The sequence below is a fragment of the Crinia signifera genome, chromosome 2 (assembly GCF_055691185.1).
Source record: "Crinia signifera chromosome 2, ASM5569118v1, whole genome shotgun sequence".
Classification (NCBI taxonomy): domain Eukaryota; kingdom Metazoa; phylum Chordata; class Amphibia; order Anura; family Myobatrachidae; genus Crinia; species Crinia signifera.
Window position 1 is genome coordinate 214,248,855 of NC_139218.1, and position 144,179 is coordinate 214,393,033.

General features: G+C 44.1%; 1 long non-coding RNA gene across 1 annotated transcript; it reads left to right on the top strand.

Moving 5' to 3' along the window:
• The first annotated feature begins 2,326 nt into the window (after positions 1 to 2,326).
• On the top strand, positions 2,327 to 105,254 carry LOC146060466 (uncharacterized). The gene is made up of 3 exons (XR_014470436.1): positions 2,327 to 8,635; positions 102,743 to 102,808; positions 103,131 to 105,254. It is a non-coding gene; the product is annotated as an uncharacterized LOC146060466 (long non-coding RNA).
• Positions 105,255 to 144,179: the final 38,925 nt, after the last annotated feature.

Sequence of the window (144,179 nt, forward strand, 5' to 3'; positions counted from 1 at the left end):
GGTATTTTTTGGTCACATGTGAGGCATTGCCGTACTCGGGAGAAATTGGGGCACAGATTTTGGGATGCTTTGTCTCCTTCATTCCTTGTGAAAATGAAAAATTTTGAGCCAGAACTGCATGTTTGTGTAAAAAAATGTAATTTTCCATTTTCACATCCCAGTTATACCAAAATTGGTGAAACCCCTGGGGGTTTGAAATGTACACTATACCCCTAGATGAATTCCCTGAGGGGTGTAGTTTGCAAAATGGGGTCACTTGTGGGGGGGTTCCACTGTATTGGTGCTTGGGGGGTCTTGCTAATGCGACATAGCACCCACCAAAATTCCACCAGAATCTGAGCTGCAAAATCCAAAAATCACTCCTTCCCTTCTAAGTCCTGCCATGCACCCAACTGGTATTTTTTGGTCACATGTGAGGCATTGCCGTACTCGGGAGAAATTGGGGCACAGATTTTGGGGTGCTTTGTCTCCTTCATTCCTTGTGAAAATGAAAAATTTTGAGCCAGAACTGCATGTTTGTGTAAAAAAATGTAATTTTCCATTTTCACATCCCAGTTGTACCAAAATTGGTGAAACCCCTGGGGGTTTGAAATGTACACTATACCCCTAGATGAATTCCCTGAGGGGTGTAGATTGCAAAATGGGGTGACTTGTGGGGGAGGTTCCTAACTTTTAGCACTTATGGTGCCTAGAAACCTACATGGTGCCTAAAAAAAAATCTCATAAAAAGGAGGCTCCAAAATCAAGTAGGTGCTCCTTCTATTATGAAGCCTGTGGTTTGGTCAACGTGCACACTAGGGCCACATATAGGATATTTTTGAAAACAAAAGAATTGGGGGAATCAATTTTTAGTCACATTTCTCTAGTAAAATCTACTGTATTTGTTAGAAAAATGTATTAAAATTGAAACTCTGCAAAAAAAAAGAAATTTTGAAATTTCACCTACACTTTGTTTTAATTCCTGTGAAACACCTAAAGGGTTAACAAACTTCTAAAATGCTGTTTTGAATACTGTGAGGGGTGCAGTTTTTGAAATGGCATCATTTATGGGGGTGTCTCACATACAAGTCCCTCAAAGTCACATCAGAACTGAACTGGTCCCTAAAAAAATCAGTGTTTGAAATTTTCATGAAAATTTGAGAATTTGCTATTCATATTGTAAGCCTCCTAGTGTCCAAAAAAATTAAAAGGAAGTTGAAATAATGATGGAAACATAAAGTAGACATATGGTCTATGTTAGTTATTAACTATTTTGAGTGGTATGATTATTTGTCTCACAAGCAGAAAATTTAACATTTTGCAAATTGCTAAATTTTCCATTTTTTCACGATATTTTGGTATTTTTCACAAAAAAACACAGACTGTATCGATGAAAATTTACCACTAACTTGAAGTACAATCTGTCACGAGAAAACAATCTCAAAATCACTGGGATAAGTAAAAGCAAAAAAAAGTTATCCCCACTTAAGTGAGACATGTCAGATTTGAAAAAAAGGGCTCTGTCATGAAGGCACAAACTGGCTCTGTCATGAAGGGGTTAAGAACAGGGCATGTGTATGGACGACATACAAACCGTGCCTGTGCGGTGGAAACGTACAGATTCTGCACGGTCTTCCCGCACAAGCACGGTCTTACCGCGTCAGAACGTACGGGAAGCTGTCCATACGCCCGATGCGGAGTATTTTCGCTCAATCCCACACTTTTTTACTGAGTACACACAGCGATCACATGACCCACTTAGGCAATTAGGCAACCTCCTGAAAAAGGGATTGTTATCAATTTCAATCAATTAAATGCTCATCTATACTGACCCACATTCCTACTACATTCATGACACACATTAACCCTTACAGCATGTGACCCTAACATACATCTATATACACTATTTACATTTTGCTTATTTAAAAGATTTTAAACAAGTTACACATATACTTTTGCATGTTAGAAAAAAACACTGACAACTTAGAACTTTAAATAACTATTTATTATTATAAAAATGAAAAAAAAAAGGGGCATAAATTAATTTTCCGCGTCAATGAGGCGGTCCATTTCGGACAACATCTGCCGCATCAGGCCTCGAATTCTTAGGAGGGCCCCACGGCGACCCTCCTCTGCTTGGGCAGGCTCATCTGTGGAGGAAATACAAATAGAAAAATTAATAATGATATTCATGCATACATTTAACATAGTCAAACCTACATTTTAAACATGCACCGTGACAGGTGTGTGTGTATATGTGTGTATATATATATATATATATATATATATATATATATATATATATATATATATACACACATATATAACTATATATATGACACATACACCTATACATACATGCATACATACTACATGGAAAGCCTGATTTTGGCCCTCTACCCTTTACTCTGTAGAACACCTCACAGTCATACTGCTCCTTCTCAATCCAAAGCCACCCATGACTAAGCTGTGAGAAGCATGTCACGCGCTGCACCAATCACAATTCTGCAAACAAAGTTCAGTGTCTGTTATATGATGGAGCCTGGCAGGGGAGTTACACAACTCTCAGGAATGCACAGTACATTGGTGCAATCAAGCATGGCTTGCCTGCTGATGGTCTGCTCCAGAAATCATTGTCATAATGCCAGTTAGGTGAAGCTGCAGCACTAACCCACTCCCATGCACAAAATCATTACTAAGATCAAATCATCTAACAATTATGGTGGCAAACATACATGCAGACCGCAGGGGGTGGTTAGCTACAGGAGGGCCCAGGGGCACTGACCACTTGTTACTCCAGTCTAAGCCACGCCTGTCCATACTCCATTTATGCCATACTGAATCTAGTTTGGTCAAATTTAGCACCTGTAAACTATACTCACCTATATGAGGCTACAGATTGTACGCTTGCAGCAGGGACATGTAACCCTTACATGAGCACGTCATCCCTTTCTTCCAGGATACAGATTAACTACACTGGTTCATTGACACTTAAAATCGACCTGAAAGCCATCCCCACAACCTGTGTCATTAATATGTGTCCTGGATGAAAGGGATGGTTTGCCCACCCTATCTAACCCCTACGTGTGTCTGTTGCTACCCAGTTTGTTTAATCACTTTATAGTATTGAAAAACACAATTGAATCACCAGTGCTACATAGCAAATAGTAGATGACAAAAGGAAAAATTAATCCTTATGTATACATACCAATTCCTGGTGCCTGGACGACCTCACAGGCCTCAAAATCGTCCTCTTCCTCTTCATGAGGGGCCTCCACTGCTGGCACCTCCTCCTCTGGTGGCACCTCCTCCTCTGTTGCCAGCTCCTCCACCGCCCACCCATCCTCCTCCTCCTCCACTTCGTGTGCCACCTCCTCCGCCATCCCTTCCTCCTGAGGCACCTCCTGGGCCTTTGGTTGGCCAACCTCCTCCTGGCCCACCTCTGGCTCCTCCCGGGCCTGTCTTGCTCGATCCCGTGCTGTGTTTGGGAAAAAAACAAAAAAGTGCTGATTAGGGGTCATTTGTATTAAGCCTTATCAAGCTATAAATGCAAAGGTTATAAGTACAGATAATTGTACAGGCAAACAGCTCCTTTGTGGCCTTTACAAAACACAGCCTGTAACATGGCAGGTATGCTGTGACATTTGGGCCATTGTAAGCATCACAAACATTAATCCTACTCAATGACATATTTTATCACCATTACAGGGTGTCAACCAGGAAGTAGCACACATATAGTGTATGCCATGTTTCACTCATGATCAGGCTGGTGGCCTTATTGCCTTAAATAAGGTCATGTAAGCAATCATGTACAAATGGCCATTTCATGTATAAACACTCACATCTCGCTATGCTGGCCCTGATTTGCTGGAGCAAATCCGGCTGGCGTCATCTCAAGTCGGACCACCGCCGCTCCAGCTGTGCGATGGTCCGCCGCACCTGCGTACGGGCGTATATGCGCCGGCGGGCCACCGCATAGGCATTACGTTTCTGCCTGTTAGTAATGAATGGCCCTGCACGGCGACCAGTGTCCTTAGCTCTGCAGGGGAAAAAGGGGCTGCTTTGCCATAGGCCGCCATCTTAGCAATGGCACAAATCAAACCATCATGTCCTGTCATTGGTTGATCAGAGTGATATTTGGTATTAACTTTATTGTTCATTTTTACACTAACAGCGTGTATGCGCCCGAACAGACGGCTAACCCATTGCATCGCACACCCATCCTAAACAGACAGTGTAAAATAAGATGGAAACACATTATATATAATCTCTAACATTCACCAAACATGGGTATAAGCAACAGGTGAAATAGTCTGCATCACTAGACACTTACACATAACTCAACAAGGTACTAAACAGCTATTTTATAATGAAAGCTATGCAGCAGAAACATAGCAAATAGTGGCAGACCTTTTGCCAAAATTAGGCCATGCTGCCATGTGTACACTTACCTTCTACTGGCCCATACTACAGAGGTGGAATGAAAAGTAGCTAGCATCCAGCCTGAATTTGGAGTGCTTTCACATGTGATTTGGATGCTAGCACTGATTACTTGTGGCTAAGTGGTGGACTGGATTTACATATGGAATGGGTAGTGTCAGTTGTACTACATACCAAACAAGTGCACAGTACAGATGTACATTCAAATATACATTTCATGTGTGACCTCAGTTTTATTTGGTCTTTGGTGTTCAAATCTGCATTTAGCTACTAAATCAGACTTACTCAGTTTGCCAGGTTTTTGTGAAATATTTATCCACACCAAGGGGCGTGCCGTATGCGCCGCACGGTTGACGCTGCCGTACGGAACGCGTCCGTACGGAACGCAGGTTGCAGCTGATTAACGCCAATTACAGAAATAGTATTTAAAGTGGTCCTAGAAAGGCAAACAGTTGTTGCAAACATGGCTGGCTCAGAGTCAGAGGAAGAACAGGTGGTGCAGAACCTCTTGTCCCGCATGGAGTCAAACACCACCTATGTCCCCCTCAACCCAGAGCAGCCAGATGGGCCATCAACATCAGGCCAATCAGCAGCTGGCCCATCCTCAGCATCAGCAGAATCATTGGGAACACAGCAGGTGGCTTCCCAACAGAGTAGCCAGGCCAGCACTTCAAGTACAGCAACCGGTGGCCGTGGCAGTGCCAGTGGCAGTGGCGGTGCCAGTGGTCGTGCCCGTGGCCCCAGTCGGGCAACAGAGGAACCAACCACAAGAAACATGGCATATGAACCGCAGGAGCTTGACATCCTGGTGACCCGGGCACGTGATTTGATAGAGTGCCCACCGGTAAAGTTGACACACACAAGGAGATGGAAGATCTGGGAGGAGATAACGGCGGAGATTAATGCGGTGGCTCCACAAGTTCGTGAGGCGGAGCACGTTAAGAAGAGGCAAGTACATGTGTGTTACATTTGAGCAGTACAAGTCCAGTAATGTTTACATTCAATATTAGATGGAGTTGGTCAATGGGTGGTCACGTTGCTTGGAGGCACAGACATGTTTGCCATGATATTGATTTGATAGTTATTGTAGGGTGACTGTGGTTGTATCTTCTAAGGGTTGTTTTTCAAAATTAATATAATCTAAGTTTGGTGTCAGGAGGCACATGTTGTATTATGTTTCAGATTGCAATGGGTGCTACAGCAAACATGAGGAGTGACGTGTATTAATATGTACACTTTGATTGCAGGTGGCACGACTTCAAAGGGAACCTCAAGAAGAAATTGACCCAGCGGTGGGAACACAGCCACACCTCTGGGGCTGGCCCCATGCCTGGCAAGCTGAAGCTCACCCCCCTGGAAGAGATGGCACAGTGCTGCATAGCAGTGGAGGAGGTCCGGGGGGTGAGCACCATAGACAGCGAGTCCCCAGCGGAATTGATGGCTTCTACGCTTGAAGGTAATTATTTGCCAGGCCATAAGTAGATGTTTTGAATTTTGCATGGAATGTGTGGTAATTGGTATTTTCTCGTTCAACAGCATCCCCACCGCTTGGTCAAGAATCTCTTGAGGAGGTTGTGGAGTCTGTGCCACCTGGCCCCAGTAGCAGGCCCGTGCAGCAGCAGCCGGCAATGTCCGCGGCTGAATTGTCCACGTGGGGGCATGTGCTTGAAAGTATTGTGCAGCAGGGAGACTCGGCATCAGAGCGGGTGCGTAGGGCCGAGGAGGTGCTGCAGGGTTTGACCAACAGCCAGCAGAGTATTGCTGCGAGCATGCAGGCTATTGCTGCTAGCCTGCAGGTGCTGGCTGATCAAGCCCTGCGGCAAAATGAACTCCTCCTCTGCCATAATGAACTTATGGTGGAGCTAGTTACCACCAATAGGGTCCTAATGTCACCCGTTTCTGGTGCATTACCACCATCATCACTCCCTGCTGCCAGAGGGGGAAGAAGATCCACCCCCTCCCCAGCATGTGCTCCACGTGACACACCATCTGACTGTGGCCGTGGGCGAGGCCGAAGAGCTGCTGCACGTGGCAAGGAGCCTGCCAGGGGCAAACGTGCCCGCAAATGAACTTGTGTCCCCATTAATCTCCACCGTTATGTCTTCCCAAATCTTCCATTGAGCTGTGTGTGTCAGCATCCTGTGTCAAAATCCGTGCCGAGGGTCACCACATTTGCCCGCGGTTCAAATGTCATGTTTGGTTCCCCTGTTGCCCTGTTTGGCCTAGCATTACTGTGTGCTGTACTTGAAGTGTTGGTGCTCTACTTTTGTTGTGAAGCCACCTGATGTGTTCCTAATGATTCTGCTGTGGCTATTTATTATATATTATTTACTTTTAGTCCTGTTATGGTACCATTTATTTTGTGATGGTTTTGAAAATATTTTCTATGTTCATTTAATAAATGTTATTTTTGCCCCCAAAATGTCTGGATTAATTGATACATGCAGAAGTGACATGTGTATTAGTATTAGTCATATGAAGCTGTGTTCATTATTTGCAGTGTAAAAGTGTGTGCAAACTGCAGCATATATGTGTGTGTTTAGTAATGGTCCATTTAAGGTGCATTGGTTTCAATTGAAGCAGTGAGAAGCGTGTAATTTACAAGTAATGAGTAAATTAGGTGATTGTATTGTGTTCAGCTGACATTGGTTGAGGTGCGTCCGTCCTGATTAGGCGTTCCGCTTGCCTAGCGCATGACTGAGTGGTGTCCGCTAAGCAATACTAGCCTTTTGGACACCGCACATTTCTTCCCTTTTTGTTCGCGTGCATTCGGTGTGCTGTCCGAATGCACGCCTACCAAAATAAGTGTACTCCCCCGTGTCCGCCCATGTTTTCGCCCAGTTTAGCCCACTTTGAAACTACGCCCCTGTGTCATTCCGCATGACGCCCATAACACACCCATATTGGCCGAGTGATTGCGGTGCACATTTCTGTACGGTATTAGTGAGAACAAGTACGGAGACCATGCGTGGCACATGCGCATGGCGTTCCCCACGCATGCGCAGACGGCTACAAAACGCGATCCGAAAGAATTCGGGAAAGTACGCACCGATCAGAATAAGGGCCTCTATGGCCTTCGTGTCTATCTATTGCCTAACATGCTATCTCGGTATTCACTTTTGTCCTTAAAATGTGCAGACTCGCTGTCTGCCCCTTTCAATCTGTAGTTTCAAATCACATTCTTAATCCTATTAAACAAAAAAAAAAAAAATTATATCAAATATTCAGCTATTGCTTTATTACAGTCAGGAAGCATATTTCAATCCATGTGCCATTTCAAGATAATTTTTACTTAGTCATGGTGAAACAAAATGGATGCTGCCTCATACAAACACAACCACCGATTGGGGTAAAGGGTAGATCTTATACGCTGTGCCTAGGGACTTGTGCAACAAGCAATGCCGTCTGCAGTATTAAGAACAGTATTAAGAAAACTGAGTGCAATATGGAGGCAAGGTAGGATCCACAATTTTTAAAGATCCAGCTCTGTTCATGGCCGGTTCATGGCCGGACAGACTGGGTTCTTTGGAACCACCAACCCCTCCTAGGTTGTTGTGACCCTTTTCAAATTCTTCAGAGATTGAACACTATTTTTGTATATTTTTTATAAAAATCATTTTTAATCATCAAATTGAAAGATGCCTTTATGAGAGGAGCAGCACACGATCCACAGTGAGTACGGGTATGCCATCACTACTCCTGATAAAGATACCATTATATATCTTGAAAAGCCTAGCTTGATGTACTGTAAGTTAGGTACGACTTAACACGAATATATAAAAAGAAACCCAGATGTGCTTTCACTCACTTGCTATCATAGCAAGTGAGGTATGCAAAAAAAACCTGTGACATTGAGATGCTGAATCACCTGAAAGACACGTCCTAAATCTAATGCTAATAATTCATCTTTATTCCTTTCATGCACCCACCCACCTGGGAGATTGGAAGATTTCAAGAAAGAATTTCCCAACAAGTTGACACACAAAAGGAATACAGACCCTCAGAGGATAAGTATTCCTATATTTTACTCATCCTTTCACAACAGTTGTAAAAGGTCCTAGCACCACCATACTATACCACTTCTTCTTTTGTAAGCATAGATTTATTGATGCGTTGATTTCTGTTTTATCAGCCTGAAGCATGGCGAGGCAGCGTTACGCTTATAGGTGTACATGTCGACCTAATGAAAATCAGCATTGATGCGGAGTGTGTGCAGGTAATGATCAAGCTCCTAAACATTGTTCCCTTGCACTATACAGAAAAGAGATTACACAACTTTGATTCAGTGCTTTTGAAGATTCTTGCCTGAGTGTACGTACACTTTGGTATAGGCACCTTTGGGTGGTGTGGCACCTTTTTGTTGTTCCTCACCAGTGCATTCTGCATGAAAAAAACATAATTGTTATTTGTACAATTATAGCTCATATGATTTACTTTTTCCATGGTTTATTTTAACATCTGAACCAACAAGGACCATTTTGAAGTGAGTGCGCAAAGGGTTTATCCATGTTATGTTGATGATTTTTTGTAAATTTGCCCCATAATCTATTGAAAAGATAGGAAAATGACATGGCCACACCCCCTTTATCTATGACCACACCCCGTTTGCTTGTGGTCATGCCCCCTCCCAATTTGTACCGATTTTTATCGATGAGGTGTTGGAAGGTATGGTACACACCATGCAATCATATGGATCGTGAACAGGTGCTCAGTTGCAGGCACACTGCTCATGGTAAAATAACCTGCCATTATTAGGATTCATGGGTAGGATGAGCCTACACTCAGCTTTAGGGTTGTATTACAGGCTTATGGCTGCCTTATGCTAATACGCTACTAGGGCCCGGCCACCCATTCTTATTTTGATGTACTACTATATTCTGGTCTGCATTGACTGAACACACACACGTTAGATTTGATAGCAGAAGCAGCAGCCATTCTGCATTGGCAGTAGCTTTGTTGCACCCCTTATACTGCATGTTGTGGCCATACAGTAGCTCTACTCAATCCATATTATATACTACTGCTAATGTCGTCATGATTTGAGCAGCTGACCCTGTTGTAGGGTTTCGGGAAAACTGAAACCCCCAATTCTAGACTTTGTAATTGCCTATGCTACTGGAGAAACTGCTATTGCACACATATTAGGTGGGATGCACCAATGATAAAATTGTGGGCAAACAACTGAAATTGTTGTTTTCGGAGGTTTGGCAGCTTCCATTGCACCAAGTCCTAGAATGCGATAGATTCTGGAGCTTGGAAGCTGTGGACCCTATAGAAGCCTGTGGACTTTTATTGCATTTGACCCTTGAGCACACGTGCGTGTTAGGACTCAGAATTCATATCATTGCAAAGGACAGGTTTTACTACAAGAGCTTTCCTTACAAAAACATGGTCCCCATACAGGACTGGTTATACTGGGTTGAAATAAACAAGATATACTGTACATTCGACATTTTAAGGTTGCATTGTGGAAAATCCTCCTCTGGTTCTTGTGAAAGATTTGCATAGGCGTACCACCGCTGATCAATTTGAAATCATTTCCTTAACATTTAAGATAGTTCAAGATCAACAAATTGTATATTTCTATGTTCTCATGTAAAGTGATAGGGTGTAGTTAGAAAAGAGAAAAGAGGGTCAGCAGCATGTTGAGGTATGAGATGAAAATGGGCATAACTGGGCCGATGAACAATGAGATAAGTAGACAGCAGACTGAGAAAAATAATCAGGAAATACTATGTATTGAAATGCTATCTCACTGGATAAGTAATGCTTATTTTTTAAAACCTTTCTGAAACTACTATATTTATGTAGTTATGTGGAAAAATAACATACAATTTGAAATATATGGTGATAATTTAAGCCATGTGGTAGAACTTTAACCATCCAGTATTATATTGTATTTTTTCTAGTCATTTTCTACTGTTGCATTTAGCTTTAATATTACAGGTATGATATTCTACTTATGACTACTTAGAAGCCTAAACTCTTTTGTCACCATGGCAATGTCTCATAATGGCACATAGACATGCTTTTTATTTATAGAAGGCATTTTAAGAAATATTCAGTGTACAATGTATTTAAAGGACAGAAATAAGAAGCCTACATTGAGAATGTTGTAAACATCATACACAGGGGGCTTCAACTATCCTGCTCGCCCATCCTCAGTTAGCTCACCTGCTCCCGGCCGCCCGCGTTTGTAGGGGAGTCCCTCTGGCATGTTTCCGGTCAGATCAGGGTGAAGATTGAGGCCGGCGCCATCTTGCTGCTGCTCCGTGCGGGGACAGCGCACTCCATCTGTTCTCCTCACCACCCAGCCGCCGAGCTACTCCCCTCGGCGGCTGGCTGACCCACCGCTCTGCACGCTCCGGCCCCCTGCTGTCCCTGACTGCCTCCAGCTGCCCGGACCCAACACAGTACAGTCCCGCATAACTGCGGTGGGGGAAAGGCCACGGCCATCTTGTAAGGCCGGAGGGTTAAGGCTCCACATTGTTGGGGCCAGATGAGCTGCTGTCTGTATCCTTTCCAGATTTGGAGGTGTGCTAGCCACCTCTGTCCATACCTGGAGATCCTTCACGGCAGCCAATCTATACTCCTGCATATTTGGAATACCAGCTGTGTGTACTCTGCATATAAATATGGCAACCTCTCTTCATCTAATCCTACAGGCTGTACGTGCCTCTGCTGACAGGCTTCTTAGCAGGCTTGTTGGTGTAGAGGGGGATGATCTTTCTGCCTCCTGCCTCCATGTTGAATGTGTTCTAGAGGATAATGAAGTTATGCCTCAGGACCAAGATACTACCCCACAGCTCCTGTGTCCGATTATGCCCTGGATGATTGCTGTCTGATGATCCTGTCCCAATCTGAGGATCCTGCTGTCATATGCACGATCAAGGCTCCCAAAGAGACCCCTTCTATACGATTCTCTGATGTCTTGAGATTCCGACTTTTACTATATATGGCTACTGGTTGTCCTTTTACACATCCTAGACTGCCATAGGTAGAGACCGGCATCCTGTTTCTATCCTTTCAAGACATGGATTTCTGGCCAGACTAATGTTAAATAGCACCTACCTATGAATGAAGCCTTTTTCCTTGGTGCATGGCTTTGGTTATCTTCATTTCTTATTATCATATTCTGTGTCCTTTTTTATGTTTGTAAGATACAATTGTGCATTATATCCTATAAGTAATCATACTAATATATCTGCAATAGCTGATATATCCATTTAGCTTTTACTATGTTCCTTTATTAATATGGCAGTTGGTGTCCATTATGTGTCCGTAAATGTACTCGTGCATTATATCCTGTAATAACATATTTGCAATAGTTGCTGTATCCTTTTTTGTTTTTTTGTTTCTTTTTTCGGGAGAGCTGAATCTAACCTTGATATGGGCCATTAATATATTGTCCTTAATTGTTATGTGTCCCATTATCCTTCATGTTGCCCCAATCAGTCCATACTGCTGTTATCCTTCAATTGGGTGGGTGGCAAAACGGGTGAGGTAGGTTAGCTTTTTGTTTTGGCATAGATTAGCTACCATAGCTAAAGGCCACTAACTTGCCTTCCCTTATAATCCATAGTAGTTAGAGGGGTAGGGGTAGTTATTTTTCAGGGATCCAGGTACGCCTAAGTTGGGGGTGGGTTGTACAGGGTGGGGGGTTTTGAGGTAGGGTTGCTTTGGGGCTTATGGGGAGGATATTTTATTTTTTGTTTCACACGTCGATATTTTTAGCCTATTTTGTTATTTCATTCTACTCCTTATACAGCTATTATGTTTGGAATTTATGCTAAGTAACTCTAAATATTCTATTATGATAAGACATCATGTGTATTCCTGTCTCAATATGTTGGACATCTACCCGAATGGCGCCTTCGGGTATATTCGCTATATAACTCTTGCAGGAAATGTGGTCCTTGATATGTACTTATTCTTTGTTACTCATGCTGTACTATATCTTCTATTTGATGCAAGATGTTTATGTATCAACGTGTTTGCCTGTTTGGGCACTCTGTTCTTTGAAAATTAATAAAAATTACTGAATTAAAAAAAAAAAATCATACACAGGGAATGTCATCATGTGGGTGCTTAGGGTTACCACCCGACCGGGATTACTCCGGACAGTCCGGTAATTAGACCTGGTGTCCAGAGTCCAGACGGGTGGCGTTCCTGGACTATACAATATCTGGGAATTGGAGACTGGAGGCGGGAGATCATGCGATGCCAGGGAAAGCCAGCTAGAGACCGGCAGCACTGTGACTGTGAGGAGGTCGAGCAGGAGCAGGTCCGCCTGTGGCTATTTCAAATATCGTGCCTGTCCTGCTCATGGTCAGCCAGCCAATTGGGTGTGGTGGCTCCTGATTGACAGCCGGATCGCGAGCAGGGAAGGCGCAATATTTGAAATAGCGCCACAGACCTGCTCTGGTGCCTGATACAGCGGCACCACCAGGCAGCAGAGCACTGCGATCTCCTCTGCTCCAGCTGCCTGATTCATTTGCATTGCCCTTGGCAATGAGCATTTGTACTCCCCCTTGGTAACAGGCATTTGCCCTCACCATGGCAACGAGCATTTGCACTTCACTTTGGCAACAGGTATTTGCCCTCCCCCTTGGCAATGAGCACCTGCCCTGCACCTTGGCAAGATGCATTTGCAGTCCCCCTTGGCAACAAGAATTTTCCCTTCAACTTGGCAGCAGGCATTTGCCCTCCCCCTTGGCAATGAGCATTTGCCCTTCCCTTTGGCATTGAGCATGAAGGCCCTGGCATCGAGCAAGAAACCCCAAGCAATTAACATGGAGGTAGGCAGCACTTATATGGCATAATATGTAATAGCCATTACGGTGTGTGGTATATGTAATGGGCATTATGTTGTGTTTGGGATAATGTATAATGGGTATTAGAGTGTGTGGCATAACGTGTAAGGGGCATGTAGTATACTTATGTAATTGTTGTGTGACGTATAATAAGCATTCTGGTATAAGCTTTTGGCGCGCGCCTTTGGCACGCACTGTCCCTTGTCCTTCTTTTAAGAAAAATTATTGCATTGCGGTCTAAATTTTTGGTGTCCATTTTCTCGCTATTTTTTTTCAATTGTCCAGTCATGGTATAATGTGTAATGGGCATCACGGTGTGTGGTATAATGTATAATGGGCATCAATGTGTGGCATATCATGTAATGGACATTACAGCGTGTGACGTGACGTAACGTGTATGTGGCATTACCGTGTGCAAAATCAAGAATAGATTTGAAGCAAATGTAACACCCCCCATAAGGTAGGTCATGGGACGGGACTGGGGGCTGGTCAATGGGTGGGCTGTGGGTGTGTTAAGGGGCGGGTCACTGTCCAGGAATCTCTCAACACAAAGGTGGTAACTCTATGGGCGCTGCACCCCAGCCAGAAAAATACGCATAATACAGTAGTTGTGCTGTTCCCAGAGCTGTGTTTTGGTTTAGGAGAGAGAACCCTCAAACCCTTCCACAACTCTAGTGCGTATTGGCATTAGAAGCTTACAGTAGCTTGCTATACATAACCAGTATATCCACAGATGACCTGTACTATTTCATAAACACTTTACAGTTTGATAATACTGTAGCTTATTTTTAGATAGTATAGAAATTCTTATACATGAAAATGACTTACCCTACAATATTGACAGGTACAATGGATGGCTTTTAATGTGGTAATCTTTATTGTTAACAATTAATGAATGTTGATTGGCAAAAGTACTACCAGACTAAGCTCATGATTCAGACCTGATGGCTGATCGGAAAAGTTGACCGCCAGTAGTTAACCACCACCCAGATAGAAAGAAAACCGGTTCTGGGCAAATTTGCGAGTGAATAGAATTTTTTTATGGTTAATTATTTATGGGCAAAACCAGTGCTGGTGGCTGCCAATCATAAAATGTGTACAAACAGAAGCAAATCCTGCCCTTTAGCACATAACTGACCCTAAGAATCGCATATAAAGCCAATCTAATTAATTATTTTTGGGCCTAGGGCTGCCGCGAAAAAATAACGATACACTAGGGTGCCGTGATTCAAAAAAGTTTTGGAACCCCTGGCTTAGAGCTATAAACACTTTTAGTGTTTGAATAAACAGCCGCCTTTATACTCCACCTAAAGTTAAGAGGCATACACACATTACAATTTAAGCCCTATTTCCAAGCGATCTGACTAGATTGCTTAGAAATGAAATACGGATCGCTCCGTGTGTACACCCTATATCGATGGCAATGTGCGGAACTGCACACCGCCATCGCCTGCAGAGAAGTTGACAGTACATGCACTATCTATCTTGCTTAGATTGAAGTGTATTGATTATATGCCAGGGCCAGGTAAGCAAACATAGGTAAGCAAACATAAATTTTAGCACCCCTCATTGTGGTGAGCGATAATGGGGAAAAAAATTGCTGGGCTGAAGAATGCTCAGTGCATACACACAGTGAGCAATTTTCGCACATTTTAGCAAATTTACGGGGGTGGACGACTTATCATAGCAGGATGCTATGAAAAGCTGTCCACCCCAACGCTCATCTGTGCATTAGCACTCACTGTTCATTGTTGCCCGGACACACTGGGCTGCTTTTCAGCTTCACATTTGTGGTGGGATCTGTTCCATAATGTAATGATATATGGTCAAGGTATTGGTGGAAGATGCTGTTGTCTCAAATCTGGCCCGTCCGAGGTTGTGGAACTACGTATTTCAGCAAGCTGTGGCAGTCATGTTTTGAGCTGTCATGCTTACAGTGTGTCAGGGCATGCTGGGACATGTAGTTCCACAACAACAGGTGAGCCATAGTTGATTGCACAAAAATCACATACATGTTGTGAATATACTTACAAGGTTTTTTACAGCAAGGGATAGGTCTGCACCACCAACTGTACCCTTGGACTGTGTCTATTGGGCTAAATGTGGGGGCAAAAAGATGTTAGTGATAAATGTAATGTAGGTGAGTTCACTTCCAGCAAAGGTACATGTAGGAATAGAGGGCACATGTGCTTACCAGAAAAGTAGTGCCTGATGATGGCTGTACGCACCAGATTCCCCCTCTGCGTACCCCTCACTACCCGAGGTGTGGTAGGTTGGGCTTCCTGCACGACTGCTGCATGATCCTCCTCCACATAGGCTGGTTGGTATAGGGCTATGTTGTGTAACATGCAGCAAGCCTGGACAATCATCACTACTCTTGCAGGGTGGTAAAGCAGCAAACCAGATGACCGGTCCAAACACTGGAATCTACTTTTCAACACTCCAAACGTACGCTCCACCACATTGCGGGTTGCAATATGGGCTTCATTATACTGGTGCTGTGCAGGGCCATCGGAGGTGCGCAAAGGTGTCATGAGCCAGGAAAGACACCCATATCCTGAGTCACCTAAACCAAAGAAAGAAAGTTATTGCCTTATATGGTAAGGTATGTGCAGTGGGCAAATAGTATTTACTTGGTCAAGAGTAGTAGGCTGGTGAAAAGTGAAACACACACTCACACACATTTCAGCAGGTACAAAGACAAATAGAGAGGGTAATATGTAAAAATGTACTTACCAAGTAGCCAGCCCTCTGGCATTTGTTGGTGGGTAAATCGGTTCCAGAGTCCGGAGTGTCTCAGATTATAGGCGTCATGGCAGTTCCCATGGAAGCCTGCAACCACACTTAAGATTTTGAGATGAGCATCACATACAACCTGCACAATCAGGGAGTGCCGCCCACGCCTATTGACCCAAAAGGGTCCAAATCATCTCTCACCTGCTCATATAAGTTCAACAAGTTATTGCGGTTTAGCCTAAACATCCCCACAACCTGTTGATCCGAGAGGGAGTCCAGGTACTGCCTAGCACGATACATACGTGGGGTACGCACTATTTGGGCTGGTAACTGGTTCTGGTGCGCAGCTTCCTCCCTCCTGCCCAGCTCCTCCAAATGGGCCAAATCCAAAATGAGCAACTCAAATCCACTCTGCACAATCTCCATGTCTCAAACCCTCACAGGCGTCCTTAATGATGTGGGGGTATATGTAGGAGTGTTTGTGAGTAAAATTAAGGACACCTGTGATGACATTAACCATGTGTGCACTTGACCAAATTGAGTTCTGGGCCAAATCGCCCAACAGAACCTGGTCTGAAAAAATGGCGATTATTAGATTTTTTTATTATTAGATTATTATTAAATATGCGATTTAGGGACCTTTTTGCATCACATTAAATATGCGAATTCACGGAAAAATGCGATTTAGCCGTTTTTTGGAGTAAAAATCGCCAAAAAACACAACTCTCACTCCATAGAATGTCACCCCTTATCTTTACTTTTAACCCATTATGAAGAAGCAGATTACAAAAGCTTCCACTTTGCAATTACGTCCCTGCAATGCAGATAATATTTTCTGCCTCTTTCTGCTGCCATTTAAGTGGTGACAAAAGAATACATGTTCGGGTAGTGAGAAGTAAGGGCAGTCTGCCTCTTCCAAATTCCGGCTGTAATAGCTGCATCTGCAAACATTTAAATTAGTTTTGTAAGCTGCTGTATTAATATTCTAAGTATCTAATGGACTTCAAGCTTTGGAGAGTGTTTATTTGGAGGCATTCCTGTATTAGTGCGTGTCTGCAGTTTCTTTTAAGTTATACAGATTTGATGTTTTATGAGGCTCTGACATGTAGTATTTTAAGAGAAGCAATGAAGGACTAAAAAGAACTAAGGAAGTGGTCGAAATGTGAAAGAGTTAATGTTTTTGCTTTTCCGGACATATTCATTTTTATTACACTCTCACTGAAAACCAACATTAAAATGCAGAATGGGGCAATCTGTAATATATTCACTTGGAGAAAAAATATGTACATTTATGCATCCAGCACATAAACAACACCTTCTGGATTTCACAAATGTGGTTTGTTGGAACCTGCCTAGTGTACCTGAGATTGTATAGAAATATGTCGCCACCACTAACAGTCAGTTACACAGTACATGGGATAAGCAGGTACTGTATATTCAATAAACTAACCACCTAATGTAATGGCATGATATGACATTATGCCATGATATTATGGCTATCAAAAATGACACGGAATTCAAACTTTTAGCAGATTAATTATTAAAAAGGTGCATACTGTAAGTGCTTGTAACTCGGCATCTGGGCAGGCTCATTGCAATGTAAAGGGTGCAAATAGGGCCTGCCATTAGGCATCTTAAGGCACCTGCCTAGGGTGCCAGGATCTGGTGTGGTGGTCATGGCCGCCGACAGGGGGGTTCCGTGGGTACAGCTGTCCTGGGCCCCAGCCTCTGGAGGGGCCCGGGCAGCTGCCCACATTGGCACGGTTCATCTCCCCCCCGCACCCTTCCTCCGGGCCTCCCCCACCCGGCAGACCCCAGCCAGGTATGCACAATAGAAAAAAGGTAAAGAAACCAACCAGGGTTGGTATGGAGCGCTTACCAGGAGTTGCTTATTCAAAGACAGCAGCTGCTTAAGGGAGTAGTCAGCTCCCAGATAGGAAAAGATAAATAAAATAAAAAGTGAAGCAGCGCTGATATTACAATGTAACAAAATTTATTTTACACAATAAAAACAATAAATTCAATAAAAGACATTAAAATGAACCAATTGGTGTGAAAAGAATTTTGAATGGACCCAATATTATAATCACCAGTTGTGTGCGGTAATGGAACCTGCTCTGATCCAGAGGGGTATGAGGGAGTCTTTTTAGGCCACTTGATGGTATCCTGAAGTTGTGTTTGTGGACTACAACCGATGGCAAGATGGGAATTAGCCTGATCGGGAGTCCCACTACTGTGAGTGGTCAGGTGTCCAACAAGGATTCTTGGCTTGAGACTTCCAAAGTGATGGGCATCAGATCAGATATTTCAGCAGGTAGGACAGTCCTTGGTGTAAAGGTGGAAGTCCTTGAAGTAATAAGGGTCCAAGCAATGATATCACCAACGCGTTTCGCAGTGCTCAGACTGCTTTGTCAAGGCCTTGCAGTGTACTCTCCAGACTGTGAAGGAGGGAGACGGCGATGCCGCTGCTGCTGGTAAGTAATGGGGGCGGGGTGCGCGTGGGTGCGGGCGGGGGTGGCGCTGTGCTGCTGGGGGCCCGGACTGAAGGTCAGTCCCGGGCCCCAACATTTCTAGCGGCGGGCCTGGTGGTGGTGGTGGTGGTTGGGGGGGGGGAGGTTGGAGGAGAGGGTGCCATGACTCTGGCTATCACAAAATGTAGGATTCTATGAGGAATACATCCTTGTTGTACTTAATACAGGAGGTGCCTGTGGAACTTTTACGATTCAACATCTACACTTTTATTTGAGGGGGTGAAAAGTGGGTGTTGGTGGCAGTGTGGGGACAGTAGGTTTTGCCTAAGGTACAAAGAAGACTTACAATGACCTTAGTCGCAAACAGGGTAATGTCATACTTGCCCACTCATTTAGAATGTCTGAGAGACTCCTGAAAATCAGTTGGCATTCCCAGGCGCTGGGAAGGACTCTCCCAGAGCAACCCGCTACCCGATTTGACCTGATTTGTGCTGAATAGCATCATTTTAGCCACACCTCTGCTGTGCAGTGCCGGTGATCTCGGCATTGTGTCGTGGAGCATTACCATAATGATGCTATTGTGGAAACCATGCCCCCATACAGCATCATATGACTTGCCCACGCCTTCTATGATTCATCATGGTACCTCATTCTCTCTTCCCCCAATAGTCCCCACTGTGATGACCTGGCGGTCCAAATGGGGCAACCAGAAAGTTAGCAACAATTATAATTACTGCCTGCTTTTGCATGTAGCCCATAAATGATTTAAAGCTTTATTTGTACAATTTAGATCTGAGTTTGGACATGCCTTTACATCTATAGTGGGGTACACATTAGCCAAGAGTGCAAAAAATACGATATGGCTAACAATTTCCCTTGGACTGCCTGGAACTCCTGGACAAATGATAAAGGGCCTAATTCAGACTTGTGAATTTGCAGGCTGGGTGATTATCATTAGACTGCACATGCGTACGGCCTGTAGTACGCGCATGGGAGGCTGTGCTGAGATGAAATCCCAGCTAATCACAGACCTGTGATATTTTGCAAGCTTAGCTAAACAATTCACAGGCTTGCACATTGCAGGATTTTACTCTGGCTGGGTGGCGTATTCCTGATCACTGGGCTTGGAAAATTACCAGCCCAACAATCAGGTCTGAATTAGGCCCATCGTGCACATACATGAAATTGTTCAGTGGCTACATCCAGAAGCATCCTGTTTTTGACGCTAAAGTCAGGTTACTATATGAACTGACACTAACATAATGTCGGCATTGTAAAAATGTTGACATTCAGACCATGTGAACATTATGGTGTCAACATAATTAATATTAAAATTTTTTGGGAGATGTAACTACAGTAATCCCAGGAGAGGGATACAGTGGGCAAGAGTATCAGCCAATTTAGCCCCTAACTGCCATGTTACAGGCTGTATTTTCTCTCTGTCCACTTTTTCTCACTCCAAAGTACTCCTGCCCCTCTGTGTCTGAGGAATTTTATAGTAATGTGTTTACTGTATTTGAACTTGTATTTCATGTGGAAGAAAAAAACGAATATGGTTAAATTCAAATGCTTTTCTGCTTTTTTTTTTTAACTGTAATCAATAGTTCATTGCATATCTCCCAACATTGGTGGCAGTTGAGGAGGGACGTGAGCACGTGCCGTAGGCACATATCTGTAATTAGTGGGAATGGCCTCCCAGTCATGGGGTGTGGTCTATGTCCGCAGTGCTCCCGCAAGACCATGCCCCCAAGTTCACTGCTGTTGGGGGCATAGCCAGCGCTGTGAGAGCATCCTCCCCCCCAATGTCTAGTTTAAAGACTCCTCTAACCATCCTGTCCCCCAGCATGGCCACCTCCTACTCATTCAGGTGCAATCCGTCTTTGCTTAAAAGATTGCCCCTGGCTGAGAAGTCCAACCAGTGCTTTACCCTTAGATACGCGTTTATCTTCCTAAGATCCCTGTGCCTCTCTGGTCTAGCCCGCAGCACAGGTAATATTTTTGAGAAAATTACACAGGATGTCCTTACCTTTAGTCAACGGCCTAGATTCCTGAAATAGTTTTTATGGACTGTTGAAAGAAAAAAGATAACTCTTTTTGTTGGGTGACTGCTTTTTCTCAAAACTAAATGGTTAAAATATACTGTTTATTGATATACATTAAGATACAATGCACTAACTAAACAAAGAAACTTTAAAAAAAGGGACGAAACAAAAAAAAAACCGGGAAGGAATTACATGGTGAAAAGAAAAAAAAGGGGAGAAGCGGGGAGAGGGGGGGGGGGGGGAAGGGGGGGGGTGTAGAAAGAGGGATAAAATACACAAGGGTACCTATACAAACGTGAAGGTGAGTAGGAGTATATATACAGTATATATCTATTGATGTTATTAATATTGTTATTATTAATATATGTATCAGCCTTTGTAATCAATGATCTCCACCATGGATTTTATTAAATCCTATAAATCATTAGTCGAACAGGCTGAAATTAATAAAATAGTGACATATACACAACATTAAGACAAAAAAGGGTATTTAAATCAGGTATTTCAGTGGCAAACACAGGATTTTCAGAAGGGGGTTTCCAGAGGGGCGGAGCAAAGCACAGAGATGGACATTTAGGTGACCCAGTATATGCCGGGTCAGTTAAAGTATTATAGATAGACCAAATGTATATAAATAATAATAATTATATATATATATATATATATATATATACACACACACATATATATATATATATATACATATATATACACATACAGGGACATCAACAGCAGTGTAGACCCCTGGGCATAGCAGTGTATTGGGGCCCCTACCGATCCTCCAGCGGTAGGGGTGGGGGAAGCTTTGATGTCCCCCGGGTGGTAGGTGGTATTATATCAACCGCTCAGCATGTAGGGCCTGGATCAGTAATTTCCACTAATTACCCCTTTACTGCACAGATGGTGGGAGAAGGTGGCATTGGTCTGAATGAAGGGGCCCTGATACATAACTTCCAGGGTGGTGGAGGATGTTTAATATGCAGAGGAGGGGTGAATAGTGGAGTGGGCTTATTATCCATAATTTTCTGGTGGGAGGACAGCTTGCTTGACTGCAGATATCTCCAGTTCCCAGAAATAGATTTCTAAGATTTTAATGGAATCCCACCTACCAAATGGTATTGGGGACTAGGGGATCAGTGTTCAGGAGGCAGAGCAATCTGCCAACGAGAATATAAAACTACATACCAGGTGTGTGGAGCTGGAGTAGTAACCAGCTGCTAGAAGGCTGATATCTCTGGTTCTGGGCACAGTAGAGACAAGCTCCTAGTGTTTATCAAAGGGGGAGAGTCCCAGCTTTTGGAATATACCCTCAGAAAAACTCAAAGTCAGAAAGAACCCGAAATATCTGACTGGGAAGTGCAATTAACAGGTTTGGATGGGGACCACTGCTTTGAAGTCATATATCTCCGGTTCCCAAGGGCCGATTTTTAAAATACTTATACCCATGGAAAGAGGGGACCCTCAGCTTTCAGCCTAGGGCCCTCAGACTCCTGGGGGGGTTTGTGGGTACTCAGAAACCCCCCCTGCGTGCGCTCCTGTATTTACAAAGCTGTGAATGGCGAAAATGTCTGTGTACATAAGGTGTTTGCCACAGGTGGGATACCACAATGTTTTTGGTGTGGAATCCTTAAATGGACAATTGACTGTACATACTTCCATGCGGAGTTGGTAATATGATTCTAATACTAGGACAGATTGAAGATAAAGGAGTGCTCACACAAGCTCCTAACTGTCTCTTACACCTGACTGTGTGTCTCATGGACAGTCAGGGCCGGCGCCACCACTAGGCAAATCTAGGCATTTGCCTAGGGCGCGGGCCACTGGAGGGCGGCATTCCCCCCCCCCCCCCCCCCCGTGCCGTGGGGGTACCTGTCCTGCGGCTGTGTATATAAAGCTTGCGGCGGCAGCGGGGGGTCCCTGCAGTCAAGAAATAACGAGCGCTATCCGCCGGGCTATGCGGAAGCGCTTCTGTTGTGGAAACACTGGCCGCACGCTGATTGGCTGAGATTCAGCCAATCAGCGTGCGCTGTGCGGCCAGTGTTTTCACAACAGAAGCGCTTCCGCGTAGCCAGGCGGATAGCGCTCGTTATTTCTTGACTGCAGGGACCCCCCGCTGCCGCAAGCTTTATATACACAGCCGCAGGACAGGTACACCCCCCCCTGCACCGGGGCGCCCCCACCCCGACTCGCCTGGGGCGCTCCGGTGCCTTGCACCGGCCCTGTGGACAGTGAACAGAATAGGTGGGAATACAGAATTCTGGGTTCTGTGAGCAGCTTAAGAATGATATGGGGATCTGCTTTTGTAATTCAGCTCTGGGGTTAGTCCCTGATAGTTTTTCAGAGCAGATGGTCACTCCAAGGTTCGTCACAAGAGTCCCTTAAATCATGATATAGCAGTGATTTCAAGAGAATTTTTCGTGCATATATATATATTACTCGCAATCATAAGTACTGATATACATGGCTCTTAATCACACATATATATAATGCAACAAGTTTAAAAACTTAAACGTACACCTTATATCATATTTATATTTCAATTCTCTATTATAATTGTAAGAGAAATTAGAAGAAATGAGAATTAGCTCATTCTGCAAGGTGTACTAATCCTTCAGTAATCTGCTATGCCACGTTTTGCGTATGTGTCAGGTTCACACTGTGGCAGTCATAACCTCATTGGACACGTGTTTTACCATTAGAAAAAGGCTTGTTCACCCCAACAAAAAGAGTTATCATTTTTCTTTCAACAATTCTGTTATCACTTATAACTCTTTAATTAACACATTGTCAATTAAACTACCTACAGGTTGGTTCTATATACAGTATATGGAATTTATGATTCTTAGTCTGTGCAAGTCTTCTTTTTTCTTCTGTTTTTAAGGACACCTAACCTGCCTCTGATTCTGTCATTTGTGCCAATGTGTACCGTGACCACTTGGTCTTTCCCAGCCCCACCCAGAAATCTGTGTACCCGGTCCGCAATCTGCTGTACCCGAGATAACAGGCGATCATGGTCCAGATTGCCCTGTCTGCTTTTCAAATTATGAGTCCACTACCATCACAATCTGCCTTAGTGTCTGAGGGTCACTGACCCCCACCAGGCCTGATGTGCCTATCCCCTGGTTTCTAGAGGATTCGTCACATCTTGCCCCTCCAGTACTGAGATACCATCCACTCGGTTCAAACACCACTCGGTGTGTATGGGCAGGCGGTGAGCAGTGCACTCCCGCACCATTGCTGGCAGCCACCAATCAACTGCTGGTATTACCAGCAGACTGAATGGCTTTACATAGTGTACTGCTATGGAAAGCCGTTCACAGAAAATCACTGTTTTAGTGATCATCGCTGTACATACACGCTGAGCAAAATGGCGAGTGTGTATGCACCTTTACAACAGATGGAGACAATTTTTAGTCCCAGTTCAGCCCTGGTAACTAACAGGGCCAAGTGTTTAAGCCTTAACAAGTCAGAAAGTGGAGAGTGTTAAAGAGTGATAAAGTACTAGCCAATCAGCTCCTACCTGCCATGTAACCGGCTGTAATTGACAAATGACAGTGAAGAGCTGATTGGCTGATCCTTTATCACTCTTTATCACTCTCCACTTTATCATTCGTTATGGATTTATACTTGTGGGTCCTTATTCTGGTCCACTCATTCTCAAAATTCCTTCTCAAATGGACAAAACCATGTGCAGAGAGAATTAGATTTGGGTGGGGTTTTACTTCAAAGTGAGATCTATATTATTGCATTGTAAAAATAAAGCAGTCAGTATTTTCCCTGCAGAACAACAAAGTAACTCACCCACATCTAATTATCTTGCACATGTTACATCTGCCCCACCTGCAGTGCCCATGGTTTTGTCCATTTGAGAAGGAATTTGCTTTTGTGAGTGAACCAGAATAAGGGCCTTGGTCCAGTATATACTACCCGTAAAGAAAAGTATGTACAGTATTATCATTTTTTGCACGTTGATAAATTAATAAAGTGTATTTTCTCTTTATTATAAAAACACCCAGTATTCAACAGTACTATTATCTAAAGCTATTTAATACTCTGCCCTCAGCAATATGGCAAGAATTGGATAGATGTATGCTCCAAATGGTTTCAGAACTGTATTGTGAAAGGTTTAATTCCAAGCCATCTGTCCCAGAGAGACAGTAAATGACCAAATCATTTGCAGACTTTCTGAATTCAAAGAAAACATGGAATACGACAGCTTGTAAACTAGATTTTTTTTACCACAGAAAGAATGTATCATCACGACTGCTACTTCAAAAAATGGGCAAAAAAATCCTTCTGCCAATCTATTTGTTTGCCAGTTAGCATGGAATCTTGTATGTATTTGAGTACGGAGATGTACAAACATTAATGTGCCCAATAGCAGAGAAAAAAAAAGTGGAAAATAAAGATAGATAAAAGGGTATTCAGCCAGAATGTCCCAAACGTCTTTTTTCCAGGCAATAGAAAGAATTAGGGGTAATTTACTAAAGCTTCTAAAAATTAAGAGAGTATGTAGCCCCTAGAAACCAATCAGACACTGTCTATCATTTTATAGGATGCAATAGACCAGGGTTCCTCAAACTATTTTGCTCTGGGACCCCATCAGACAATAACAATTATTACAGGACCCCAACAAGTTACTGCAGAAGGTCATTACATGACATATGTAGTCAGCAGACATCACAGGCATGAGGCATGGCAGCCAGGGCCGGTGCTAGGGTGTCCGGCACCCTCCTGCAAACCATAAATTTTGCACCCTTTCACATTGCCATTGCAACAAGCTACAGCCCGATTGTAGGAGCGTATGGAACATGTAATCCTATGGAGGATCTCGGGTGCATGTACATGTATGCATACACCATCTCACTGCTGTGTCCGCAAAATGTTGCAGGCACTAAAGGTGCCCATACACACTGCGAGAATCACATACGTTATGGGCTAGATCGCACGGCATTCATGCAATGTGTGTGTGATGCGATCCGAAAGCAGTACAAAAAGTTTGTGCAGCACATACTTTTTGTACTGTGCGATGCGATGACCGTGGGAGTGCACATCGCATCGCATGCTGCTATTGCAGCGTGTATGGCCACCTTTAGGCACATAACCCAGCCCATTATTTAAAAAGTGTCTAAATTAATATAAAAAAAATCTACAATTATTAAAACATTTGTTATAAACATGTATAATAAAGGACTCACTGTTCTTTTGCTGTTTAACTCTTGTGCAGTCCCTCCTCTTCTATCTGCGTAGGCAGGACGCTGAGGACGCCAATACATCCCTCTCGTGACTGAGGGGGAAAGGAGGGGAGAGAAGGAGGAGATGGAAGAGGCGAGGAGATAGAGGGGGCGGAGTGTTGAGGACTGGCAGTGGCACTGGCACAGTACACTGAGAAGAGGGAAGGGAGGCGGCGCTGCTGCCTGTTCATCATATGATTGACAGCTGACAGGTACAGGGAGCAATGGGTAGGGGGCAGATCCGGACATGACATGTCATCCAGGCATTCACAGACAGTGCTACATGCCTCAGCACAAGTGTCCATGAGGAAGAGGGGGCAGGTCACAGGAGAAGGGGAGGACAGTGTGTGCGCGGTGCAGGGAGCTGCTCAGCCTCTCCATACTGCCGCCCGCTGTCAGACAGGCACTGTGGGTGGCGTGCAGGAGGCAGTAACAGTGAGGGCTGAGGCAGCTTTAGCAGAGCAGGGAGGGTGACAGCGCCTTTCCAGCATGGCGCCTCCCTGCTTTGCAGGAGCTGCTGAGTGGGTAGCGTCGGCCCTGATGGCAGCATTGTGGAGGCACAAAAAGATGTGAGGAATCTACAGTTACAGACAATTCAACAGATGTTTCAGACTCCTTGAATCACTGACTGAGTTTAGAAAAGTCATCAGCCTGAGCAGAACGGGCCCAACTGCTTCTAAAGTCAGGCCCATTCTGCAGAGATCCCTGTTCAATGCTGTTGGGGAAGTCAGCATTGAATAGGGCCCCACCGCTATTTCCCCTGTTGGGAATAGCGATGGGATATTGAATACCCCCCTTAGTCTTGAAAAGTGATAAAGTGCCAGCCTATCAGCTCCTAACTACTATGGCAGTGGCGTAAGTGTATCCCAGTTGCCCGGAGGCAAGATATATGTTGGTGCCCCCCTCACATGCCTGATTTAAAGTTGACGTACTATTATGAATATATATACACACACATATACAAACATACATATATACACAGTGGTTGAAGTGGAAATTTTGAAGTGGGGTATGGAAAAGTTAAGCCTGTTTTTCTATGTGCCCCGAATGCGCGCACGCTCCAGAAAAAGGGGTTTGACCACTCAAAAGGGGACATGTCCTTACGTGTAATGTACCACATCATATACCCCTTATACACCACAATAGTAGGATCACTCATACTATGTAGTATTAGTGCCTCTTACACATTATGCCACACGAAATGAGCCAAAATTCACATTATGCCACACGGAATGACACACAATTCACCTTATGCCACATGAAATTATGCAGAATTCCTACGGGATGAGACAAAATTCACATTATGCCACACAGTTTGAGACAAAATTCAGGGATAGAGAGTGACAGCAGGGTCACAGGGACAGAGAGAGGGACAGCCGGAACATGGGGTAGAGAGAGAGAGAGAGGGACAGCAGGGTCACAGAGATAGAGAGAGGGACAGCAAGAACATAAAGATAGACAGAGGGACAGAGACAGCATAGGGACTGCAGGGACAGAGAGAGGAAAAACAGGGACAGAGAAAGTGAGTTGCAGCAGGGACAGAGACAGACGTGGAGAGTGACAGAGAGTGAGGGAAGCAAGGAAAGGGAGAGTGCAAGATGTCAGGGACAGTGTGAGTGAGGGACGTCAGCGACAGGGAGAGAGTGCCAGCAGGGATAGAGAGGGTGAGTTCCAGCAGGGACAGAGACAGAGAGTGACAGCAGGAATGGAGAGATCAGGAGAGTGACAGAGAAGGAGTGATGGCAATGATAGAGGGAGGGAGATCCTCAGGCGCAGCCTTGGGGAGGAGTGACACGCTGACATCCGCACATGGCGTACTGGCTGCTACCTCCTCTGACCAGAATACATGCAAAGTCCAGGCCAGGGAAAACAGTGAGGCTGCAGCCAGCTGCCAGGGTTCCTACAGAGCAGCTGTAACATGTCACACACCAGCCAGGAGTCACGCTTTACAGTGCGTGCAATGGCCACATCACATACCATGGCAGTCAGGAGTCACGCTGTACAGTGCGTGCAATGGCCACATCACATACACCCACTGCCATGGTAGCACTGCCCATTACACTACATTACCCACTGTCACTGCTGCTATTAAACACGAGAACATGTCACAATTCTGACAACTTGTCAGGGAGGGGAGGGTGCCACGTGTGTGCCATCATCATTGAGCATGTGCATGGGAAGGGGGGGAATTGCTGCCTCTACAAGACAGAGGGCATGCTACCCCTTACTTATTAAATGAAATAGAGCTGGTGTGTATTCTAGATTTGAAATAGTAAAAAGCAAACAAATAGTGGCAGCTAGAGAAAAGGGGAGAGCGGAAGGTGTTTATGCCGGGAAGGCGGGGTGGGGACCAGCAGAATTTACATAGCAGATAGTCACTCACAGGCTGCCTGCTGCGTTACCGTCTCCCACCCAGCTTCTCACTCTGCTGCCAGATCAGGTTGCCGCTCATGCATATTTAATGAGCAGGCACCCGGCGCTGAGCATATTGTATGAGCCGCGCAGATCCCCCTCATTACATATGCATAGACAGGGACCCGCTTATTTAATATGCACTGCGCCAGATTCCCGCTCATTAGATATGCCAGGGGGCATATTGAATAAGTGGACTGCGCGGCTCATACAATGTGCACTGCGCTGGGTCCCCGCCTGTGCATTTCTAATGAGTGGGGACCCAGCAAGCATACAACATCCGGAGGCAATGGAGCCAGTGCCCCCTTAAAGGCTTGCACCCGGCGGCAGATGACTCCATTGCCTCCGGGAGCCCCGCCGCTGTACCATGTTACAGACTGTGTTTAAAAGATGACAGGAGCTGGATGGTTGGTAGTTTTAATCTCTTCACTTTATCACTTTTCAAGGCTTAGTACACATCACAAAAGTTTAAATGGAATTTAAAAAAGTTAACACAGAAAGTTTGCAACTATGAATTAATATCTTATAGCACCAAAATAAAAAAACAACCCACTTAGATGACTATCAGACTAATGTATTAGTTTATTATTCTAGCCAACGGATAGCCATGATGAATTGATCACTCTGATATATTTTAAATCTTCATTTGTAAGGCAAAATAATCTGTGTTTTTGTTATTGGTCCCTGTTCATGTACCAGTCTTTTTGTTTATAGGGAAATGAGACCAATGCTTATCTCTTCAAGAACCTATCATGCAGTTCTAGGAGGCTGTTACTGAGAGGATTTACATACTTGTTTACATGTTCTTCTGCTTCCTAAAGGCAAAACTGCACTCCATCCGAATTAAAAATGTATTGTTTCCCTTAATTCTGTCTAAATTTTCATAAAGCAGGGGAATTTGTTAATTAAGTCAGCAGCACAATTATTAGTGATGGAATACTACAGATCTGTGCTGCTTGTCCTCAGCAAATACCTTTTTTCTCCTGAGTCTCTCGCTCTGTCAGTAAGTGAATATGTGCTTTATATTTATATTATGTATTTAAGGAATGTTTGGAAACGTTCAGTGAGATATTCTGTTGAAATCAATATGATCACTTCTGTGCTACACTAGAATGGTTGCTGGGCACATCAGATAATTCTAATACTAATTAGCAACAATCTGTTTTCACTAACTCCATTAAAATAATAATTTCATTTATTTCATTGTAATAAATCTGATATAGAACCAAGGGGCGAGATTCTATATAGCAGAGATGCGGTAAAAACCCCGTTTTCGGGGTTTCTACCGCATCTCTATATGCTATATTGTGCCTCCGCAGTGTCAGCGCTGCGGAGGGAATCGCCAGCAAAAGCTGGCGAATCCCTGCAGAAGCCTATGGGCTTCTTACCGCAGCGCTGTTTGAGGGATCCGTCACGGATCCCTCCCAGCGTGCCCTGCGGCCGGGGTCTGCGCATGCGCAGATGGACTCCCGGGTCACAGACCCGGAAGTCCAGCACCGGCACCGCATCGCAAGGGACAGCTCTTACCGCAAGAGCTGTCCCTTGCGTTAATAACGGCATATGTTACAGCATATGCCGTTATTAAAAATGCGATGTCCGGCGAAGGGGGGCCGCGGATGTTATAACATCCCGCCCCATGTGTCTATTTAGTAAAAATGCATTAAAAGTTTGAACAAGACTGAATATTATTGCTGCATATTTAGGGTGATCAACTCATCCCTTTAATCCGGGACACATATCAATTACACGGGTTCTGTGGCTGGCTTTCACCTGGTTTTAAACTGCCACACCTCAAGACTCCATTTCACCTGGTTTTAAACTGCCACACCTCAAGACTCCATTTCACATGGTTTTAAACTGCCACAGAACCTGTGTAATTAATATGTGTCCCGGATTAAAGGGATGAGTTGGTAACCCAATGTATATTACAAAACTATTACTACGCTAAATTTGATTCTAGAACAGAACTACTGCTAAAAATTTCCTAGAGAAGTGATCAAAGATGTCTAAAGCAAGAAGCATTTCCAGCGCATGTGCAGTTAAGCCTTCTACAGCTTCCCTACCTACCATTAGTATTCAGCACCCTCTGAGTCACCTGTTATACATTGGACTGTACATCCCTTCCTACCATGTTATAGAATGTACTTAAACCTTTGAGTGCCAACGTTGCTGTGAGCTATCCTCAAAATATCAGCATCACTCCCAGTGACTGTTCTTTTAGTATAAATAAATACAAATACAGCCAAGTCAATTCATTGTAGTTTAGTTAAATATTGCACCCAAAAAAGAACAGTCGATGTGAGCGATGCTGGCATTTTTTTAGCTGATATGTTGACGATCTCTCTCAGCAACATCGGCACGCAAAGGGTTAATAAAAAGGTTTGCTTGGCAATCGTCACAACTATTTTGCAAAAATCCCCATGGCACTCAAAGGGTTAATAAATGCTTGGTTGGAATGGGCTGCTTCTTCACTAGTCCACCGCTCAGGGAGAGGAAAGCAATAGTATTACTGTAAAAGATTATCTACTACTGCATTGGTTTTTAACCCTGGTCCTCAAGTACCCCCAACAGTGCACTTTTTCTATGTATCCCCACAGAATCACTGTTGAAATCATTAGCTCCACCTGTGATCTTTTAACATTTGTCAGTGAATAATGAGTGCACCGGTGCAACTGCCAGTTGACCTGGAGAATGTGCACTGTTGGGGGTACTTGATGACCGAGGTGGAGAACCACTGTACTACACCACCTTAGCTCCTACTAGAGCCATCTCCTAACTCTACAGAGATGCAAGTGTCTTCTGACACTTTAATGTGGTGGGATATATATCACTGTGAGTAGGATTGTCATTTATTGATTATTGTGTTATTCACAATTATCCTGGGCTGCTTTTTTGCTGTGACTCATCTTGTCAATTTTGAAAAGCCTCAGCAGATAAGGGAAAGGATTAACAGCTATAATAATATATGTGTTCTCTGTATGGTTAATGTCTTGGCACATTTTCACAGTGAATTGTTTAAACCTTGGATTGCACTCTGGAAGTCAACAATGACAATGACAACATTTATTATGCTGGCATCAGAAGGTTAAAATAAGACAGAATGGTGACATATGGAATTGTGACATTGCCAAAATGTTGACATTTGCAGTAAGATTAGGGTTAGGTTTACCATTAGGGCTAGGGTGCTGTTAGAGATTAGGAAAATATAAGTAAAAAGAGCTTGAGAAAGTGGTCAGGGAACCATGAAACATGTTGCTATTTTCTGCCGAGGATACTAGGGATATGTTGTAGAATAGAACTCTCATTCCGTATTATTTTTACCTTACGATATTTGTTTTCTGAAATTTTTTGTCTAGGTTGTGGGTATTCAATACCGCATAAACCATGTTTACTGGAAAAATGTAAAGTCTTTAATTTTCACAATAAAGCTTAATTTAAATATATTTAACTGGACCTTTACTTATATATCTATATATATAACTGGGACAAATTACTTCTGTAAATGGTGTAGAATGAAAAAAAAAAGGCACTTGTGTGCTGGCTGCAGTGAGTTCCATCATCTAGACTGAAGTCTGCCATGCAGTAATACAGTTAATGCATATGTTATACAGCTGAATATATTATATCATCTCTCCCAATTAAGAAGAAGAGTAAAAAAAGCTGTTAATTTCCACTAATTTGGTTTATGTATTGTGAGTGTATACATTTATGCACATAAGGTAAACACTATGGCAACCCGTCTCTCTGGGACAGACAGTTCAGCAATACTTCATAATAGGTGGGAGATCAAAGTAGGAAGTGGAGACTGGATTGAAAAGAGAAACGATAAGTCCCTTAGCAGTGGTCACTAAATCTAATATACAGTATGTAGCAAGTAATTGCTTGGAAAATGGATATATTAAAAGGTAAGTAACATATTATGAACATCTTCAGAATAATATCTTATCCATGTATCCCTATATATAAAAGGCTAAATAAGCCTCACCTTCTTGAGGTGAAGTACCGCCAGTGACCACTAGAGACCACTTAAAGGACCTAATTACTCCTTAACAGAAAGTGAAACCAAAATGATCGGTTTCTATTTCTAACTTCCTGGATATGGACAGAGAGGGAGGGAGCTGTGAAGACAGAGATTGGAGGTAGGAGCACATAGGGACTAAGCCGTCATTTTGACGCCCTTTTACTAGTATGTCCATATGTTACTAACCTTTTTATTCATACATTTTCCATGTAGTTACTTGCTACATATATTAGATTTAGTGTGTGCTCTAAAGGATGTATCGTTTTTATTTTTGATCACGTGATGTATATGTGTTAGGTGACCCACTATTCTATTGTGGCCACAGCATGGTTTATTAACACTTTTTTTATGGAGATGGCATGTTTGTTCCTCACACATGAAGTATGATGATTGGCTATGATGGCTATAGAGAACTGCAATATCTCACTCACTATTAACATACATTGCCGCCCCTCGCCACCCCCCCACCACGATGCTAGCACATATGTACTAAAATATGGGGCTAGCATCGCAGTGCGGTGATGGAGGCCCCCCGTGATACCTGTGATGTAGGGTGCGAGGGGTCTCCGTCACTTCCTGGGCTCTGCGTCAGTCCCCGGCATCTCCTCCTTCCTCCTGCAGCCGGAAAGACATCCCCGGCTGTGACATATGCTAGGGGAGGAGGAGTTTCACGGAGGACGGGGAGGGAGGGTAGGAGTCTGCGGCAGCCGGCGGGAGATGATAGAAGCCCATAGGCTTCTAAACGGCACCCAAAAGTGGCGATACCCTGCCCTGCAATGACGCGGCGGCTGGATATTAGTACATCTAAAAATACCTTATTTCCCTCTTAGTACATCCCGCCCTCATTCCGCTCATTCATTCTATACATCTCCTGATTATTAGCCCCATAAGTTTGCCAAAAGTTAGTGCTAACCCGGAGAATATACCCAGATGCAAACACCTCCCACCCCAAAAAATAAAAAATAAAAAAAAGGTTCCATTGCATTCTTAGCAGTGGATATCAGAATAACATGTGCAAATCTCATTATGTGTAGCATTTTTTTTAGGCCAGATCATATCCTTTGCAGAAATATTCTGTTTTATCTGTGGAAGCTTATACAGTAGTTGGCTATCTAAGGAAGATCTGTCCCTGGACAGGTATCTGGAAAGTGCTGTTAAATATTTTCTTTATTAAAGTTAATGGAACAGAGCTAAGTTATACAACATTTCCAATATGCAGTACTATTAATGGCTCCTGTTGCTATATGCAGAATTACAACAGCAGTCTAAGCTTTGTATATGGAAAGAGGTGTGTGTGTGTATATGTATATATATATATATATATATATATATATATATATATACATATATATATATATATATACACATATATATATATATACACAGACAGACGACCGGCACATCCACGGCTCCAAGGCTCTGAGCAATGCACTGGGTGCCTTCACCAATAATAGTATAGCACAGCAGGGAAGTGCGGCACTCGCAGTTAAATAGCGTACACCAAACCAGTAGTAAGTTAGCAACGTTTCAACGTCCTTTTATTAGGACATTTTCATCAGCCTGATGAAAATGTCCTAATAAAAGGACGTTGAAACGTTGCTAACTTACTACTGGTTTGGTGTACGTTATTTAGCTGCGAGTGCCGCACTTCCCTGCTGTGCTACATATATATATATATATATATATATATATACATACACACACACACACACACACACAGTACAGATAGATAGATAGATAGATAGATAGATAGCAGGTGGAGACTTGTAGATAGAGTCCATGGCACAGAACTCCAGGGTTTAGAAAATGCAGAATTTCTTACAACGTTTCGGGGGTACTTGCCCCCCGTCGTCAGGTAACAGGACAAACAAAACATAAAGTCACCTCACCTTATCCCGTGCTGTCGGCATCCCCAGCGCAGCCTCCATGTATGCTGGACTTCCAGACGGAAGTCATCACATGATGCGCTTCTGGAAACCGGCGTTGCCTAGCAACTGCATCCCGGCATCAATCGGGGCCCTGAATGAAAAAGAATGTGACAGTTACACAGAAAAGATGGGTGCACTGGTACTTTGAAAAGCAATAGCGCAAACATAGCATGATTAAAGCATAATCGTCACAAGCATATATACATTTTGTGCAACCATTGCTTAGCAACAGTACACATGGAAGGTTGAGGGCCAATTCCAACTAATCAAAAAAAGATGAACACAAAAAGCATGCAAGAATGAAGTAGAGCTGTCAGAGCAGTGCATTCAGGTGATGCACTCCTTCAGTCCCTTCGAGGATACAGTGTCTAGTCTGGAAAATCAGTTAGCTTTAATTTCAATAAGATTTTTTTGTCGATCACCACCACGTGATAATGGAGGAACATGGTTCACAATCATGTACCTTAGGGAGGAAAGAGCGTGTCCACATTTTTAAAAATGTGACACTACTGGTTGGTCCATGGCTTTATCCGCCAGAGCAGCCTTAATGGCCAATCTGTGGAGTGCTATCCTCTCCATAAATTGTCGGGTAGACATCCCGACATACAGTAATACAAACCGCATGGGCAAAATATAATATAGATGATAAATTTAGTGCTACATGTTAACACATGTTGGATCTGGTAGACTGTGTTACTATGTGGGTGTTTAAAGTAATTGCATGTTACACAGTTTGCACATTTATAAAAGCCAGGAGGTCTCATTCTTGTGTTTGCATGTAAACTACTGTAAAAACCCGTAATATCTGTGTGGACCAGTTCGTCACGAAGATTCCTTCCTCTTCGATAGCATGTCATAGGTCTGGTAGAAGTGAAGCATTGTAGTTCCTTGTCAGTGACTATAATAGGCCACAGTGCTTTATTTGCCACAGTAAATACAGAACTGTTGGAATCGAATGTAGTAGTCCATGGGAATACTGATTTTGTAGAACTACGGATTCATGTACCCAATAGTTTATTGCGATCAAGACTCAGGACTTTTTGTATTTTTTGACACTATGAGGGATTTTAGTGGCAATCCTCGTTCCTGGAATTTGTCACTGATTAAGGCCAACTGTGCAGGTAACTCCTTGACATTAATACAGATACGTGCTGCCCTGAGCATCTGTGAGTATGCCAGGCCTTTTTTAAGAGACAGTGGGTGGTGACTACTGAGAGTAAGGAATTCCTGTCAGTACTTTTATAAAAGATGTTAGTGGAAATTGTGCCCTCCTTCAGGTAGACCAACACGTCCAAGAAGTCTATATGTTCTCGACTCCATGAGTAGGTTTGATGTGTCCGGACAAGTCGTTGATAGTGTCTATGAGCAGAACAAATTGTTCTGGCATGCTGTCCCACAACATAAACAAGTTGTCTATGTAACGACATAGCATCACACTATTGTTGCTAAATCGGTAAAGAAGATCTTTTCTTGTTCCACCATGAACACATTAGCATAATACTGTGCCGCGGCAGAGCCCATGGCGTAGCCCTCCTGCTGCAAATATGTCTGACCATAAAATAAAAAATCGTTACGGGTGAGAACCAACTTGAGTAATTGTAGAATGAGAAGTCCTTGATGGTGAGGAATGTACATATACTGAGACTTCACGTCCATAGTACACAGAATTGTACTGGGAGTGATGTCAGTTATTTGACTTAAGCAATTTAGGAAGTTGGTAGTGTCCTTCAAATTTGAATCCTGGGTGACAAAGAATGGTTGAATAAGAGTGTCAAGTAAGTGTTTGTCTGTGGATGTGCCGGACCATCTTGTTCTATATATATTTATATATACTGTATAGGCGGCACTCAAAAGGCTGTTGGTGGTATCCAAAATTTTATGTAGTTTAAAGCAGTGATACAAGCAGTGTCATGTCGACGTTTCAAAGCCGATACGGCTTTTTCATCAGGACGTGTGCTTCTTAAAGTGCATAAGGTGCTGTGCACGGTATTTGTCAGTCAGGTCCATACCCAGTTTTGAATGCACTTGGCAGTTGGACAGTTGTCCCAATAGTTGGAATCTATAATCACTGAGATTTTGGCTCATGATCGCCCCACCATAATCCATGGGACGTATGACAATACTCTTGTCATCACTAAGGGTTTTAAGGGTTATATATATATAAATATATATACACAGTCCAATCCAGCCGGCACTCTAGGAGTAAATAACAACGGGCCCCGGTGCCCAAGGCAATAATCCATACACCAGTTCCAAAAGTAATGGCACTCAGGAGGCAAAGATAAATGCAAAAAACGGATGTGTATTAAAAGCTAAGCTTTCGGGGTTTCACCCCCTTCATCAGAGTACAATCCTACATCGGTTTTTGCATTTATTTTTGCCTCCTGAGTGCCATTACTTTTGGAACTGGTATATATATATATATATATATATATATATATATATATATACATACACAAAAGAAGGAGAAGCGCACCATGAGCGAAATAAAAGTACAATTCCTTTACTGATATTATACTGTATGCTCACTTACATAGGGGTTAAGAATAAACAGCTTGCCAAGCCAAGGTGGACACAAGAAAAAGGTTTGGTACCGTGTTAGCCAGTTGATAAGAAAAGTTTTATTGTTCCTCAGTGAGAAAAACAAAATAGCAATCTAGCAAATATGATACCTTTTAATGGCTAACAAAAATAAATGTTGTTAAAATGCAAGCTTTCGAGACTACTTAGGTCTCTTCCTCAGGCATGGTAACAGGAAGAGACCTAAGTAGTCTCGAAAGCTTGCATTTTAACAACATTTATTTTTGTTAGCCATTAAAAGGTATCATATTTGCTAGATTGCTATTTTGTTTTTCTCACTGAGGAACAATAAAACTTTTCTAAGGTGGACACAGGAACACGTGGATAACAGGATAAACTGCAATGATTTCTCCGTCTCAGCCTCTCACGCTGCACTGTCACCCATCTCAGTCTTCCCTCACCAATAATCCACAGCTCACTCCACCAGACAGACATCACCACGTTGACCGTATAGGCCACGCCCAACGCTTTTCGTACAAGGACTTCGTCAGGGGGTGTACCCACACAGGTATCCACAGGTGACAGGAGACCTGTACAGAGCGGGGGAGCGGGGGGGTTCTCCTGTCACTCGCCCCCCTGATGGCTAACGCCCGGCGGCAAAAGTCTCCATTGCCTCCGGGAGTTACGCCACTGATTGCACCTCCAATGCGATGCATCCCGCCACTCACTCACTACATAGATATCAGCATTTGTGAACTCCATGTACATGAACATTTAAACAAATGACAACTCTCCTAAAGGCATTTTTAGGCAAAAACACAACATTGCTTAAAATTTGCAGCATAACTGATGGTTTGTAAAACCAGAAATTGATAAACTGTCAATGCAAAAATAAAGGGCAAGAACTGGTATCCTCGTCTATTGTAATGGTTGCTTGAAATAAGAACCCTTGAAAATGAATACATTGGCTGTTATTCAGATCTGATTGCAGTACAAATTAGTGCACTGCAGGTGGGGCAGATGTAACATGTGCAGAGAGAGTTAAATTTGGGTGGGGTGTGTTGAAACTGATATCTAAATTGCAGTGTAAAAATAAAGCAGCCAGTATTTACCCTGCATAGAAACAAAATAACTCACACAAACCTAACTCTCACACGTTAAATCTGCCCCACCTGCTGTGCACATGGTTTTGCCCATTTTCCAAACAAATTTGTACTGCGATCAGATCTGAATAAAGGCCACTGTTAGGAAGTCTGCATCAGTATTAGAGAAGAGGACCATGATTGAATTTAGGATCTTATTCTGGTCCACCAGGATCGCTGCAAATTTTGCAGCATTGCGTGTGGACCAAATATCGCCCGTAGTGCCAGCCGCTCCCCTCGCACCCATGAGCCCCCGGACAGCTGCAAATGGATGATTTCAGCGACCATCAAATGATTTCTCTAGCACACGCAGATCAGAGACACCTCTATGGTGTCTCTGATCTGCGAATTCCTGTGCTGGAAGGAGGCGGGCAGCTGTCTTACACTGAAGTCAGCGAATGCCTAGCATTTTCACTGCTAGTTGCAAGCGGGACGAGGAACATGTAGTTCGTCATGCCCGCTCGCACCCTGCATCTGCACATGCGCAGAAATTCGTCTGTACAGACGCAAACCATTGGTCCCCCGTGTGGACGCGTTATATCTGCCCCACCCGCAGTGCACTTGGTTTTGTCCATCTAAGAAGGATTTTGTCAGAAAGAGTGAACCAAAATAACCCCCTATGTAACTTTTGGAAACCACATCAGGTATATTTTTCTCTGTCTAATGAAATCAACTATTTTTTCTGCATAATTGTACATATACACATCAGGACAGCATTGTAATAAGATTATTCCTAAATTATCTGGTGTGTGCCTACTTTCAAGAAAGTCGACCTACAGTAATCAATTGACGCAGCAGATGGTTCAGTCTGTTGGCTATCGTTTAATATCTATTTTAATAAAGCTATTGGCCTATGGTTCTGACACATTATTGGTACTATTCCCGGTTTTTAACACTATAGAAACAATTTGTGTTTCTATCATCTCAGGTGGGAAAGATGAGTTGTTTTCTTGGGTATTTAATAGATATAATAGGAGAGCTTATATCTGCTATCTTTTTATTCTAGCAAAAAACTAGCTTTTGGAATACTTAAAATGGTCATTAGGACATAGAACCTGTTGTTAATTTATTTGAATCCCACCACTGTCCGAAACATGTATTGCTGGGCACCTGTTCTCAGAAAGTGTGGGAACAACAGCTTTATCTCAATTCCCTCTTCCTTCCATTAATTCAGCACTGCCCTACATTGATTGGCATCTCTCAAATGTTTCAAAAAGGAGGGTGAGATACCCCCTTGATGGGCGTCCCCTTTTCCGACACCTGTGATGTGCCCCTGAAATTGCATTAGTAAAAATTAATCATCTGGGTGCCAGGGCTGAAGTTTCACCACTATCTTTAAATCTGATTTAATAAGTGCACTTTGTAGAAAAACACAAAATGGACAGAAAGAGAGATCATTTTTGTTGTGCATGATGTTAAATTTTTACATGCAATAAATTGCAGGGAGCTGGCAGCGGGGTCCGGGCATTGGCGGGGTCCAGTTGGCAGGGGTCTGAGAGCATGCTCCTGCGACCAGTGACCACTGCAGGGCTGGTATGGGAGTACGCTCCCTCAGCACCATATCCCTGTTGATATGGATTGAAATCACCCCGTGTGTACAAGGCTTTATACAGATGGAGTGCCTCTCAGCCAGCGCTGGGGCTCGTCAGATTGACCCTGCTGGCGAGATGGCGCTCCATCTGACTGGGACGCGCGTCCCACACGCACACGCATCCCAGTTACCATGCGGCGGGGAATGCAGGTGGGGGACCACAGCAGGGACCGGCGGCAAGGCAGCTGGACCTGGGGAGAGCTCCGTTAGAAGGGGATGCGCTCACATCCCCTTCCAGTGGCTGGTGGGGAAAAAAGGCTTCCCAAAAAATCAGAGGGATTGCAGAGCACTTCTGAAACATACATGTTTAAGGATAATTATAGTGATATTTATTTGACATGAACAGAAAAAGTAGTGCCAGGTTACTCCTTTCTATTTGTTTTGAATAATTGAATACAATATAGTCTGAGGTAATAAACAAATTCCAGTAATTTTGTTAGACTGTCATTTTTACTATTTACCTTTTAGACAATGGATGAATAAAATGAAATGCATTCACCTCTCAGGCGTTGAGGTTAACATTCAACACAGGGCTTGTTTATAAATGAAACACAAATACCTTAGAATAATCTGTATGGACAGCTGCTGCTAAGACAACATTATTTTATATGTGGAAGAAAACTCAAAAAGAGTCTGCGCTTGGTTAATTAAAGGCATACATTGTTTTAAAACAACAGGGGTTATTCTGGTTGAATCCGCAGCCTTGCGAGGCCACCAGATGCCGCCCGCCGAATGCTGGTAAGTCCGCCCCCCCGTCACATGCTGCGTATGTTCGCAGGGGCTGCGAATGGATGTTTTACATAAACATCTATTCGCCGACCATCGCAGGATGTGAAAGGTCCATGAACATCTAAGGTTACTCTCAGGTAACCTTAGATATGCCTGGCCTTTCGGCAGGAAGTGGGCAGGCAGCTGACATCCGGTGATGTCAGCTAACATCCCCCCGGTGCCCACGTTACCGGGCGATTTACATGGGAACGCCCAGCATTTTCATGGAAATGCCCATAAAAATGCTGGACGCTCCCATGGGCGTGACTTTCTGCCGCCACCCGCCCATTGTCTTGGGTGCGTGCACCCAGCGAACAGTCTGTTCACCGTGGCCACACACACACGGCGTAAGCACATGCGCATACGCACAAAAGCGGTCCCTGTGTGAACGAATGGCCCATGTGAATGGACCAGAATAAGGGCCCATATTTCAGGGAAAAACATATAAAATGTCTAGATTCGACATGCTGGAAGGTGGACATGGGTTATGTTGACAGGGTCATTAGGTCGACAGGGTATAAACCAGGGAGGTTTGATGAAATTTGTGTATGAAACCAGAATATGGTACTTGGCGTTAGTCCAGTGGCTTAACCAGAATGGAGGAAGCAGTTGGTAAAAGCACAGTCTTTTATTAATCACACAATGAAATAGTAACAGCAGTGAAAAAGACATATCGGGGGAAATTTACTAATATGGATTCGTAGAAAAAAGGTGTATTCGTAGGGAGAAATACACCTTTTTTTTACGAATTTGTATTTTCGGGATTTACAATCCCGAAAATACAACAATTCGTAGTCCTAAAGATGGAACATTCGTATTTGTATTTACAAATTACAAATACGAATGTCTACACCATCGATAGGATACGACAGGAATCACCATTCAAAAGAATGGTGGTTCCTGATTTACTAAGCAGCCGTATAGAAAATACGGCTGCTTTTGTCCACGAAAATACGGCAGAAAAATAGAACATCATTTTCCTGTCGTATTCTAGGCTGCGGTGTAAAAATAAATAAAAATAAAAAAATAAATAAAAAAACGGCGTGGGGTCCCCCCCACAGCCGAAACCAGCACCAGGCTGACGGAGCCTGGAGCCGGTAATTAAAAATCAGGGAACCCGACAAATAGGGGTTCCCTGATTTTTAACAACCAGCCCCAGACTCCTGCTCTGGGGCTGGTTCCCAAAATACGGGGGACAAAATGACTGGGGGTCCCCCGTATTTTAAGAACCAGCCCCAGGCAAAACCAGCCAGCAGGGTAATGCCACAGCCGGGGGGAGACTTTTTATGCAAGTCCCCCCGGCCAAAGCATTCATCCCTACCGACCAGTCAGCCTGGCCAGGGGCCCTGGGGGAGTAGGGACCCCCCCAATGAAGGGGTCCCCCCCTCCAGGACTTACCTGACCAGGCTGAAGCCTGGTACTGTCCCCGATGCCCCTGGGCGGTGGGCATCGGGCTGATTATGGTGTAAAAAAAAAAGATAAAACTATTGTTTTTTACTGTGGCACTACAAGTGCCAGCAAGCCTCCCCAGCAAGCTGGGACTTGGAGAACCACAAGTCCCAGCCTGCTGGGCATTAAAGGGCCCGCTGGCACTTGTAGTTCCACAGTTAAAAAAATAGTACACAAAACAGGGTATGGGTAAAACCCGGACCAGGACAAAACCCCCGGACTGCCGGACCAGACATCAAACTCTGCAGTTTGGAGCTTGTAGCGTCCGGTCCGGGGGGTGTCCTGTCCAGGGGTGTCCTGTCCGGGGGGGCTGCCTGTCACACCTGTCACCAGGTAGAGGAGGAGGTTGTAGAATAAAGTCTCCCTGTATGGTCTGGGCATGTAGCAAAAACCGGACGGTCCGGACCACACGGGGAGGCTGTAATCTCCCCTCCCCCATGTCCCTGGTGATAGCTATCACAGGGACCCCCGGACAAGACACCCCCCGAACAGGACACCCCCGGGACCAGACACTACAAGCTCCGGACTGCAGATTTTGATGTCCTGTCCGGTGGTCCGGAGTCTTGTCCGGGTCCGGTTTTTATATAGTCCCCACAAAACACACTGACACACATTTTAAATAAAAGTTTAATACCCACATAACAAACACACTGATACTTACCTATCTTGATCTCGTCGGTAGGTCGCTGGCTCCGGTGTCGGCGGCTCCAGTGTCGGCGGCTCCGGGTCGGCGGCTCCAGGGTCGGCGTCCTGTCTGAAGAAAATCCATGTTGGACCTGTGGAAGTAAATCCTACTCACCAGGTCCTCCATGGATGGTCTTCTGTCTTCTCTCTTCTTTTCCAGGACTTATTTCTTTATCTTCTGTCTTCTGTCTTCTTCTTTCTTTACGCTGCCGGCAGCTCACGGGACTTTCAGAGCTGGAGAGATGTTGCCTCCTCGACGTCTGGACTAAGAATGAATTCTAGCCAATCAGGAGCCGCCTAGTGGCCAATCAGGAGCCAGTAAAGTCGGCTCCTGATTGGCTAGAATTCATTCTTAGTCCAGACGTCGGTTTCGGCTGTGGGGGGGACCCCACGCCGTTTTTTTTTCCATTTATTTATTTTGAAAAAATTTTTTTACACCTTGCAGCCTGCACGGATCTGACTGATCCGTGCAGACTGCTACAAATAATTCGTATTAGCAGCCGTATATACGGCCGCTAATACGAATGGTTACACCATCGGAGGGTTACAAAGCAGTCGTATATGACTGCTTTGTAATTTCCCCTCCGGAACACGACTTTGCATACGACTGAAACAGTCGTATGCAGCCGTAGGGGAAATACCAATACGAAAAACTAGGTTTTTCATATTGGTAAATGTCCCCCATCTTGGCAATTTGAATACACAGTAACATTCAGGTATTGATGAGGCAATAGCTGCCTAGACTGATATGGTAACAGGCGCAGTGATAATACTGATGCAGTTCTTTAATGCGGCAGCGGCCACTAAGCACACTATGCAGAGGGTTACATTACTGTGGGTGCCAGATATGAGTCAAGAATGATGGTATAACATCGATCACTAGCGTGCGAAGGTAGAACATCAATTTTCAGCAATGATGGTAGAACATCGGTAGCTCAGGAATGATGGGGGAACATTGAAAGCTAGGCAGGACAGCACTGAGGTGAGTATCCTTCTCTGAGCAGAGGATCACAGGAGCTGGAATACCTGGAAGCAAACACACTGCAGTAGAGAGACACAACTATACCAGCAGGAGACAACTGAAGTCTGGATTTCCCAGCATACTTATACCCACTGGGAAGCGGGAATTGGCTGAGAAAGTATGACAGGGAAACAGGCCTCACAGGATTGGCTCAGTCGAACAGGTGACTGGAACAAACATGGCAGCCCCGTTTGTAATCACCATGCTTGTGGCCAGTAGCAATGGCGGCGAACTGAAAGGCCACAGGGGACTGAGAACTGCCGGCCTGCGTAAGAGGCCTGTACAGCCACAGACTCAGTGGTGCTGGATGAACACAGTTAAGATATCGGGAGAGCTGTGCTGCACACAGAACGCATATCATTTAACATGTCCCATTTCATTAGGTACAAAATGCTCTGCTCCTAGACTTCCCTCTTAATGTATGATTGCCATCACCTGTGGTGAGCTAGTTAATTGATGAGAAAGGTGTTTCAACATGGATGATGACAATTATACATTAAGATGAAGTCCAGGAGCAGATTATTTTGTACCTAATGGATTGGGTCATGTTGGAGGGTATGAGAATGCTGACAGCACCCTGGCTTCAGATGCAGAGACAGTCTGTACAGGCACTTAGGGGGTTATTCTAGTTCACTCGCAAAGGCACAATCACTCTCTAATGGACAGAACCATATGCACTGCAGGTAGGGCTAATGTAACATGTGCAGAGAGAGAGTTAGGTTTGGGTGTGTTATTGTTTCTGTGCAGGGCAAATACTGCTGCTTTTTTTTCTTTATACTGCAATATAGATATCAGTTTGAAGTACAAACTCCACCCAAATCTAATTCTCTCTGCAAATGTTACATCAGCCCCACCTGCAGTGCATATGATTTTGTCCATTAGAGAATGATTGTGCCTTTGCGAGTGAACCAGAATAACCCCCTTAGTTGGTAAGAATGTCTGTCTAAGTATCTGGATTGTGACTCCCATGTTCCAAACACTGAGAACACACAGACAGCTACAATTCTCATTACAACTCTCAGATAAAGACAGCAATTTTTTTAACTAAACATGGCCTACATATATACAGAAGAATATTAATGCATCTTTAATCATACCAAAAATATATTATTATGCACTGGACATCAAATAGATATGGTAATACAATTTTTTTTATACAACTGAAGATCAAAAACCAACTGCAAAATCAAGTGTAAGTTTTGTTAATCGTTTATCCACGTGCAACGTCTGTAACCATACAGATATGTGGCTACAGTGTAACTATAACCTAACTTTTAATTTTATTTCAATAACAATTATATGTTGCCTTTGAAAAGCCTACCCACTGATCTCATCCCTACTGTTGCTATTACATATGTTGCTATTATATATGTGCTCTTAAAAGTGTACACTTCGGCCCTTATTCAGATCTGAACGCAGTTCTAAAAATGGGCAAAACCATGTGCACTGCAGGTGGGGCAGATGTAACATGTGCATAGAGAGTTAAATTTGTGTGGGTTGTGTTTGAAACTGAAATCTAAATTGCAGTGTAAATATAATGCAGCCAGTATTTACCCTGCACAGAAACAAAATAACTCAACACAATAACACAAATCTAACTCTCTCTATACATGTTACATCTGCACCACCTGCAGTGCACAAGGTTTTTCCCATTTTGAGAACAAATTTGTACTGTGATCAGATCTGAATAAGGGCCTTAGTTTCTGATATGTCCAAAGTCTGTAAAACAATTAAAAATACATTTATTCTAGTTATAAAATACATTGTTTCCCAATTGTAAAAATATTATATAAAGAAATTAAAAATATTCTTCACATACTTATCTCTATTTTATGCAGGGCTGGCGCGACCCACTCAGCAGCTCCTGCAACGCAGGGAGGCGCCATGCTGAAAAGGCGCTGCCTCAGCCCTCACTGTCACTGCCTCCTGCACGCCGCCAGCAGCGCCTGTCTGACAGCGGGCGGCAGTATAAAGAGCTGCTCCCTGCACCGCGCACACACTATTCTCCTCCTGCGACCTGCCCCCTCTTCCTCACGGACACTTGAGCTGAGGCATGAAGCGCTGTCTGTGAATGCCTGGATTACATGTCATGTCCGGATCCGCCCCCTACCCATTGCTCCCTGCGTCTGTCAGCTGTCAAACAAATGACGAACAGGCAGCAGCGCCACCCTTCCTTCCCTCTTCTCAGTGTGCTGTGCCAGTGCCACTGCCAGTCCTCAACACTCCGCCCCCTCTATCTTCTATCCGCTTTTTCCATCTCCTCCTTCTCTCCCCTCCTTTCCCCCTCAGTCACGAGAGGCGTGTAATGGCGTCCTCAGTGTCCTTCCTACGAAGATAGAAGAGGAGGGACTGCACAAGAGTTAAACAGCAAAAGAACAGTGAGTCTTTTATTATACATGTTTATAACAATTTTTTAAATAATTGTAGATTTTTTTAATATTAATTTAGACACTTTTTAAATAATGGGCTGGGTTATGTGCCTAAAGGTGGCCATACACGCTGCAATAGCAGCGTGTGATGCAGTGTGCGCTCCTGCGGGCATCGCACAGTACAAAAAGTATGTGCTGCACATACTTTTTGTACTGCTTTCAGATCGCATCACACACACATTGCATGCATGCCATGCGATGCGATCTAGCACATAAAGTATGCGATTCTCGCAGTGTTTAAGGGCACCTTTAGTGCCTGCAACATATTGCGGACACAGCACTGAGATGGTATGCATACATGTACATGAACCCGTGATCCTCCATAGGATCGCATGTTGCATATGTTACCACAATCAGGCTGCAGCTTGTTGCAATGGCAATGTATCGATAATGGGGGAAGGGTAGGGGATGTATCTGCACTGGCTGGTGCTATAGCACTCGTATAGGCCCCAAACGAGACAATCCAAATCCGTTATTCTCAGTGGGGGTGAAGCCACACCGCAGTGGGGATTTGGTATGAAAATACAGTCAAAATACAGACAGCTATTGGCGGACGGTCAAACTCCCGACATGGTCAAAATACCAACATTTAAAATCCCCACATGGTCAAAAGCCTGACACGGTCAAAATACCGACATTTAAAATCCGGACAAGGTCAAAATACCGACATATAGAATGTAGACGGGTGAAAAAGTCAACATGACTTTCGGTCGATAGGTCGCGAGGTTGACATGGGTTTTTCACAGTTTTTTACCTGAATGTCGACACAGTCGACATGGACACAGTTGGAAGTCAACTGCAGCCGCTCGCAATGCTTCGGGCACGGTGCCTCTCTGCGCTCGGCACACTATTTTATTCTCTCACCACGCCCTAGTGGATGGTAGGGCATGAAATACCGCCTGTCGGCAAATGTCGGGTCAAAAAACAGTAAAAAAAACCCCCAAAAAACAAAAATGACCGAAAGTCATGTTGACTTTTTCACCCGTCTACATTCTATATGTTGGTATTTTGACCTTGTCGGGATTTTAAATGTCGGTATTTTGACCTTGTTGGGATTTTGACCATGTCGGGATTTTAAATGCCGGTATTTTGACCTTGTCGGGATTTTGACCGTCGGTCAATGGTTGTCGGTATTTTGACCGTTGGGATTTTGACCATCGGGATTTTGATTGCATCCCCACAGTGGGGGTATACACAACACACCAATATTTCACATATTTGACAGTTTTTAATTATACCTACAGTAATAAAACATTATAATTTTATGATACATCACATCACATTCTTATTTTTTCTCTATGCGCCAACAAAGAAAGACATTCTTCTCTGCATTGGCATTGTGAAAGGGCGCAAAAATGTATGGTTTGCAGGAGGACGCCGTACACCCTATCACCAGCCCTGATTTGATGTCTTATTTAAGACCATTGTTTATCCTCTAAAATTACATTATTTATAATTATTATCATTGTAGGTGATACTAAAGATTTTGTAGCATCTAAAATAATAATACAGAAATGATTACCATGCAAACAGTATAAAATAATAATAAAAAGCAGAGTAATAAATACATGGATATAATAGAACAAATCACATAGCCTACAGACACACAGTGCCATAATAATAGTAGGTGTGTGCCGGTGGTGCCTTGCCCACAGCACATCTGCACTGTAGGCGCACTGCTGGCACTGAAGTGGCAAGGGGAAAAATGAAGTACAAATTCTGTAGATTATAAAATATAGATTTTTTTCATAATAAAAGACTATTATAGGTATTTGGCAGTTGAGCTTTAATCCGGGAAACAAGCACATTTTCAGTCTAGCTATAATGAGGATAATTTACTAATGGAAATTTGTAAAAAATAGGTGTATTTGTATCCTGAAATACACTTATTATTTACTATCCCGAAAATACGTCAATTCGTAGTCTTATTGATGTGCTATCAATATGAATACGAATTGCTGTATTTTCGGGATAGTAAATGTCAAAAATAAGTGTATTTCTGGATACAAATACACCTATTTTTTACAAATTTCCTTTAGTAAATTTCCCCCAATGTGTCAGCAGGGAATCGGTACATCTGTCAGAATGAACTTAGGTCTACAGTTATTAGGTCGACCCCACTAGGTCGACTGGCAGGAAGGTCGACCTGACTTAAGGTCGACATGGGCCAAGGTCGACATGACTTAAGGTCGAATTTGCATAAAGGTCGACATGAGGAAGGTCGACTAGTCATAAGGTCGACATGGGTTTTTCACTGTTTTTTATCCGAATGTCGACACAGTCGACATGGACACAGTTGGCAATGAGAATCGGACCCTCGCATCGCTCGCTTCGCTCGCAATGCTTCGGGCACGGCGCCTCGCTACGCTCGGCACACTACTTTATTCTCCCACCACGCCCTAGTGGATGGTAGGGCATGAAATACTGCCTGTCGGCACATGTCGGCTCAAAAAACAGTGAAAAACCCATGTCGACCTTATGACCAGTCGACCTTCCTCATGTCGACCTTTATGCAAATTTGACCTTAAGTCATGTCGACCTTGGCCCATGTCGACCTTAAGTCAGGTCGACCTTCCTGCCAGTCGACCTAGTGGGGTCGACCTAATGACTGTAGACCTAAGTTCATTCTAATAGATGACCGCATCCCGTCAGCAGTTCCAGGTTCTTAAAAAACTGGTTGTTAGAATAGGAATTGCAGTGAAATGGGGTCCCTTGACGATGGGATGTACTGTAAGATTAAATGCATTAATCAACAGAATGTCCAATAATTCAGAAACTGTAAAATTTTATATTTTCTATAAACAAGAATTCTTTGTATATTTAATTGATACAATTATAACCATATTCAATACATAAAATATGTAACACATTTTCTGATAAATTGTAGCATGTTTCTAAGCAGTCTCTATTGTATTGGTTTATAAAAAATTATTGTGAAATAAATATATTAAAAAAATAATAATAATGAAAAAAAGAAAAAAAAGGAAAATGGATAAGTCTTGTGTGCACAATCTTTTAACTTTTGATAAAAGATAATTGTAATCCCGAGAATGTTCATTAAGCACAACGGTACTTATATGTTAGTTGGGCACCCACTATAGTTAGTACGCTCATACCCCACTATCCATGTCGGCATGGAGTTGATTTTATATAGTGTGGCGAGCGCAACGAGCCACTGAGCCCGAAGCGTGGCGAGCGTAGCTAGCCCCTCGAGGGGACGCAGAAAACTAAGCAAATAGCTTAGTGGGCGCCCAACTAACATATAAGTACCAGCACAACCAGGGGCGGATTTAGGGGTATGGCCGCCCATAGGCACAAACATATTTGCCGCCCCCTATTAGACATGAGGGGGGCGGGGGGGGGGGAGAGAGAGAGAGATATGAGGGAGGGGAGACATAGATGGAAAGAGAGGAGACAGGAGGGGAGGAGAAAGAGTATGAGACAGGTAGGGCAGGTGGAGAGAGCATAGAAGAGAGGAGAGAGACCGGTATGTGGAGAGAGAAAAACAGTGAAGAGAGAGGGGGATGGGGGAGAGTGAGTGCAGGGGTATGAAAGGCTTCGGACAACACCTTATTCCTCCTAATGTCCCCCACTCCCCCCACCCACCAACCCCAGTACAGGCTGCACTGTGCCTTCCCCCATTTCTCTGAGTACCTGAAAGACATGGCAGCAGGTCTCCTGGCTAGCACAGGGTCCGCCGGGTCTTCATTGGCAAGCTCAGCCTTAGGCTCCCACCAGCGCGGTAAGGAGTGTGGGACGGAGGTAGCACCGCCGGCGGTAGTAGAACTCGACCGCGGCTCACACTGGCTCTGGTAGCTCCCTCTCACCAGCACTGGTGAGGGGAGCATGGAGCGGTGGCAGCGGGAGCTTGACCGCGGCAACTCTGCTGGAGGGGAGAATTGCGCAGCGGTACTGAGGAGGCGTTACTGACAGGGATAGAACTGTAGCAGGGTGAGTGTGGGACTGCGGCAGCACTGAAGGGGGGGGGGGGCTGAACTCCATTTAGTGGCTAAGGCTTAAGCTGAGGTTCTTTTTCTCACCATCCCCCCGCGAGGGGAGCATGGGATGGTGGGAGCGCAGGAGGGACTGCTAGCTTCTGTTGTGTTGAATGGGGGAGCGTGGGACTGCCCGGCGCCCAGACAGCACTATATTTTTAAAAGTACTTCAAAGGGTGCAGACAGCTGCCGCCCCTAAAAGGGTGCCGCCCCTAGGCACGTGCCTAGCGACAAATCCGGCCCTGAGCACAACTGTAAAACATTGGAGACCATACTCACAGAGTCCACTTCAATCTAGAGGATCCCAAGCTGTAAAGTAGTTGTGCAGCTTATGTCAAGGGTTGAATAAATGTATGGAGCTGTAGCTGGTTTTATGCCTCCGGCTGGTGCTCGGTATTGGGAGGCCAATGGATAGGTGACTGTATCTATCTGGGCAGGCTCGGGCTAGTTGGCTAAGAGGTTTTTTTTACAAATTTGTGTAAAACAATGCACATTCCCTTCAGGTTGCTGCCCGTGATCACACTACTAGGGCCTACACCAAGACCTAAAAACAATACACAGCAAACAAACAATTGTGTGTCACAGTGGCGCTGCTGATAGATATCCCTCCACCTCTTTATACTGTACAATTATAGTACTTTCCTTTTCACAATTCTTGAGAGAGGGTGTACTTTTTTTCTCTGAAACTCAAATGAAACAAAGATAACTTTTTAAAAAGGGAAGTTTTTTATTCCTCTAGATGCATTCTGTTCAATGCAAACAGCTTTGAGATCATATATAGGACCAATTACGATGCTCTGGCTCCTCCTTCATGTTTATTTCTTGTACTCTGGGGGACTCAAAGCAACAATACATAGTGCAACTCCATTTGAACAACAATTATATATTTTTATAAAATTGCACACACTGCTTAAGCAGAACTTGATCACCTAAAGTTGGTCACTTCTCTTTCTGACCCTGGGGAAGGCTGACAGATTCTGGAACTGCCGGCATATCAAGAGGGATGCTTTGAAATATATGGGAGAATATTGGAGACCAACTTACCCTGAGTGGTGATATGACATTTTTATATGTTTTTATGTGAGTGCAATTTTATAATAAATGTAATTGTTGTACAAATGGAGTTGCACTATGTATATTTGCTTTGAGTCCCCCAGAGTACAAGAAATAAACATGAGAGAGGAGCCAGAGCCACTCTCTGTTGCCGATTGTGCAACCAGTTTTTAATCCAATTACAAATTTTATCTTCTAACCCCAAATTACCTAGTTAATTACCTAATAACCTTTTATGAGGCACTGTGTCAAAAGCTTTAAGCTGGGTACACATATATACAATTGTCGGGCCGTTCTTCCGTTCTGGGTCGGACAGCCGTTCAATTGTATATGTGTGTACACTGTCCCGTACGAGCGATAAACGGCAAAAAACTGTCTTGACCGTCCATACTCGGTCGGTCGATGGTTCTTTGCAGTTTAATTTTCATCCGACAGGACGGCCTCATATCGGAACAAAAGTGCAGTGTGTACGCACGTTCGATCGATATGCTGCCGACCTTGCGACTATACTGCCAAAGCTGGAACGCCCATGTGGGCGTTCCATAGCTACATGATCTCTCCTACAGATATAGTTACACTATAATAAGTACATTGCATTCAGAACGCACACATGAATAAATCATGTGTGGAGGTGACAGGGTTAATATAGTTCACGGAGCCGCGGCTCCGCTGCTCATGATATATCAGGCTGTCACCACATAAAGGAATTTAAGAGGCACAAGCAGACAGACAATAGCCCTTAAGGATAATACAAGGCACAGTTGCTAATATTTCAATATGCATTACATAATGTGACACACACGGAGCACCAAACTTCTATAAAGCCAGGTATGCGACTAGTCAGTTTGCGGTAGTCACCCTGCCAAACTGCTATAAAGCCGGGTATGCGAGTATAGTCAGTTTGCGGTAGTCACCCTGTAGTCGCATACCCGGCTTTATAGCAGTTTGGCAGGGTGACTACCGCAAACTGACTAGTCGCATACCCGGCTTTATAGCAGTTTGGTGCTCCGTGTGTCACATTATGTAATGCATATTGTTTTGTAATAGCCACATTAACAGGTATTTAGATTAAGTTCCCCCAATAAACCCCCAGCAGCTGCTACGTTGAATCTCGGGGTACTCTCTTGGACACCTGGGAAAGTAGGTTATACTTCCTAGTGGCTGCCCAGGGAAGTGGGTGGATGTGTGCCGCTCAATATCAAGGAGTAAAATGCTGTCCTTTTTCTTTCTGTTATTTTAACAATCGATGTACTGTTGTACAGTATATGAGAACGTTTTGATAATAACATTAAATTGTGATAATATTTGCCTCAGAAATGACGCTTAATGATAACTGATAGGGTGTACTACCAAACCTGTTTGAATGCTGCTTAGACTGTGTCAAGCCGCATAGCTGTTAAATCATTACAGCTAAATGTAAGCGTCCATTATAAAATATACGTAATTTGCCTTGGTACATGGGATCCTTTATACACGATACCCACGAAATATTTGACTGTCTAGTGCAGCCGGGACTGTTCACATATTGAAAGCCGCTGAACAGAGTTATATCCATTTAATAGCGTCTTCCACTAATAGTAGTAATAACTGCAGTATATATTATTGAACAAACCGGACTGACACTAGATCAGTCACAGCATCAGCTACAATTATTGGTAACACATATTCTGACCTGCAAGCGGGACCTACAAGTATAGCCGGTAGCTGTAGCGCATGTCATGAATGGAAGGCTGTAAGCGGTGGGAAGGCAGAGTGGTACCCGGGCAGCTTACACTATGGAGGCGCCCGTATAGTCGGGAAACAGTTGCCTCAGACTTTCCTGTCACAGTGAGAGCGCCGCTGCCCCGGTTCCCATAGTCGTGGAGCACCCACCAGTGACTGTGGTGCAGCGACGGGGGAGCGGAGTAGGCAGCACTGATGCAGGGGCACAGAGGAATGCATTGTTTTGGGGGTAAGGGAACTTCTCAGCGCTTGATAAATAGGACTCACAACATTTTTGTGTCATTCTGCTGTTCATTATTAATGAGCATATTCATCAACGTAACCTACCTACCCCCGCATATTCATCAACGTAACCTACCTACCCCCTGGTGCTTTGGTATAAGACTTGCTTCACATTGTGTGGATGGATACAGTATTTTGGATCAATTAAAATGGGGACAGCTGCTATGTAAAACAGTTTTCCCTAAAAAACCTACCACTGACCGTCCTTGGCCCCATCACCTTATATCAGTGAGCAGTGGACAATTGTATAGGAGTGTATGCTACAGTATACCCTAGACGGTGTAATGCTACTGCAGAACAGCCAGGATTAGCAGATTATTGCCGTCATGTATGACTGACGGGCCGCACACAGCGGGTATAGGGAGAAACCTCCATTTCCCCAGCACTCCACATATATTTTAATGGGGGATACTCTCCCCTCTGCGCAGCTCAGTCTGACTGACTGTTCATACAGCCGGCAGAGCACATCGCAGGGATGCTCTCCTCTCCCTGCAGGCGCCTATTCATAAATGCTGGTGAAACAGCAGAGCTTCCAGAACATCAAGCCCATGAGGGACCAGATCATCAGGGTGAAGAGGTATGAGAAGCTGCCCATGATACCACAGAGTAACATAATGTGTACCATGTCTGGGAAATTCATGTTCAGAACAAACTGCTATAAAGCCGGGTATGCGACTACAGGGTGACTACCGCAAACTGACTATACTCGCATACCCGGCTTTATAGTGTGTGTCACATTATGTAATGCATATTGTTTTGTAATAGCCACATTAACATTCACCATTTTCAGACATTATGGGGGAAATTTACCAATATGAAAAACCTAGTTTTTCGTATTGGTATTTTCCCTACGACTGCATACGACTGTTTAAGTCGTATGCAAAGTCGTGTTCCGGAGGATCAGTTACAAAGCAGTCATATACGACTGCTTTGTAACCCTCCGATGGTGTAATGATTCGTATTAGCGGCCGTATATACGGCTGCTAATACGAATTATTTGTAGGCAGTCTGCACGGATCAGTCAGATCCGTGCAGGCTGCAAGGTGTAAAAAATAAATAAATAAATAAATAAAAAAAAAAACGGCGTGGGGTCCCCCCACAGCCGAAACCAGCACCAGGCTGACAGAGCCTGGAGCCGGTAATTAAAAATCAGGGAACCCGACAAATAGGGGTTCCCTGATTTTTAACAACCAGCCCCAGGCTCCTGCTCTGGGGCTGGTTCCCAAAATACGGGGGACAAAATGAGTAGGGGTCCCCCGTATTTTAAGAACCAGCCCCAGGCAAAACCAGCCAGCAGGGTAATGCCACAGCCGGGGGGAGACTTTTTATGCAAGTCCCCCCGGCCAAAGCATTCATCCCTACCGACCAGTCAGCCTGGCCAGGGGCCCTGGGGAAGTGGGGACCCCCCCAATAAAGGGGTCCCCCCCCTCCAAGACTTACCTGACCAGGCTGAAGCCTGGTGCTGTCCTCGATGCCCCTGGGCGGTGGGCATCGAGCTGATAGTTGTGTAAAAAATAGAAGAAACCATTGTTTTTTACTGTGGCACTACAAGTGCCAGCAAGCCTCCCCAGCAAGCTGGGACTTGGAGAACCACAAGTCCCAGCCTGCTGGGCATTAAAGGGCCCGCTGGGTCTTGTAGTGCCACAGTAAAAAAAATAGTTAAATAAAACACACTGACACCCATTTTAAATAAAAGTTTAATACACACATTACACACATACTGATACTTACCTAGCTTGATCCCGTTGGTAGGTCGCTGGCTCCGGTGTCGGCGGCTCCGTGTCGGCGGCTCCGGTGTCGGCGGCTCCGTGTCGGCGGCTCCGTTGTCGGCGGCTCCGTGTCGGCGGCTCCGGGGTCGTCGGCGTCCTGTCCGAAGATAATCCATGTTGGACCTGTGGAAGGAAATCCTACTCACCCAGGTCCTGCATGGATGGTCTTCGTTCTTCATCCGTCGACATCCCGGTCTTCTGACAGCTGCTGGCGACTTCCAGCAGCTGTCGGCATCTTCCGCGACGCTCCCCGGCTTTCAGAGCCGGAGAGAGAACCTTCCTGGTCGGCGTCTGGGCTCAGAATGAATTCTGGCCAATCAGGAGCCGTCTAGCCGCCTAGCGGCCAATCAGGAAAGACCTTTCCTGATTGGCCGCTAGGCGGCTAGACGGCTCCTGATTGGCCAGAATTCATTCTGAGCCCAGACGCCGACCAGGAAGGTTCTCTCTCCGGCTCTGAAAGCCGGGGAGCGTCGCGGAAGATGCCGACAGCTGCTGGAAGTCGCCAGCAGCTGTCAGAAGACCGGGATGTCGACGGATGAAGAACGAAGACCATCCATGCAGGACCTGGGTGAGTAGGATTTCCTTCCACAGGTCCAACATGGATTATCTTCGGACAGGACGCCGACGACCCCGGAGCCGCCGACACGGAGCCGCCGACAACGGAGCCGCCGACACGGAGCCGCCGACACCGGAGCCGCCGACACGGAGCCGCCGACACCGGAGCCAGCGACCTACCAACGGGATCAAGCTAGGTAAGTATCAGTATGTGTGTAATGTGTGTATTAAACTTTTATTTAAAATGGGTGTCAGTGTGTTTTATTTAACTATTTTTTTTACTGTGGCACTACAAGACCCAGCGGGCCCTTTAATGCCCAGCAGGCTGGGACTTGTGGTTCTCCAAGTCCCAGCTTGCTGGGGAGGCTTGCTGGCACTTGTAGTGCCACAGTAAAAAACAATGGTTTCTTCTATTTTTTACACAACTATCAGCTCGATGCCCACCGCCCAGGGGCATCGAGGACAGCACCAGGCTTCAGCCTGGTCAGGTAAGTCCTGGAGGGGGGGGGACCCCTTTATTGGGGGGGTCCCCACTTCCCCAGGGCCCCTGGCCAGGCTGACTGGTCGTAGGGATGAATGCTTTGGCCGGGGGGACTTGCATAAAAAGTCTCCCCCCGGCTGTGGCATTACCCTGCTGGCTGGTTTTGCCTGGGGCTGGTTCTTAAAATACGGGGGACCCCTACTCATTTTGTCCCCCGTATTTTGGGAACCAGCCCCAGAGCAGGAGCCTGGGGCTGGTTGTTAAAAATCAGGGAACCCCTATTTGTCGGGTTCCCTGATTTTTAATTACCGGCTCCAGGCTCTGTCAGCCTGGTGCTGGTTTCGGCTGTGGGGGGGACCCCACGCCGTTTTTTTTTTTTTTTATTTATTTTTTCTATTTTTTTTACACTGAAGCCTGCACGGATCTGACTGATCCGTGCAGGCTAAAACGCAAATACGACATGAAAATGGTGTTCTATTTTCCTGTCGTATTTGCGTGGGTGTTTTACACCACTAAGCAGCCGTATTATCAGTACGGCTGCTTAGTAAATCAGAAACCACCATTCTTTTGAATGGTGATTTCTGTCGTATTCTATCGATGGTGTAGACATTCGTATTTGTAAATACAAATACGAATGTTCCATCTTTAGGACCACGAATTTTTGTATTTTTGGGATTGTAAATCCCGAAAATACAAATTCGTAAAAAAAAGGTGTATTTCTCCCTACGAATACACCTTTTTTCTACGAATCCATTTTGGTAAATGTCCCCCTATATGTGCACATACCCTTTTATCTAACATTGTTACATGTGTTGCTTCCAATTGTTACCATCTAGACTTGTTTTGACAACATTGTAACATTGCACTATTACTGATTAAATAAACTGTGTTCAGTATATTCACCTCATAAATCTCCCCTTTTTATTTCTGATATCATTTGCTGCTACACATTTACATCTAATATGCATGTTCGTCCAGCCATTACAACTTCATGAATGCAATCTATGTACTTATTATAGTGTAACTATTGTAGTTCATTATTTCTATAAAGCCGGGTATGCGACTTGTCAGTTTGCGGTAGTCACCCTGCCAAACTGCTATAAAGCCGGGTATGCGACTACAGGGTGACTACCGCAAACTGACTATACTCGCATACCCGGCTTTATAGCAATTTGGCAGGATGACTACCGCAAACTGACTAGTCGCATACCCGGCTTTATAGAAGTTTGGTGCTCCGTGTGTGTCACATTATGTAATGCATATTGAAATATTAGCAACTGTGCCTTGTATTATCCTTGGCCATTTTAAGGGCTATTGTCTGTCTGCTTGTGCCTCTCAAATTTAACTGCGGGACCAGACCGGCATTTCTATACTGAAGTTTAGTAGACGCGTACCCCGTCACTTTTGTTTAGGTTCTGTACTCACACCTCTTTGTTTTGGTATGCCCTTAACCCAGCCCATTATGATAATTTTGTTCATATATATCGTGTCAAAAGCCCAAATCGAGAGAGTGTGTACGGTGGTACAATCTTTTTCTTGCGACTGTTTGGACGGGAGTACATCGGACGTCGCAAGTAAAATTGTACAGGTGTGTACGCGCGTGATCGGCTGTTGTTTGTGGACGGTCCGACGGGAGTACAGTCGGCCAAACGGTTGGATTGTATATATGTGTACCCAGCTTTAGCGAAATCAAGCAGTATTACATCAACAGATTTCCCTAAGTCCAGCCCCCTACTGACTTTCTCATAGAAGCTAATTAAATTAGTCTGACGAACCCATGCTGAGCCTTACTTATCACTTCCTCCTCTTCTAAGAAATTTTGGATACTAGCTCTTATTACTCCATCTAGTCTTTTCCCCACATGGATGTACGGCTGAACGGTCTATAGTTTTCAGGGTTAGTTTTGCTATCTTCCATATTGGTACTACGTTAGCTATGCGTCAGTCCCTTGGTACCATCCAAGAGTTTATTGATTCCGCGAATATCAGATATAATGGTAGTGCTATGACAGAACTCAATTATTTTAGTATGCTAGGGTGTATTTCATCTGGGCCAGTATTTGTTACTATTTAGGTTCTGTAATCTATTTCTGACTATTTCCTCACTCAAACATACAGAGAAATTACAGAGAAATCAAGAGCCGAGCATTTAATCTGTGGGAGATCTTCTGAAGATTCTTCCCTTGTAAATACCGAAGCAAAAAATTTATTGAAACTGTAACTGCTCTCTCTTTACCAGGGTACCCTGCTTAATTTTTAGTGGCCCAATATTTTCCTTCCTTAACCGTTTCCCGTTTATATAACTGTATAATTTTTTGGGATTAGATTTGCTATCTGCGGCTATTTTATGTTCCGTCTCTAATTTAGCCATTGATTGTATTTTTACATTTCTTATTACATTCTTTATATGCGGCAAATCATTTGGGTGTCCCATCTTGTTTAAATGCTTTGATTTCCCTCCTATTTTTAGCTATTTCAAATTTGACTTGACTGTTGAGCCACATAGGACATTTGTTCTTTTATTTACCCTGGGAATAAATTTGTCAGTGTCCTCCAGCAGTATTTTTTTTTAAAGTTTGCCACCTTTTAGTAGAAATCATACCTATAAATAATTCCTTACAGTTTATATACTTTAAGGACTCCTCAAATTTACCAAAATTTGCTATTCTGAAATTTAAGGACCTAGTTGCTCCAATATAATTATCTTTGTTAACATCTAAATTAAATGTGATCATATTGTGATCACTGTTCCCCAATGTCCCCAATGTCTCCCTTAAGGTTATGTTAGTAAGAATGTCCCCATTGTTGCTTATCAGAAGATAATTTACATCTGGGTAGTTAAATTCCACCATAAAAAAAATGTCCCCTAACCTGGCTGCTTTTCCCACCTGTAGATAGAGGTCTTTTTCCTCCTCCGTATTTATGTTGGGGGGTTTATAACACATCCCAGCTATAAGTTTTGTAGTCCCTTTATTGTTACCTGTGATTTCTACCCATACCGATTCTACTATTGTGCTCTCGTATGTCTTCCTTTTATGTATGGTTTTAAGGAATGTTTAACATATAAACATACCCCTCTCCCCTTCTACCTGATCTAATTTAAACAGACTACAACCTTCTATGTTAGCCTTCAACTCATGTAATTCGTCCCACCAAGTTTCGGTAATACCCATGAGATCAAAATCTTCCTCTGACACTGTGGTATCTAGTTCCCCCATTTTATTATTACCAGTTAAATGCCTAGCATTCAGATAAAGGCATTTTAGATCACGTGTTTCCTTCGCCCTCGTTGTATTACTTGTTACAGTTGCAGAAGGTTCCTGAAATGATAAATCAGTATCACTGACAATACTTGTATTTGGTTGTGTGACTCTCTTACTCCTCTTGTATACCTTGCTCCCCTCTTCAACCCTTCCCCTTGCTTCCTCCAAAATGTAGCTGTCTTTGACCTCTATTCTACACTATTTTATTGGTCTATGGTTTATTACTATTCCCTCCCCGAACCACCTAGTTTAAAATCTCCTCCAGCCTTCTCATGTAAGTGAACCATGTAAGTAAGCTTGGGATTGGCACTCACTGAGGGGGAGGCTTGCTGGGACTTGTGGTCCCACAACAAAACCCAATCCTTTAGTCTATATTTTCTACACATTTATGGCATCAGCCTACCAGCCACAGCTCAGGAGTGGTGCGGACAGCCATGGTGATCATGCTTTGACCGGGGGACCATATCTAAAAAGTGTCCCCTGGCTGTGGCATGACACCGCTGGCTGTTTGAGTGGTTTCTGAAATACAGCGGGTCCCTACTCCTTTTGTCCTCCGTATTTTAGGAACCAGGATCAGGCCAAGAGCCTAGTGCTGGTTAAAGAAATACAGGGGAACCACATTTCAGTTTTTCCCCTGTATATCTGCAAACCGGATCGGCTCAATTTGCCCGGGGGCTGGTTATAGCCGGGCAGGAGGACTGTGCGCCATTTTATTTATTTTTGCTACTTATTTACACAGAGAAGCCTGCACAGATCTGAGTGATCCATGTAGGCTCTGGCCAAATACACCTGGAAAATTAGGAGGATTTTCCATTCGTATTTTCTGCTGAATTACCAGCCGAATTCAGCAGTACGAATGATAGTAAATGAGCACACCATAGAAATCATGGCCATATACAGCCGTACTCTATCAATGGTGTATTCATTCCTACACCAATATTCGGCTGAGCTTGCCGTATATAAATATGGCAAATCAGCCGAAATTTGGCTGTTAGTAAATTAGCAGATGCTAATTTACTAGCCGAATTTGACATTAAGGGGGAAATTTACTAAAGGAAATTTGTAAAAAAATTGGTGTATTTGTATCCAGAAATACACTTATTTTTGACATTTACTATCCCGAAAATACGGCAATTCATAGTCGTATTGATGTGCTATCAATACGAATACGAATTGCCGTATTTTCGTGATAGTAAATGTCAAAAATAAGTGTATTTCTTTATACAAATACACCTATTTTTTTACAAATTTCCTTTAGTAAATTTCCCCCTAAATGGTTATGAATATGTTTATTCGTACCCATTCGATCTTAGTAAATTGCCCCCACTGCCTCTTTCCCTCCACAGCATTTGGATAATCCCTGACTGTCAGAACTGACAGGCAGGGATAATGCTGTGTTACAGTATGTTGCTGTAACATTATGTCAATGTCACTTTCAGGGCCGGACTGGCCATCTGGCACTTCTGGCAAATGCCAGAAGGGCAGATGGCCAGGTGGGATAATTTGTCCACCCAGCAGTGGCAGCACCGCCTCCTGATCGGTGCACAGAGAGAGCCACTGGACTTGCCACAAGTCATACGGCTTTCTCTGTGTGCCGATCGAGTCCAGGAGAGACAGGGGCATAACATATGGCCATGCCCCTCGCTCCTGAATGCCAGGATCACAATATGTAACTCTAGCACACGTGCACAAATGCCAGGGCCCATTCAAAGGCCAAATATGTCCCTGGTCACTTCTATCACTGTGCAGGAGCTGGCACTGCAGCCAAAACAGCGTCCGGGGGCAGCCTGCATCTCCTGACCACAAATAATGAGGGTTTGGGAAGCAAAGTGTGGGGCCATGGCACCTCCTGTGAAGTTATGCCCCTCACACAAATCTACATCCAATTTTTGAGCCATAGATCTGTTCTAGCCGCATTGGGTGTCATTGTGGTAAATTACGCCCTGGCTAACAGTTAAATCTGCAGGATGATGTTACACCGATTATAGGGTAGACTGAAGGGAATGTAATGCAATAGATTTTGTAGAATCTTTCAAGTGGTAGAGTAGGGCAAAATCCAGTACAAATTCAGTTCAAACTCCAGTATGAATCAACTGCTTTGGTTTAGACCATTTGCTTATGATGGCAGGCAAAGGGCAGTGCAGGGAATGAAGTATTGGGTATGGATCATTAGGTCTGTAGCAGTTAGGTCGACATGGGCAAGGTCAACAGTCAAAAGGTCGACATGGGGTTTTTCGCTGTTTTTACACCTGAATGTCGACAGTCAACATGGACACTGAAATGTTTCAACACATCCCCTCGCCATGTTTCGGGCACGGTGCCTCATTATGCTCGGCACATTATTTTATTCTCCCGACACGCCCTAGTGGATGGTAGGGCATGAAATACAGCCTGTCGGCAAATGTCGGCTCAAAAAACAGTGAAAAACTCCATGTCGATCTTTTGACCGTCGACCTTGCCCATGTCAACCTAATGCTTGTGTCGACCTAATTACAAGTTGACCTACCCCCATATCAACCTAGAGCCATGTTGACTGTTCTTCATGTCGACCTAATGATGTCGACCCAATGCATGTCAACCCAATGCTTGTCAACCTAATGACCATATACCGAAGTATTAGTGGCTGAGACATTAGTACAAAGGGCTAATTAACAGAGAGAATACTGGAGTTTGAAGGGAGACTACCTGATGTGTAAAATATGCAGCCAGGGCTGTAACTAGAGATGTGCAAGTGGTCCTGCTGTCAGGGGTGCAAGGCCCTGCTGGCATTAGTGTTACTGCTCGATGCCACCTACATTTGATTTGCATGCAGGTTGCCCAAAGAAGCTTTGGGCACACATGCTTCATGCTGTACAGCTACTCAGGGAGTGCTTAGGACTCTCCAGGTAATGCTATTCTTCTTGGTACAAGTGTCCCTGTCCCCTCATGTTTGGGGTTGGGGTGGCTGAAGGCAGAAAACTGCACTGGTAACACAGCTGTGTGCAGCCAGGGAGAAATAACACAATGGAAATGTAAGACGCAGTAACCTATGGAGATCTAAGAAGAGGGGAAGATGATGGCAGTCAAAGGAAACGGAGTTTACATGCACTTTAACTAAGAAGATTTTTCTAAGTAACAACAAAGTTACATTACCAAATGGTTTTACTTAATTAAAAAAAAATGAAATCATAATTAAATTTTTTGTTTTCACTGAGGCATGTCAAATTTCATAATACAATTTTGATGAAATTTGAAATTCATCCAGATTCATGTGCCAAGTAAAATAAATAACATGGATTTGTCAAGATTACTGTGTCTGAAATGGTCTAATTTCTACTTCCCCAAGAACAGAGAAACATACACGGACACACAATGGGACTCCTGTGCAGTCCTAGTGAAAGATTTAATATTTTTGGTTTAAAGCAAATTAAAAAAGTAAATAACGGGCTTTTTAAACACAGTTTATGATGTGTCCTTAAAAACATAGAAATGAATTCTAACAGGGGCAGCATGGTTAGCATTGCTGCATTACTATTGGTAATGGGTTCTATGCCCACCACTGTGTGGAGTTTGTATATTCTCCCTGTGCTTGCATGCGTTTTCTCCGGGTACTTCAGTTTCCTCCCCCAATACAAAAATATACTGGTAGGCTAATTGGCTTCCAACAATAAAACCATAGAATATCTGTGTGTGCGTGTACATGTGATACGGAATATAGATTGTAAGCTCCACTGGGGCAGGGACTGATTTGAATTTTCGAAAACTATCTGTAAAAGCGCTACGACATATGTGTGCACTATATAAATAACTGGTAATAAATAAATAAATAACCTAACATGATACAGGATACACATAAAACTCTCCTTGAACATTAAGGCAAAGAAAAACAAATGAATAAATAAAGTATTGCAAATGCATGAAATATATTAAACATGACAAGGGACAAGAGAAAAACATAAGAAAATGGTATCACACCACGTAGCTGTGAAATAAGCTCACATTTAAAAGCTTTATTAACCTCATTTGCTGCTCAAAAGTATTTATTGGGTCTATTCAAATTTTTCATAATAGGTAAGCTTTTATCAAGCAACATTATGGCACATATTCAATGTGGCCGGTGAGGGGGTTAAATGGCGGGGATTGCAGAAAACCAGCGTTCCTCTCTGTTTAACCCCCTCACCGACCGATCATCCTATTCTATGTTCCGGGGAAATCCTCGCTGTCACAGGACTGTGAGTATTCCCCCAAATAGTGAGACTCGCGGCTAATGCGGGGAGCCTGCTGCATTTAGTCGCAAGTCTGCCTGCTTCAGTGGCCACATACGGCGATTCCCAGAAGCTCCAAAAATAAGTCGCGAGGGGGAAACGGCATATGCGGGGGTGTGTGTGTGTATGTGTGTCAGATGAATACAGACAAGGCGAGCTGTGACAGTGAGCAGGCAGGACCCCGGCATTGAATATACCCCTATGTATATAACTGGCAAGTCCAGCCATAAAACAGATATCTCTGGCTCAGGAAACTTTAGTACTAATGAAGATCCTTATATAAGGGGTTATTCTGGTTCACTCCTTCTGGCATATTCCTTCTTAAATAGACAAAACCATGTGCACCGTCGAGGGGGGGGGGGGGGGGAGATGAGTTATTTTGTTTCTGTGCAGAGAAATACTGACTGATATATGTTTACACTGCAATATAGATCTCACTTTGAAGTAAAACCCCACCCAATTCTAACTTTCTGTGCACAAGTCTACCTCACCTGCAGTGCACATGGTTTTGTCCATATGAGAAGGACTTTGCCAGATGGAGTAAACCAGAATAACCCCCTGTGACAGGCAGCATTTTTTAAGAAACACATTTATATGTTATTGTGACATGTAGTCTTCTGTTACACCAGTGCACATATTTCGAGTTGTTTCCCCCCTGTACCTTTTTTCATACTTACCCTGTCCCAAAATGTCCCTGGCGTCCATGGCGGCCTTCAGGATCCTCTTCAGCTGCATCTCTGGTCCCAGGGGTGCATTGATGTAACCAGCACACCTGTGCACTCGCACAATGCACCCCATGTCCCGGAGATGCTGCTGAAGAGGATCCTGAAGGCTGCCATGGACGCCAGGGACACCGGGGACATTGGGAGACCATTGCAGGTACCACCAGGGGACCAGGAAAGTATGGGGGGAAAAAATACTCCACAATCCAGAAAAATCCCTTATCCACAATTCTCATGGTCCTGAGTATTTCGGATAAGGGATACTCAACCTGTAGTACAATATATCTGGATGTGTCACCAAGTATGTTGTATGTTGCCTGCCCAATTCCACCTAGACGCACAGGGCGAAATTCAATCCCGGACGTTTTTTCTGCCATTGATAATAGTGGCAGTCTCCTAGTCAATGCTGCTGTTACCAAAAGCATTGAAGGCAAGTTCCGACACATCAGATCCAACTTTTAAAGTCACATCTGTTTTGTCGGAAACAGGCACAGATTGTTGAATTCACGGCTGTCCACATGCAGTGCAGCTGTACTCAGTTGTGTGTTTCACCAAACAACACAGGTAGAAGGCATGTAGAAAAAAGCCAGAGAGCGCACAAATGAGCAGATATGAAAGTAGCAATTTACTATAATATAAAAGCTCACATACATGTAAGATCAGAATAGCAGGTATGCAGTCAAAATCAATATAAACCCGATACAGCAGTAGTCAGTCGTCCACACTCGGACACTTAGCACCAATGAAGCGGATAGACTTTGCGGCCAGGTTCAGAAGGATCCTGATCTGATCCTTCTGAACCTGGCCGCAAAGTCTAGCTGCTTCATTGGTGCTAAGTGTCCGAGTGTGGACGACTGACTGCATATATTGATTTTGGACTGCATACCTGCTATTGTTATAAAATGCACCATGGTGTACATATATGCCCATAATGAGTACTTAGCTACATGATCATTTTTCGTGAAATATTAAATGCATGGTGGATTATAGAAATCTTTTAGTATATAGAGAGGATATGCTGAGAAACATAATACTGTGCAGACATATATTGATCCAGCAGAACGCTGTATGATCGCGATTTTGCAAATAGCAATTATACATGGGAATATGGATATCGCCCAGTTTGTAGTTGGAACGCGGAAGCAGTGTGTTCTGGCGAATGTGGTCCGGCGATAGCGCTTTAGTGGAGCACACACGTTACCATTAGGGGACACATTCATGTCAGATGAAGCTGACTGACTGGCCGCTTCTGGGACAGTGGAGCGCACGCCGGCAATAGTGTGGTACGCACGCTGGGACTTGTGGAGTTCAGAGTAAGTTGAATTACTGCTTTAATTATTAATCAGGTGTGCAAGATTTGAGATTCTAACCGTGATTGGTTTTGTGCGCATGTAGAGGTGGGGCCCATGGTATAATTGTAGGTGTGGAGGACATTGTCAGATTCCTGCTCCAGGGATCCAGGCGTTTGCTGCAGACCCGAAACGTCGACTATGCCTTGAAGTTTTTAATGGATCTAATAAGGCCTTGAAGTTTTACTGAGTACTAAGTCTGGTGATTGCGCTTCTTTTCCATTGGATATATATATATTGTATGAAGTAAAACAGCACTCTCAATATTCTTAAGCAACTGCTGGGGTGTCCATGTAACTCAGACCATATTCCATAAATGCCATAGATATCCGAAAAGATAAAGATAAAGTATAACGTTATACTGCTCCAGGGATCCAGGCGTCTGTTTGTCTTGAAAAGGGTCATGCGGTGACCCGAAACGTCGACCTTGCCTTGAGAATTTTAATGGATCTAATAAAAATTTGAAGTTTTATTCAGTACCAAGTCTGGTGAGTGCTCTCTTTATCTTTTCGGATATATAAATATATATATATATATATATATATATATATATATATATATATATATATATATACATATATATTTGTAAACGCAGAAACCCATTGCTGCTCCCATTGAACAAGTTATGAAAAACTGACCTTCCTTTGGAATATCTGTATAAATGTAAACTGCATTGATTGTTTCTATGGTTGCAGAAGTTGCTATGGAGAATCAGTACTTCACAACTTATTGGTCAAATGGTGTTAAAAGTCTGTGATTCTGGTGAGCGACTAATTTCAGTCAAGAGTAGTACAGGCATGTCAGTGGTTTGTAGTGTAAATTGTAAACAAAAAGTCAATGCTGTGTTTTTCTTGCACATAACTGAAATGCAAAAGTTAATTTGCTATAACAAAAAGAAAAAAATAATCACAGCAGAAAAAAATCAGCAGAATCACATAAAAGGGCAACATGTTCCTATAGTTATAATAAAAAAAGCAACATCACATGATATATGTATGTGACAAATAAAAGGAAAAAAAATGCAGAGGTTTTCAAAGTTGGTCCTCAGGACCCCACACAGTGCATGGTTTGCAGGTCTCCTCACAGAATCAAGTGAAATGATTAGCTCCACATGTGGATCTTTTCAAATGTGTCAGTGAGTAATGAGTGCACCTGTCAGGTGACCTGGAAATCGTGAACTGTGTGGGGTCCTGAGGACCAAGGGGTGTCGGACAACTCACCGACAGTCGGGATTCCGACAGTCATTACCCTGATGTCGGAATCCCGACTGCTCCCTCGTGGGGGTCCACGACCACCATAGGGGGAAGATAAAATAGGTGGCGAGCGCATCGAGCCACTGTGCCCGCAGCGTGGTGAGCGCAGCAAGCCCGCAAGGGGCTTCATTGCGCTCCCCCTGCTGTGCAGTCGGGATTCCGACCTCGGGCTAATGACTGTCGGAATCCCGACTGTCGGTTTGTTATAACACACCCAGACCAAGAAACACTGCGTTATAGGATATATAGCAATCTTAAATTGTTGTGCATTGGTTATGCAAAGATATTGTATATAACAAAAACATTAATAAATAATGATTATTTGTACTAGTGAGGTGGCCCAATAAAATCCCCTACCTAAAAACAGCAAGTATGCATTTACCTACATAGTACATAAAGATTACATTTAAATGGTGTTAGCTACTAGTCCTCTGTTACTGGATCCTTAGTAATGCACCATCCTCATGAACAGCATTACACAGATAATAATGTGTTCTTTAATTATCTGCCATCATATTCTCAGGGGCTGTGATCTACCCTTTTGTCTCTGTTCGTGCATTGAAAGGAACAGGGCTACAAACCTTTGGACGCTTTTATTTCACCCCCCCTCCCGAAGCAAAATCACAAGGGAGAGCCAGCATTAATTAGAGAAACAAAACTATTTATACTGTGCACAGAGTACTTTCACCCGAGACCATGGGCATCCCTTGTGTCTATTATGGCAATAAATGTTCAGGCTATGAATTAGATGGTAGCATATCTTATCATGTGCTTAGTTTTGGACTTTATCCCAGACCTTGGCTTCTCTGTCCTTTATGTATTTATTTCCATCTCTCTGTCTCATTTGGTAGCTGTGTTTTTGAACGTTTTTCCTAATTGCTAATTAAGAAAAAAAAGGTCTCATATTGGAAGCAGGTACCAAAGGAAAACAGGTTGAAGATTTTCTTTTCCTCCCACCCTCCTCCTCCTCCTCTAACAGGAAAGGATATAGCAGCCTTTTAGGAGGCTGGCAAATAAATAAATAAATTCAGGCTTTCGTCATTCTGTCCATGGTTTCAAATAGTTTGCCAATGCAGTATCTGTTTCCAAAGGCATGTGCATAGAGACAGCATAGAATACTAATGAGAGGCAGAAGCTGGCAGGGATAGGCCAAGCATGCACAGTAGATGACAAACATGATTTAATGCCCTCTGTCCCTGAGAATTCTCTTAAACTCTTTCTGAAAGGTGTTAAGAGGGAAATAGTACACTTGCAGTGCCCTTCCATCTCCTTGGTCCTGCTCATCTCAGTTTACTCACAGTGCATGTTTACAAAAAGTCACTTTGATTATGTCACTGAGCAGAATGCAAGTTTTACTCCTACTGAGTATGTGCCTGTTGTTTTCCTAGGATGCCTGTTTTCATATTTGAAATCCATCATAATACTATTGGTGCAGATGAGACTGTGGGAACACTGACATACACATACATCTATTTTACATAAATGATGTGTGAATCTATGTTTGCAGGAAGAAATATATGATTAATGCTTTGTGCTGTTCTTACACACCAAGGGTAATAAAGAAAAGACTGCATATTTTGCGTATGTGGTATGGGGGGAGATTCTCTAAACTAAAAATGCGGTAAAACGCCCGTTATCGGGTTTTTACCGCACTTTGGGATGCTCTAAGCATCCTTCTAACGCAACCCCCCACCGCTCCGCACCGACCCACCGCCACCCTGCACCGACCCCCGCCGCCCCGCACCAACCCCCCCTCACCTGTGTCCGGGCAGCACAGAGCTGTGCTGCCCGGACCTGTGACCTCCTCCTCCCTGCACTATGATCCACTTCCAGGTGCAGGGAGGAGGAGAGCCCAGCACAGCAGCAGCAGCGCCGGGTAAAGGAGGGAGGGGAGAGCCGCCGGGTCCCCATGGGACCCCCTGACTCTCACCGCAAAGGACAGCTCTTAACGCAAGAGCTGTCCTTTGCCATAATTATCGCATATGTTAGTGCATATGCAATAATTATGAATGCGGTAGCCGGCGATAGGGGGCGGTAAGGGGCCGCGGATGTTAGAGCATCCCCCCCATTGTGTTTAGTCATTAGTTACAAAATATATAGGCCCTTATTCTGGTTCACTCGCAAAGGCAAATTCCTTCTCAAAAGGACAAAACCATGTGCACTGCAGGTGGGGCAGATGTAACATGTGCAGAGATAGTTACATTTGGGTGAGTTATGTGCAGGGTAAATACTGACTGCTTTATTTGGTACTTGTTTCCTAGCACGGCCACAATCGCGGGCATCGGGTGTCATTTTTAGTGGTATACGACGCGACCGACGCGATGCCCCCGATTTTCCCATTGAAATGCATTGAAAAAAGTCAAAATCGCGTCGGTCGCGTCGTATGCGGCTAAAAAAGCCTTAAATGGTCCAGACGCGATGTCCACGATTTCCCCATAGGAAACAATGTTAAATGGCTCAATGTACCCGCGATGCCCCCGATTTCTCATAGGGAACAATGTTAAATACCTCAATTTCACCAAATCATCATAGGGAACAATGGTAAATGGGCCAGAAAGCCCCAAAAACACCCCCAGTGAAATGTCCCCCCAAAAGAACTTTACGCCACCCCACGACCAACGATCGTGGCGAGCGCAGCGAGCCCCGCGAGGGGACGCGGATACCTTCACAGGTAAATGCGTCCCTTCGCGGGCTTCACAGGTATCCGCGTCCGCTCGCTGCGCTCGCCACACTATTCTATTCTCAACTCCACGCCGACGTGGATAGTGGGGGTATGAAAAGGTCGGAAGACGCGTACCGCCGCCCCTCGCGGGCTCGCTGCGCTCGCCACGCTTCGGGTTCGCGTTCATCGTGGGGTGGCTTAAAATACTTTTGGGGGGATGGCCGCGATGCCCCCGATTTTTCCTCACAATGCCCACGATCATGATCGTTGTGGCCGTGCTAGGAAACAAGTACCCTTTATTTTTACACTGCAATATAGATCTCACTTTAAAGTAAAACCCCACCCAAATCTAACTCTCTCTGCACAAATTACATCTGCCCCACCTGTAGTGCACCTGGTTTGCCCATTTGAGAAGGAATTTGCCTTTGCAAGTGAATCAGAATTAAGGCCATAGACCAGCAGTTCCCAACCTTTTTTCGGTACTCTTTACCTAGAACGGCGCCCGTCGCGGGCATCGCGGGTACATTTATGCCTGCCCGCGACGCGACCGACGCGATGGCCGCGATTTTCCCATTGAAAACCATGTTAAACCTGAAAAATCGCGCCGGTCGCGTCGCGGCCGGCCATAAACGTACCCGCGATGCCCGCGACGCGATGCTCCCGATTTCCCATAGGAAGCAATGTTAAAAGCCGCGATGGACCCGATTTTAGTGTTAAATGCCTCAATCCACCCGATTTGGCCATAGGAATCAATGTTAAATGGGCTACAGAGCCCATTAACCCTTAAATGTCCCCCCAAATTTTTAACGCCACCCCACGATCAACGCCAACCCGAAGCGTGGCGAGCGCAGCGAGCCCGCGAGGGGCGGCGGTACGCGTCCTCCGACCTTTTCATGCCCTACTATCCACGTCGGCGTGGTGTGAGAATAGAATAGTGTGGCGAGCGCAGCGAGCCACCGAGCCCGAAGCGTGGCGAGCGCAGCGAGCCCCGCGAGGGGACGCGGATACCTTCACAGGTAAGCGCGTCCCCTCGCGGGCTTCACAGGTGTCCGTGGCCACGCGGACACCTGTGAAGCCCGCGAGGGGACGCGTATAACTGTGAAGGTATCCGCGTCCCCTCGCGGGGCTCGCTGCGCTCGCCACGCTTCGGGCTCGGTGGCTCGCTGCGCTCGCCACACTATTCTATTCTCAACTCCACGCCGACGTGGATAGTAGGGCATGAAAAGGTCGTAGGACGCGTACCGCCGCCCCTCGCGGGCTCGCTGCGCTCGCCACGCTTCGGGTTGGCGTGGATCGTGGGGTGGCGTACAAAAATTGGGGGGACATTTAAGGGTTAATTGGGGCTATTTGGGCTCTGTAGCCCATTTAACATTGATTCCTATGGGAAAATCGCGGGCATTGAGGCATTTAACGCTAAAATCGCGGTCAATCAGGCTTTTTAACATTGTTCTCTATGGGAAAATCGCGGTAATCGCGGGTACCCGATTTTGATGTACCCGCGATTTACCCGCGATTTACCCGCGATTTACCCGCGATGCCCGCGATTACCGCGATTTTACCCGCGATGCCCGCGATTTCAATCGTGGGCGCCGTTCTAGGTAAAGAGTACCCTTTTTTCTCTCCCGTTCCCCTTGATTAGGCTTTTCATATTGAAGTACTCCCTTCTCTCAATTTAAAATATCCACAGTACTTACGAAGGGAGTGGAAGTGAGCGGTATGTGTGTCCTTCTATCTATCTCTGTAGGATTAATGCCGCTGCTTCCTCCACCTGAATCAGTGTGGGCAGACGATCACTGATGTCTGAGGGAAGCGCGGGTAGCTATCAGTGGATTGCTGGTCTGGGAAATGCACGTTGGGACACTGATGATGCTGCAGACGGAACCGGAAGTGATGCAACCTGATTCATCTCCATGGCAGCAGGAGACTTCTTTCTCTTCTTCCACCATTACCAATATTATTTTCAAGTACCCCCAACTGGTCTTCAGAGTACCCCCAGGGGTACAAGTACCCCAGGTTGGGAACCACTGCCATAGACTTCAAATCTATTGCACTGCAGGTGGGGCAGATCTAACATGAGCAGAGAGAGTCAGATTTGGGTGAGGTGTGTTCAAACTGAAAGCTAAATTGCAGTGCAAAGCCCCGGACGGGGCGACTTGTTGCCATGCTGAACAGATCGCTCAGCACACATCACTGGCAGACACCAGCGATGTGTACTGAGCGATCTGTGCGGGCCAGTGTTCTCTGGCGATTACTAGATTGCACACAGTTAAGATCTAGTCAGGCAATAGTGATGTGCGGGACCCTGCACTGCCATCGCCAGGGGCCATACACACGGGGCAATGTGTGCTTAAATTCTAAGTGATCTGATCCGATTTCTTAGAAATAGTCCAAATATCACCCCATGTGTATGGGCCTTAAAAGTAAAACAGCCAATATTTACTCTGCACATAAATAAAATAACTCCCCCAAATCTAACCACATATGACATTGCACCACCTGCAGTGCACATGTTTTTGCCTATTTTGAGAACAAATGTATTCTATTCAACACTAAAGAGTCTGCAGCTAAAAAATGCTATACTCCTTACCCTCACCTTATTAATACACCAGCCCATCTGATATAAAGAGATGCTGTCTAATCTTTGGCGGGATGTTCTAATATCCGCAGCCCTCTATCGCCCCCCTTCGCCAGCAACCGCATTCTTAATGATCGCATATGCTCTAACATATGCGATCATCAACGCAAGGGACAGCTCTTGCCATAAGAGCTGTCCCTTGCAATGCAGCTCCGGTGTTGGACTTAAGGGTCTGGGACCCGGGAGTCCATCTGCGCATGTGCAGAGCACGGCGCCGGCCGCAGGGCATGCTGGGAGGGATCCGTGATGGATCCCTCACACAGCGCTGCGGTAAGAAGCCCATAGGCTTCTGCAGGGATTCGCCAGCTTTTGCTGGTGATTCCCTCCGCAGCGGTGACACTGCGGAGGGCGGACTGAGCCTACAGAAATGCGGTAAAAACCCAGATAATGGCGTTTTTACCACATTTCTGCTTTAGAGAATCTCTTCGCTTGTCTTTTACCTCACATGGCTGAATTAAAACCATTAAGGTGTAAGCTATAAACGCTTTGACTGAATGGCTATTTAGGCTAGAGATTTATCAGGACATGGATATCAGAAATCGCAGCGCGTTCTATACCTGCACGCTGGTGCATCCTGTAGCGCAAGTCCCTGTACTGTGCTGTCCCCAAGTGTTCTGCATGGCATTTCCCTGGGGCCTAGTCAGTGTCCGATGCTGATCCCAAGCCGGTCCCATGCTGCAAGAGCGCCGCCATGACACCTGTAGTCACATGACTGAATCATCCAATAGTTTCGTTGTGACCTTGATACTCTGACCTGTGCACTGAACCATGTGATCAAGGTGTACACAGGTACTTCCTGGAATTGATTGACAGGCAGGGGGGATATAGATGAGGCCTGTGGCCCTTCCCCCTCGCCTTGAACAACTAGTCTGATCCCTGAGTACCTCTAGAAGTCAGCAGGCTAAGGCTCCAGGTTCCCTGTTCGAGAGTTCCTGTGTTACACCTGAGTAATCTGCTGCTGCTGTCATTATCTAAAGCTCCCTGGTTACCATCCACCTACCAGGTTACCTTCCAAGCTGATTAACACCTACAGCTCTCAAGGGTAGAGGTCAGAGTATTCCAGCATCCCTCAGCAGAGATTGCTATTGGCTCCCAATGCCATTACAATCATCGACTCCCTAGTCGACACAGGCATCGACTCTAAAGCCTTCAAGTGTCTGTCTACGGCTCCCAGGCTGCCAACATCTTGAGCTTGGCTCCCAGGCAGTCAACAACCCTGTTGGCTCCCAAGTACCACTGTCTCAAGTACGCAAGCACTCATCACTTACCATCTCCTGTGATTGGGCAGTTAAGTGTGGGAACTCGGTCAGAGAACCGCGACCTCACCACCGATCGCCGGTGGTGTTAGACTCTGCGTCTCTGATCAGATTATCGTCAACTCCCCCACCTAGCTGTGCCCAGTGTATATGAACTACCATTACCTGAGATCTCCTGTGTTCCTGTTCCCAGAACCCACCACTGGCTCACTGCTGCCAAAGCCGGGAACACCAGAGACCCAAACCCTGACAATGGAGGACTAGTTAACGTTGACTCAAAGGGGTACATTTGTTATGCCAAGAATTTACATTTCTCCTAAGTAACTTTAGCTGGACATACATGGACCGGCAGCGAATCCCTGGTGATCCAGCTGGACCATTTGGGTGTTCATGGCGGCTGTGTGATGCCAACTACTGTGGGTTGTAGTTTTACGAATCTGGACAAAACTACAACCCAACCTGAATCAGGCCTTCTGTTTGTAGGGTGTTTCTTACTTTTTAAAAGAGCTTGTATAAGCTGTCACTCCTACCATCATAGTGTTCATTCTAGCACCCGCTATATTTGAAAACCCATGCAGTTCCTCTTCCCTGCCTGGGGTGTCGCTGTCTGCTGTAGTGCTTCTAGCACAGTGTGGTCTGTATATCAGCACTGATATGCAAACCAGACCTGTGCTAGAAACACCACAGCAGACAGAGACACCCCAGGCAGGGAAGAGGAACTGCATGGGTTTTCAGAGATAGCGGGTGCTAGAATGAACACTACATCATACACATTTGAATCGAATCCACACTACACCACCCACAATCTTTTTAACAACACAGTTGGAGTATAAAAAGTTTTGTAGACACCTGCAAACCCATGTAATGCCCTTTAAAACACTGGCAAAGGCAATTGTGCTTATGTTGTTCATGAATAAATTATATGATAAAAGCCTTCTGAGAACCTTGGTACAAACCAATCTATGTTTGTCCCAACTAGACATGAAAAATGAGTTACCTCTATCTCTCATGGATTGGTGTTTAAAAAATATATTCAATAGGTAAAATGTGGTAATGAATTAGCCAAGGTAATTTAGTGCGGATAATTGAACCCCTGGGAATATTTAGTTCTCACTGATAATGATAACCAGCCCTATGATCCCCATTTTTTTGTGAAAGGTCCATGAACTTATCCCTGATTCTATTTTGAAGAAAGGGCTATAACTGAATAGCCCGGAGCTAAACATTGCGATAATGTCCCAACTTTATCGATACAAACATTATCGAGGGAATAAGATCCACTCCAAAGTCTGCAGTTTAAATAAAATGTCTATTTTATTCTCATCAACTGATTTCAAATATGTTCTCAGTGAAGGTCACAAACATACGTTTCTGTCACTTTTAAAAAACAAAACATTGAGCTATGGAGACTATAAGACAACTTTTGTTACAATTACAGTTCCTTTATATACATGTTTTCACTTTCCAGAACACATCCAACTGCAAATGAACATACAGCACAGCATGCAATTCACAGCTACCAAGTCATAACAAAATGGATGTGTTCAATTAGTTAACAAAATGCTAAATAAAACATACATCCTGTAGTGCTTTGCGATAACAATGTTTGGCAAGATCGACCCCTGTGCATTGGGCCCTAGAGATACAATCAGTGTTTTTATTAATGTTTATTAAATGAGAATTAAATATAACCCATTACATGACATTGAGGTTTTGCAGATATATGGATATCCTTGAAAAAATATGTTACGTGATTAAAAATAAACACGCAGGTTAAGACAAACCTGGGATTTGACAAGTAGAAACCAGGGGTAATGTACCTAAAAAATAAATAATATGGTAGTTAAAGATTAATAACCTCATTAATAATCAAATCCCTGCAGTCATTGATTGCATTTTCACATTATCTACTGCTCAGTCAGGGGATATGAACTTGTTACGGGTTTCTCCACCCTAGAATGAACGAAGTTATCAATCAACTTCAAAATACGCATCTTCTATTAACATTCGCTATTGTTTTATTTTATTTTTTCTGCAGAAGCTCATTATGCTAAAATCCCAGTTCTGGTCTGAGATTTCCTCTGGGCATGGGAATTCATATGCCAATTTATAACGCATAGCGAGAAACTTGGTGTCTGTCTATTTTTTTCCCTCCAGTAATTTGGTGTTCCTTCTTATGAGCTTCTGTTTCCGTACGGTTGTTCATTCTTGCAGTTTGCTTTGAAGGTAAGAATATTTTTTATCACAATATTTTAGATTGTTTTAGTTACTGCCATCCATTCAATACTGTTTTCCACCAACAGAAAAACCTTTCCATTCTAAAGCATTTAAAAAAATACATTAACGCCATCTACCTCACAAGTTAGTGCTAACACAATTTTGCATTATCACTTTATGCACACCCATAAGGCACTTACTAATGGCCTCAGACTTTCAAAAGCTCCACCTTGTATTCCTGCTTGAGATGGCATAATCCATCACGTCAACCCAAATTTGCTAGTTTTTAACTCTATATGAAAATCCAGTTCCATATTGATCCAAATTGGGATGTCACAGATGGGTGCTGAGGATATTTTTCTATGTACCAGGGAGCAGGGCTGGACCGGCCCACAGGAATACAGGGGAAATCCCCAGTGAATCCTACTCTGAGGCGGTGTGGATTATTAGATAGACTATGCCTAGATAGACAGTCAATAGGTCGACTGGTATTGCTCAACAGTCAAAGGCTCGAGACATAAAAAAGGTTAAGATGCAAGCAAAATGTTGACATGAAAATGACGACATGTGAAAAGATCGGCGCATGTTTTTCTCAAATTTTTGTGTCAATGTTGACAATTGTTGACGTGGACCCCCAATTAGTGTAACGCGTACCAACACTCTGCTTGCCATGCTACATGCCACTTTACCATTTTACTGTAAATTGTAGTCTACGTGTACGGCAAAGTATAAAAAAGTCCCCAAAACAAAAAGTTGTGAAAAACTCAAGTTGCCATTTTCATATGTCAACCTTTTTCATGTCAAACTTTTGCTTGTGTCAACCTGTTGACCATGTCGACCTATTGTATGCTGACCTTTTGTCAATGTAGACCTATTATATGTGGACCTATTGCATGTCGACCCTTCCAGACACTGTGGATCTATCAACCAGAACCAGTCTGAAGGCCTCACTTCTCTCTTTAATGTCAGGTTCCAGGCTGTGCACTTATACATTAGTACTTCATTTTTGGGTCAATTTCATGGTGTCTGATGGCTGGCCAAAACTCTGTGGGGGCTGGTCGCTCCCTGAAGCCTTATACCTGTGTAGTTCTCTTGGCGGTATATCCTGGGCACCATTTGCTCACCCATCATTATGGCCCTGCCTAAATAAGATACATAGTAGCCTTGCTCTGTTAATAATACCAGCGATAGTGCAGGTCTGTACCATTGACATCATTTATATTTGTCTAAAGATGTTATGGATTACACTTGTCACAACCATTACTGAATTCTTCCCTTTAGATTTGTTAGAGTTTCAGGAGCCTTAAATTATGTTTTGGATATGTCATAGGCAAGGATGTAGATTGCTTGGTTGGACATCAATTTTATTTGGTCAGCAATTACATTTACTAGCTACTGAGGTTATAAAGAAAGTACATAAAGTCCTGGCTCATGCTGTATATCAGATTATTAAATATCTAATTACAGTGTTGCAGCAATGGTTATTGATTTGGGATGGAAATATTGGTGACTGATTATGACAATAACTATAAAATAGGAGAGAAGAAGGCCTGGGGGTTTTAAATTCACCCTACTGCTTTCTATATATGCCTCTGGTGTCATTGAAATGACCCCTACTGCTGCCCCTCACCAAATAAATCATTATTTGTCACCAAACTGTCATTATGTTGATATTCCAAAATGTGGTGATAGAGGTAGGATGTGACTACAAAGAGATTCCAACTGGAAAGATAGATTGGGCCCTGGGCTAAATTATGGTCGACAAGATATTCCCAAATCTAACAACCAACTACAAAAATCCGGATTGGCTGTGTGAACGTGCAATTTTGGCACCAAAAAAATGATGATGTCAACAAGCTCAATGAGCAAATTCAATTGAAACTGCCCGACAAAACAGTCAAATACAAATCTATCGACACAGTAATGGACGAAGAAAAAGCCGTCAATTATCCGATTGAATTTTTGAATTAATTGGAAGCACCCGGAATGCCATGTATTAACATTGAAGGTTGGATCACCGGTGATGCTTATTCACAACTTAAACGCACCAAGGTTGTGCAACGTAACCAGATTGACCATCAGCACTGTACTTATAGATATCTGCTAAAACTTTGTCACATGACCGCCCCCATCCATCCACCAGAAGTCATCTGGCTATAGATAATTAGTGCTTCCAGTGCGAAGCTGGGGCAGGTGGCTAGTGGAAATATAAAAGACAGATGCTTGTATTAGTCTACTGTATTTAACTGGTGACAGCACCAATACAGATCACAGAGCTATGCACTCTGGGTGGGGTGAGGTTACAAAAATTATAAGCATGCATTGAAGAGTCCAACAACATGAAAATTTAGAGGTGGCCCAGTGGGTAGGGTTCCCGAACAGACAGGTGACAGTCTCAATGTGGAAGAAGTCTTAGAGTTAAATGATTGACAGGGTGGTGCCACGGGAGGTTGGTGTCCCATCCTGTGTGAGGTGAGGTAGAGGATGCACCTCTAAATGCTAATGTTCTTTTTGGTATAGATTGTGCCACCTTGAGGGCCCATGGATGCGATTATGGGACTTGCCAATGTATGCAGTCCTGCAGCCTATAAGAAACATTTTTCACTGAGTAACAGCACAGGAATAGCTGAGGAATAGGATTGTCTGATTCTGTTGTTTGGTGCTATTGCTACTTTTTAATCTGGGATCTGTGCATAATCAAGCCACCTGTTCTATTGGATTTGTGATGACTAATGATTCCTGATGAGATTAAAACATTGATCTTTACTGCAATATTTAATATGGAGTAAAGATTATGCTATCAGTGGTATTCTTTTACTATACAAATATTATTATTATTATTGCATATCATTTATAATGCGCTGATATATAAGGCAGTACTTTACATTGATGGATTGTGGACCATTTTTATGACAATATCTGTTAAAAAGTGTTACATAAAACATGAACAATGGCTAAAGAAAAAGAATGAGTCAGAATAGGAAATTACATCAGCAGATTGGAAGATTTGATACAAACAGTGCAGATTGATGAGCTCACTACAATTTTTTCCGTTGCTTTGCAATAAACAAACAATGGGTGTAATGTATAATCCAGAGATTGCTTGACAGCACTTTCACTTAAGTCTTCAGCAGTTAGACACAGACTTGCGGAACAAGTGCAGCTGGTGATTATTGCCCATAGAAAGTAGTTGCCAGTTTGAAAAGTAAATGTAAGAGAAGTATGTAGGGTACAGTAGGTTTATGGGTGAGCATTGAATGAATTAGCTCGATGGGCCCAATTAAATATCACATGTTTCTTCTATACCAGCTCACATTACTTATTAATCAAATTAAGTGCATACAAGAAGCTCATTCTCAGTTCTCATCCAATAAACCTAGAACACTCTCAATGTGGTATTCTGCATCTAGACACAACCGGTTCCCAACTGAATTATGTACATTGGCTACAAGAATACAAGCACTAAACATTATATAATACATCTTCTGCTTTGTTTGGCTGTGCTATATTCCCTTGTTGTCTCTTCTTTATTTTATTTATTTTATATTACCTTCAGCGATTGGGGGGGCGGGGGGGGGGTTTAGACCAGAGCGGTACAGCCACAAAAACATTCCATCAAATATGACAGCATAAAATCGTGTAGACAATGGTTTCTGCTGTATGAATATGTTTGAAACAGTCACAGCTTTTGCTAATCATTAGTGACAGTGAGACGCTGACATGATGAGTTGGTATTTGGGAATCTTATATAGTAAACTTATTATCATTATAATAATAAATCATTTAAATAAAACGGATACTATACTATAAAGTATGCCAGAAATGTCAGAAATATAATACATTCTTTAGAATCAGTGTTATCAGAAAGGTCTGTAGAAGACAAATAAGTAATGTAACAGATGCGAACATATAATGCTGAAAGCATAACACATGTCTTATAATCCCTATATGGTACAGCTCATGAGTTGAACCACTCAGTCCCAGTTAGATAAAGACTCTGATAGAGGAGGGCTTAGTTATTAACAGTCTTGTCAGCTACACTTATTGTACTTATGCAAGATAACCTGAAGGGACTACTGCCATAGGCATCTATATAGTTGCACAAATCCTATATATGGCTAGAGACTGGCACATTGGGCCTTATTCTAGTTCACTCTTTCTGACAAAATCCTTCTTAGATGGACAAAACCATGTGCACTGCAGGGGGGCAGATGTAAAATGTGCAGAGATAATTAGTTTTGGGTGAGTTATTTTGTTTCTGTGCAGGGTAAATACTGGCTGCTTTTTTTTACACTGCAATATAGATCTCACTTTGAAGTAAAACCCCTCCAAAATCTAATTCTCTCTGCACAAGTAACATCTGCCCCACCTGCAGTACACATGGTTTTGTCCATCTAAGAAGGAATTTGTCAGAAAGAGTGTACTAGAATAACCCCCATTGTTCTAGGTCAGTTCTTCTTAAATTATTTATTTCTGGAACCCTGTCAGACAATAAAAATGATTACAGAAAAGCGGCCACATGTGTGGTTAACATACTGCAAACGAGGCGCAAGACAGGGTAGTGACAGCTAATGTGACTTGGAGGCAGTGGGTAATGGGGGAAATGTAATGCTCGTCTGCATACTATCTGGAACAACCCCTCCTGGTGCCTGTCGGAATTGGATGCAGATCGCAAGGGTTTTAACCTTTGCGATCCCGATCCGATTCCGATGCGCGTTCACGTATCGCAAGGCAGAAAGTCTTGTCTGCCTTGACTATATAGTGCAGATCTGCACTATATAGTCAGACTTGTATTCAAATCGGATGTGCCTTGCGATCTGATTCCGATCCGATCTGATCGGATCGTGGATAGTATCTTAAGGCACATCTGACCGTGTGTACACACCATAAGAGTCCTGGTTATTGATAGCTGTCTCCTCTGAATCTGACTGCAGCCTGCTTTTTTATCTGTAGGTTTTCTGCAGCATAGAAGCCTCAGGACCCATAAGTGCCCTCACTGCCAGCTGTGTACCAATGTGGATATCTGCATGTAGGAGAGATCCAAGAGTGCAGCCTGCTGGTGGCAGTGGCAGCAGGTGCTGCTGGGAGGGAAAATAGAGGCAGAGCACTAAATTGAGGGCTGAGGCCTGATGACTCCTCAGATCCAGTTACCCAAAAGTCTGAAGAAACATACAATGCAACTGATTTCTCAGGATCACTGGCTGAGAGATCAGATCAGAGGATTCAATAGCCTGATGGTCAGCAACATGGAGTCGTGACACCATGCTGACATGGTAGGGACCTTGTTTGGGGTTAGGACTCACAGTTTGAGAACCTTATTACTAAGTAAATTACTAATGGTTAAATTTTTTTGAGAATAGATTTTATTGTTACTTTGAGTAAGCGAAAAACAATGTTCAGACGATATAGCTGTACATCCAGTGTACACACTGCACAGGTACAGAGCAACGCAGACAAATTATACATAAATAAATGAATGGTCGGCAGGTTCTTTTTGTATGAGATGCGTGTACGGTGATATGAGATAGAGTGAGTGTATAAATGTAATCATATAGTGTTTAGAGGGTGTTCGGCCCCAAAGTGTGCTGTCCACGGTGACCAGGTTTTAATAAAGAGATCAGAAGTATTATGTAATATCGCAGTAATTTGTTCTAGTATAAAGGTTTGCCATATAGCGTTAATAGTTGGGGTTATTGTAGGGGGTGAAATGGCTTTCCAGTTTGACCCAATTTGACATTTGGCCGTGTTCTGAATATATTTGGCTAGCTTTTGTTGGTGATTTGGGATTTAGGGGATTTGGCGGGACAGTAAAGAGTAATAGGGGGAATTTGGGATTGAGATATCAAGGATGTCAGTTAGTAATTTATGAATTTTATTCCAGTAACAACATAGGCGGGGGCAGCTCCACCAGATACGCAGCAGGGTTACGTGGTGACCGCATAATGTCCAACGTCTATCAGAGGAAGAGGGGTAGAATGAGTGGAGATTTGAGTGGACTAGGTACCAGCGGTAATATATCTTGTAGGAATTTTCTTTAATCCGTACTGATAAAGACCTTTTGTAGATTTCCATTCTAATGTCTGACCAGTCTTCAATAGTTAGGGTCTCACCTATCTCTCGCTCCCATGCTATTTCGTGGAGTTCTTTTAGGAGTGGATTTTGGGTGATTAAGGTTTGATAAATAGTGGAGAGCAGGCCATTGGTCGAGTGGTGAGATTGGCAAAGAGATTCCAGATTGGAATGCTTAGTTATTGAGTTGTAAAAGTGACATAGCTGTAAAAATTGTTAGAACGCTGAGTTGGGGAGTGCAAAGTGGGATTGTAATGCTGGCCACACATCAGACCAACTTTCCTCAAACCACCCAACTAGTTGGTTGGATGGAATAAAAACCTGGTACTGGATAGGAGAAAATGTAGTTTGTAATTAAGTCATTTGTTTCCCAAATCAGAAAATGGACAACAACTGTCACTCAGACAATATACTCTAGTTGGACCTATTTGAGTTAAACAGTTCCACTGAATGTTTTTGTCCAGTTTGTGAGCAAATTGCTTATTGGCATACAGTACCAGATTTTCAGTCCAACCAACCAACTAGTTGGATGGTTGGAGGAAAGTTGGTTTGATGTGTGGCCAGCATAAGTCTGCAAATGAAGGGAACATGTTGAAGGGTGCGATATCTAATGGAAAGAGGATGTTTTTACGGGTCCAAGAGTCAAATGCCTGGTGGTTTGTACAGTACCTGGAGGGAAGTTAGGGTTCTTCTAATGGTTACATTTTACCATAAACCATATCTTTGAGAAGTACGCTGAGAGCAACATAGAAGATCCTTTTATGAAGGGAACCATGGTGGTGTATAATGGCTAGGACAGTTATTTCTGGCAGGCTACCTAGGTGGATGCCTAGGGCCCTGATCCGGGGGGGGGGGGGAGGGGGGTCCATAGACTACTTGATTTTGAGGGGGAATTATGAGATTTCCAGACTTCTGCAGTCACTGGACACTGGCTGCAACTTAACACGCACAGACCGTGCCAATTCTTCTGTCATTTGGTGTACCACTCTTAAAGTTCTCCTCAGTAGAATGAGATCCTGGAAATGGACAAAGCTGGAGAACACCGGTGAAGTATATTTTATACAGTGTTCTCCGCCTGGTGTGCCGGGTATAATGAGATGTCACTGTGTTGGAAGGAGAGCTTGCCAGGCGAATTGCCTGACAAATATAGCCTGCTAGAGCACTACTATATATTCCTAGGAAAATAATTTGTAAATACTGTATAATTCTGACTATTTATTCTATCATATTTCATGCTCTTTATCATGTGATTGCATTAACACAACATAAACATCTAAGTACATTACAACTCTCCAGTGGTTGAGCGCAGTCCGTTTTTATCAGTTAAGGTTTCTGCGAGGTCGGGTCACCTATGAATACGAAAGCTCAGCCACACCATTATGTCAAATATCCCAGTGCATGCGCACAATCTATATTTCTACCACAGTCAAACCAGGGCCACACATTGCTTGTGACAAGGATTGCCACATTAAAGGGGAATTTACTTGACATCCAATGGATGAAAAAAAACAATCCCGTGTGTATCTGCAATCAGTGTCGGACCTATGGTGGTTATCCAGTTTGCATGATCTTGGAGGTATCACATCATTTACCTTATTATGAATACAACTCACCCACTGGATTTACTAATATAAGTGCTATAAGGTATCAAAATACCACCTTGTATTTGGTGTATTGGATACCAGAATGGACAAACATCAATTGAACCTTTATAAGGAGCCAGCATTGATGCTGTTGATTGTTTTTTTTTCTTTCATATTGATTCAAGTAATACCCTTGATGAAGTCTCTACGAGAAAAAAACATCTGGGTACGGGGTACTCATACAAACCGTGAATTGGCTCAAGTAATTGTGAAGAATTTATGAAAATTGATGTGAAACTACCTTATGTTTCATGGACTTTTAATAAATGAATCAGGATTTACTTTTTATTGTGGATTATTATAGAAAACTTTACAAGTTACTAAGTGGTGACCAGCATAAAGGCGCCAGTCCTTATATGTTGTACATCTCTATTTCTTGATCCCTCCAGTACCCTGTTTTTGGTACTTATGTAATATCTGGGCGGCCAATTTTTTCATCGGGTTGGAAAAATCGGTCGCATCGCATGCGACCAAATCGCATGCGATGCGATGGACCCGATTTTTACATAGGATCCAATGTTAAATGGTCCCTGAGACCCGATTTTACATTGGGTCCAATTTTAACGGTCACCTCCACGTACCAACGGAGGTACATGGTCAATAATTCAGTACCTGAGGGAAGCATGGCAAGCGCAACGAGCCTCGCGAGGGGACGCGGATAACTTCACATGTATTCCACGTCTGCTCGCCACGCTTCGGGCTCGGTGGCTCGCTGCTCTCACCACACTATATAGGATCAACTCCACGCCTACGTGGATGGTGGGGGTATGAAAAAGTAAGGAGGACGCATAATGCCGTGTATAGTGGGGGTATGAAATGGAGGCATTTGCCAGTATGTAACATGGACCACTAGCAAATGCCGCCTTCATTGTGCATGACGCAATTGCGTCCATACCCGCTCTTTGGACAGGAGAGGCACGCGCTGCTCAGGTGCAGGAGTCTCATTGCTGGAGCGTCTGAGATGCTCCTACGTAACACAAAGATGGAGCGCTTCTCCGCCGGCACCCGCATAATCCCCTCTCCACAGAAGAGAGGATATCATGCGGGCACAAGTGCTGTGTGAGAGGCGCTCACTAGGCTTCAAAGGAGCTTAGGAGTACCAGCACAGATTGCATCTGGCTTCATTTAGGCAGAGAACAGTGGCAGATTTTACCTTTGGGGGGCTGCAGCCCATAGGTAAAAACTATACTATCACCCACGGACCTCACACCATGTTCGTACGTGTGAGGCGTTCGCACATGCGCAGATACCTTCCGGGTAACACTGGGCACCCTGTGCTCCCCTATCAGATGCTAGTGGTGAAGGAGCACCTCTAGCATCTGTCTCCAAATAGTGGGAGTCCATCTTTGGAGGGACACAGTGTGGCACCCCAGAACTTGGGGGTACCCCGTTTTCAGCCCCATCAGGGGTCTGCATTGCTGCATCATTGGTGGCCAGTGCTGCCCTTAACTAAGATGGTGGCCGGACATTCGTGCCTGGGGGTTGCCAGGCGACCACCAGGGGAGCTACTTGAGACCTGGAGGGCGAGGAGGGCCAGTTTCTCATTGGTTGGTTCAGCAGGGCGCCAAGCTAAGGGGGACGGTCCGGCCTGTTGCCGGGCAGAACAAGCTGTAACGAGTGTCCCGGGGCTGAGAGCGGAACGAGAGGCACAAAGGCGGGAAGAGAAGAGGGGATCCGGCTGTGAAGAGAGAGGGGAGACTAACCTGAGAGCCGTGCCGAGACAGAGGAGCAGCCCGGCCAGGGAAGGGTGCTGCGAGTGAGCAGGAGAGACAGAGCGGAGTGACCGGAGCCTGTGCAGGGGAGACGCGCATCAATGAGACGGCGCGGGAGTGTGACATGGCAGGAGAGAGGACGGGAACAGCGGCGGTGACCCGAGCGCTCCCCACCTGACGGAGAGCCGCGATCCCCGCCGGGAGCGGAGACCGCGGACAGGGAAGTGCAGCCAGCAGAGACAGCGCGGCTACACCCGGCAGTGCGCCCAGCAACAGTGGCGGTCGGCGCCCGGCAGAGAGGGCAGGCATCGGGCTCCGGAGGCCCCAACCGTGACCAGCAGGAGCTGGCAGCCAGTAAGGGAATACAGGTGCCCAGCAGCGTGACAAATGCCCAGCAGCGTGACAAGTGCCCAGCAGCGTGACAAGTGCCCAGCAGTGTGCCCTTGGTTCAGCAGTGACCAGCAGGAGCTGGCAACGGCCCCAGTACCCCAGGTATCATCGTGTTACCCTTCCTGGGCGCCACACCTTTCCCCTGAGCCCTCACTACCTCCTAATCCTGAGCCTCAGTGACCCTTGCCCTCACGGCCTCCAAGCTCAGGATACCAGGGGCCCATGCCCTGATTACCTCCTCACACCCGCAGCTACAAAACCCCACCATGGATATTTGGCCGCTGTTGTACTAGAGGCCTTACTGCACAGCCCCTTGTTGACAGGCCCGCAGGAACTACCATCCCACTTGCTCTCCAGTAAATCACCAGGACCAATTGGAGACTATACAGGCCCAAGCCTGTAAATCCCATTGTTAGATTGCTATCCTCCACTTAGCAGTGGATTGGTGCACCTAGGCCAAAGGTACCTAGCAGTAAGGGCAAAACTGCGCAGTTTTTCAGGGAAATTGATATTGTAATTTATGTATTGAGAAAGTTTGATGTTTGCACTTCTTTACACAGTGGGTTGACTGTATAGCGGTACTTTTGTCGGAGTGTACCGTGCGAATTGTGGCCTGTCAGTACCCTAGACGGCCCCATCGCGCACGATACCTTCCTTTATTGGGTCCTCTTATCATTCTTGCATTATTGCGTAAAGTTATTTATAGAAAACGGTGTATTGCATTTATTGTAGTGGTGCTGCGCGAGGTGCGGCCTATGGTGCCTCAGTGACCCCATCGCGCACAGCATCACCTAGGTGGAAATTTCTCTAAAATCCTCATTCATCGAATGTGAATTGTTCTCATCCAATTTATTATAATTGCGTTTCTTTATTGTTGTGAAATATTCTTCATCATTCTTAAAAGCGGTGATCCAGTTTCCTTGGAGCTAAATAAAACCTTTGATCACTGTCCTAACGTGTGGTGACCATTTTGTGGGGTGTTTTGGGGTATTGTCTCCCTGGGGTGCCCTTGTCCCTCCGCCCTCTGAATTGCAGGCGAGTGAAGCAGGCAGGGAACAGCCGAGCTGTGTCGGAAAGGAGACCAGGAATAGCAGGTACCCAACTACACGTAGTCTGACAATATCCCAACAGGGTCTCTGTATGCTGACAAAGACTATGCACCCCAGAGGACCACTCCCCCCCCCCCCTCCAGACCACAGCTCCTGGCTCCAATAGGCAAATGGTGTGCTCCGGTGCATACCCAGAACATCCTGCAGTTTCACCTATAATCATTAACAATATTGATATTGTTCATATTGTTAACTATATAGGGCCCAGTGTGTACACAGTTTTAGATTTAAAAACTTCCTGTTGTTAAGTTATTCTGTTAATGAATTCTGAATAATGCATCTTGGTTACCTCTGCACATGCGCAAACACCAACCATCGGCTGTCCGTCCGCACTCGGAGCCATCCGACTCAATCAGAATAAGGGCCTATGTGAAAGTGGTATTAGATTAATTAGTGCACATTTTCACCAACACTGTTCTAATGATGGTGAAAAAGATACGCCTAGCATATTTACAGTATACTTACATCCAACTCTGATTTCCAGGGGATGTGCAATGTAACAAACACTCAGCCCAGAGATGCACATTCCAATCAGCAGGTGGTTGTTTGTTGTATCCAGAGTACTGATTGGTCAGTGCCATCTACTGTAGAAAAGCCTCTGCATACTTGCCAACATTATGGCTCCCTGTCTGGGAGGGGAAAGCCAGGTCTGTACAGTGGGGGGAGTGACAGGTATGAGTGGGCACTAAATATAGTCATTGTGGCCAGAGCCGGCCCTAGCCTAAATGACGCCCTAGGCAAGATTTTGGCTGGTGCCCCCTAGCACTGCCACTAGTTCCGCCTCTGACCCTGCTCCCCTTTCCCAGCACCATCAACCCTCATCATAGCAGTCATCATTTTGGTGCTCCTACCCACAATATTTTAAATAGAAACAGTGCACACGTTCGGTGAGTGGCCCAAACAGGGGTGTGTTCTTGCTAGGAAGGGGCATGGCCACACAATAGTACCCCCAATTCAATTTATGCCACACAGTAGTACAACTTTATTCACATTATATCATATGATGGTGTCCCTTATTCATGTTACATCACACAGTAGTACCACTTTACCTTATATACATTACTCCTCACATTATTCACATTATACCCTTAGAAATAAATCCTGAAAAAATATTGTATACATAGCTTCCGATGATTAAAATGATATGCAGCATGCCTATATTCTGCTGTACCTGAATACGGAATGCTATGTTACAGTGATTTCCATGAATACACTATTTCATATGCAGATACAGCCTCACTCACACACAGAATATAGGCATGCTGCATATAATTTGAATCAGCAGAAGCTGCTGGTGGCCCTAGGCATTCCAAACGCCATAGGATTTGCCTAGTTTGCCTATGCCTAGGGCCGGCTCTGATTGTGGCTCTGAGATTACCGAAAGTGTGAGGTAGAGGGAGGGCAGAGCCACGATGATAAGATTAAGCACGAATCATGTAATTGCAAGCCCTACAGACTGCCCACTATGGGCAGGAGGGGGTTTGCTGGCAGATGTGGGGACGGGGGTGGATGCCCACTTTTCTGGGAGGTCGGGTGTGCATTAGGGGAGTTCTATTGAAGATTGGATGTTGCTCATAGCAACCAATTAGATTCTATCTATTACCTTCTATAAGGTGCTTAATAAATATAAAGTAGAAACTGATTGGTAGTTGTAGTCATTTACTCATGAGTTAATTTTTTTTCCTGCCATTGGCCATTTGATATGCAGAAGGGCATAATTAGTATTTCCTGAATGGCAGGTATTCTGGGCATTAAAAATCCCCTGGGCTTCTGAAAATTGTTACCTGGGATGTTAATTTTTTAACTGGTTGATTTCATATTTCATTTTTCTGTATATATCAGTCTGATCTGCATATGATTGACAGCTAATAAGACTCCCGTGTTAGCTCGTGAAGTAACATAAGGAAATAAAAAAGTGCTTGCTCTGCAAACTGCTTTCCAATTGGACGCCTTTCCCCTTGGAAGATGTAATGAGAGAGAAGAAAGGGATTAGTCAAGTACATCATTAATTCTTTTCTTCCTTCTTTTAAGTTTAGTGTGAAAGCCATCTTCAAATTATCACTGCATGCACACCCTCGCAAAAGTATTCGCTTGAGCAATTTCGCACTCATTCCTGGGTTAATTGTACCATTAATATAATCATTTTTAAATCAGGTGTGATGGGAAGCAGAGATGTGAAACAGATGTGTGCATGTTTCCACAACTTGCTACTTTTTGGGCATTTGATAATGCAAAGATTACTTACAGCATTCAGCATAAGTGATGTGCCGGGCATTGGTAAATGCTACCTACACCCAAGGGTGATATTTATAGATGAATGCTAACCAATTAAAAAAAATGCAAAGATTAAACAAAGGTCCTATATTGTTTGCCACATTTTTATAAACAACCAAATTGCTAAATCTGTACAGATATTTAAAACTGCTCAGGTACATCTGAAGATCTGTACATGTGGCCTGATACAGAGATACTGTACAGTGTACATGATTTCCAGGCCACTCAGCCGGAGCACAGATGCAGTCATTACTAACTGTCACATTTTCAAACATTTGCTGCATTCATTCCATAACTGATACATTCCACAGGTGGCCTGGAAAACAAATGGAGAGTGATAAACAGCCACCCAATCAGCTCCAACCTCCCATGTCACAGACTGTGTTTGAAAAATGTCAGACAGGAGCTGATTGGCTGGCTGTTTATCACTCTCCATTTTATCAAATTTGAAGCTTACTACATCTGGCCTGAAGTATTGGTATAATTCTAGGACAGGTTTGGCGACACCTGCATTAATGCATTTGCAGCTTCAATTTTGTACGCAAAGGATGTGCAAAAATATGCTACTATAACTGCCTGGAAATGGATTTAGATGCCCACCAAATGTGCCCAAACACAGCGTTGGTAACAGATCATTCGGTAAAAATCGACCATCTGAGTCTATGGTCATTGACAGAGCTGTCGCAACGCGCTGTGCAAAGAAAGCAAAGCAGGAAGTGCCTGGACTGGAGGGGTGTTCTTCCCACTCTGCTACCCTGCTGCTGCCCAGTCTACTGTTTCCTGCTATTTGCCACCATGCCTGTCCATCTGTATAACAGGCAGCTGTGCCAGCAGCGTGGGCTGAGATGTACAGCTCTTCAGTCTCAAGCCCACCTTCCATCTCTGCTTTCCTCACTACACCCTTCAAAGTGCTGAACCTGTCAAGGCAGATGAAGATCACGACACCCTGCCGTAGGGGAGATAGACAGCCACCGAGCACTAGGACACAGCCAGTGTCTTCAGTTTCTCTGAATAATTGGTGGGTACAGAGGTGGCTCCAACCAATTTGATGTCTTAGGCAAGATTTTGACTGGTGCCTCCTAGTACCAGCGGAAGTTCTCCCTCTGACTCTGCATCCCTCTCTCAGCACGGCACCGATTACCCAGCAGCAAAGATCGCCCAGCAGCCATAAACACTGATCACCACTCACCCATAGCATTTTACAACCATAAAGCCTTAACTAGACATTTTGGCACCCCGTGTCTGCAAGAACATTGGCGTCCCAACCAACATATTTTCAATAGGGACAGTACATGCCAAAGGAATGAGCCCCAAAAAGGGGGCATGGTCTTGCTGGTAGAGGGCATGGCAACACAACAGTATACCTAATTCCAATTACGCCACACAGTAAGGCAACTTTATTCACATGCAGGGCCGGCTCTACCATTAGGCAGCTTTAGACAGCTGCCTAGGGTGCAGGGATCTGGGTGGCACCACTGATTAATAGTTGTACTTAATGCACGGGGTAGCTGTAGAATTTGTTAAGATTCTGCCTTCCTGAGGAGTCGGGAAGTGGGTATTGATGGTGGTGGTGGCGCAGTAGACTAAAGATTTGAATAGGGTGCCATAAAACCTCACACCATCCCTGTTCATTACATGATAGTGCCCCTTATTTGTGTTATGCCACACATTAGTGCCCCTGAGTCACTGTTTCTCACACAGTATTTTCTTTTATTTTCATTACACTACACCGTATTTCTTCTCATTCACATTACAACACAAAGTCGTGTCCTTTATACACATTATGTCACATTCTAGTGCATGTTATATACATAATGCCACACAGTAGTAGCACCGTTTATACACATGATGCCACTGAGTAATGCCTCATACACATTACTCCATATGTTTTTATACACCCCTCCTTCACATCCCCTGCATAGCTCTTACCCAGCCCACAAAACTGAGCTTAGCCCCTGTCTTAATCTAGTATTCATGTAAAGTCAGCTTATCTTTCACAGGGAACTAGTACTGTCACTGAGGTATGAGGCACATAATTGTGAATATTGCTACAGTCTGCAGCATGGCTGCCACAAGGCCAGATTAACAGCGTGTGGATAAGTTGCTTATATATAAAGAAAATATTATTTTAGTTGCTATGATATCAATACTGCTAACTCTCTAGTGGATGGTCACCATCACACTGCTAAATATCAAACTCCTTCAGTTCCTGTGATAACAGAACCAAAAGTTGCTTTCACAAATCTTGCAAGGAATTCAAACTATTTTTGAAATACAATAGCAAAAAAAAATGACAAAAAAATAAGAAACAGATGATAATCGTTTGGATTTAAAAAACAAACAAACAAAAAACAGCTTAATTAAAAGAGCACATTTTAAACTACAACATACTTTTTTCTGCATAAGTGTTTTGTCACTGAAGGGAGAAAACAAGCTTTAAAGAGAGGGAATTTATGAAAATAAGGAATTTCTCAATGGTTGTTGTAACAAAGCAACAAAAGCCAGAGCACCCTGTGTTTAGGGCTATTTGTAGATTTCAGACATTTTTATCCGGATTGCTACAGACCAACATTAATTTAATTTAAGCTAAAACAAAACATTCCTTCATGGTAAGTTTGACAGCACAATTAGACTTTTCTCAATTAACAACAACAAAAAATAATATGGCGTTGGTCCAATCTGTTATAACTGTTAACCCCGTCGCCAAGATGGCATGCCGATAGTCATGCAATCCCACTGTTCATGTATGCATAGGATATGTACAGACATGTTGACAGAGATATCAGTAGTTCCTCCATAGTAACCAGCTAGGATGAAATGACCTATCAGCACAGAGCATGTACATAAACACTACATTGTCTGGAGTAATGAAGCCAACCGTCTGACAGCATCCATTTAAAAATTAGCGAAGCATTAGCTGTGGGTGATAGATGCTGGAACTGATCATGCCTGTGACAGATGATCTCTGCAATACAGCTCAGCAGCTCACTGGTGGATGCCTTCACCTTTGTGCATTTTGGAGGTGGCCACAATTGGTGGCCAGGTTCTTGGAAAGTGCATCATGTGAGACCTGTGTGAAGGTCATTCAATCAGCACAGGATAGTGATTCTTTCATGCTCTCACTGATGAAGTGGATAATGTTGGTTTTATCCTTTGATTCTTTGATAAAGCTGCAGTTGGCAGTGAAACACGTCAGGTGCCCCCATTCTTGCCCAGGACTCCCATTGTTGATCACTAACCCCCAGCGGACCACTTGGACTTTACACCTTGTCACCCCCCCCCTTTTCCCCCTGCTCCCATTGGCGGAACCTGCGATCCATCTCCAATTGGCGGCTTCTCTCCCCCCTGGCTGCCAGTGTGTGCAAACGTCGATCTCCATCCAGGGGTCCCCAGCCTCCAGCGGTGCCCACAGCTCCGTGTCCATAGTGAGGATTAGAAGAGGCCAATTGGTAATATCTACTGGACTCCTTTGATGGCACATCACGTCCCAACCTTGACATGTGACAACTCTCCATCTATTTTGCTTCTCCCCACCTCCAGTGGCAATTTATTCTTCCGCACTAATATTGAGGATTACAACCACACGGGAGCAGGAGCAACTCTTCGTGGAGACACAAATCTTCCTCTGGTAAAGCGCACTTACCTGTGACTGTATTTCACAAAGAGCCAATACAAGTATATCCACCACCCTCCCCCACTTTTTTCTCCCCCCCCCCCCCCCATCCTGGGAATGATAGTGGGCCTTCCCACCCACACTGTGGTTCAATTCATTCCATCATTTATTTTAATTATACTGTTAATGCATATTGTCAATGTATATTTCCATGTAATTTTTATGTGAGTAAAATACATTTATTTTAAATTATTGTGTTATCCATTTTTAGTAGCGCTGCTCACATGCCTTGTGCATGACTGGTTTCTTCCTGGTTTTATCCTTTGCCTTGCCTCCTTTGCCAAAAAAATGCCTAAAGCCTCAGATTCTCTCAGATTTTGCTGTTCTGCACAGCAATGCACTGGGCCCCACGTGATGAGTATTCATTAGGCCATCTTGCCTAGTAGGCAGTATGGGGGTGGAAGACAACTCCACATTCCTATTGGTTCTGTATCTTTTGAATCGGCAAACAAAAATATTTCCACCGGCAAGCAATAATGTAACAGAAATTATAGGTTCACTGATTGTGATCTGGATGATTGCTCGAAAATGTCTAGGTTGATAGTCAAAAGGTCAACACCATATGGTCAATATGCATATGGACAGCATAGTCAAAAGGTCGACATTGTCAAATGTTCTATATGGCAATGATCGACACATGACACAAGGTCAACATGGGTTTAATGTAATTTCTTTTTTTTAAATCTTTTTTATGCTTTATCATCTACATGGAAAGCTTTTCAAGCGAAACGCGTCAGGAGGTAACACCAAGCCCTAGTGGAGGAGGACTACATAGCCCAGTAGGTCTCTCAACCTACAACAAGCTACCCAAACCAGCCTGGATGGACCAGAACTTTTTCACATACCAAAATACCACCAATGGTGCAAACCACACCACAATTGGATACAAAAAAGGACATTGGGTCCAAGAAAAGAAATACAGTAGCTTACAGCAAAATTTGGATCCATGACCCCAATCCTGCAGGTGGACGGTAATTATAACTACTCTAAACCATCATAGAGTTGGTCCAATACACTCCCAGGCATTCTAGGAATGGCCAGTGAGGACATACTATTCCCCTACCACAATCCCCCCACTATGTTTTTAGAAATTATTTAATCTGCATTGTGATTAACATTTTTATTTGTTCTTCAATGTGATATACAATCCCATTTAACTGTGTATCTAATTTTCATGCATTTTATGAAATATAAAAATATGTAAGTCAATCCAACGGAATAGGTATTTAATTTTTTACAAACAGTGTTGCATATTTTTTCTTTTGTTTTTGGTTTCCCTGTTCCAGGACTGACATACCTTTTTTTTTGCAGCTGCTACTCAGTGATACAGCTCTTGTATATTGCATCCCTACGGGTATACTCTCTTTGGCGCAGCTAGAAAGCGATACTGTTGGGATGGAATTTAATTGTATTTCCAAACAAGATGAAGATTTTATATTAATGGACATTATATATGTACAATATTAAAGGACATTCACTTCTTAAAGTGACATAACCTGTTCCTGTCAATAGAGCTAGTATATATACTGTAGTATATACATTACAACATGTTTTACATCAGAAAGACGAAAAGAACTACTGAAGACTTGTACACCATATATGTAAATGATCGAAATAGATAGTTAGCATATTCCCATATATGAAACCATCCCCATGCTATTTGTAGTCATATGTAGAGGATATATATATATATGGTACTTGTTTCCTAGCACGGCCACACCGATTTACATCGGGGTGGTCGTGTCGGAAAAATCGCGTCGATCGCATCGCATGCGATTTGGTCGCATGCGATGCGATCGACGCGACCGACCCGATTTTTTGATTGAATGAAATGTAAATCGGGTCCCTGGGACCCGATTTTACATTGGATTCAATGTGAAATATTCCCTAGACCCCCAAATTTTACGACGTAAACCCCACCCCACGATAGACGCCAACCCGAAGCGTGGCGAGCGCAGCGAGCCCGCGAGGGGCGGCGGTGCGCGTCCTCCGACCTTTTCATTCCCCTACTATCCACGTCGGCGTGGAGGTGAGAATAGAATAGTGTGGCGAGCGCAGCGAGCCACCGAGCCCGAAGCGTGGCGAGCGCAGCGAGCCCCGCGAGGGGACGCGTATACCTGTGAAGTTATACGCGTCCCCTCGCGGGGCTCGCTGCGCTCGCCACGCTTCGGGCTCGGTGGCTCGCTGCGCTCGCCACACTATTCTATTCTCAACTCCACGCCGACGTGGATAGTAGGGGAATGAAAAGGTCGGAGGACGCGCACCGCTGCGCTCGCCACGCTTCGGGTTGGCGTCTATCATGGGGTGACGACGGGGACATCTATAATGTGAAATGGGTCATATTGGCCCATTTCACATTTTTCACATTTTTTTAAAGGTGAGAAGCCTGTCTCCATGCTACCATGTCACCATGCTCCCACGCTCCATTGCTTCTATGATGCTGTGCTGTTCTGTCTTTGTGAATAAACCATGTCGCATAATTCGTAATTCATCATTTAGGAAAATGATGGAGTCAGATGTCAATATTATTTTTCCGATTTATCAAAAGCCTTAACAAAAAAAATTCAGATTAGGAATGGTAAAGTGTGCAAAGCGCAACGGCAGCGGAGAGAAGCACCTGGTCAGAAGCATGGAGAGCACAGCAGGGGGATGTGGTACACTAACTGGGGGTCCATGTGCTCAAAACTACAGGAACCAAAAGATGTCATGTGATGACCATTTCCTTGTGTTGACCATTTGTCATTGTTGACCTTGTGCCTGATGACCTTTTGATGTTGACCTAGACACTGTTGACTTTGACATTGTTGACCTTATATACCACATCCATAATGTGTTGTTTAATGGGGCAGGACCATAAGTCTAAGTACAAAAAGTAGCTGTAATCGCAATAACTGAAATGCATGGTTCTGAATTAAAAAAAAAAAAAAAATTATATGTAACTGTTAAAACAGATGCTGTTTAAGAAAGGTGTCGATCGTTAGGTTGACAGTGAAATAGTCAGCCACTATTGGTCAACGAGCAGAAGGTGTTCTCATGAAAAAAGTCGACATGGTCAAAATGTCAACACATTCAAAAGGTGGACATGGAAAAGGGTCGACATGAGTTTTTCACGTTTTTGGTGCTTCAGTTAGTGCATCTCAGTTTGTGTCATTACAACTATTTTTTTGTACTTAGACTTATGGTCCTGCCCCATTAAACAACACATAAGCTCATATAGGGCCAAGTGTATTACGCTTCAAAAAGTGATTAAATGGAGAGTGATAAACAACCAACCAATCAGCGCCCACCTGCCATTTTTCAAACCCAACCTGTAACCTGACAGTTAGGAGCTGATTGGCTGGTTGTTTATCACTTTTTGAAGCTTGATACCTCTGGCCCATAGTTTCGTATACTCATCGTGCCTTGTATTGTGCTCAGTTTCAATGATGGAGATATCTAGTCAAAATACTGCCTAGTTGCATTTTAAATAATACAAATTCTGATAGTTTCCAGAGGACTGACGATTTCACCATTATCCAGGTTATACATAAATGTAACAGTTAAGTTAATATTGAGGCTATCTTTATGTCAAATGTCAAATCTATAGATATTTAGAATTTAATTACATTGGTTTACTCATGCCTAATTTTGCAGATGTAGCTAGAAATATAAATAAATCTCTTGACATTAATGTATGTATTATGCTAGAATCTAGGATGTCTTCAAAATTGTACAATCTCCGTGTCTACAGCTCACTTTAATGAACAAGTAAAGCCAGTATTTCACATTTATATATATAGCTGTATATAATAAGGCTTGGTATTATTGGGTAATACTGGTTTGGGTAATATACCTGGAATAAACTATTTCTTACATAGCTATTCTCCTTGAATATGTGTGATACTGGAATAGAATGAAAGGGTACTCTTTACCTAGAAGGGCGCCCATCGTAGTGATCGCGGGCATCGCGGGCAGTACATTAACGGCCGCGACGCGATGCCCGCGATCACCGCGATTTCCCATAGGGTTCAATGTTAAATTTTGTGCTGACCGCGATTTTACATTCAATGCTTCAATGGCCGCGATTTGGCCATAGGAATCAATGTTAAATGGGCTACAGAGCCCAAATAGGCACAATTAACCCTTAAATGTCCCCCCAAATTTGTAACGCCACCCCACGATCCACGCCAACCCGAAGCGTGGCGAGCGCCGGCGGTACGCGTCCTCCGACCTTTTCATGCCCTACTATCCACGTCGGTGTGGAGTTGAGAATAGAATAGTGTGGCGAGCGCAGCGAGCCACCGAGCCCGAAGCGTGGCGAGCGCAGCGAGCCCCGCGAGGGGACGCGGATACCTTCACAGTTATACGCGTCCCCTCGCGGGCTTCACAGGTGTCCGTGGCGACGCGGACACCTGTGAAGTCCGCGAAGGGACGCGTTTACCTGTGAAGGTATCCGCGTCCCCTCGCGGGGCTCGCTGCGCTCGCCACGCTTCGGGCTCGGTGGCTCGCTGCGCTCGCCACACTATTCTATTCTCAACTCCACGCCGACGTGGATAGTAGGGCATGAAAAGGTCGGAGGACGCGTACCGCCGACCCTCGCGGGCTCGCTGCGCTCGCCACGCTTCGGGTTGGCGTGGATCGTGGGGTGGCGTTAAAAATTTGGGGGGACATTTAAGGGTTAATTGTGCCTATTTGGGCTCTGTAGCCCATTTAACATTGATTCCTATGGTAAAATCGCGGGCATTGAGGCATTTTACATTAAAATCGCGGTCAATCATCCTTTTTAACATTGTTCCCTATGGGAAAATCGCGGTCATCGCGGGCAGCAGATTTTTATGTACCCGCGATTTACCCCCGACGCCCGCGATTGGAATCGCGGGCGCCCTTCTAGGTAAAGAGTACCAATGAAACTTCCCAGAAACTTGAGTGAGATGGTAATTCTTCCATAAGCAGTTACGACTGCAGCCGGCAGACACGTCACATTTACCAATTCAAATTTACCAAGCTCAGGAATGTGAAGCATTTCAGAGTTTTGCTGTGGCAGATTGCCACTCTAGACTATGGGCTTCATTCCACAAAGAAATACCAGAACCCTACATATGTGGATCGCTCACATGCAGTGATTGGCAGTCATTGGCGGTTTTAACCTATGGGCTGCAAGACTGCAGCCCCACCAGGTAAAATCCGCGACTGTTCTCTGCCTAAGTGAAGCCAGATGCAGTCTGTGAGACTGCTCTGCCCTATTGGAAGTCTGACCTGCCAGTCACCCATGGCAGTCCCATTGGGAGGTGTTGCCTCCCTCCGGGACGTCTCTATATGGGCTGCAGAGTGGCAGCCCATAGAGACTTGTGGCCAGCTCATGCTCAGTACCGAAGAAGCTATTGCGCATGCGCCAGCCCCGCAATGGGGACCAGGGCCTAGGAAATACGGCGGCAGCTGGAGGGGACCATGAGCGTAGATGCAGAGGAAGGGGGGCGCATCATGGCAGCCCCCTCCTCCGCAGAGGTAAGAGCCGCCACTGCTGGCAATGCAATCACATGGGCTCTTAGTATCGAATCAACATTGCTCACAAGCTGTGACCATCGAACCCTCTAGTTATTTAGGATGTCTGCCTAAGTTAAGCTGCCAACGCCAATAAATCTGTCTCTGAGACATAGATAATGACTTCAGCACATTACCAAAATAGAGGCCCTTCTTCTTACCATGCTTGCCAATTAAACTGCGGCTACAGTGCACTGTGACACAAAGCAACATTGCAGCAGGTTTTCACTGCAGCACCAGGAAATACTTAGTTAAAAGAACAATTGGTCATTTGCGAGTGAACAAAATGGGACTTCATCTGGGGCTGAATCAGGCCCAAAATCTTTTGCAAGGGGGAGAAGGACTAGAGGTGTATGCTTTATTCAGTAGGCTGGTTCCAAGGCCTCAACATTGATTGCATTATAATAGTGATATCTGGGATCTTTTGAAGTCCCAGGTTTAATTTGCAGTTTGTACAGTAGGAAAAAATACTAAACTACAAAATGATGGCTGTTAAAGCAACATTTTATAGTAAAAAATTTTTTGTGTGTGGAAACAATGAACATTACTACATCCAATTTACCGATAATTTCTGTAATTTGTCTGAGGCACTTTGTAAGTTAACCTTATTGACCTACTATAGTTTATACAATAATATTATAGAAATATATATTATATTATAATTGCATTATTTGTTGTAAGTGATCAGAACCTCAACTTCAATTACTCAATCCCTGTTACTCTTTAGCCTTGGTCTTGGGACCTTATTCTGGTTGACTCCCAAGGCTGTGAATTTCTCAGAATTTTTTCATACTGTAGGGGAGATGCAGGGCAGCGCGGCGGAGGGTCTGTCCTCGCTGGATGAGGGATCTGCACGGATTCCTCCCAGAATGCATTGATGCTGGGCCGCCACTGTGCATGCACTCTTATCGCAAGAGCTGTCCTTTGACTTACTACTTCCATATGTTACAGCAGGGTTTCTCAAATTATTTTGCTCTGGGACCCCATCAGACAATAAAAATAATTACAGGACCCCAGCAGAAGGTCATCACATCACATGTGTAGCCAGCAGACAGCACATCTGCTGACTACACATGTACGCTTGGCAGCATTGTGGAGGCACAAAATGATGTGAGGAGTCTGAAGTAACAGACAATTTTCAGACTCCTTGAATCACTGACTAAGATTAGAAAAGTCCTCAGCCTGATGGTCAGCAACATGGAAATGCGACCCCATGCTGAGAAGGTCGGGACCCACTTTGGGGTCAGGACCCACAGTTTGAGAACCGCTGTGTTAGAGTATATGCGATTAGTAAGATTAGCAAGAATGCGGTGCACTGCAAAGAGGGGTGAAAACGGGTGGCGGATGTTACAATATCTGGCCCTTTACCATCTACGTGGACTCCAGACAGGGCCAGTGCAAGGCACCGGAGCGCCCCAGGCGAGTCGGGGTGGGGGCGCCCCGGTGCCGGGGGGGTACCTGTCCTGTGGCGCTGTGTATTTAAATCTGGCGGCGGAGGCAGCGGGGGTCCCTGCAGTACATTAGAAATCACGAGCGCTATCCGCCGGGCTATGCGGAAGCGCTTCTAGTGTGAAAACACTGGCAGCACGCTGATTGGCTGAGATCAGCGTGCGCTGTGCTGCCAGAGTTTTCACACTAGAAGCGCTTCCGCATAGCCTGGCGGATAGCGCTCGTGATTTCTAATGGACTGCAGGGACCCCCGCTGCCTCCGCCGCCAGATTTAAATACACAGCGCCGTAGGACAGGTACCCGGACGGCACAAAATGCCGCCCTCCAGTGGCCGGCGCCCTAGGCAAATGCCTAGATTTGCCTAGTGGTGGCGCCGGCCCTGACTCCGAAGAATGTAAAGTGTGCCATGTGCTGTGAGATACCTTGCCTGATGTAAGCGAGCGATTGATGCCATCTACAAATTGACATAAAAAACATGAAAAACTCATGTTGACCTTTTCATATGTCGAGGAATTTTATCGGGGAGTCAATAAGTACCTGTGTTAAGAATTATGAAAATTTTTCACAAATATTTTTATTTCTTTTTCAACATAATGTCCTTTCACGGCAATACACTTTTCCCAATGTCCCTGACATTTATTTAAACCCTCTAAAAAAAAGATTTGTCAAACAATGACTTCTCATTTGAGCTGAATTTTCTTCCTGCAAGCCACATTTGTCTGTCAGGGGGGTTTTGGGTACTCGGAAACCGTACCTGTGTGCCATCTTTTCCCCCCTATGGGTACAGATGGAAGATATCTATGATATAACAACATGTAAAAATAGCATATAGGAAACATTTTTGTTCTAGCAGTAATTGACTAATTTAAATGCAAATGTATATATACTTTGATTTAATGTAAAGTACAACATAAATGGCTGCGATTCATAACCACAAAAGTTGGATATGATTAAGCGAGGGCTGTATAGGCATGAGGGCATTTAAGAGCCTGCAAATTTTGTGATTGTCCTAATAAAGTTGTGTGAATAGTTCATTACCCATAGAAGTCAGGTGGTTGATGGTTAGAGTAGCAAATTAGGTGTATAAGGGGTGGTAGCTTATGCAGGGGTATATAAAGGGGGGTCAGATGATGCTGCTTCCTCTTTGAGTCTGGATTCCCACCCTCCCTCCCTTGCTTTTTTCTATTGCTACCTGGCCTTTCAGCCTTCACCTAATTTGGTTTCACAAAAATTAATTACTAATTGGCGGGAAGGCGCTCTCGACCAGCGGTCAATTTTGAGGTACAGGTGGACACTGTGCGGTATTGCCCCCCTCTGCCAGGGCGGCTGGTAAGTCCTGCCCCCGAGGAGGGACGTTTGCCACTTCCTGGAAGTGTCCCCGCCATGCAATAGGAGTCACACTGCGGGCTGTGCCTTAAATTCAATGGGGGCGATTCATCGCCCTGGTTATAAGTTGGGGCATTGTAGTCGCCGCCATTACTAACATTTTTTGACCTGAGCTGGTCTCCAAGTGCTTTCCTGGCCATCCCTTTCAATAGGGTCATACCACTTAACAAATATCGTTGACCTTTTAACTTATGCAGCTGTTGTCCGTGTGATTATGTTAGAATAAGGTGTCCGTGTGATTTATTTCTAGGGGTAATTTAGAGTTAAGTTAAGGTAAATGTCAATCATGATAATTCAATAGGCGCCTTAAATGATGTGGAACCTAGCTGAATGACAGACAAGGAGTGACACAACTGAGGTTTAGTGTTATGGGGTATATTGCACTATGAGAGGAACAACAGGGAAATATTATGCCACAGTGCTGGGGTCATATTTACAGCTCGCAGACAGCTTCAACATATATAGCAGATTTATTGCTTTGCTTACCACAAGCAGCGGACAGAGTTAATAGATTGCACACCTCGTGTATTTACTAGACGCAGCATGATCTATTTAGGTCGCCATAGCTTCTTTACACTGACAAAATACAGAGAGAGAATACACACATCATACTGACATGAGATACTAAATTATGGACCTCCTACTGACTTCACAAACAGCCTGAGACTCTGCTACCTGAGACCGATTCGGGAGTGCACGCTGTCTCTCCTACTGGCTGTAGACTGAATTAACTTGATTAGCGGAGAAATTTTCTACATATTTGCCGTTCTCTTGCTAATCAATTTTAATCAATCCACTGCAGAAATTTAATTGAAATGCTACTGAAATTGCTGTTACTCTCACAGATAAATGGATAGAATTTTGTTTCTCAGCGCTATTGTATTCAGGCCAACCATGCAGCACAGAAAACGAGCAATATTAATCCTTTGGTGCCCATGTGAAGGAGAATTAATAGTTCTGTAGAGGGTTGTATAATTTGCCCAGAACATGTATTGTAGGTATAGAATAAGCAGCTGGAAGGTCAGATTTGCATAGAAATAATATACCTTTTTACTCTATCAGCAGATAAAGGGCTTCATGATAATTCTGCTTTCCTTTATGGCCAATGTCAAGCATTAATTCAGGCAAGACCATGGCTGGAATGTAAGGGGTGAATTTAGTGTCCAGGAAAAGTCGCATGCTAAAAAAACTTTTTCCTGGAACTCGGACAATGTAATGGTGTGTGTCTCTTAACACTCTGAATGCAACTTCTCACAGTATTTAGACCAGGAAGCATCTGATTTATTCTGACTAACCGGAATACATAAGAGCTACATAGTGTCACCCATAGGCACCCAAAAGTAACATGATTGAAGCATCACACGTCTTTTATGAAACCCAGTCCACCATATTGTCCACCAGGTAGTAAGCAGGAGTTGGTTTGTCATAGGGAGAGTGACCTTGGTGTGTAGTTTGGAGAGGTGTTGCTGAGAGTTGGAGCAGGCATGGCAACCAGTAGAGGTGGCAGAGAGAGTTGGAGGCTCATGGAGGAGGAGGCGGATGGGGAGGAAGCCAGGGGGGAAAATTAGACCCCAAATTCGTAGCCCTGCTGATTATGGATCACAGTGCGCCTACCCAAGTCCCCCGTGCTCCACAACCTGTGACCTGTGAACGCAGGCTCTTTGCTGAGTGACTGACTACTGGTCGGCATTTGTGGGCGACATACCAGCAGTTTCTGGGAATGCTGCGAAAAAACACATGCCTGGCCATTGGGAGAGAGGGCGCTGCACATGAGAGGGGGGGGGGATCCATTCAATGGTGAGTAATTGCAAATGGATTTCCCCCTCTTGGAACATGGGCGGGATTTCACTCTGGTGGGGAGGGGGCTAACTGATTGCTGGGCTGCAGAAGGTTGCGGTTCTGCAATCAGGTCTGAATTGGCCCCCATGTCCCAGCAGCAGCCTGTATCTGACAGAAGGGGCAGAAGAGTATGAGGGTAAAGAGGTGCTGGAGAGTGGTGTGAAGGATAGTGATTAGAAGGCTGCTGCATCTTCACCTGGCAAGACCAGGTCAGACTGCAATGTGCGGTTTTTCGAGTAGGATTTGTAGCAGACAGTTCCTCCAGAGGTACCCACATGGGTGAATGTAGAAGACATGTACCGTACAGCGTTTCCATCTTATCCTGGTTATTCCATATAACAATTTTCCCTTTCAATTGTTCCAATTCATGTTGTGTGCTTTATGCAGATTTGAAAACACCAACCACTTGTTTTGTGTTGGAAAAGCCATTTGTATATCATTTAAAGCTTGATTTTGACTATAATACATCATGAAATATGTGCTTTTAAAGAATAATATCTGTGCCACATGAGTAACTAATGTGTTAATTTTGCCATCACAGCAACTGTGCACCAGCGTACAGCTCCACCAAAGTGGTGGCAGCAAAAGACAGACACAGAGGAGGCCGGTAAGTGTGGTTTAAAAAAACACACACATATTACACACATATTAAGACCTGCAATAATAACACATTTAGATATGGACCCTACTACATAACTTACAGTTTGCCTGTAGTTTCCTTTAAAATGATCTGTAGAGTAGTTTGTAAAATTGAAAGGGCTCCAAAAGATTTAAGCATCCATTCTGAAGTGTTTTTGTGTAGTGTTTTTTTAATACGTCAGTTAGTTTCATTTTAAAAAACCTTGTATTGGTAGGTGTTTGAAATTTGTATTGGCTGTATCTTATGCTCCATTATAAGTGTTTATTATTTATTTTTCCATCCTTTGCAGGTCCTTCTCATGTGCTTCTAGCACCACCACTCCCCCTGTCACTAGCTCCTCTGGGACTGCCACTTGCAGGTCTGGTGGCCTATTCAAAAGGGGAAGAGAAGGATAACTACACCATCATCCTCACTCCCGTGGAGCCTAGGCCATATGTGCCACTGCCACAGCAGCCACAACCACCTCCGCACACAACACCTGACACTGTTCTCACTGTGGATGAACTGGCCTTGTCATTCCACCATTTTCAGGAGCAACAGGTGGTCTTTATAGAGAGCTAAACCAGCCAGCTGGACTACATAGGTTGGCTAATGTGGTGCAACAATAGGTCAACAGTGGTGGCACAGGGCACCCACTCCCAGATGGGCTGCCAAATAAATAGTCACCTGCAGGAATGACCAAGGCTACACAGAACCTGTTGCCAGTTGTCCGGGAACAAGTGCAGGCAAATACATACAGGTCATCCGAGAGCAAACCCAGATGTTTGTGGCCCTGCAGAGGGAACTCGCTGCACATGTGGACAGCTCCCTCCAAACCAGCAAGCAGGGTGCCTTACTAGTGACCCCTCCAAAAGGAGTAGTGTCTGGAAGCTAGTGGGTTAGCGGGAGGTTGAGGGCCTTTTTCCTCCAAATAAGTTTACAAAATCCACAAAGCAATGTTGCAAAGCAATAGCTATGATTGCCCCCCCAACAACATATCAGCAAATTCATTTTCACAAAAATGTGATTGTGGTTTGTATATAAAACATAAATTATTTTAAAAGTCAAAAAAATTAAGGCTAATGTGTTTAAATTGTTAGTTTAAGTACAAACACTATTCTGGGGTACATTAATGGAATGTATTTTAGGGGAATTTGGTATTAAAACACATGTTCAGTGTTTCCCAGCCAATCAGACTAACAACACAAAAAGTAGGCAAGCCACATATCATTGTATGCAACTGTATATTACACTGGCTGGGAAACACTGAATCAGAACACCTTTTCTGCAGATTTCTTGCAAATACTGTATATATCTTAGACGTTCGTATTCAAAGCTGAAAGCTTCCCATATGTAATAACCGGTGAGTTGCTGAAACCAGCATATTTCTGGATATTAAGGGCCTGGTTCAGACCCACTCAAATAATTTTCTACCCATTTGCAAATAAAAGTCAATGTAGGCTGAGTCAAATTCGCTTCAGATTTGCCTGTCAGATTAGCCTGCCTTGGATATGGCGGAAATAGGGGTTGGCGCTGATGTCATGTGAGGTGGGTAGTGGGGGGGCAGTGGGTTGTCACATGGGGACTCCCAGCATTTTTTCTGGACGCACCCACCATTTTTCTGGGCACTCCCCGGAAATGTTTCCTGGGCGTCCACATGCAACAGCTCCCTGATTTCGCAGGGGATCGAGTAAACCTGAATCAGGCCCTAAGTCTGTAGATACCAGAATCACATTTTGCAGACTGTGAGCCCATGGCAGAGAAATACTATGTCACAGGTATTATTCGACTGCCCTGATGATATTTTCTTGATACATTGCAGAGATTTGTAATCTATCACAATGGAAAAAAAAAAATTATTGCCACAAAGATATCATCTGTGCTCAATGACTAATCTGCCTTAGCAATGTTCAGGAAAAATTGAGCCCTTTACCATGTTAGAAGTTGTATACGCTCCGCTCTGCTATAGCAAATGCACCATAATGCTAGCACTTACAAGATCTGACTGCAAAATGGCTTTGTGTGCAATTCTGTATCACTAGGTAAATGTAGGGCATTTGGGGGGGGGGTGGTGGTCTGGAGTTGCATGGGTAGGACGTGTTTGCCAGCTCTCCTGCTTTCATCCTGTTTAAATACACTCCTGTATGTACAGTAATTAGATAATTCTGCAGCTTGTGTAAGAGAATGCCAGAGTGGAGAATATAATAGATACTGTAGTTCCGAATGTCAGTCACTTTTGCTAAATAGTGAGAATCGCAGCATTAGATGGCAGCCAATCAGTCTGCAGTTGGTCACATATATTGCAGGACCCCCACCATAGCACTGGCGTAACTATAAGGCTGCAGCCCCCGCGGTGGCGGGGAGGCGCCGGGGGTCTGCGGGCGCTATTTTTTCTCCGCCAGCTCCCCACTGCTTGTGGGTGCAGCCGGGAGCTGGCAGGGGGGTCCGTGCGGCGCGGAGGTACCTGTATTCAGGGAGAGCCTGGAGGTCCCTGCACCTGCGGCGCTGAGTATGATGTTGCCAGCCGGGGTCCCTGCAGTGAAGTGGAAATAACGTGCTATCTCCGCCGGAGATAGCGCGTTATTTCCACTTCACTGCAGGGACCCCGGCAACATCATACTCAGCGCCGCAGGCGCAGGGACCTCCAGGCTCTCCCTGAATACAGGTACCTCCGCGCCGCACGGACCCCCCTGCCAGCTCCCCAGGGGGGTCTTTTAACGGGGGGCAGCGGCAAAATTGTGCGGGGGGGGGGGGGCGGCGAAATTGTCCCGGCGGGGGGGAGCAAAATTTTTCGTTACGCCACTGCACCATAGTCTCATTGATAAGGGGACCAGTGCTAACACCGTGGAATGGTCTGATGGAGGCTTGGGGGATGATTTAATGAAGAACTGAGGGACAGTGTAATAAAGTGGGGGTCAGCTTTCCATAAAGAGTAACCACCATAGAAATATCCTGAGATGTGCATGAGAGGAGGTTTCGGTGCCCATATACTAGGGTGATATACATTTATCATGCAATTAGTTCACTTTTTAGCCGACTGCAGAATTAAATTGCATAAAAAGTGGCAAAATCGCATGTATTTGACATAAGGACTAATGCAATGCACGGCCCCTTGCACATCGCTATCATATGCAAAAGGACTGCATACGATGTATCGTATACGATCCTGCTGCTTAGGAAGCTGCCGGGTGGCTCAAAGGAGTTGCACAAGTATATGGCCACCAGAGATCGACCAATGTGTTTTATTTTTGATATGCTGTGGGAGCCAATATATGTTTTCGTTTCCTGCTGGGGCAAATGTGTATTTTTTTTTTACCCTCTGAAATACAATGTGTTTATTTTATTTTTCCTGTCATGGTCCAAAGTGTTTGTTGTTTTCTTTTGTTTGTGGCAATGTTTTTTTTTGTATTTTGTATTGCTTTTTTCTTTGGGGGCCAATTTGCTTGTTCTTTTCTCTGTGGGTGCCAAATGATTTTTATTTGTTTTCTTATCAGGGGCCATTTTGTTTGAATTTAATCTGATTCAAAGGTGGACGGAGTTGCTGCTTCTGCATCTTTTTTGTTAGGATTAGGCACCTAAAAGGGGGTTTGGAGTTAGGCACTAAGGGTGATTGTAATGGTTAGGCTGCCGGGAAAAGGGTTACTTAGGCACAGTTAAGTTAACACAGTGGGTTAGGTTCAAAAAGAAAGAAAAAAGTACTCTCCTTTGTTTGGGGGCACGCTTTATCATAAAAGAAAAAAACTTTTATCTGTAATGGTTGTAAAATTTAAAACATAACTTTTAATACTTAGGGGCAGATGTATTAAGCCTTAACAAGAGATAAATGCAAGGGTGATGAGGAGAGATAAACGTCCAGCCAATCACCTGCTAACTGCCATGTTACAGGTTGTGTGAAAAAAGTCAGTAAGGAGCTGATTGGCTGGATGTTTATCACCCTTGCATTTATCTTTTGTTAAGGCTTAATACATCTGCCCCTTTGTGTCTAAAAGGCTGTTAATGGACAAAGACACAGACAGACTACACAAAACATGGAGAAGTGGTTAGAACCACTTAATGAACTCAATGGAGTTCTTCCAGCAGTACCTTGCTGGTGTAGATTACAGTGTAAATTTCTGTGGTATAAATCCACGAATATTAGGTTTGGTACACTTGTAATTAAGATATGAGACACTGATAGCGAAATGGATAAATATATAATTAAATCCGGTCACATCCAATAAATTTTTAAGGAAAGGTTTGTTTGAATCCGCACATAGGGCCTTATTCTGCTTGGTGCAGTTATTTCCGAATTCTTTCGGAGGGCGCTTTTTAGCCGTCTGCGCATGCGTAGGCAACGCTATGCGCATGTGCCACGCATGGTCTCCGTACTCGTTCTCACTAATACCGTACAGAAATGTCCACCGAATTGACTCTGGAAATATGGGCGTTTTTGGGCGTCATTCGGACTTACACAAGGGCGTGGTTTCAAAGTGGGAAAAACTGGGTGTAAATATGGGCGTACACGAGGGAGTGCACGAACTCTGGTAGGCGTGCATTCGGACAGCACACCGACTGTAAACGAACCAACACGCATGAAATATGCGGTCTTCATAAGCAAGTTTCACTTTGCGGAGACCACTTGTTCATGTGCTAGGCATTCGGTTCGCCCAATTAGTACGCCCGCACCTGAAGCACTGTCAGCTGAACACAATACAATCCACTCCTCTACTCATTACTCATTAATTACACTCTTTTCATTGCTTCAATTGGAAGCATTGCTGCCTAAAGGGACCATTACTTAAAGACACAAAGATAAGTTAAAACACCACTGCATGTTTGCTATTTTACCCACATTTACACTGCAAGCAATGGTCAGAAATTGGTACCAATAATATAATTTTACATGTCACTTTTACATTCAGCAGTAACACCACACATTTGGGGATAAAAATAACATTTATTAAATTGGTGGAATTCATATGATTTTTCTAGCATGTTATGTGGCACATGCCAAAAAATAAAGGGAACATACAAATATTTTGCAAAAAAAAAAAAACCAAAGTGTATAATGTGTTTAAGTATCAAATAGGATTTAATTGATTACAATTACAAACAATCCCTTTTTTATGAGGTAGCCTAATTGCATAAGTGTGTCATGTGACAGATTTATGAGTTCAGATAATAGTCGTGAGTTTTGCGGAAATACACCGCATTGGTGCGTACGGCCAGCTTCCCGTCCGTTCTGACGCTGTAAGACCATGCAGAATCTTTGTGTGGCCACCGCACACGCACGGTTTGGATGTTGTCCGAAAACACACCCTCTTCTTAGAGAGCGAGTACGTCTGAATGCGGAGGACCTGTGGGCGTTTGTTCTTACAATGTCCGCACAGCGTGGCGTGCAGTCCGCTCCGAAATAATTCAGAAAGTTATGCACCAACCAGAATAACCTCCATAATCTCATAAATGTGATTTGTTAATCGTTAAACCAACATAGTTGTCATCAAAGGATGATTTCTACTATAGCCTGTTGGTGGTGCTCCCAGAACAAGTTTCAGAGAACTTTACTGGAAAAAGAGGGGCCTTGCGGTAAGATGCAAGAAAAAGTCTGAGTCAGTCTTACCTGGGGCACACTTTAATTAGATGTATGTTGCATTATATCAATAATACAACATACATCTAATTAAAGTGTGCCCCAGGTAAGACTGACTCAGTCATTTTCTAGCATCTTACCGCAAGGCCCCTCTTTTTCCACATCCAATAAATTGTATAGTGTGTATTAACATACACAATTCAAGAAACAATTATTCAATTAAATTTGACGAATATAACATTCCAAAGTATATTGACAAGCAGGAAACTCAGTGGTAGCCACTAAATAAGGTGATGGTAATTACTTGTTAATAGTAAGTGAAGATAGAAACTCCTTTAGGCAAGAAAAGCACAACCACTGCTGCTGTATCGACCAACTAGTCCTAGTCCCAGTTCGAGACAGTGAGTGGGTTGTCTTACTGGCCTGTGTGTATGGAGTAGAGGGTTATAGAAAATAAAGCATCTGCTGTCTCTTTCCCCGGGATAGGTGCCCTGTTGATGGTCAATCAGTGCAGGGTCTAGCCGAAATCCTTTAGGTGGAGATGAGAGTGCTATTAGATTGGTAAAATTTAGAGAGTGCTATAGTAAGGTGCATAAAAGAGACGGCTTAAATCTAGTGGGTTAGTACGCTGCTGCTTCCCATTATCCATGTATTGGTGGGGAGTGAGCGGTTCTCACCAAAAGATTGCGTTATGTATAAAGAGGGATGTCTACTGTCACTTTGAGCGGGTATATGGTGCCCTGTTGACTGATTGTCAGTGCAGGGTCCTGCCAAATCTCACCTGAGGTGACGAGAGTGTCCCTGAATAGAGTTTGTGCAGGAGAGATAGATAAGAAGGGGTTTGTGATAAGGCTGCGTCTTAGATCTGAAATTTCAACAGTTACCCCCTTCCATTGCTACTGTATGAGCATTGATGGAGAAAAAAGGGGTTCCTGTTACTCAGAAGACAATCTTATTGAGTGTGCCCCCTATATTAAATAACTCCACCTTTGTTAATACTATGCTCAATTGAAACAATAATTGGAGCAGATAAATGACAGACACTATTGCCGAGTAGTGGTGACCCTCAGTGCGGTTTTAAGGAGAAGGTGTGGCTAGCACTGCTTACCTGCTGTCGGAGAGCTCCGTGTCCTCCGTGAGCTCTCGGGATGTGAACCGGACAGCACTGTGTAACGGCGCCGAGTGCAATCAGTGGTTTAGGGTTAGGCTGTATGGGAATGGAGTGATCGGATCGGGCATCTGTTAAGGAGGGCTAGAAGGATAGGGGGAGATAGTAAGAATACGCATTACTTACCCAGCCCCTGTCGGGATTCTAATCATTGGAATGCCGCTGCTGTTTTCCTGTATATATTAAATTGAAACTACAGGTTTGGAACACCGCAAAACTTTTCTTTTGACACTGTTTTACAATATTACATGGTATTCTGTGCGTATATTAATAATTTTTCTACATGTTACAAAAAAAAAAAGTTCCCCTGCCCAAGGGCTAAGCAATAGCTGAAGATGAATTTTACAGAAAATCTTCTGGGATCAGAACATAGAAAATTATTTTTGTCATTGCTTCCAGACATTGTTTAGTTTTCACACCTTACAACATAATTTAGACTGTTTCGGAAGAAGACTGGTTCTGTTGATATTTAGGCAGATTGGAACTTCACCAATTTAATTTGCTGTTCTCATTTGATTTCATTTAAAAGATTATTTACTTGATTAAAAATAAAACTTAATGTATGATAATGTTATTTTTGTGTCTTTTTTATATTGTATAAACATTTATGGGCTGATGATGAGTTGGACGTCTTCACATTTCTAGAAAACAGACTGCAATGTGCTTATGTGGTTTTGCAATTTTGGGATGGGAAAAGAGCAGTCTATTGTAGAAACATACAATAGTTTCTATGTTCGAACATGCCTTAGTTTCTCCCATTCTTAAAAAACCCAATCTTGATAATGACTCTCTTCTCTTTCTGCCATACCATCTCTCTCTTCTGTTTTGCCTCCACTTTGCCTCCACTTTTCTTTCCGAGCCTGACTTTCATCCCCTCTTCTCCAACTGTCCTCATTAAAGTCTATAATAGTAGTCCCTTATCTATATTTATACACTATATTAGTGTCCTAGCTCAATTTATGCCACATAGTAGTGCTCAGTTCACATTACACCCACAGTGGACCCACTTCATATTATGTCACATTTTAGTGCTGCCAGTACACAATACACGAGTCCCCAGTACAAATGATGGCACATTGAAGTGCCATCAGCGCTACAGTGCTCACTGTATCGGGCAGCACGGACAGTGTAATGGTTAGCATTACTGCCTCACAGCGCTGAGGTCATAGGTTCGATCCCCACCTTGAACCTAACTGTGCAGAGTTTATATATTCTCCCCGTGTTTGCGTGGGTTTACTCCGTATACTCCGGTTTCCTCCCACAATCCAAAAATATACAGGTAGGTTCATTGGCTTCCAACAAAATTAACCCTAGAATGTCTGTGTGTGCATGTACATGTGGTAGGGAATATAGATTGTAAGCTCCACTGGGGCAGGGACTGATGTGAGTGTTCAAATATTCTCTGTAAAGCGCTGCGGAATATGTGTGCGCTATATAAGAAACTGTTAATAAATATATAAATTACCAGCTCCCTTTTCAAAGGTTGTAATCAAAAATAATATATATATATATATATATATATATATATATATATACTGTACATACACTATATATATATAGTGGAGAAGGATATCGGCACTCGGGACAGACAGCCAATATAGGATACATATATATATATATATTACGCTGAAAGTGAGCCCCTTCCCACACTCCCTCCTACCTGCACCTCTAACTCCTTCCCAAACTCCCTCCTTCCCTCTTACCTGCTACCTGCACCTCTCATCCCTTCCCACACTTCCTTCTTCCCTCTTACCTGCTGCCTGCGTGTCTCACCCCTTCCTACACTCCCTCCTTCCCTCTTACCTGCACCTCTCACCCCTCTCATCCCTTCCCACACTCCCTTCTTACCTGCTACCTGCACCTCTCATCCCTTCCCACACTCCCTCCTTCCCTCTTACCTGCTGCCTGCACGTCTCACCCCTTCCTACACTCCCTCCTTCCCTCTTACCTGCTACCTGCATATCTCACCCATTCCCACACCTCTCATCCCTTTCCACACTCCCTCCTACCCTCTTACCTGCTGCCTGCGCATCTCACCCCTTCCTACACTCCCTCCTTCCCTCTCACCTGCTACCTGCACCTCTCACCCATTCCCACACTCCCTCCTTCCCTCTTACCCCCTGCACCTTTCTCATTCTTATTCCATCTCCCAACCCATGCAGCTCTGACTTTTTCCTTCCCTCTCTAACCCCCTCTCTAACCCCCTCTCTCCTATAAGAGCACTGATGAGTGAGTCCTCCTTTTCAGGCAGTGCAATGGGCCAGGCACAATTGCTTAGTGGGTAATTCTGGGAACTTGATGTATAACTATATGACCTTGGTCTGAGCCCACTAAGCAATGGCACCCCCTGCACCTACCATATATATATATATATATATATATATATATATATATATATATATATGCCAATGGTCCTTGATTTACGTGACACTACTCTCTTTTGGCTATCCTCCAACCTCTTGATTTAAACACTGACTAAGGCTGGTATCCAATTTGCAATTCTTTTTTTGGCCAAGAAAAATGTCCATAAAGCTAGATTCTTGATCAGTGGTCATTATTGTGCTATTCAATTAGTCCGCAATCATGTGATAACAAGGATCCAGAATAAGTTCCATATGCTATCATGGCTCTAGAGGCTTTTTTTCACAGATTATGCATCAGGTGTTTAAGGCATTCTAAGCATAATCCCCAATAAATTACATGTATCGGGGTTAATTGGATAGCCCTGGGCAAATCCATTAACTGGATGCCAGCCAAAAGCAGTTCATACCATCTGTGCACATTAAAGTTCCAAATGAGGGAAAGACTCACATTGGTTAAATAAATAGGTTGATATTTATGGAACATATATTATTATTATTATATTTTATAATGTAATATTTTTCTAGAGAAAATGTGATGAAAGTTGTTTTCAAGTAGAAATGAATTGTTAACTAATGTTCTTTAGGACAATATTGAATTTGTTATTCAGTCACCCTATAAATGTTTCAACATGTTTTGACATTAATTGATTCTTTTCGAGCGTTTTGTGATTTATGCTGCATACGGTATGTTGTCTGTAGCTTCCAGATTCTGCATTTTTAAGTTACTGTTTATGGCCACATTATAACCCCTAATTATGTTAAAGAACAAATATTTAAGAAATTGACACAGCTGTAACAGCAACTACAGCTGCTCAGTGATTTCAATGAAAAGATACTTGGAGCCTAATGTACTGTAAAGTTGGCATACAGTATGTGCATGTAATGCACTTTTATATACTGCACAAAAATATCCCCTTTCCACTGCCGCTAAACCCAGGCTATTGCCATGATAAATTGGAAGTACTAAAGTGGAAAAGGATTAACCTAGATCCAGTGACCCGGGAATCCAACCTGTCTATACTGCAGGTTTGGTCACAGGCATGATCCAGGTCATGGTGCAGTGTAAATGGGTAAAATGGCTTGATACAACCCGGTACCCATTTATATCATAGGTAGAGCCAGTGCTAGGAGTTGTTCTAATTTCCAAGCACCTGGCTGCACCTGAGAGCAGTGACATCACTGCCCTTGCAATAATTTCTGTTCTGTCGAATGTTTTGAATAGTGACAGTACATTGATCATGAATACTCATTAGAAGAACAGGAAGAGAAACCAAGTACAAGAACTTTGGCTGCTGCCAGTCATGATAGTACTAAAACATCTATTAAAGGTGGTCCAGGGGGCAAACAGTTTAGGAAAGGGCATGTGAAATAAAAATCTTTTACAATGTTAAAAAAGATGTAGAGGGCAACTACTCCACTGGCTCACTTCTCCTCCCTTATCATTGCTTCATACATCCATCCCTAAGGTTGAAGAACAAATCCCTGAGGAAGTCTGACATTTTCACACTGTGTAGTAGTGAAGCCTCCTTTGCTTTCTTCCACCATTTCTGCACAATCTGCAAATGTGTGGACGAGCAATAACAATGGTGATGATGACACAGTAATAATTAGGTATGCTAGTGAGTCTCTTGGGTGAGGGGTTATTTTTACCCAAATCCTGCCAACATTTGTGAAGCCAAAGTCAGTAGAGGTATGGACGTTAACCATCTGTTCACTTACTTCATATTACATCATTTGTGGAAAACTCATGAAATTTATTTTACAAAATGATAATAATTTGTAATAAACGCCTGCATCATCAACCACATTAGTGATCAGAGGTAGTCCTTCCAAAAAGCTGGTTTGTGGTTAGAGGCTAACAAGGAAGCTTTAAAGAGTTGCTTTAAATTCAACTCTTGGTATAACTTAGAAGTTATTAGTAATGGGGTTTGTTTTGAACTTGAGAAAATGAATAACAACAAAGGCGGTCATTTGATTAAAAAATATAACCTTTATTTTTCTTTCCTTCCAGTGATTAATATCTACTCCTATGTAGATATTATCTACAGATCTATTCTTCTCCATTTATATGAGTTTCACCAGAATATATATATACACAATTGGTGCTAGGCGGTTTGGGAAATGAGTATATTACTAACATATGCACTTTGTCAATATATCCTCCTTCTCTCGGGCAAGATGTTCTGTATGTGCACTGTTATTCTGTATTGTAACTGTCATACATGTATACTACATTATGCTATACTGTTCTGAACTTTTCAATAAAAATGTTATAAAAAAAACAGGTTTGTGGGGACCCAAACCAAACCAAGCACTTCAGTCACAATAGTGGCAGCCCTTGTTGCTGAAGTGCTTGGTTTGTTAAACTGTGCATGTCTTTTAATATCCAACATAAAAGAGGGTGGTAGGGACAATTCTATATAGTACCATCTTTCTTTTCATAATGGGCTGTATTTTTGTGAGTATTGGGGGTCTTTTAGTATAGACTTTTTTAATTAGTGGGGGATTGTGTGGTCGACACTGAAATCCATTGTGCATACTCTACTAGCTGGGCACTATGACCCAGGGAAGTCTGTCCTCCACTCCAGTGTATTACTGTTCATGTGCTGCATCCATCTTGTTGACACTTTCTTCAATACCATGTGAGAAGTAATATGATAGAGACAAAAGTCCCCCACTTACAGTAGTTGCAGAAAGACCCCAGTGATTAGCTGCATAAAGCTGTCCCAACAACCCTGCACATCCCCTGCAAGCAACATACTCTCATTGACTGGTGAGCTGTTTAGAATCCCACTAAGCTTAAGCTTTGATCCATCACCAGTGTATAAAAGTATGGTTCTATCTGATATCTATCAATAACCCAACCCCTGATTATCTCAGCTGTTCATAGCTGGAGTCCGCTGGTATATCTCTACTGTATATACTGCTGTAATAACAACACTTGCACACACATCATTCACAACAAATAGAAAACCACTGGTTTCACACCTCACACCTAACATTAAAAATAAAAATGGACATTACATATCCCCTTAAATTTGTAAAGCACTGCATTCTGCTTCTGAAAAGGAACAGTTTAACAATTCAGAATTATTATTTGCCAGCACAATTGTGACTGGACCAACTATTAACCCCTTCCCGACATTGCCTTTTAAGGTAATTTTTTTTTTTTTTTTCCTCCTTGTGTTCAAATAAGCGTAACTTTTTTAATTTTCCGGCTATATAGACACATGAGGGCTTTTTTTTTGCGGGACAAGTTGTACTTTCTAATGGTACCATTTACTATACCGTATAATATTCTGGGGAATCAGGAAATAATTCAATGTGGGGTAAAAAAAAAAAAAAACGCAATTCCACAATTTTGCGCTGGTTACGGTTTTTTTGAAATTCATAGTTCGTTTAAAATGATGGGTTATCTTTATTCTATGGGTCGTTACGATTCCGGTAATACCAAACTTATATAGTTTTCGTTACATTTTACCACTAAAAACAAAAATAGAAAATGTTACGGTTTTTCGAATTTGCGTCGCGTCGCCATGTTCTGCGGCTTATAACTTTTTTATTTTTCCACCTACGGACCTGGGTGAGGGCTCATTTTTTGCGGGCTGAAGTGTACTTTTTAATTAATACCATTATGGGATATGGGCGACTTTCTGATCTCTTTTAGCTATTTTTTTTTGGGTAGGCGATGCGACCAAAAAGCGTAGTTTTGGCGTTGGGGATTATTTTCCGTTTACGCCTTTAACCGTGCGGGATAACTAATGTTATATTTTAATAGATCGGACTTTTAGGAACGCGGCGATACCAAATATGTTTATTTTTTTTATTATTTATTTATTTTTATTTGGGAAATGGGGAAAGGGGGGTGATTTGAACTTTTAATATTTTATTATTTTTTTTTTATTTTTAAACTTTATTTTTTTTTTTTTTTTACTTTTACTACAAGGCCCCCTAGTGTACTTGACCACTAGGGGGCGCGATCGCCTGTACTAGGTTCAGCCATAGAGCTCTATGGCTGAACGTAGTGATTTTTTGCACTTCCTATTACATCCTGCCTGAGGCAGGATGTAATAGGTATGAATACACGGACAGCACAGGGGTCTACATTAGACCCCTGGCTACCATGGCAACCGATCGGCACCCTCCGATCGCGCTGCGGGGGGCCCCGATCGGCGCCGGAGGGGGGCGCCCCCCCTCCGATCAGCTATTTAAGCACTGCGGGCGCTTTGCCCGCGGCGCTTAAAGGGTTAAACGGCCGCGATCGGCGAACTCGCCGCTCGTGGCCGTGAGAGCAGGGACATGGCTGTAATATACAGCCATTACCTGCTCTCTATCAAGCCAGCTCACTCCGTGAGCTGGCTTGATTCACCCCCAACCGACATATGACGTAAATGTACGTCATATGTCGGGAAGGGGTTAATGTGCACATGCCCATACAATCAAAACGAGTGGAAAACTATTTTTACATCAGGTAAATTATTTCCCAGTTGTCACTACTATGCCATGATTTGAATCCATCTAAAGTTTTCCGTTTGTTTTCTAATACCAGAAGTTCGAACTGCAAGCAAAAAGCTCATTTTATTGTGATTGATATATACTGTATGCAGAACTGATATATGCAGAAAAAAATGTACTTTCCTAACTGAAATAAATGTCTCATTTTATTATATTGACTATACCACAGGTTCTCAAAGTCGGTCTTCAGGACCCTACACAGTGCATGTTTTCCAGGTTTCCTCACAGAATCAAGTGAAATAATTAGCTCCACCTGTGGATCTTTTAAAATGTGTCAGTCAGTAATGAGTGCACCTTTCCAGGTGACCTGGAAAACGTGAACGTGTGGGGTCCTGAGGACCAAGTTTGAGAACCACTGGACTATACTAACTATAGTACTACAACATAGAAATAGGATAGCAGGTGCACCATACACCTTTAAAATTGTAATTCATTATATATGTTATATGAGGCATTTGGCATAGAATATGACAATAATATGGACCATGCCCACCGCTCATCAAGGTAACCTTATCAGAAGGCCCCCTTTGAGATACCAACTATTATATAGGATTGACTCTGTATAATGCAGATCCCAGTAGCATAAACCTTTCCTTCTACAGACATCATACTAAAACAAGTAAGTGATAAATAGTGTAAATGCAGCGCAGTGCAGCCTTAAAATCACAGTTCCTGAAATGTCACCCACACTTCAAAACATATATCCATACAAAAATAGGAACATAAAAATCAAGGCGCAATATATAATTAAAACTTTGAGTGGTTTTCTTCTAATGTGGAGCAATCTTTCGTATGGCTTGTGGTATCTAGTCAGGATGGAGATTCTCCGGTGAAGAAAATGAATATGAAAACATAATATCAAAACAACAGTGATTAGAAGATTTGTTATGCAAATCTTTAAAAAGAAGTTCAGTCTTTTCAGATTGGGGTGGAATATTTTAGTGGGGCGTACCAAACTCACATTGGGCAGTATGGTGTTGAAGCTCATAAAGGGCCTTATTCAAAGACACCTTAAATTCACCATCGGTACTCTCATGCTTAACAACCCTTAACACTTTAAATTACTAAACTTATCTAAAAATAACGACACGGGCACAAGTGCTGGCGTTTCAAAATAACGAATGTCAAATTTATTTTGACAACAGACTAAAGACTATAATATTGGTGGCGGCACTAAAGAACGGTCAGATTAAAGAAAAGGGGGTGGGTAGGATCACCATAGCATTCACACACCGCTGGTGACCAACTCTCCCAGCCAACCACCCGTGTCGGTGGTGGCAGCCATCTTCCGTGCACAGAAGTATGGCTCGTGACAATCGATGCCTGGAGAGCGCACCCACTAATCTACACACATTCCATCTACACAATTGACCATTCTTTACCGCCGCCCAAGGAAGAAAATAGAGACAAAAAATAGGGATGGGTGGGTGGGGAAAAACCTCCAGAGAGGAAGCTACTCTCTAGTCACAAGACCCTTCTCCCCTGCTAACTCCTCCCACTGCACCCATTGGCTGCCAGACGCAGCCCTGCCTATCTCACAAACTGTTCACATAAATGCAGCATGATCCCACTTCGGTGATTTATGTCACCTCCAGCTTAATCAGCCATCGGTGCTACTATATATATGTACCACTGCCGTGCATTTGATATGTGAGGTACCCTGTCAACTTTTGTCCAGCACCTCACCATCATATGCTGCCAGTGGCGTAACTACCGAGGGTGCAGGGGATGCAACTGCTATGGGGCCCGGTGGCTTGGGGGGCCCCATGGTCCAGCAGGCTATCCCCTGCACCATTTAGAACTGTAATGGAGCCAGCATTAGTGTATGGTAAAGGTACGGAAGCAGGGGCTGGGAAGCGCTGCTGGAGAAAGGGAGACTGAGAGAGGAGCCGTTGGCGCTGCGGCTGAATGGAGGCACTCACTGATGACGGCATAGTGGGAGGACCAGACGCAGTGCTGCATGAAGATGCTCCATGGTGCTGGGGAGGAGAGGCCCCTATACTGCCAGGGAGCCACTCTGTGCAGTCAGTGACGGGACCTGCTACGCATTCTCTCTCCCTCCCTAGCTTCTCTGTGGAGGGGGAAGGAGCATGGATGCACTACTGGAGCCGCTCCATGTAGGGCGGGCAGGGGGCAGCAACATGCCGCCCATGTTGCTTGGTGGAGGAGGGGGAAAGGACCCCGTGCTGCTGCCCAGAGCCACTCCGATGTGGTGGGGAAAATCGGGAAGAGGAGACTATTCCTGAAAGGAGGAGGTGCTGCTGTTGCCACTGCTCTGAGCCAAGGCATAAAGTAGAGGAAGGAAGGTGTACACTGTTGTTGGCAGACCTGGGGAAGGTAAGCACCCACCACCTTCCTCTTAGTTTGTACCATCATATGCTGCTATGCTCTCTCTCTCTCTCTCTCTCTCTCTGTGTGTGTCTCTCTCTCTCCTCTTGCTTTCATTCCCTTTTTTCCCCATGAAGCCTTCTCTTTCTCCCTGACCACCCCTCTTTCCTGCTTTATCTTGCCTCACTTTTTGTCTCTATTTGCCTGAGACCCTGGTTATCTCTCACTCCCCTTACTCTTTTCTTCACTGTCCATTGCATTGACAGTGGTGGGATGGTGGGGGGCCCTTTCAGTATTTTGCTATGGGGCCCACAGACTTCTAGTTCCGCCCCTGCATGCTGCAGAATAAATCACTGGTCTACACATGATCTGTATATTTTTCTTTTTTTTTAGCACATGTGAAGGATTTATCATCATATAAAAAAGAGTTTGGAGAGAAATACCACAAGGTCGTACCAAAGGAACCTTTATGAGCTTCAACACCATACTGCCCAATGTGAGTTTAGTATGCCCCCGCACTGAAATGTTCCTACCCAATCTGAAAGGACTGCACCTCTTTAAAGATTTGCATAACATATCTTATAATTACTGTTGTTTTGGTATTTTGTTTTCAGATTCATTTATTCAGCAGTGAATCTATATCACGACTGGATACCACAAGCCATATGAAATATTGATCCACATTAGAAGAAAACCACTCAAAGTTTTAAGTATATATTGTGCCTTGATGTTTAATGTATGATCATACTAAAACAGCATGCGATATGAGCAGGGCAGCCGACAGCTCTGCTGGGCTCTGGTACTGGCAATGGGCATGGCCAATGGGAGAGTTGTGGGTAAACCTCCTACACAAAAATTGTAAATAAGTACTTTTATGTCTGGTTGCACACGCTGCAAATGGGGGCCCCATTGGAGGAGGAGGCGGCAGTGACGGGGGAAGGTGAGCGGATGCAATCGCTTCCCACCCTGGCCCCACGTCATGTATTGAGAGAGGATTGACTGCTGTTTGCAGCAGCCTCTGTCCCATGCCCAGCATACAGCAGCATGTGATGTGTTCTGGGCTTGGGAGAGGACGCTACAGCAGCAGACAGTCTGTCCATGCCCAAAGTGATTATATACTGTCTGCAAAGGCGAAGAGGGGGGAAGCGGGATCTGGGTCTCTTCAACAGGCCCAGTTGCACCACTTTATATGACCAATATCGCTCTGCTTTTTTCACAGACAGCTGCCAGGACTGGAAAGAAATTGATCTTCTATTGGCTATGTAGTAGACAGCATGTTGCCTCCTTTCTCCCTGCCCTCTTTTCTTACCATTTTACATTAACATACCAGTTTTATATTTGTAAATATATTAGTGGTTTTAGCATACACATACAATTAATAGTTGAACAAATGTTGAACTTTTTTGGGGATGCTTTGTTGTATTGGCTTGGAACTGTACATTTTGTATAATTGTAGTATTGTACTTTTTTCAACTATTTTGAAAAATATTTAAAAAAATGAAGAAATTAATAAAAAAAGGGTACTCTTTACTTAGAACGGCGCCCACGATTTTGATCGTGGGCATCGTTAGTAAAAAATCTCGGGCATCTCGGGCATTGAATGCACTAAAAAATCGGGTGCGATGCGACCGACGAGATGCCCGCGATTTCCCATAGAGAACAATGTTAAATGTCTCAATTGACCCAATTTTCCTGTTCAATGCCTCAATTGACCCGATTTTTCCATAGGAAACAATGTTAAATGGGCCACAGAGGCCAAATAGGCACCCTGAAGTGTATAATGGCCACCCGAATTGTTAACGCCATTCCACGATCAACGTCAACCCGAAGCGTGGCGAGCGCAGCGAGCCCGCGAGGGGCGGCGGTACGCGTCCTACGAACTTTTCATACCCCCACTATCCACGTCGGCGTGGAGTTGAGAATAGAAAGTGTGGCGAGTGCAGCGAGCCACCGAGCCCGAAGCGTGGCGAGCGCAGCGAGCCCCGCGAGGGGACGCGGACAGCTGTGAAGCCCGCGAGGGGACGCGGATACCTGTGAAGGTATCTGCGTGCGCTCGCCACGCTTCGGGCTCGGTGGCTCGCTGCGCTCGCCACACTTTCTATTCTCAACTCCACGCCGACGTGGATAGTGGGGGTATGAAAAGGTCGTAGGACGCGTACCGCTGCGCTCGCCACGCTTCGGGTTGACGTTGATCGTGGGGCCTTTAGTAAATCGCACATAACAATACAAAAATATACAAAGAAAATGTGGTTTGGTGAAGATGTAATTTGGTGGATTTTTCCATTGATGATCCAGTATTTGCTTCCGGAAAAAATGTATGTCCCCAACACAGCATAAGTGCCAAATGACAAAAGAAATTTTTTTGAAATGTCAATATTGCATCTACCTTTTATCCTCGTCCAACTTTATAAGGTGAAACGTTACAGGATAACAGGGATTTATTTTTCTGTAAATGGTGCATTTATTCTGGGAGATAAGAAAAATGATGTGTTTGATAAATAGGTATCTGCATCAGTAATACTGGTTTGGCATGTTGAGTCCATCTGACTGAACTCTCAGAGAAAATCTTTGGAAAATAGAATAGTGGAAAGACATTCAATAAATTTCATTTTGCTTGTTGTGCGAGAGAAACTAAAGGTCACTGACATTGCTCCACTTATTCATCCGTTTTCATGTTCTAGGAACAAGCTAAATTCTAGGGCATTCAAAGAACCTGTCAGACACAGGGACACAGAGAGTCCCCACTATTGAGACACTTGTTCTTTTCAGTCTGTGATGTTTTTCCCACTGACACTGTTTCTGACTTTATTTTCTCGCTCAATAAAAGTTGCAATAAATAGAGTATGAGGTGAATTGTGGAAAGACCACATAACCCTGAGTGTTGGGTGGTAAATTGTCTGACAGTAAACTGAAACCTGTTTCCTAAACTAAAGGGCATATCCAATTGGGTGTGAGGGTTTGGGCCTTATTCGAGTTCACTCTTTCAGACAAAATCCTTCTTAGATGGACAAAACCATGTGCACTGCAGGGGGGCAGATGTAACTTGTGCAGATCTAATTAGATTTGGGTGGGGTTTTACTTCAAAGTGAGATCTATATTGCAGCTAGTATTTACCCTGCAAAGAATCACCAAGAAATCACCAAATCTATTTCTATCTGTACATGTTACATCTGCCCCCCTGCAGTGCACATGGTTTTGTCCATCTAAGAAGGATTTTGTCAGAAAGGCCCTTATTCTGATCGATGCGGATATTCCCGCTTGCGTACGGGCCGCCGATGTTTATCTTCTGCGCATGTGCAGAGGTCACTCTGCGCATGTGCAGGCGATTTCGCCGCAAGGATTCTCTATACGCCGCACAGGGGGCGTAGAGGGGCGTGAGGGGCTACTTATCCTCATTACCCTATGCATACGCCCCGCGTTTCATGGGCGTTCCCATGCAAACGCGGGGCGTATGCATGGTAATGAGGCCGTGACGCGTGGGTACGGGGCGGGCATCTGACATCGCCGGATGTCAGCTGCCCGCCCCCATACAAGATTTCACACGGACAAGTGTCCGTGTGGTCTTGTGTTGCGGGACCTGGTGGAGCGTGCGGCCCTGCATTCGATGTTCGGCGACCATCGAATGCAGGGGCTGCTCCCACCATGGAGGAGGCGTATCCCCGTCCAATTTCATGCGGATCGCCACATATCCGCGTACGGACGGCAGGTGGCGATCCGTATGGAAGGCGGGGATTCGCCTGCACGGTCGCGGCCGCATATTCTGATCGGGCCGCACCGATCAGAATAAGGGCCAAAGAGTGAACTCGAATAAGGCCCTTTGTCACAAAAAAACCTTATGGACTTCGCATCCAAAACCTATGGTGTCCAGTAAAAAAAAATTGGTTGCAGTTTTTTTTTTTGGGGGGGGGGGGGGGGGGGGCAAAAAAACAAACAAACAAATAAACAGAAAAACTTGTGTGTTACGGTGGTCCTAGTGGCTTCTGGTAATCTCCCCTTTATCTTTTCACAAGAGAAGAGGATGTTAGGAGGGGAGATGGCTGCTGGATTGCAGGGTGGCTGCTGGGAGGGGAGGTGGCTGCTGGGAGATGTAGTTCTCTCTACTGCTGTACTGCTGCCTCTAAAACACACCATGGAGCGGTCACATACACACAATAACGTTAGTTAAGGGGGGGGGGGGGTGTTTGCTATCTCACACCCACACACCACTGCAAAAAAAGACCAGCCCGTTGGGATCTGAGAAATAAAGGACCAGTTAAGCTAATTGGAACCTTCCAATTGCTTAATTAGTCATTAGCGGAGGTGTGGCAGGGACCCATTAATTTTTCCAGAAAATAATTTTTTTTGTAAAAATCAGACTTGCTCTGGGTCCGCGAGAAAAAAGACTTGTTTAGTTCTATAGGAATCACCACGGCTGTTTCAGCTGAACAGAAAAAACCTACAGTTTTGAGAAAAACCGCATGCTGCAGCTTTTTTTCAAGAATTCGCACATAATTGTGTATATTTATTTTATAATTAAAAAAAAGATTAGTTTTTTTACTACTGGTAGAACCATAATCATACTTTTTGTATGGCTGCCGTAATTACTTCAAATGCTGCAAAAAGTAAATGGAAGTATAATAATGTTTTCAAAGTATTGTCAATCCGTGTTCTAAAACCATATATAATGTATAGAGTTGAGTGTTTGAACACATGAACCTGACACCTTGACATTTTAGACTGCAAGCTCTTATTCTACCACCTTTCTGAGAAATCTGTTGCTATACTATAGTCTTCTGGATGCTTTCAAATTTGTGAACATTGCTATCATGTCTCCTCCAACCGCTTCTCCCTTGAAGCTACAACATCACACTTTCTGCAGAAAGTCACAGATTGGAATAATTTAGCAGGACTGGATTTAGGCTGATTTAGGACAGGCTGTTGACTTAATAAACAGATGCTTGTCTCTATATTTGACATGTCCTGTCTTTACTTTATTTTTTTCTCTGCAGAACATGTTTATTGCAGCTATTATAGGCACAATCATCTCCAAATGTTCTACACTTTAACTTGCAGCCAAATCACAATCCAAAATCATTCTGTCAGCTTTTATGGGCACTATATTTAGTTTCCTATGCAGGCCATTGTGTCAGATTGAGGAAAGAATGAAATATTTTAGTCAAACAAGCAGAGCACAATGAAGGCAATATACCAGCGGTTCTCAAACTCGGTACTCAGGACCCCACACAGTTCACATTTTCCAGGACACCCAACAGGTGCACTCATTACTGACTGACACATTTAAAAAGATCCACAGGTGATTATTTCACTTTATTCTGTGAGGAGACCTGCAAAACATTCATTGTGTGGGATCCTGAGGCCCGACTTTGGGAACCTGTCCAATACACATACTCAAATGTGGGGTCTGCTCACTGAATAGAAGGATCTGAGGAAGTTTAAAATATCCCAAAATTACTTGTTATTTCAATCTGAGATGTTCAAATTAATTTATTAATCAAATAAGGAGGCATACATATTTTTGATATGATTAAGCGAGTGCTGCTTAGCATGAGATTACTTAAGAGCCTTTGAATTATGTGATTGGTTAATGAAAAGGTGTTGTTGCTAGGTAGATTACACATTACACTCACCCTTTCACATAAGAAATGCAGAGACCAGCCCGGGAAATAAATTCCCGGGACATGCCCGGGTTAGGCTCCGTTTACACATGCTTTTGAAGCAGGTACATCCAGTGTCAGCACCTTTCATACTGAACCCGGGATGACCCTGTATTTCTATAAGAATTTAATTAGAAATTTTTTAGGCCACAACTTGCTGCTGGCTACGGACGATGCCAGGATCTTCGCAATGTTATGGTGCCTGTAATCTGGCTCCAGATCTCCTCTTCCCCTCTAATGTTTAAAAGCTCCCTCACCTCATCATTTGTCCAAGACATTCTTGGCTTTCAGGCTTGCGGGGGTTAAATAGCACTACTGGGGACTGTTGTGCCACAGAGTGTGCACAGTGTCTTCCTGCATGCTGTGTGATGCCTCTGAGCATCTCTGGAAATCCCCAACAACAGGAAGTTGCCCAGAATAGCCAATCAGCATCAGCAGAGGCAACACGGTAAGGAAGAACATTTACCCTGCATCTTTCATACTGGCCAGTAAGCCGGGAAGGTCACAGGAGCAACCCTGGTAGCTTGCAGGGTTGAATCCAGGGACATCGATCCGGGACCCTTACACACCAGCATTAGTCCTGGGTTGTTCCCGGGACCAACCCAGAAATTTTGGCTGGTGTGAAAGGGATGTTTGTGTTTTGTGGGATGGCCAAATAGGTAGCTAAGAGGTGGTAGCTTTTGTCAGGGTATATTAGGGGGATTTGAATAATTCTACTTTCTCTTGAGTCCTTGAAGCCCCCCATTCCTTTCCCTTATGCTCTCATTCCCTACCAGGCCAATTTGCTGGTCCCTTAATTTGGCTTTTCAATTAAATTCTATAATCGGCGGGAAGGCGTTTTCGACCAGTGGTTATGTTGAGGTATAAGTGGTTGCTGTGCGGCATTACCCCCCTTCGCCAGGAAGGCTGGTAAGTCCTGCCTCCACAGGGATATGTTGGGCATTTCTTTGGAAGTGTCCTCTCCATCCCATAAAAGGGGTGGTAGGACTGTCACAGAGGGGTTTATGCCTTAAGCTAGATGGGGCATTCATCGCTGCCACGTTTTAAGTTTGGGGCATCTTGGTCACAATCATTGTTAATTCCTTGCCATCCCTTTTACAAATAGGGTCATACGAAATAAATATTTTATGACCTTTTAACTTACTGTATGCAGTTGTTGTCCGTGTGTATATTTTTAGTGGTAAGATTATGTCCGTGTGTTTCTAGGGGTAAGATATAAGTTAGTGTTAAATGTCAATCATACTAATTTAATAGGCTTCTTAAGAGATATCCAAAAAGTGAAATCACGCCTGCTGGCTAGAAGTTTAAAAACGCATGTGGAAGTGAATTAGGGATTCAAAATCCCCAAATTCTATGGAGCAATATTCTTTAGGAAAATCTGCTTTGAAATGTAATCCTGTTTTCATTGAGATTTTAAGATAAATACATTTTTAAGCCCATCTTACTAGTTATTTTTTATTTATTTTTTGTTTCTGGTACGCAGGTTAATATGTTCAGGGTAGGATCCAGAACTGAAAAAAACACACAGGTGGGTATATCAAGATCTGCGCAAGAAGAGGCAGCTGGGATGTGTGCTCTAAAAAGAGTGTTCTTCTGCACTCTAGGTCAACGTGAACACCAAAAGACAGACAGAGCACCCTTCACCAGCGCTTCAATAAATATAAATGGACAGCAGAGTACTTCCCTTTTATAGTCAGGAAGATTTCTCTCAGATATCAAATGTAGTAACATCCATATGTAAAAGAAAACATGGTCATAGCATATTACAGTTTTAATGACATATGAATCTTTAAAATATACAATTTAAAAGGGTCCATACATTATCCAAGGTTGCACACAAACATAAAAGATCCCCGATGGTAGATAGATAGCAGAAAAACTTTTCAACCAGAGTCTGGTCTTTTTCAAGGCTCCTAAATGTTTCACATTTCCTGACTATAAAAGGGAAGTACTCTGTCCATTTATATTTATAGAAGCGCTGGTGAAGGGTGCTCTGTCTGTCTTTTAGGATCCAGAACTGTCAATATGGGTCAGTGTGTCTTTGAAAGTATATAAGCAACATCGATTTTTCCCTGAAGGATACAAAATATTGTACCCTGCTGATACACTTTCCAGCTTACCTGTTCTACTCCCCATGAGAATTGGGGTTATCATTTTGCTCATTTCACTTTCTTTTTCTACAGATGATTTGGAGGAAAATAATCCAGAAATAATGCAGCTCTTGCTTTTTTAATATTGTTTTTGAACAGAAAAGTCTGTAAAATAGAAATGTTTTTTTTTAGCGCTCACTTCCCAGAAAGTGAAGGTAAATAGTGCCACTGGGGATGCTCTGGGGAGGCATACGTATACATAGTACTGGGCAATGCTACTACTGCTTGATCATTTCTGGGCACTACTATTACTGGTCAGTGGCACACATGGGGAGGAGGACTCTCTAACCTGGACGATATAAGAGAATCTTTGGCATCTCCCCTTGATGAAATGGAGGGAATGATGGTTTGCATAAAGAGATGGAAAGCAATCAAATAAAGGCACAGTCTTGGAGGGGTCTTTGTAGATATATGCTACACTAATAAAGTTATGTACAGGATAGAAATGTTGGCAGTTCAGATAGGGAACCTTCTGAATATTTGTCATCCGTGTTACAGAGTTACATCACTGCTGTGCTACTAAGAACTCCATTTGTGCAGTACTTAGCTGCTCTGTGAGGGTATCTCCAGCTGGTGTTACCCTATAGAAGCCTATGTGAGGAATCCAATCGGCTTCAACCCATTATGCCCGCATGCGCAGAGCAACTCCCAGTTTACAAACTGAGAAGCGGCAGCCATTTTAGTGAAAGAGCAGCATTTGCATTTCTAATCAGATATGTAATTACATATGCGATTAGTATCATTGCAGTGGGTGGCGGGATGTACCGCAACTGGTTGAGTTATACACTGGGCTAATTCATGTTTGTTTCCAAATGTTTATTTTATTTTTGTTTTACTCAAGAATTTGCAAATACGAAACTGCTAATGTTAGCAAATGAATCTGCCGCCCAAGAATGAAAACAGATGCCCACCAGAACCATCCCAAAATCATTCACAATTGTGTACACATTCACAGCCTTTACATAATAAAGGAGAACATTGGGACTATTCAAGACCTGCAATTTACGCAGCGGACAATTATCAATATACTGCGCATGCATATGGGCGGCAATGTGCGTGTGCGTGTTGCCTTTCAGCGATGAAGTCTGGATACTTTTTCCTTTGCTAGCTGTTTGCAAGGTGATTAACGGTAAGCCGGCGTGTGGGGGTGGTAACCGGCCATTTATTGGGAGTGCCAGGAGAAACGCAGGTGTGACTGAATAAACACAGGTGTGCCTAGGCAAAATGCAGGTGTGCCCAAGCATTTTAGGGGAGGGTTTGTGACCTCAGCTCCGGCCTCAATTAGGCTTACAGTATTTCATCACAGCAGGAGAGAAAGTCCAGGGCTATGCAGAGTTCAATGGTGACCAGTGGAAAAATCAATAGATGTGAGCATCTTATGAATGGTTTTGGACATACAGTATTCGCTTGTCTGCAAATTCTTATCGGCCACTGCAAACCTATGGGAATTAGGCCCATTGCATGCATAGACATGAATGAGCAGATTGACAAGATTTCCATATGCCCATTTCTCAGCAACTGACATTTGTAGTAGACCAGGCGGGTAACAAGAATTCTAGCAATCCTGCAAAATGTAATGCCTGCATTTCATTAGTGGTGGCTTTTATATCCTGTGCAATTAAGCTACCATTGGTTGTGAGGGATAAGGTCCTAAATTTTATTGGTTTGCAAAGCACATTTTTTCTCTAATGGAGGTATGTGGCTGCTTTATTTTTACATTGAAATTTAGATTTCAGTTTGTAGTACACACCTCACCCAAATCTAACTCTCTCTGAACCTTATATTTGCCCCACCTGCAGTGAAACATGTCTTTGGTTTATTATGTAAAATATCCTTAGCATTACCTTTTTTCTATTTTCACCTTCACTGTATTTTCTATTTTCACCTTCGCTGAGCGGGTGTCTTTCGTGCGGCGGTGCGGGGCAGGAGGCATAGCGCAGCTACGATATTTTGTGCTGCGCGCCTGCCTCCTGCCTAATTTATGAACGGTCAGCATCGCTGACCGTTCCGCCGCCTGCAGCTGTCGACTTCGACAGCTGCAAACGGCGATGCCCTATGCCTACAGCAGGGACAGCTCTGTCCCTGCTGCTGGCTCTGAGCTGCGCTGGGATCTTGCGTGAGTAGCGAGATCCCGCGCATGTGCAGTGAGCCAGCCGGGGGAGAAGCAGGCAGCGCGTCAGTGTTAACTGAAGCGCTGTCAGCTGGAGGGGACATCGCCGGAGGGGGAAGTTAGCACTCCCCCGCTTCGGCGGCAAGATCTTAGTAGATTTTGTTGGTGTCCCCTCCTGCTTCGTCTCGCTAATGAGGCGAAGCAGGAACTGTTATAGCGGCGCTCTTATGTCATGTCAGTACGTAAAGGACATCCAAGTCATGGACTAGGGGGGATGAATTCTTGAGGCTCTCTGTATCCCTAAATTGCTGGAGAGGGGAATTTTACCCAAATTACTTTCTAATTGCAAATTGACACGAAAAGTACCGATACTATGGGTCCGAGATATCACCATGCGCATCATCAGATGCAGATGTGCTGTAATGATATGGGCGCTTATTCAGATCTGATCACAGTACAAATTTGTTCTCAAAATGGACAAAACCATGTGCACTGCAGGAGGGGCAGATGTAACATGTATAGAGAGAGTTAGATTTGTGTGAGTTATTTTGTTTCTTTGCAGGGTAAAAACTGGCTGCATTATTTTTACACTGCAATGTTGGTTTCAGTTTCAACACACAACACCCGAATTTAACTCTCTCTGCACATGTTACATCTGACCCACCTGCAGTGCACATGGTTTTGCCCACTTTGAGAATAAATTTGTACTGCGATCAGATCTGAATAAGGTACTTGTGTATTTTGGCGGCGCCCCCGATCTCCATCACGCAATGTTTTAATCGCATCGCATGCCATGCACCCGATGGCATGTGATGCGACACGATTTTTGCCTCCTATGCGATGAAAGATTGTATAAGCACCCTAAAGGGTGCTTTTAAGCACCCTAATGGGTGCTTACAATGTTAAATGCACCCCCACGCTACGCCCCCACTATAAACGTGAACCCGAAGCGTGGCGAGCGCAGCGAGCCCACGAGGGGCGGCGGTACGCGTCCTCCGACCTTTTCATACCCCCACTATCCACGTCAGCGTGGAGTTGAGAATAGAAAGTGTGGCAAGCGCAGCGAGCCACCGAGCCCGAAGCGTGGCGAGCACAGCGAGCCCCGCGAGGGGATGCGGATACCTTCACAGGTATCGGAGTCCCCTCGTGGCCTTCACAGGTATCCGCGTCCCCTCGCTGGGCTCGCTGCGCTCGCCACACTTTCTATTCTCAACTCCACGCCGACGTGGATAGTGGGGGTATGAAAAGGTCGGAGGACACGCACCGCCGCCCCTCGCGGGTTCGCTGCGCTCGCCACGCTTCGGGTTCACGTTTATAGTGGGGGGTGGCGGGGGGGTGCATCTAACATTGTAAGCACCCATTAGGGTGCTTATACAATGTTTAATCGCATTGCATTGTCCCAATCTGTAATGCCCTAATTAGATTCATTGCACGGATGTATCAGTCTTTGCATGTATGCCCTAAAAAGAGCCCCAGTGAATGGTGGGGGTTGTAGTTCACTCTACAGCCATGACTCCTTTGAGGCTGTGCCAACATCATGGGGAGATAGGACCCCGATTGAAGTGGACAATTACCCCCCCCCCCACCCCCCCACCACTTGCTCAGTGAGTTCCCTACATGGCTGCAAATGGATGTTTTGCATAAACATCCATTCCCAGCCTTAGGTGTGGCGGCCAAATCATTCCATGGTTGCCGACCATGGAATTATTTGGAAGGTACACACAAAACTAAGACACTCTCTGGGAGTCTTAGCTTTGCATGTTCCCTGTATGAGCAAAGGGTGGGCAGCTGAAATTTGGTGATGTCAGCTGCCCACCCCCAGCAGCTACGTCACTGCCTAATTTTCTTGGGTACACCTAGCGTTTTCATGGGAACACCCATAAAAATGCTGGGCGTTCCCAGACACCGCCCCATACTCCCCTCCCTCCACACTGGTGGGTGTAAATGGGACAGCAAACTTGCAGTTTGCCATGCCCGCTCGCACCCATTAAATGCACATACACAGAAATGCACATGCACAGTAATAAAACATTGCTCCCCCATGCGAAACCACGGGGAAGCAAACAGATCAAAATTAGGTCTTGACCATTGTCTTGACCTTGCACCCAATAAATACTGTATGTCAAGTGTGTGAGTTGCTATGCAGAGATATATTTAGGGGAAAGTGACTTAATGAATTTAAAACACTAGGCAACCCTCCAGGGACCATGTCTTGCCTACAACAAATTGCAAGCCGGTTCCAACTTGACACAGTCATATCCCCTTTTTTAGAGGGGATGCCGTAATGTCCTGATTCCCATAAACAGAATTTTCGGAGTAAAATGTTTTGTTTCATTGAATGAGATGAAAAATCTGACATAATGCAATGTCTTGGGACTAATACAACTGCAAACCTCAAATAAGAACATAATGTCAAATACACCAGCAATTCAGAGTAATTTTGTGCAAGCAATTTCTACTGTACAAATGCTGTCAGCTGTGAGGAGCATAACTTATTAACTGGAGGTAATCCTCCAAGAGTGTAAGTAATGTTCTCAAGTCAGACTCAGAGCCTAGAGCAGAATACAGGCCAATAAAGGTTCACAAGTAGGCAGTTGAAGAGCTCGGAATAGTGAGCAGAATATTGAGATACGGCATAGTCCAAAGAAAGCTTGGACATTGGTCAGTGAATAGGTAAGACAGAGGCAAATTCATTTACAACGGGAATTTAAATACACAGGCAGATAACCACAGATTGGCAGAATGTAGCCAACATGGGTAGCATTAAGCTTGGATGCAGACAGAAGCACAATCTGAGTACAATGGAGTGAAATACACAGGAGGTGAAGCAAGAAAAGATGAAACTGCAGAATTTCATTCAAAAAGACTTGGATGCAAAACTGTAAGGAGCTGTCCAGCTGCTGAATTAGCAATAGGTGTATCTAACTGGCTTTGCACCCCTCTCTTGAGAATAGAGATCAATTTAAAATACATATTTTTCACTGCCTAAGCTACATAGAAAATTGCACATGTAATTTTGTCTTATTCATTGCTGTTACCTAACGACACAATCTTTACTTATATCCGAATTCCTTGTATTTTACACTGGCATGGAATAAACAGACTGAAACCCCAGTTATACTAAGTATGTACCTGTGACCAATGCTGATTCCTTTGTACGATATACAGTACATTAACTAAAAAAGAAGCATGATCCTGATTTCAGAAAATATTGAAATTCAAAGCAACATCAGGATGAATGTATGTGTGCTCAATGGACCAATGATTGTGATATGCATACTATCTATCTATCTATCTATCTATCTATCTATCTATCTATCTATCTATCTATCTATCTATCTAGTCCACAAAGGAAAATATTATGCAGCTGCTCTTGTTGGATATTCATGAAATAGTCATTAGGCCCCACCCCCTCATTGCTTTATGGCATGATTTGCGGGTATATGTATTTTGGGCGAAGCCAAAATGAATACATTTATAATTTTTTAAAATGTCCCCCTAATTATATTTTTTTTTACATGTTCAAATTCTGTAAATAAGAGCTATTTAATCCTTATTCATTATACAGTATGATTACTAACAAATCTTCATACTTGTTAATAAAGTTACGTTGAATTGTGTTTAAAAACATTGTTTACATAATTTGCTTCTAACAGATTGTACAATTTTGCGAACAATTTTGGAAAAAAATAGGTCAGCTAAGTGGTTAATTATGATTCAAGAAGCTTTTATTTGCGTATGTCAAATAAAATGTGACCAAAATAAATCCCCACTCATTGGGGCAGATGTATTAAGCCTTAACAAGAGATAAATGCAAGGGTGATAAAGGGGCAGATTTATTAAGCTTGGAGAAAAGATAAACTGGAGATAAAGCGGAGAAAGGGTAAAAGGAGATAAAGCACAGCCAATCAGCTGTGTTTGAAAAAGACAGTTAGGAGCTGATTGGCTGGTGCTTTATCTCCTTTTACCTTTTCTCCACTTTATCTCCAGTTTATCTCTTCTCCAAGCTTATTAAATCTGCCCCTAGAGAGATAAACGTCAAACCAATCAGCTCCTTTCAAACTCAGCCTGTAACATGGCAGTTAGGATGTGATTGGCTGGCTGTTTATCTCTCTTTATCAGCCTTGCATTTATCTCTTGATAATGCTTAATACATCTGCCCCATTGTCTGATATATTTTAGTATTTGGAGTTACTTTATATCCTGAAAGTAAAATGTGGATTTACAGTAAACTGGTTGTCAACCAGTGATAATATAGTTAAATACAACTATATGTACAGTATATACTGGAGTAGAGTCAATGGCAGGGCCGGTGCTAGGTTGTCTGGCGCCCTCCTGCAAACTCTATATATGTGCCCTCCATCTCATATTCAATTACACCAAATAGTATCAAAATCTTATTCACATTACATTGCAGAAGGTGCTCCTTATACACAATGCCCACAATAGTGCCCCTTTAACATAATGCCCACTGTGGTGCCACTTAAAAAAACACAATAGTATTGCCCTCTATACATAACTACCATAGTAGTTTTAATTATAAACAAAATGCCCACAAAATTAGTGTGGGCACAGTACAGTAGTGCCCATTACACAAAGTCTACAGTAGTAAAGCACCTTATGCACAATATGCCCTCAGTAGTAGTGGGCAGGAGAGGGGACAGGATAGAAGCTGGGCAGGGAGAGGAAGGCAGATACTGGGCAGAGAGGGGGTGGGACAGATAATGGACAGGGAGAGGGGGCAGATATTGGCCCTTATTCTGATCGGTGCGGCCGGATCCGATTATGCGGCCAGGACCGTGCGTGCGAAACCCCGCCTTCCATACGGATCGCCAACTCCGTCCGTACGCGGTAAGAAGCTGGCCGAACGGACCGCACGTGGATTTTTCACGGAATACGCCTCCTCCATCTAAGGGAACCTCCCCCATCATTCGATGGTCGCAAACCATCGAATGCAGGACCGAGTGCTCCACCAGCTCCCGCAACCTCAGACCACACGGACATTTTTCCGTGCAAAAGCAGGGATCTGGGCGGGCAGCTGACATCCGGCGATGTCATATGTCCGCCCCCTACACGTGCGTCACGGCCGCATTAGCATACGTACGCCCAGCGTTTGCATGGGAACGCCCATGAAACGCGGGGCGTATGCATATGGTAATGAGCCCAAATAGCCCTTCACGCCCCTCTCCACCCCCTGTTCGGAGTGTTCACATATCATGCGGGATTTGGCCGTACGCCCCGCTCGCACATGCGCAGAGACGCCTCTGCACATGCGCAGATACAAAACATCGGCGGCCCGAACGCACGCGGATATATCCGCACCGACCAGAATAAGGGCCATTGTGCAGGGAGAGGGGGTAGATACTGGGCTGGGAGAGAAAGGCAGATACTGGGCAGGGAGAGGGGGATAGATGATTGGCAGGAGGGGAGACAGGACAGGTGCTTGGCAGGGAAAGGAAAGCAGATACTGGGCAGAGAGGAGTGGGACAGATAATGGGCAGGGAGAGGGAGTAGATACTGTGGGCAGGGAGAGGGGGCAGATACTGGGCAGTGAGAGCTGGACAGGGAGAGGGGGACAGATGATTGGCAGGAGGGGAGACAGGACAGGTCCTTGGCAGGGAGAGGAAAGCAGATACTGGGCAGAGAGGAGTGGGACAGATAATGGGCAGGGAGAGGGGGTAGATACTGTGGGCAGGGAGAGGGGGCAGATACTGGGCAGGGAGAGCTGGACAGATGATGGGCAGGGAGAGGGTGGGACAGGTACTGGGCAGGAATAGGGGGCAGATACTGGGCAGGGATAGGGGGCAGATATTGGGCAGGGAAAAGGGGACATATGGTGAGCAGGAAGGGGGGCAGGACTGATGCTGGACAGTGAGAGGGGGCAGCTGATAGGCAGGGAGAAGGGCACATATAATGAGAAGAGAGAAAGAAAATGGGAGAAGGCAGGAGCTACAGAGACAAAGCAGAAGGTATACATGCTCACAGAGGGAGCCATGCTGCAAGATCCTCAGTGTTTGCGTCAGGGATCAAAGAAGCATGTCGTTCCTCCGATCTGGGGTTCCTTTAATCAGCATGTGCCGAGCTCCTCCAATCACAGCTCGGCACATGCTGTTCTGACCCCTGATGCTGAGATGAGGGGAGGATCTCGTCACCGCAGTGAGGGAAGTGCAGGAAGTCGGACTTCCCCTGCTGCTGCTGCTGCTTCTACTTCTACCTTCAGAGGCAGACAGTCACAGTATCTGATGTAAGTGTCCTCTCCTTTCATACACTGACAGCGGCAGCCGGCAGCACCACACATGCCTGCACTGCACACTCACAGTGGCAGAGTCGCAGGGTAGGGAGAGCACCTACATAGTCTGGCGCCTCCCTGCTTTGCAGGCTCTGCTGAGCGGGCAGCATCGGCCCTGGTCAATGGGGTAGATTTACTAAAATGGGAGTTCTATTTAAGATGGGATGTTAACCAAAACATCCAATCAGATTCTATCTATTATCCTCTAGAAGGTGCTAAGGAAATAAAAAGTAGAATCTAATTGGTTTCTATGGGCAACATCCCATCACCGATAGAACTCTCATCTTAGTAAACTTTACCACAATGTTTCTGTCTATGACCTTACACAAGACTTTCCAACACAAAGCATTTTTCCTCACCACAGAAAAAGTAATGTATGTGTGAGATAAGCTGTCACTCAACTCTTCAACTCAGGATCTCCAGGGCAATTGGTATAAAAAAAAAATACATTACATTACATAACATTTGTGAATTTATGCAAATGTGAAAAAAAAAAAACTTTTTAATTTTATGGATTATACTAACTTTTTGTATATAAATTAGAAGAAGTCTTTTAAGGATTTACTTAGTGATGAAATTCTAAAGATGGTAAAATAATTGCCTAATAGTGTAGTAGTTATTAAAGGTGACAAGGGCACACATACAGTACCACATTTATGAACAATATATGTTTATCTGTTTGGGATTAGTTAATTCGGGGCAGCTAAAACAATGATATGAATGTTTTTGTTGTCAAGATGGAGTCCTACCTCAGGCATGAGCTGTGGGAGCACTTATATTGGTTCATGGGTTTCATCATGTACAGTATCTGTGGAAACAAGGTTGGAAATAAAATCAGAACAAAAAGTAAACAAGACAACTATTCTAGCCAGCAGCTGACATAATGTTATAAAAATAAGTAATAGTATAGTCATAGGTGAACAGCATAATGTGTACACTCTTCTTACCTGCATGCAGAATCATTCTCTCTTGAGTTATATGTATTACACAAATTGCTTCCAATGTGTAATATGGCAATTACATACTAGCTATCATTCTCTGGGGGCTTCATTTCGGAGCTGAAATATCTGATTCGTCGCTCACAGAGAAATCACTTTACAGAGGGGGAAGGGGGGGTGATGCAGAGGCGGCACTTACCTCCATCCAGGGGAGGGCTGCTCACAATTGCCAGGTGAGAGTTCTTGCAAATTACAAATACAAATCTTAGCTCAATTTCTGAATTGTGACATCATTTAATGGAGCAACACATCAGACAGATAGGAATTACATTACATGAGAAATCAGAGGAACTCTATGCATTGGGTAAAACAGCTTTAGGACATAAATGTAAATGAACCAACATTAACCTACTCATCGCTGGTGTAAATCATGTCCCAGTGTAGGAAAGACATACTGTACAAGTTTCATGAACTCATTTCACTTGGTGAAGCAGCTGGAAATTTAATAAGATGGGAATTCTATTTCAGATGGGATGTTACTCTGGACAACCAATCAAATATAATCTATTATCTTCTAGAGGGTGCTAAATAATAATAAATCCATTCTGATTGGTTGCCCACAGCAAAATCCCATGTGAAAAAGAACTCCCATCTTAGTAAATTTCCCCTTGAATATCTTCTAAATGCTGGATGAAGCATTCCAATCACTAAAAAAGCAATACAGTATCACGCAACTTGTGCTTAGTTTGTGGGAACATGAAGAAGTCGCTGGGGGCCCGGTCTGCATGTCAGGTCTGGACTGTGTGGTGGATGACCAAGATCCTCGAACAGTGCCGGTGCAAGTCACCGGAGCGCCCCAGGCGGGATAGGGAGGGGGGTGCCCCGGTGCTCACCTGTTCCAACGGGCGGGGGGCAGCTGCATGGTGGCCGCCACGTTGCTCCATGGTAAGGTGCGTCGCGCCCGGGTGATGCTGCCGCTGGGTAATGCTGCGCTGCTGGCTGCGTAGGTTCACGGGGGGGGGGGAGGGAATGTTAGCGCGAAGCGGCCGTAGGGTCACTTCACAGGGGGAAGGGGGTGATGATGCGTCGCTCACAGAGAAATCACTTTACAGAGGGGGAAGGGGGGGTGATGCAGAGGCGGCACTTACCTCCATCCAGGGGAGGGCTGCTCACAATTGCCACCCTCCAGTGGCCGGCGCCCTAGGCAAATGCCTAATGCGGGGTACACACCAGGACGACCCGCTCACGATGCACATCGTGAGCGGGTCGTCAGTGTCTCGTCCGACCCGCTCACGATGACGCGGGAGGGCACGACCCGCTCACGATGTGCACCGTGAGCGGGTCCGATCCGATGGCGACCCGCACCCGGTTCTATGGTCGTCATTGAGATCCTACCTGCAGCAGGTAGGATCTCAATAACGACCGACCGACCCGCGGGACCGCGCATCGGATCGGAATCGCTCCACACCAGGTCAGAAAAGGGCCCAATCAGCACACAATCTACATCCGATTGATCGGAATTGGATCTAGATTGTGCTGATCGGGCCCTAGTCGTCCTGGTGTGTACCTAGCATTAGGCTGCCTAGTGATAAGATAAGATAAGATAATTTATTGTCATTGTAAAAAACAACAAGTACAGTTGCCAGCACAACGAAATTACACACCTGGTCCCAGAGGAGATACCAACAGAAAGAAAGACGACAGTGCTCTAACAGTTTACATTGTAGTCGCACACCGCAGCAGGAAAGAAGCTATTTTTCAGACGGGAGGTTCTAGCTTTTAGACACCTCAACCGCCTATTTGATGGTAAAAAAGAAAAGACATGATAATAAGGATGGTAAAGGTCCTGCATAATGCTAGTTCTCTTACGTCTACAATTTTTTGCAAAAATGTCCGAGATAGTGGGTAAGTCGCAGCCGATAATGGTTTCAGCAGTGCGTACTACCCTAGTTATTTTCTTCAGATCTTTAACTAAACTATTTCCAAACCATACTGTAATACAATACGACAATATACTTTCGATTACACAGGTATAAAATCTCACTAGGTTCTCCCGAGAAAAATTGGCAGCTCTCAGTCTCCTCAAAAAGAAGAGGCGCTGCTGGGCTTTCTTGACTACTGACCCAATATGAGGAGTCCATGATAGATCCTCAGAGATCGTAGTCCCCAACAACTTGAATTCTCTCACTCTATCCACCTCTAACTGATCAATAAAAAGAGGTTCCAATACAGTTTTCTTCCCCCTTCTAAAATCAATAATGATTTCTTTAGTTTTAGCCAGATTCAATAAAAGATTGTTCTCCTTGCTCCATCTAACTAGGGACTGAACCTCATCTCTGTATGCGGATTCCTCACCATTTGAGATGAGTCCCACTAATGTAGTGTCATCCGCAAATTTAATAATTAAATTGGGATCCGACCGCGAGGAACAGTCGTACGTGAACAAAGAGAATAATAATGGGCTCAGCACACAACCCTGAGGGGCGCCAGTGCTCAATCTCCGCACTGGTGATTCACAACCCCCTAGCTTAACATATTGGGGCCGCTCAAGCAAAAAATCTAAAATCCAGCTGCATAGTCTAGGAGGGAAACCTAGGTACAACAATTTGGTCACTAAAATGTTGGGAATTATTGTATTAAAAGCAGAACTGTAATCAACAAATAACAGTCTGACATACGAATTTGGTTTCTCCAAGTGTGAGAGCGAAGAGTGAACTAGTGGTGGCGCCGGCCCTGTCCTCGAAGCATTCATAGGCCAGAAAATCCACCACTTTTCTAGACTTGTGGGCAGGTGCGTTGTTATTATAAGGAAGAACACCCTCAGTGCTTCCAGAACTTGCAGCAGGCATTGATTAGCAGATTAGCCCCCAGTGGCGATGCAATGCTGCACAAGTGGTAAGGTAGCTACATGACCAGTCTTGGCCACAAAATCTGAGACCAGCTGCTTGGCCATGCTGCACTCACGTTGGAACCTCTGTGGTGGTGTACATTCACCTGGGGTCCACTGGGCTTACTGTTATTTGGTCTTGGGTTCGAAACTGTATATTTAGGATTCATTGCCAGTGATGCTCACCTAGACAGGGTTTGAGTGACCACCATCAAACCTGGCAAACATTTTGTGGCCCAACGCCCTCTGATCCTCGTTCAAGTAAGCTGACGGGGCACCCACCATGCTGAAATCTTGTGCAATCCAAGCAACATTAAAATAAACCTTTTCATGAAGTTTTAAGCAAATGGATTCCAATGTGATGCCTATCTCCTCTAACTGGGCCATGTTTACCCTGGTGTCCACCTCAATTAAAGCCTGCATGGTCGCGGTTCCGGCGGGCATGTGAGCAGCCGCGAGGTGAAGCAGCTCCGTGGACGGTGATCGGGACGGCACCCCAGGATCACCGCCGAGCGGTCCACCACGCGGGGTGACTACCCCACGATCCCTGGAACAAACCCCGCTGCATGGAGAGGTTCTTGTCGCCCATGCCAGGACGCCAACAGACCCGGGGCACGACGCAGCAAAAAGCTAAGATGGCGGCAGCAAGCACAAAAGCCCACAAGACTGGACGCGCCGAGACAGTAAGCCTGCAGACACCCACCGCACACTCCCAGACCCCCACCCCACACTCAGCATCCCCCACTGCCCCTGGGACACCACAAAGGAACAGGGATGAAGCGGGGACCCAGCACATGACGCCAGACTCATATCAGGAAATAGTGAGGGCGATTAAAGACACCATAACTCCTATGTTTAAGGAGCAAGCTGCCACATTTAAAGTCTCCATAGATGATCTTAAAGGTCACCTCTCACAGCTTACTCAGCGTGTCACACATAATGAATCTGAAATAGGAGCTATATTTCACGAGGTGCAGGAGTTAAAGACACATAATGCAGCACTACAAAAGACCTGCCACATGATGTCTAACAAACTAGACGACCTAGAAAATAGGTCGAGAAGGAACAATTTGAGGCTGGTGGGGTTGCCAGAGACGGTGAGGGGACAAGCACTGCAGCACTTCATAAGAAATACTCTGCCTGATTTACTGGAAGTAGCCACAGACTGTGCTGATATGGTAGTAGAGAGAGCCCACCGCATAGGCCCAGAGAAGGAGGGGGCCGGAAACAGACCCAGAGTGGTTATATTTAGGACACTGAACTACCTCCACAAGGAGCTGCTATGGACAGCCTCCCGCAAAATAAAAGGCTTAATGTGGGAAACAAATAAACTACACCTGTTTCAAGATTACTCGGCAGAAGTAACCCGAGCTAGAAGGGAGTTTTCGGTGGTGTGCACAAAGCTAATAAAAGAGAATAGGAAATTCGCTCTCATTTACCCAGCCAGATTGTGCTTATTTGAGGAAAGAGGCCCTAAAGAATTTTCCACCCCAGGAGATGCATTGGCATATTTGGAAGAAGGAGAGGGCCATCGCCCTGAAAAGGAATAATTGAAGGGAAACCCCAAGGGGGATACAGAATATGCAGCTTTGAATTGTTATTGTTATATGCTAGTTAATAGAGACCCTCAGCTGAGAGACGATATTTAGTCTTTTCCCAAGAGACAGTGGTACAGTGAAAGAGATATGACACCCGGAGATATTGACTTTGTTTTATGGAGGAAAAGCAGGGGTAAATACCTGGCTCTGGGGTTTATCAGGACAGTTACAGGAACTACAGATGTACAGAAACCCGCAGGGAAGGACAGAGAGTTAATAATCAACACGAGTTATGTCTCTCAAAACTGGGTTCTCTAAAGCAGAGACTTAAGACAAAGCTGATTTATATTAGACTATGTTTTGGGGTGCCGACCCTTGTCGCCAGTCCGGGACAATTACAGAGGACTAGATGCGCCCTAGCAAGGGCTATTGTTCCCGGAAGTCAGAAGAAAGGCAGAGCACTGCCGAGGAGAAAGGCGAGCTCCTGACTCCTGTTATTGTTATGGTTTATAGTTTGTATTTTATTTTCCTTTTTTTGTTTTTCTTATGGGGAGGGGAAGTTTGGAGGGGGGGGGGAGAGAGGGAGGGAGGGGAACAGGTCTGGGGGCAATGCAACAAATTGTATTTGAAGTAGGTTAAATGACAGTGCTGAGGGTCTGTTCATGGAACGTAGGGGGGGTGAACTCTCCTATAAAGCGTAAAAAGATATTGATCTACCTTAAGAAACAGAAAGCAGACATTGCCCTGCTGCAGGAGACTCACCTCACAGACATAGAACATGCAAAACTGGGCTCCATGGGATATATAGTGGCCGCATCGGCCTCGTATAGCTCTAAGGCCAGAGGAGTGGCCATTTTAGTAAAATCATCCTTAAACGCTCAAATATCTTCCATTTATATAGATCCTGAAGGTAGGGTAATTATTCTCAAACTTCAGGTCCATAAAGAACACTACGTTGTATGTAACATTTATGCCCCCAACACCTCTTCTAAAAATTTTTTTCGAAAGTTATTATCTAAATTGTATACACATTCAGACACCCGTTTAATACTAGGAGGGGATTTTAATATGGTGGCTAACCCCATGATAGACAGGTCCTCGTGTCCAAGGAGACCCCCCTCGACACCAATAATGAGCATTAAATTCATCACGGAACAATTGCACTTGATAGATAATTGGAGATTGCTGTACCCTACGGAAAAGAGTTATACGTGCCTCTCGGCCGCCCACGGCACAATGTCACGTATTGACTACCTATTGACTTCCGCCTCCATGTTGTCAGACGTATTGGATGCTGGTATGGAACCAGTGTGCATTTCAGACCATGCTCTGGTTTGGTGTGACCTAGCCACCTCGGTGGACACTGGGTCCCACCGTCAATGGCGATTCCCAGCATACCTTTCCACATCCATTAAGTTCCGCAATATGCTAGAGGCTAAATGGGGAGATTTTATACATAACAATAAAGACCAGGGTATAGATCCCCTGAACCTATGGCAGACAGCCAAAGCAGTTTTAAGGGGTGAGATAATGTCATATGTTGGCAAGCACCGTAAAGAGAGAGCAGCACTTATAATTAAAGCACAGGAAGAACTTACCACAACTTTTGCTAAATACAAGCTAGATAACACGGAGAGCTCCAAACAGCAATATATCCAAGCCAAGACACACTTTGATTCCATATTGGCGGTGGAGGCCGCGAGGGGCATGTCAAATTCTAATTTTCAATTTTACACACACGGCAATAAAACAGGTCGCTACTTATCTAACTTACTTAGAGGATCAAGAACCTCAGCAGTAATCACGACAATCAAATCCCATACAGGGGAAAGGAAGCACAAAGGGGCGGAGATATTGGAAATATTTAATAAGTTTTATACACAATTATATAGCCAAGAGGAAATTAACCAAACAAATAAAAAAGACTTTTGGGATAAAATTGAGCTGCCAGGGATCTCGGATTTACAAAAGGAAAAAATAATATCCCCAATTACAGATGAGGAAATCACACAGGCCATAGGGATGCTAAAACCCCTTAAGGCCCCAGGGCCAGACGGCTTTTCAGGGGAGTTCTATAAAATCTTAGGCCCCAAACTAGGAGAAACACTGAAAAATGTATTTAATGCTATCATGATGGGTTCACGGGTGCCATTGTATTTTAATTCAGCAGTGGTGAAGGTACTGCCTAAACCAGGAAAAGACAAGGAAGATCCAGGAGCTTATAGACCAATCTCACTACTTAACGTAGATTATAAGTTGCTAACCAAAATCATAGCAGAAAGGATGAAATATATATTGCCAAAAGAAATTGATTCAGACCAGACGGGATTTATCTGGGGCAGGCACTCAGTAGTAAACGTCCGCAAAGTCCTGGCAGTGATCCAGAGTGCGAGGAACAAGAGTGACCCAGGGGATCAGGCAATCTTATCATTAGATGCAGAGAAGGCATTTGACCTGGTCACCTGGGATCACTTATTTGAGTGCTTGTCCAGATACGGATTTCCCCCTCTATTTATAGATATGCTTAAAAATTTGTATTGGCACCCGCGGACCCAGGTAGCCTGTAACGGCTACATCTCCAACCCATTTGAGATACAGAGGGGAACTAGGCAGGGGTGCCCCCTGTCTCCCTTGTTATTTGCACTGGCATTGGAACCGCTGGCGGTGGCATTACGGGCCAGTCAGGCCTACAAAGGGATTAAAATAGGAGACACAACAATGAAAATATGTCTTTTTGCTGATGATATGCTTTTATTTGTTTCAGACCTAGAGACCTCCATGCCAGCTATACTAGACATAATTACATCATTCGGGTCATTCGCGGGATATAGGGTTAACGTAAGTAAGTCCGAGGTCCTTAGGCTAAGCGGCCAGGAGACACCCCAGGGAAGATCTTCTGTGATTGATAGTTTTAAATCCACTAGAAACTATATCAAATACTTGGGAATTAATGTAACAGGAGATCTGGCTAATCTATACCGTGAAAACTATACCCCAATAATTAATAAAGTCATTAACATACTAGAAAACTGGAAAAATCTTCCTCTATCCCTAATGGGCAGAGCAGCAGCTCTACAATCAATAATATTTCCCAAATTATCATATTATATACAAATGCTACCCATCAGAATAACAAAGAAAGATATAGCCAAACTTAATGCCAGCTTCTTTAAATTTCTATGGCAAGGGAAGAAACCACGTATAGCTCGTCACAAAACTTACATAAAAAAGGCAGAGGGAGGGTTGGGAATCCCAAATATTATGGCATATTCTCAGGCGGTGTTTTTTAGGTATATCTTGGACTGGATGCATAATGGACATTCCTATACACATAACGCAATAGAAAGAGAACTGGTGGCCCCCTACTCATTAGCCGCATTGTTACATTTACAGAGAAAAGAAATCCCAACAGGAATCCTCAAGAATATAATGTTTGCAGACACATTTTGGGCATGGGTACAGGTGAATAAGAAATTAGGTAGACACCACACGGTCACCAGATTTATACCTTTGATAGGCAACCCGGCTTTCCCAGCGGGTCTGGCTTCATTAGGATATCAAAGATGGAGAGACAAGGGCATTTTGTCAATAAAAGATGTGTTTGACCCAGGGGGGAACTTATTGACATTCCAAGCGATTAAGGACAAATATGAGATACCCAATAGCGACATGTTTATGTACTTCCAAGTGAGGCATTATGTACAATCACTACCAGCCCCTATGAAAGACTCAGAATCACCAGACATATTAAAACCGATATTCATACTTAGCACCACAGGCCCCTTTAGATTAAGATATATTTATACGGACCTCCTACCATCCCAACCAGAAAAAATCTGGACGGAGGCTA